The sequence below is a fragment of the Balaenoptera borealis genome (genome assembly GCF_965194805.1).
Source record: "Balaenoptera borealis genome assembly, chromosome: 20".
NCBI lineage: Eukaryota > Metazoa > Chordata > Mammalia > Artiodactyla > Balaenopteridae > Balaenoptera > Balaenoptera borealis.
Genome location: NC_138879.1, coordinates 50,680,711 through 50,824,169, shown reverse-complemented (window position 1 = coordinate 50,824,169; position 143,459 = coordinate 50,680,711). Strand labels below are relative to the sequence as shown.

The window sequence follows — 143,459 nt, the reverse complement described above, 5'->3', positions numbered from 1 at the left end:
AAAAGCGTAGGGGAAGCTTTCGGTTCTGCAGTGATGAGAATTCAGAAGAAAAGCAGCTGTGATGTTTTTATTGGGATTTGGAATTAGAGCCAAACACACAACTTTCCCGCTGGGCTGTGCCAGGCAGGGTCTGACAGGGAGCGCGTGGGGACGGCTTTGTAAACCTCAGCGGGGTTAATGAGGGACACGGGTTTCAGGAAACAAACTCTTTACGGGCCCGAAGAAGGCGACAATTTTTTCTCTTCTTCTAATTCTAAAAGTAGTGTGTGATCATTGTGGAAATTTTAGAAAATGTAGAAAAGTATAACAAAAAAAAAGTAGCAAATATCCACAACCCCCAACTCAGGTATTCTTTTTTTTTTAATGTAATTTTATATCATGGGCATTTTGCCCCCTCAAAGAGTGTCCTTGTAATTACTTTCAGTTGCTGTATTGTATTTCACCATAGGGATTTTTCTATACACAACCATTTTCCTTTTGTGGAACATTTAAGCAACTTCTTGTTTGTTGTTTTCTATTCAAAATTATGTTGTGATGAACTTCTTTGAGCAAAATCCTTGTCCGCATCTCTAATGATACCCTTAGGCTAGATTCCCAGAAGGACAAATACCAGGTCAAAAGTTTTCAATATTTTGGAGGTTATTAATACATTTTGCCAAATTGCTCCCATTAGCCAAGTGCAAGTGCTTTATAATGGCAAACATTCTTAATCCTCTGGACTTGCCAACAGCTCTTGTTTCCTTGGTTGTGGCCCCCAGTAATCTCTGGGACCTTGTTCGTGGCTCTGCCTATTTCTGTTTGCCCAAGATGCCTACCTAACCCAACCCAGGTATGACCCAGGATCCCTCCACCCCAGCCTACCCTCTGAGCTTGCCCTGCTTCCTTGAAATGCAACAGGACGCATCCCAGACCCATCGTGAGTCTAAGGGACCCAGCCTCAAGATGCTTGGAGCTGTAGCCCCAGCCAGCATGGATGGCCCATGCCACCAGTGGGCACCAGCAGGAGGAAAACAGGCGACATGAGGCATCTCTTGGTCCTTATACCTGTAGGCTCTGTTGCCTGGGTCACAGCCTTGAGGGGCAATGATGTGCTCCTGACTGCAGCGCCTCCTTCCACCATCTGGGAAGCCAACAGTGGTGGCTGGATCTTTCTCACACTACCGTTTCTCTGGTTCTCTCTTCCAATTCCCTCATCTACCTTTAAGGACACTTTTGATTACATTGGACCATCCTGGATCATCCAGAATAATCTCCCTATTATAAATTCAGGTTAGCTTCCTTAATTCCCCTTTGCTATGTAAGTTAGCATATTCACAGGTTCTAGAGATTAGGATGTGGGCATCTTTGGGGGGCCATGATTCTGCCCACCACAGAGGGTAACTACAGGACGGAAGGAAAGAACAACAAGTTGAGCTAATAAGTCAGGTGGAAACCCTAGTCAACCAGCCCAGACAGGAAGACTTTACGGAGTTTGGGAGGGATGGTTCCCCAAAGGATGCTGTCCTTAGGAAGAAGAATGCCTGTACATGGGGTCACTTTAGCTGACACCCCCAGGGTTCCAGGGACTTGGTTCATCTCTCTCCAACCCCGGTCAAGTCACTGCAAGTCACAGATCATGCAGAGGCTTCCTCACCTTACCTCTTCTGTAATTCTTCTCGACATTGCTGCTTGGAAGGAAATCCCCAGGACCAGTCACCAGGGACAGGGAACAGGGGTGGCCGTGAGAAGGGGAGGGATGTTCCTGGTGCCCCAGGTAAGAATTCATCAGTCCAGCACCCCTGGGGCTTCACTCACGCTCCCCATCCATGTGGTCCCCAGGGAGGCTTGGGCAGGAGTAGAAGACAAGACAGTGGCAGAGGTCACAAGGGGATCTTAGTACAAGATGCTCCAGCTCAGAAAGAAGGTGCCCCCTGGTTCTGGTCCTTGGGCAGCCATCCCTTGCCTGGTGCCAGCCTCTCTCCCAAGTGATGGCTTAAATCCCCATCTATTAATTTACCAAATCATTATAGGACCCTTCTTCTGTGCCATGGTGCAGGGCATTTGACAGTGAGTAAGACAGTCTCCTGGCCTCAGAGAGCTCACAGTCTAGGGGGTTACGGGTGAGTAAATTTACCGACATGTTGCTGCAGAAACAGGCACTGTGAGGGCCCGTGGGCCCAAGGTGCATCTCTGGGAGCTAAATAAAGGGAGCTTGTGTCTGTGTCTATGAAATGTTGTACTCCAAATCCTCCCTCGGGGCCCTTTGTCTCCAGTTACAGCTTTGTTCCTGCCTGAGTGACAAGTCGGAGGCCACTCACAGTATTTTGACGTGTGGCCCCTTTTCCAGGAGTTCAAGGACTGATCCAGCCACTGGGTGGGTTCAGTAACCGGAGAGGCAGCATCTACAAAACAAAGCACACACTGCGGGATGGAGCCGGGCGTCCTCACCAAGGTGCCCGGGCTACAGGGTGGCATCAGAGACCCAAGGCAGGATCAGAATTTACAGGCAGCAGCTCCGGCGGGAGCCCTGCTGGGATTCAGCAGGAGAACAGAATAACTTTGCATAATGAGTGTAAGAGCCGTAAAGAGTAAACTGTAAAGTGCTCTCAAATGGTAGCTCTTGTGCCTTTTCCTGCCCTGACCTCACCTGTCAGGTTGGCCGAAGCCCTCGAACCCAGGTGGGGTGAGCTGGTCGGAGGTGGCTGGAGTCCGGGGCGGGGGGGGCCCAGGAGCCTCTGACCTTGGGCTGTTTCATCTTCCCTCGGGACCACCCTCACCCACTCATTTGGGGGCAGAGAATTCAGGCCCAGCCAGAAAGAAAGGAGCAGAAACAGGCCACAGAAATCAGTTCTCTACTCGTCCTCAGGAAAACCGATTCACAGGGGGGCTCCTTCCTCAGAGCAGACAAGCCTTACTGCTCCGACAGCCCCAAACCCTTCAGAGGAGCTGAAAGTCAGAGGGAAACTGGGCCTCAGCCCCGCAGTGGGAACAGCCCGCTTGCTTTATGCCCTCTGTATGGTTTAATAATTTGAGATTTCTTACACGTCTCAAGAGAAGGCTGGAGGGGTTTTCATGCTCTTCCTGTGGTTTTTCCAGCGTGTGTCTCTTCTCATCAATAAAAGATTGGGTTTACTCACTGTGGTAAGCCTAAAGAGAAAAACAGGTGCCGTGATATAACATTTCTCTTTAATTACTGTTTGAGAGAGAAAAGCACATGCATGTGGATATTAATTATTCCGTATTGTTAGACCAGGATTAACTACTTACTAATTTTAACTGTGGCTTTTATGTAGAGGCTGTTGCTCAACATCTTATTAATTTGAGTAAATATTAACAAACCGTTCCCACTCCTTCCCCACTGCCCTCTACCTTCCCAGCTCCCGCCTGGCCTCCAGCCCTTAGAGTACAGCCTCTCGGGCGGGGGAGGGTGTGGGGTTTCTTTTTTCCTTCATTGTGTGGTGTTGAGCCTGAGTGTAACAATGCATCCTCTCAAGAAGAAAAGCTTTTTGATTTCAGGGCTGTGTTCCTCCCACCACTGTCAGTCAGGGTGCCTTGAGACTCACGTTGTAACGCAAAGAAATGCTTTTCTTTTTTTTTTTTTAATAAATTTATTTAATTTATTTATTTTTGGCGGCATTGGGTCTTTGTTGCTGCACGCGGGGTTTCTCTAGTTGCGGTGAGTGGGGGCTACTTTTCATTGCAGTGTCTGGTCTTCTCATTGCAGTGGCTTCTCTTATTGCAGAGCCCGGGCTCTAGGCGCGTGGGCTTCAGTAGTTGTGGCATGTGGGCTCAGTAGTTGTGGCTCGCGGGCTTAGTTTCTCCAGGGCATGTGGGATCTTCCCGGACCAGGGCTCGAACCCGTGTGCCCTGCATTGGCAGGCGGATTCTTAACCACTGCACCACTAGGGAAGCCCTAAGAAATGCTTTTCTATTCTTTACACCTATTTCCATGCCTGGCACAATCGCCCTCTCAATTGGTAACCTCCTTCTCTCTGGTCTCCCCACCGCCCCCCAGTGAAAGGCACCTACAGGTGACCAGTGGCCCACTGGGCAGGTTAGCGTATATGAGATGGGGGCCTGGAAGCCCCCAAAGTTCCCACTGATCGCATCCTCCTGGCTTGTAAAGTCGAGATTCTGCCCCTAAGTCATGGGTCCCCAGCAGCAGAGGAGGGGAGAGAAGATGTGCTGGCCTGGCGCGTTCTCAGCAGAATCCATGTGGTGGGGTGGAGCCTTGCTCAACTCATCTTCAGTTGCAGGGAGAAGAGGCAGGGCATCCCAAGAGCCTGGAAGCTGGAAGCTGATGGTGGTTTGGAGCTCTTGGAACTCACTCTCTATTGTGTCGTACAACATATCCAACACTTACTGACTCAAGACAGCAACCAATTTATTATATCTCACCCTTGTGTGGTCAGGGCAGGGCTCAGCTGGGAGATTCTTTATCTCCACGTGGGTTAGTCTGGTGTGGCGAAGGCAGCTTCACTCCCAGGTCTGGCTCCTTGCTTAAGGGTGGGGAGTGGGAGGTACAAACTATTGGTTATAAGCTAGGCTCAAGGATGTATTGTACAACATGGGGAATATAGCCAATATTTTGTGATAACTGTAAGTAGAAAGTAACCTTTAAAAATTGTATTAAAATTTTATTTAATTAATAAAATAAAATGTCCATAAGGATCAATGATTTAAAAAAAAAAAGCCCAGGCCAGGGCCTGGCATCCAGAAGGGACACTATCTATGAAACTTCTGCTCTAAAACTTTTGCTGTTCAATGAGGCCAATGATGTGTGAAGACTCAGTGAGGTTGTGCGTGTTTATTACCAACATGCAGGTTCAGTCTCACCTCTGGGTCACGAAAAAATTTTAGTGGCATTATAGAAATAGAATAGAAAAGGAAAGAACAGGGGTTTCCCTGGTGGCGCAGTGGTTGAGAATCTGCCTGCCAATGCAGGGGACATGGGTTCGAGCCCTGGTCTGGGAGGATCCCACATACCGCAGAGCAACTAGGCCCGTGAGCCACAATTACTGAGCCTGCACGTCTGGAGCCTGTGCCCCGCAACAAGAGAGGCCACAACAGTGAGAGGCCCGCGCACCGCGATGAGGAGTGGCCCCCGCTTGCCGCAACTAGAGAAAGCCCTCGCACAGAAACGAAGACCCAACACAGCCAAAAATAAATAAATAAATAAAAATAAAAAATGACTAATACTCTAAAAAAGAAAAAAGAATAGGAAAGAACAGAGTAAAAACCATCAAATTGCATCATGTGTAATAGAGGCAAATAGAGTTTTTCAAAACTTGTTTCAGTTTGTGTGTGTGTGTGTGTGCGTGTGTGTGTATTTGTATGTACTGGATCATGATGCGAAGTGTATTGTTTCATTTCAAAAATATATTTTTTACTGAGGTTCATGGTCAAAAACGTTTGAAAAGCTACTGGGAGAGTGATTGTGATGTGTTTTTGTCACCTGCAGTACACTGTCATTCAAAAGTGTAACCCTTATTATGCCGTGTGTATCTGAGTACCTAGGGCTGGTACAGATGAGAAGTGGCTTAGTAAATATGCAAAGTCCGCCAGGATCCTGGCCTCAGGGATACTTAACTGTCAAAATCAACAAAGTAAAAGTGCTTGGCAAGCCCAGGATTTGTCCTGGTGTCAGTTCTGAATGTCACATGTAGCCCTGAAAATTGGATGGGTGGTAAAATTGGACTTTACCAGCATCGTAAAATCCCACCCATCCTCCCTGCTCTTATTCCCTGAGTGTCTTCAGGGATATGAACGGTCTCTGGACCTTCTCCCAGTAGAGAGGAGAAGAAGCTGAGTTGGATATGGGTTTGGGGGGAAGTAAGGACCAAAGACCATTAGAGTGGACATGTGCATTCCTGTCTACTGAGGACTCTGACTTTTACCCAAGAAACGTCCTCTCTGGTTCCAGCCATGGGATCCCCATGGGAGCTGCCTTAGGTGACTCCATGGCTTATGCCATAGCTGAGTGTGTCAGTTGGCTTACAATGGCCAATCAGAGCTCTTTCCCGGGCGTTTTTGTTTTTTTCAGTTTGGGGCCAGAAAAGGCTTACGTCAACCCCTTTCCAGGGGCGGAAACCCTGAGAGGTAAAACTTGAGGGCTGTCATCTCCAAATTTCCCACCGATGGAGGAAGCCTGTCTATAGGGAGAGGGGACAAAGCCAGCAGACAGAGGGAAGCATGGAGAGGAAGCAGAGGCATCTGGGTCATGTTTGAGTTCCCAGAGGTTCTTGTTCGTGAAGCTCAACTGCTTCCCACCTTGTTTGCAGCATAAATGTCCAACCTCAGAGCCCATGAGTCCATACAAACCCTTTTGCCTAAACTCATTTGGAATGGGTCTTCTGTCCCTTGCACCCAAGAGTCTTTCCTAAAAAAAAATCCTAAAAGGAAACAAGTTGGTGGAACCAGAAGGGATGACTCTGAAAACAGTCCTTTTACCTGGGCCTGCATCCTGCTGCCAACAGAGGCTGCCACCCCTGTCTCTCTCTTCCTGCCCAGGCATCTGCAGGGTGCACAGACCCAGAAGCAGATGCGCATCAGGGAGAGACGCACCAGCCAACACGCACACTGGGTTTGCCAGCTCACACACTTTGTCCTGACAAGAACCGTCAAGGGCAGCCAGCCCTCCCCCTTCGGGGGTCCTCCAGGCCCTTTCTGTAGTTAAATGCCACGATCGCTACTGTGCCAGGGGCTGCCACATCAGGAGCCTTGGATTAAGTGATCTGTCTCCCTCCAACACAGCTGCTCTCTGGTTCCGGTCTGACAAATGCGGTTCATTAGGGCTGACAAAGATGAACGTCCTTGTTTATGGAAGTCGGCTAAGTGCTGTTCTCAGGGAGCTGATGGACCTGGATAGGAAACCAGGTGTGCATGGGTTGCCTCCCCGACATTCCCTCTCAACCACATGCTACGGGGGCACAGACACCAAGGCCAAGTCTATGCTACTTGCCAAAGGTAGACCCCCAGGAGTTTCACACTTGGGGTACAGTAAAGTTCGGCAGCCAATGGCAACTTCTATCACCGCCCCCCCCCCCCCAGTTGAAGAGTCAGCCCAATTTTTCAAGATGGTTGCCCTGTGATGTGCCTGCAGGACACAGACACCCATCTGGGCCACTGGCATCCACTAAGCAATTCTTATAAGCTGGGTGAGGGGAGAGTGAGGAACTTGGGCGCTGTCTCAGTCAGCTTGGGGCGCTCAGACAAACTCCCATAGACTGGCTGGCTTAAACAGCACACATTTATTTCTCACACTTCTGAAGGCTGGGAAGTCCAAGATCAAGGTGCCAGCAGATCCGGTGTGATGAGAACATTCTTCCTTGCTGATGAACATCTTCTTGTGTCCTCCTGTGGCAGAAAGAGCACAAGCTCTAGTCTCTTTTCTCATAAGGACGCTATTCCCACCATGGGGCTCTACCCTCATAATCTCATCTAAACCTAATCTCTGAACACCATCCCATTTAGGGTTAGGATTTCAACATGTGAACTTTGGGAGGACACACACATGGAGCGGATAACAGGGGTGATCGCTGTCTAGGGAGGAAGAAGATGCAGAAGCATAATCTGGGCATAGTGGCAACTCCTACAGAGAAGCTGAAATGATGTTAGCAGCTCTTTCCTTCCTGTCCTCTGACCGTGTATTTCAGTCAACAATTCCATGACTCTAAGAGCCTCAAAGAACTGAAGCAATGACCCTCAGCCTGGCTGGAGAGCAGAGTCATCGACTGTCATGGCTTTCAAAGTTTTGGACCATCATCCACAGGAAGAAACACGTTTTACATCACAGCCCAGGTGCACATGTGAGCGCACACATGCACACGCACACATACACACACGTGCACACAATTTCAACAAAGTTTCATCAAATAAGACTTACTTTTACTGAGTGGAGTTCACGCTGATGTTTTCTGTTCTATTCAATTTTATATTTAAAAAAATGCTAGTCAAAACCTGATCAATTGATTCCATGATTGCTAATGGGTCATAACCCTTGGTTAAAACAACAACAACAATATTACCGACTGATGGAGCTTTCTAAAAATCCACGTTAACCTTGTTGGGGCAAGCCTCCTGCAGCAGGACATATAATCATCCTTTAAGTGTAAAAGATGGATAATATTTAGCCAGGCAGAACGGTGTGGAAGAAACAGCATTCTCGGCAGAGGAAACGACACACGCAGATGCTGGGAGGAGAGAGGGAAAGGGAGGGACAAGGCCCACATGGAGAAGCTGAAAGTTCAGCTGAGCTGGGGGCCCAGGGGCTGGGGGAAGAGGGTGAGGGAGGAGGCTGAGAGTCATGTGGACCCAGTCGTGTGGTGTTTATAAGGCTTACACAAGTGTTTGGACTCTACGCTGAGAGCAATGAGAAGTTCTTAAAGGATGTTAAGCCGAGGAGTGACATGGCCAGGTTAAGGCTTTTTGAAAGGCCACACTGCTGTGTAGAGACTGGATTTGGGGTGCAGCAGACAGGGTGGAGGGAGTGCAGACGCCAGGCTGGTAGCAGGGATCCCAGTTGGCAGGGCCATCACGAGCACATGGCATGTGAATGGCGAACAGGCACCTTCTGTGGGAGGACAGGGGAGGAAGGGCGGCCCGCCCCCAGCAGACATGGGGCTCCTCCGGGGCAGCCTTGTGAGGTTGCATCTCAGCCTCCACCCGCTCTCTGGCCTGGTGTCCTTGAGGAAGGCGTGACCCAAACCACTGTGGGGAAGCAGCCCTGCGGGGCTGGGGGAAGCAGCAGAGGTTTAGGAAAGATGATGATGATGGTAATGGAGAGAATGGCACATTCAAGAAATACGGTGGGGAGAGGGGCTGGGTGGCCTTGAGGGTTTCTTGGGCTACAAGGCTCTGGGATTCTGATGACCTGCTGCCCACTTCCACTATGTCCTGGCCTCTTGCTTCAACCTTGCTTGTGCTTGTCCAGAGCTGAGCTGGGGAGAGGGCTTAGGGATGGGGTCTGGAGCCTGAGCCAGAGATGGAGAGGAGACATCTCAGAGGTAGAACCTTCCTCCCCTTGCTCCAAAGGATGGAGGGGAGGGGGTGAAGGAGCAAACCAACCTCCCTCCTAGCTTCAGGTCCCCAGAGTGCTAAACTTGACTGACTGCAGAGGCAGGGGGGAGCTTTGAATCAGACATGAAATGTGAGTTTTCAGCCCAACAGACTTTGAGATGCAGGAAGCCCATGACCACCAAGGTGTGGGCTCTGCTGCAGGGGGCGGGAGGGTTAGGGCGGCCCAGCTGGCCAGTGGCTGGAGAGCGTGCCTGGCTCACATTTGCTGTCCCCCCAAGAGGGGCAGAGTAGTAAACCTGAGCAGCCCCAAGCTCTGAACTTTGCTCCCTCTGGCTTAACCCCAAGTCCTGCGCATCTTGCACCCAGCTTTTCCCTCCCACATAGTGAGCTCATCTGCGGGGGTGGGGAGGCTCCCCCCCCCCCCATTCTAAGCACCTACCACTGTCTGGCGACTCTCCCTGGACCAATTTCATTCAGGGAGAAGGAGAGAAAGACCTCTTTCTCCCTCTGGTCAGAGCCATGTCCTCCAATCCAGCCTTACAACTAAGCCCTGAACTTCAGGCAATAGAGCAGAGACGGTTTTAATGTTGCTTACTTTGATTTCTCAGATTGATCAGAAACCGTAGGGAATGCGGGTGTGGGTAACTCATCAGGCTTCCTGGGCCCCCAAACACAGGTCAGTAGGCCTCTCTAGGCCCCTCCTTCCCCATTTCCTACAACAGGAATTCTAAAACTGGCCAGAGGTTTCGCTATAAAGCCTGTCGCATGCAGAGCACATGTTCCACACGAGGTCCACCTTGACCACTGGATTCCTCTTCTAAATTGCTCAGGCTGGCCTGTGGTTCAAGGCCAGGGTGAGAGACTCAAGAGGAAGAGCCAGGGATGCATCTCAGCAGAGTCCATGGGGAGAGCAGGGTTTGAGAGCCTCGGAAAGCACACATCAACCCCACGGCCACACGGCAACAATGGCTTTGGTGGCTGACACAGTCCTTGGACAGGGAGAAGCACGTCATGTGCACTTCATTCCTACTATGAGGATTGTCGCCCTCGTTACAAAACTGATGCCCAAAGAGAGAAACTTATCCACGGTTAGGCAGCGGGTAAGTGCAGGGACCAGGATGTGAAACCACAGCTGCCTGGTTCCTGGGCACGGGGGGAACAGGGACGCGGAAGGCACTTAGGGGCAGGCGATCCCCAGGAGTCACCCTCAGCTTCAGCGCTGGGGTGTGTGCGGTCAAGCTGGTCCCGGGCCCGCGGAGGTCGCCTGAGGCTCCTCCAAGTTTGAGAAAGTCAATTATTCATCAAAGGCCATGCTGTGTGATCTCAGAAGCAGGCCGGGCCCCACCCAGTGGTCCTCCTCAGAGCTGCCTTCCTGCATGTAAATATCCCTCCCTCCTCATCTTGCACTGGAGGTTTTCTTTTATCTTGCTTGAAAATTTTTTTTTTTTTTGGCTTCTGTTTAAAATTAATTCCACAACACTGAGTAACCTTCCCCCACAAGGTTGGAGTTAATCAGGCTGAATTTATTAAGAACTTTACAATTAAATGAGCTCATAGCAGGAGGAGGAATGTTATCTTATTATCCCATTTAAGAGCTTGAATAATTTTAGCCCCTAACTCACTGTCGACCCCCAATGACTTCCGTCGCGGTCGCCAATGACTTTAGAGGGCATCGGACCAGGGTCTTCTTCGTGTTTCCCATCCCTGATGTGGGGAGAAGCAGGCTCAGACCAGTGAGTTATCGCGGAGGAGAAACCAAGACCACAGAGGGTATGAGTTCAGCATGGAGGGGACCTGTCTTGATTTTATAGGCAGAACTTGGGCTCAGGAGGGGACATCAGGAAGGGATGATTTCCCCCTGAGGGTTCATCACCCCGGGGGGTGCTGTCAGCCTTGCCCTGGATCCCTGCCCCCTCCACCTCCCACCCCCTCCCCAGCTCTTCTCTCCTCCTAGCAGGGGTCTCTTGCCTGCCACCTACAAGATTAGCTGGACCCAGATTGCCGGGGCTCTCAGCAGCCCTGAGGGAGGGACTCAGCCCAGATACGGCCCTGCTGGTGGCCCCAGTCCCACCTAGACCCCCTGCCTCGTTTGTTCCTGAAGGTCCGAACTTGATGGTCCACCCCATACTCTGGGATACATACTCAGGTCTGGGATTTCCCTGCTTTGGTCTTGCCAACCTCACGCACCGGAACCCACAACTCATAATTCATGCAACTGGGGCTGATCGTCATTGGTGGAGCTGACGCTTGTTTAGATTTCTGAACATCACCCTCACTCAGCTGCCTCACGAATAGGCTCTTGCTGCTTTTTGGATTCACACCTCTCTGTGTTTGAGGTCTGTTATGGATTGAACTGTGTCCCCCCCAAAAGATAGGTTCAACCCCCAGTACCTGTGACTATGACCTTGTTTGGAAATAAGGTCTCTGCAGAAGTAATCAAATTAAGATGAGGTCATTAGGGTGGGCCCTAATCCAATATGGCCAGTGTCCTTATAAAATCGCCATGTGATGGAGCAGGGATTGGAGTGACGCGTCTATAAGTCCAGGTGTGCCAAGGATTGCCAGCAACAGCAGAAAAGCATGGGACAGATTCTCCCTCAGAGGCCCCCGGAAGGAACCAACCTTGTTGGCACCTTGATTTTGGACTTCTAACCTCCAGAACTCTGCAAGAATAAGCTTCTGTTACTTTAAGCTACCTAGGAAATTAACACAGGGACAATCTGCCCCCTGCTGCTCCTTACAAGCTTCTGGCTCCTATGCACATGCTCTTGGGTCCCCGTGTTCTGCTACGTTCGAATTCCTTCCTGTTGCTTCTGCGGGCTCTTCCTTTTCCATGCCAACTTCCAGTTACCAGCCCAGCCTCAGGGAGGAGCTTCTCTGGTTCTAGGCGCTGAGCCCCACAGTTAACCCCCAGATGGTACTGCCCTGTCCTAACCTGACATATGCAGGAGGTAGACCCTCATTCCTGTCACTGGGGTACCCCATTGCCCCACACACAGATTTTGTCTGCTAGCCAGCGCTCAAAGCAATCATCCGAAACCCTCAAGACCTCTTCCAATTGCTGGCCCACAGTTTAACCCTCACTAACCCTCTTGAGCCATAGGAAGGACGAAAGGCACGCTCTAGGCAGCTTGCTCAGATGAATGCTTGGATCCTGGGCCAGCTTATGCTGCGCGACATGAAAGTTAGTTTCTGCCATGTCTCCCTTCAAGGTTCCATCCAGGCAGCAATGCTGAGGAGCAGAGATGTAAAACAATGCAGCTACACGAGCACATGCTGGAAGACCTACACTGACTTCAACTGAAGTCGGGGCTGACACCATAGGAACACCCAGGAGCCCTCCCCTAGCTACTCAGCCTCGATTAACCATTGTATGTAACCCACAGTCTTCTCCTTCATAACCTCATTATTTATCTGGTGCGCAACCCCACTCTTTCTGTGGCAATTACCCCCTGGATCTTTCCCCCACATCGAGCCAACTAGACAACATTTACTGTTAACTTCATATATATTGTCCCCTCCCCCATAATAATGTTATTGCCCCAGGGAGTGGCTCCATCCACAGGGCAATCAGGAAGTGGTAGAAAAACAGTGCAGCCCTCTGTGAAATCTTAACCCTCTTTGGTTTTGAATCGATCTTGAATTTCTGGGATAATTCTCATTAGATCATGTCATGTTATCCTTTTTGGATTCAATTGGTAATATTCTGTTAAAGATTTTTGCATCCAAAAAATTGGTATGAAGGACACTGGTCTATAGTTTCCTTTTCTTGAAATTTCTTTAAGTGGCTTAAGTATTAGGGTAATGCTGGTCTCATAAAATAAGTTAGAAAGTCTTCCCTCCTCTTTTCTGGAAGAGAGTTTAGGTTCATGTTCTCTGATTTTGATGTTCAGGTTGTTTATATCCCTACTGATTTTCTGTCTACAGGTGCTATGGATTACTGAGAGAGTGGTGAGGTTTCCAACTATAATTGTGGATTTGTCTATTTCTCCTTACAGTTCTATCAATTTTTGCTTTATTTATTTTGATGTCCTGTTGTTAAGTGCATACACATTAAGAATTGTGTTTTTGGGGCTTCCCTGGTGGCGCAGTGGTTGAGAATCTGCCTGCCAATGCAGGGGACACAGGTTCAAGCCCTCATCTGGGAAGATCCCACATGCCACGGAGCAACTAGGCCCGTGCGCCACAACTACTGAGCCTGCGCGTCTGGAGCCTGTGCTCTGCAACAAGAGAGGCCGCGATAGTGAGAGGCCCGCGCACCGCGATGAAGAGTGGCCCCCGCTCGCCGCAACTAGAGAAAGCCCTCGCACAGAAACGAAGACCCAACACAGCCAAAAATAAATTAATTAAAAAAAAAAAAGAATTGTGTTTTTAAAAATTATGTACTGTCTCTCTTTATTCTTGGTAATATTCCTTGTTCTGAAGTCGACTTGGTTTGATATTAACATAGTCACTCCAACTTTAGTTGATTAGTTTTCATATGATATATATATTCCACTCTTTTTCTTTTACTCTATGATTTTATAATTAAAGTGTGTTTTTCTGGTATGTAGTACAGAGTTGGGTCTTGTCTTTGTTCATCAAACCTGATATTTCTTTCTTTAAGTTGAGTTTCTTAGACTATTTATATTTAATTCAAATATTGATCTAGTTGTCTTTAATGTACATATTTAAATATATAGTTTTGCTAGTTTTCTCTTTTCTTCTTTTGCTTTTTCAAAACACCTGATTGCATCCTAAGAACACCTTACATTTACAATTGCATTTCAGCCTGAAAACAAACGTGCAGGAGCTCTGGGATGAGGAACAGGAGCCAAACATGAAGAGGAGGAAGACATGGAGGTCTTTGTTTCCCAGGCGGTGTTTCACTTGCTAAGTAGCTCTGAACAATCCTATCTTCATACAACAGACTTTACTTTGATCCACCCTTGATAAAGTCAATCAGCTTTTGCAAAGAACCCATAGAGCTTGTAATTTTCTGTGGCTGTGAGCTAACGATGAAGGAGGAAGGATCCATTTCTCCCGCCAATGGCCTTGGCACCTTTAGAAACAATCTGCAGAGTGCTGGGTGCTGATGAAAAAGGCTGAGGCTCACTAAGAATGCTGCACTGTCACTTAAGTATTACATCAGGCTCAGGAGGAAATAAAGCTGTAGGAAAAAAGGCTCTTATTAATCTTTCTGGTTGTTTGTTATTTGTTACATCTATTTTTTTTGTTTACCTTGTTCCCTTTTTTCTGCTTTCTTTTGGATCAGTTGGATATTTTTCATAATTCATCTTTATCTCCTCTATTGGTTTATTTGTTTTATTTCTCTCTCACTTTTTAATGATGGCTTTAGGGTTTGTAATATACGTCTTCAACTTACCACAGTCTCCCTTTGTACGTATTTCCATTTCCTCACTCCCATTTTTGGTTTGCTGCTATAGTTGACATATATTTTACTTCTATTGATATATATGCTATAAACCCCGGATACATTATGACTTCTTTTACCTCAACAGTCAATTATATTTTATTTATATTTACAAGCAAAAAATCTGTTTAAAAATGTCATAAGAGACATTTATCCACATTTTTACACTTTTTGCTGTACTTCATTTCTTTGTATAGATCCAGATTTCTGTCTGGTATTATAGTCCTTATGAAGAATTCCCTTTAAAATTTCTTATAGTGCAAGTCTGCTAGCAATGTATTCTTTCAGCTTTCATTTTTCTGAAAATTTTCTATTTTACCTTCATTTCTTGAAGACATTTTGGCTTGACTTGGAATTCTACGATGACAATTTTTTCTTTTGATACTTTAAAGGTGTCACTCCATTTTCTTCTAGCTTGCATCATTTCTTCCAAGAAGTCTGCCAAATTCTTGTATTTGTTTTTCTGTATGTAATGCTTCTTTTCTTTTTTTTCTATCTTCAGAATTTTCTTTTTATTTTTGATGTTTAGGTTTTCAGCAGTTTGATTATGAAATGTCTAGGTGTGTACTTGAGTGTGTGCTTGAGAGTGTGTGTGTGGTAATTTATTCCACTTGATAGTCTCTGAACTTCTCACATCTATGGTTTACTGTATTTCATTAATGTTGGAAAATCCTTAGCCATTATCCCTTCAAATAATTTCCCCCATTTTTTTCTCTCTCTTTTCCTTCTTGAACTCTAATTACATAGATGTTAGGCTGGTTTATGTTGTTGCACAGCTCTTGGACGCTCTCTTGTTTTTTGCTTTGTGTTTACTTTGGATAGTTTCTGTTGACTTATATCCAGGTTCACCAATTCTCCCTTGGCTGTATCTACTCTACTAATAAGCCCATCAAAGGAATTCTTCAAAACAGTTCCCATTTCTCTGCTGAAATTTTCCATCAGTTCGTATATCTTCTCTACCTTTCCCCACTAGATGCTTTATCATATTAATCATAGTTATTTGAAAGTCCCAGGCTGATATTTCCAACATCAAGGATGGTGTCTCATCCTTCCCCCGCTGCATTCTGGTTCTGTTGATGGCTTTATCTCTTGACAATGGATTATTTATTCTTTCTTTTATCATGTTGTGTCTCACAATGTTTATTGAATATCAGATATTGTGTGTAGAGGAACGCTAGAGGCTGAGGTCAATGATTTTTTTCCCCCGGAAGTGGGAACATTTCTTCTTCTGTCAGAATATTTGGTCAGGGGTTGAGTCGATCTAATGAGGCGTTGATCTGGGTTCAGGATTTTTGTTGCTATCCTTCCTTTCATAGCACTACAAATTTCAAATTCCTCCAGAGGTGGTCTCCTATTATTTTGTGCTTAGCACCAGGCCTGGAGCACCAGGGGTTTTTTTTTGGTCCTCCTGTGTCACTGTTGGCTTTCAGCAGCCCCTGTGGATCTGCGCCACAGAAGGAGTCTTTCTCCAGGCTCTTGCACCTCCTCTAGCAGGAGGTTGCTGCTGCTATACACAACGTGAGGCCCATGATGGCACAGGAGCTTTTCTTACTTCTCGCCCATCTTCAAGTCTTAGGCAGATCTTCTGCACCTGGACCTCGGGGATGGGACTTTGTCAACATTCCTGCTCCTCCCCTCTGTGGCAGCCAAATACTGCCTTGTGTCTAAGCTTGGCACACGACCCTTTCTTCCCCCAGCAGTAGCAGACCTGTGCTTTGTATCAGAGCAAGACCCCGGGCCTGGGAGTGTCTCCTGCCCCCTTCCCCGAGGGCAGAAGGCGTCTGCTTCTGCCCCTCCCCCATGATCAGGTGGTTTGCCTTCTACCTCTTCCCCCAAAGGACGACTGTCTTTGCCTTGGGAGCTGGAGGGTTTTCTTTCACTCCTCCCAGTAGCTTATGACTTTTGCTTTGGAAGAGAAGGGTCTGGGGGAGTGAGAGGGGTTTTGTATCTAGGATCCAGCTGGAGCCAAACATCACCTGTACGCCTGTGCTGCTGATTTGAACCTTCCCACATTTCCTGTTCTGCTTCTAGTTTTTCTCATGAGCACACTGCAGAGGCCTGGGGGGGAAAAGTTTGCCAGTGAGTGCAAACTTCCCTTATGCTGGAGGCGCTCAGTTTTCTATACTGTCACGTAAGCCTACACCAAACCTTTAAGAGTTCATGACAATTTTAGCTGCTTTCTTCTTACCTACTTTTGTGATGGTCTCATCCTTCCCCCCGCTGCATTCTGAAGGTGAAACATTCCACGTGGTCACTCCTCAAAGGAGCTCACTACACTTTGGCATTCAGTTCACTTGGCTGCCTTATGAGTTCAGCTCTCTGATGGGTTCAAAAAAAGTTCTGATTTCGTAGATTATCTGGGTTGTTTGCATAATGAGGATGGTAGTGCCATGTCTGGGGGGATTTCTATGTTCATTTCTATGTTCAAAGTGGAAGTAGAACTCCCTAAGCACATTAAGTCTGAAGTGATTTGGGGACATTCAAATGAACATGTGCAGAAAACCTTTGAATATATGGGTCTGGAAAGCAAAAAAGAGCTTGGAATTTGTTCTGGTTTATCTATGGCTGCATAACAAACCACCCAAAACATAATAGCCTAAAACACTGTTTGTTTAGTTCATGAATATGTAATTTAGACAGAGTTTGGTGAGGAAGGCTTGTCTGTCTTCTGTGTAGCGTCAGCTAGGTTGGCTTGACTGAGGTCTGGAAGAGCCACCTTCAATATGGCTACTCACTCACGTAGCTGGCAGGTGGGCACGGGCTGGTGCCTGGATCTCAGCTACATCTGAAGCCTGGGGGGTCTCGGTTCCTTTCCATGTGAGCTTCGCCTCATGGGTCTTGTCACAGGAATGCCTGTGCTTCCTCACAGCGTGGCGATGAGTTCCAAGAGCGAGCATCTCAAGAGAATCGTGTGGAAGACTTTATGACCTACACTTGGAAGTCACATAGCAATAAACCCTCCTGGATTTAAGGGGAGGAAACATGGAACCCACCACAGAATGGGAAGAGTGTCAAAATCAGATTATAAGAAGGGCGTGTGGCATGTGAGATATTGGACAGACTATTTTTGGAAAACATGATCTGCCTTATGACTAAGATTTAGAAGCAGGCTAGTGAGGAGTGGACATTGTCCACATATTAGAAAATCCACTGGGAAATCTTGAAATCTTCTTTAGCTCACATGGGAGAAAGTTAGAGATAGAATGGAGTAGATTCTGAGACCATCATCTCTCTACTTTCAAAAAGGTCACTTTGCACCCCAAAAGATTGAAATAAATGTGAGGTGGTGGAACACACTGGTGCCGGAGGTAGATTGCATGGGTTTGAATCCCAACTCAACTGTTTATTGCCTGAGTGACTTTGGACAAATTGAATAACCTCCCTGACCTCATTTCTCCTCATCTGTAAAATGGGGATAATAGTTCCTACTTCCTCAAATTGTCACAGCATCAAATGAGATAATTCACATTAAAGGTCTTAGCATAGTACCGGGCATATAGTAAGAGCATAATATGTGTTATTTTTATATAATAACACAGAGTAACACAGAGGAATCCTGATTCAAATGGGATGCCATGATTTCGCGTTGGCTAGTGCTGGAGCTTCCAAATAAAATTTCACAATATTGAGTTTTGAATAAAAGTATCTTGAGTACAGATTTCTTGACTAATGACAATAGAACTTGGCATTTTGTGAGCATTTTCTATGCTTTAGCCTTGAAGTTCATTCTCTCTCACTAAGAGTTAAAGGAACCCATAGGAGAAAATGGATGCTCGGAGAAGAAATATGCCCACAGATCTACGGCCAGGAAGTGGTGGAGCAGGAATTCAAGCTGATGGTCAGAGAGACGGTCTGACTCTGGTAGGCAAACTTTTCCCCTAACCTAGGAGGACCCGCTGGGAAGAACAAAGACAAGACACCCTTGGTGGTTGTCTCTGAAGACTTCCACCTGTCATTAATTATCTATCTTAATGCTTCAGGTTTGCAGCCTCGACTTAGAAAGGCAAGATTATTCCAAGTTATCACTCTTCTTAATAACGATCAAAAGTCTCCTGCAATGTTTAATGAGATTCTTCAGAGAGACAATTACCAAGGCATTGAAAGCTGAGAATAATTCATTACATGCTAATGATAAAAGCAGAGTCGGCCTTAATTAAAAGTTTATAACTTCCAGCTTTAGAATGTTGGACTCTGCCCCCTTTCCTTTCTTGCTGTGAGCTTCTTTCAAAAGCAGAAAAGATGGTGTGGCCCCGCATTTTGGAGTTGGGGGTATGGTGGAGAAGGGAGTAACTGGGGTAGGGGGTATTTACGGTTTCTTGGAAGGCCTCAGATTTTGTTCCTAAAGCATGAAGAGAGAGCCTTCATTCTCTCAGAGCACTTGGAATTTTGAGCACTCACTCTGTGTATAGCTTTTTCATGTCCCACTTGTGCAGAGAGCAATATAACCAGTGGGTAGCATGGGAGGCCAGGAGACCCGGCTGGAATCCCACCTCTGCCAGTAAACCCTCGGGGGTCCCAGTCTCCTGGGCTCCCAGCGTGATGATGAGGACCAATTGTGTCAGCCAATGGGCACCGAGGTGGTCTTGTGAACTGGGATATGCTGTTTAGAAGTTATCCCAGAGAGCGGGGTCTCCCGTGGGGTAGGGAGGGGTAGGCGGTAACGAAGAGATGGGTGCCAGCAGGCACTGAATCTGTGCCCCTCTGCTCTCTCCCATTCCACGTGCACTTGGCATTTTTTATTATCATGCGACTGAGTGGCAGGCCCTGTGTCAGCCAAAAGCCTGCAGGGTGGATGGTGCCCGAGGCGGGGAGGTGGTTCTGTGACAGCTGCTGGGCGCCCGGAACTAGTGAACTGGCAATGGACATTCTCATAGCGACAGTTGTTTTAACACGCAAAGGGGTTTGCAGTGTGTCTTGTAAAAGTCCCGGCCAGAGGAATGGGGGAGCCATATGTGAACACACAAAATTCGGGCCTCTGGCTCCACCACAGTCCAGCTTCAGCCTCAGGCTCATAACCAGGAAGGAGCAGGAAGGGATGCCCTGGCCCGATTGTCACACCAAGATGCACACCCGGGGCTGAGGCCTGGCTTCTCTACCTACTCTGTGTGCCAGCACTGGCTTCCACGGTCGTTTGTCTTCCGTGAACCCATCTTCTCATCTGTAAGTTGGGCTTGACCTCAAATTCTCAAGAATATACTAAGGGGAAAATGTAATCCTGAATGTGAAAGTGTGTTAAAAGACAGAACATACCTTGCAGACCTAAGGGGTTAGTGTGGCATCATTGATTGAGCACCTGGGCCATTGCCCTCACCATGGGGTGGTGAACACCTGTTGGATTATCAGCCCTGCACTTTCTCCTAATTCTCCTTTTTGTATGACTCCCACATTGTTGCCTTGGCCACAGTTGGTGAGCTCCTGATTCAACCCATCCCAGCTACAGTCTTTTCCACAGTGCCCACTACCCTGGTTAACAAGAGTTAGCCTGGCATTGGGCACTGAAGCTGGCCCATTATGGCCCTTCCCTAGGAATTGAAAGATATTCCACCCTTGTTCTGACGATACCCTGAAAAAAGCAGAATCCATCCCAGGAGTTATAGAGATCTATGTGCTGCCTTGTGGCCTGGGGGGCAGAGAAACCAGGCCTCTGGGAGAGAGAAGAATGAAGCCACAGGATGGAGAGAAGTATGGAGGAAAGATGCAGGGAAAGGCCAAGCAGGTGGTATTCCTCTCCCAGCTCCTTTTGGCTCCTGAGACCCAGGCACCCTCTACCCATAGGTTCTGAGAGTTACCCTGTGTCCTCTGATGGGCTCCCTTCTTACTTAGGCCCCAGGGGGTCTTAGTTTAATGCAAGGAAAAACCCTATCCAATTGCTCTAGGGCCAGAGCAAGCATATATCCTATTAATACCTGCTAGCTGCCAGGCCCTGCCTTTCCTTGTAAACTTCTTTTAAACTGTTTAATTAATATTTAACATGTGCATAAAGTATGCAGTGTGCACTAATCCCAAATGCACACCTGCCTAGATTTTTAGGTATGTGTACACCATGCAACCACTGACTAGATCAAGATATAAAAATTTCCAGCCCGCAAGGGTACTCGGTACCGCTTTCTAGTCAATCAGAGTCAATTCCAAAACCTCTTTTCTGAAGTAATCACTATTCTGACTTATCTTAATAGGCATTTTATGTATGTGTCTACATTTTCTTACTGGTGCTTTTTAATTTTAAAAGAAGCTAATTATAAAATATTTTATACATTCAGAAAAACATACAAAATAATATAATCTCCAAGAACCCAGCTGCCAGATTTAATATAGTGTTAATGTTTTGCCCTATTTGCTTTTTCTCTCGTCTTTGAAGTCATGTGTCTAGGTGTAGATTTACTTTTTTTAAAGAATTTTCAACAGTTTCAGAATTCTTCTATCTGAGGATGCATGTATTTCATCAATTATGCAACATTCTTACCCATTCTCTCTATTTCGTGCATTTGTTTTTTCACTAACCTTTGTTGTGACCTATGGCACACATAGAAAAATTCACAAAACAAAAAAGTATAGCTCTATAAGTTATCACAAATGTAACACAAATTTATCACCCATGTACCCACCACCCAGTTTAAGAAATAGAGCATAGCCAGCACCCCCAGAAACTACACTCAGGTCCCTCCCCACCAAACTTAATCACCACCTTGACTTTTATAGTAATGACTTCCTGGATTTTCCTTGCAGTTTTACTACCCAAGGAGGCATTGCTAAATGCCAAGGTTTAATTTTATTTGCTCCGCATATGTGTCATTGTTTTTGTTTTCCTAAACACCATTTTATCCTAACAATCTGTCATTCTATAAGATAAATTAACCCAGAAGCATCTCTTTTTTTTTCTAGTAAGCTTTTCCCCTACTATTAGTATAGCAATTACTTTTTTGAGGGGTATTAAGTTTTTTTACATAGATTTTTTATTTGAGAATAGTTTTAGATTTACAGAACAATTGTGAGGATAGTACAGAGTGTTCCAGTATGCCCTGTACTCAGTGTCTGCTCTTATTAACATCTTACATTATTACGGTACATTTGTCACAATGCTCAAACCAATCGTTATATCTTATTATCCACTCAAGTCCATATGTTATTCAGATTGTATTTGTTTTTACCAAATGTTCTTTTTCTCTTCCAGGATCCTATCCAAGGTACCACTTTACACTTAGTCATTGTAGTTTCTTAGGCTCCTCTAGGCTGTGGTGGTTTCTCAGACTTTTCTAGTTTTTATGATCTTAACAGTTTTGAAGAGTATTGATCAGGTATTTTGGAGAATGTCCCTCAATTCCGACTTGCCTGATGTTTTTCTCATAATTAGACTGGAATTATGGTTTGGGGGGAAGAAGACCACAGAGGTAAATTGTCGTTCTCATCACATCATACCAAGGATACATACTGTCAACATGACATATCTCTTTGATGTTAATCTTGATCACCTGGCTTCAGGCAGTGCTTGTCGGGTTTCTCTGCTGTAAAGTTACTCTTTTTTCCCCTTGATTTCAGTTTTGTACTTTTTTGGGGGGAGGGGAAGTCCCTATGCAGAGTCCAGACTTAAGAACTTAAGGGTAGAGTCTCTACATAAAATATTTGAAATTCTTCTGCTTGAGAGATTTGACTCTTCATCATTTCCTTAATTATTCAATCATTTATTTATATCAGCAGGAACTTGTGAATATTTATTTTATGCTTTGGGTTTCACCCAATACTACTTTACTTATTTTGTGGCTCAAATTGCTCCAGCTTCAGCCATTGGGAGCTCTTTCAGGTGGTTTCTGTGTGTCTTTGACGTATCCCCATCTTTGTGTGTATGTGCGCACATGTGTTTGTGTGTGAATGAGTGTGTGTGTGTGTTTTGAGCACTTCCTTACTCTCTGGCACTATAAGAGGCTCCAGGCTCATCTTATATATTTCCTGCCCCAGTCCTAGATTCAACCATTTCTCCAATGAGTCCTGGTTTCTATTACATGAGAATGTTCACAGAAACCAAGATCTGGGAGCTAGGAGTGTTTGTTGTTATTGGGATGTAGATGCTTCTAGGTCCTCTCAGCTGACAGAAAATAAAATATTTTAATGTATGCTGATTCATGTGTATACACATTTCTATAAATATTTCTATTTATAAACTTCTGTCTGTATATTAAACCAAATGTGAGTTCATACTGATATCTCCACCTCTAATCCATCACCGCATGGATTAGTCTATCCTCTTCCCCTTGCTTATCTTACCTCCTACTGTAACGGTGAGAAACTTGACTCCGACCTTCCACCATCCATTTACTTAATTGTTCAATTTCAATATACAGGTATATTGGTTTCCCAGAATTGATAACCCACACTCTCACGAGAAATGACTTTATGAAATAGAGTCCTTATGTACAGTTTCTTTTGCCTTTAGTCATACAGACTCCACTCACTTCCAAAGTTACTTAGGTCAGCATCTTTTCCCTCTACCTCCTTTAGTGAGATTGTTTCATACATTTGCAATATTAGATTCTCTTGTCACCCTCTGCATTCCATCCCGAATCCCCTGACCTCCTAAATGTTTTGCTTTTTTAATTTGTAGACATTAAAGTTCATTCTCTGTGCTGTAAATTTCTACAGGGTTTTGACACATAGTGTCAGTCACATAGTGTCATATATTCATTATTAAAGTATCATACAGAATAATTTCACCGCCTTAAAAAATCCCTTGTGTTTCGCTTATTCAAACACGACCCCTGCCAAATCCCTGGCAGCCACAGATCCTTTTACTGTCTCTAGTTTTGCCTTTTCCAGAATGTCATATAATTGAAATCATACAGTAGGTAGCCTTTTCAGACTGGCTTCTTCAACTCAGTGATATGCATTTAAGATTCATGCATGTCTTTTGCTGGCTTGATAGTGCATTTCTTTTTATTGATGGATAGTATTTCATTGTATGGATGTACCAAAGTTTGTTTATTTGGTCACCCATGTACTGAAGGACATCTTGGCTGCTTTCAGTTTTAGGTAATTATAGTAAAGTTGCTGTAAAAATTCATGTGCAGGGTTTTGGGTGGCATACATTTTTAAAATCAGTCAGGTAAATAAGGACAGTGATTGCTACATCTATTGATATTGATAATAAATTTTATTCCAGCATAATTTTAGATTTACAGAAAAGATTCAAAGATAGTACAGAGAATTCTCATATATCCTTTGCCCAGTTTCCTCTAATATGCACATTTTTTATAATCATGATACATTTGTTAAAACTAAGAAATTAACATTGGCTCATTGTTATTAACTAAACTCTGGATTCTATTTGGATCTTGCCAGTTTTCCCTCTAAGGTCCTTTTTCTGTTCCAAGATCCCACCCAGGATCTCCTGTTGCATTTACTCATCATGTTTTCTCCGGTGATATGAAGTCTGATCACTTGTTTACGGTAGTGTTTGTAATAGATATATGTATCCAGCACTCCAGAATGGTTGCTTTTATCTCTATTTGAACTTGATATAAAGAGATTCAGATCGTATGTATTCTTTTGTGTCTTGTTTCTTTCATTTAAAATTGTTGTAAACTTCATTCATGCTGTTGTATATAATCATAGTTTCTTTCTATAGTTGTCTACATTGGTCCATTATTTGACTATATCACGATTTATCCATTTTACTTGTGGTGGACATTTGGGATGTTTCCAGTTTGGGGCTATTAATAAAATGCAGCTATGGACATTTCTTGTATATGTCTTCGGCTGAACATGTGGAACCAGAACTGATGTGTCTTTGAGCTCATACATTTACTGTTCTTTTTTCTGGGGGTTTTCCTTTTTTGTGATTTCTGTATTTTAAGTAATTATTTTGTATTTATCTAGCATTTCTAAATATTTGTAGATGGAGGGATTCCATGTTAGCTTAAGTCCATCACCTTCCAGAGCTGTAAGTATCCCATTAATCTTTCTAATATAAATGTATTATTGCTTCCATTTAATCAACTAAGAAATTGAGATTCAGGAAGGGGAATCATGCAAACTTTTATATATAGGATGGATAAACAACAACGTCCTACTGTATAGCACAGGGAACTATATTCAATATCCTGTGATAAAAATTAATGGAAAAGAATATGAAAAATAATATATGCATATGTATAACTGAATCATTTTGCTGTACAGCAGAAATTAACACAGCATTGTAAATCAAGTATACTTCAATAAAATTTAAAAAAAAAAAAGGAAGGGAAATAACTTTGCCTAGGGTCCTTCCGAGTAAGTGGTGCAGCTGAGAGCTAAATCCAGTTAGCTCTGTCTCCCAAATTCAGGTTTTTTCCCCCTCTTTCCAAACTACAAAACCTTCCCCACCACTGACCCAAAGCTGGGACCTAAATTAAAATTTTTCTTTTCCCTCCCTTGTACGCTGTTCATCTTATGACACTGTCTCCCTGGAAATACAGGCTCATGTTAATTCCCTCTGCCACAGGCTTGGCACCCAACAGATTTCTGCCTGACTGCTTGTGGTTTCATGCCTTTGGCAGCCATGCAGGATGGGAGTTAGGCTAATCAAGGAAAGGAAGGAGGAGGAGGAGAGGCAGGGAAAGAGGAAGAAAGAGGGGACATTGGGCCATCATTCCCTTCTTTTTCTAGCCCAGGGGATGAAGTGCCAGGAACCCAGCACCAGCTGCTGTTTCACAAGTGGTCATGAGCGCCATTCCCTCCCCAGCCGAAGGGGTGGAGAATACAAATTCCTCTAATCCCCTCATCAGTGTTGCCCTTTAATGTGCCACTCTACATTACTCTGAAAAGTCTTTGTTGGCAAAGAAGGCAGCTCCACACTATCTCCTGACTTGTGTGCAGTGCAGATCTTGCTCAGGAATGGATGACTTCCTTTTGCATGGATATATCAAAGGATGCGACATTTTTGTCACGGTTTTTACCCTTCCAGGATCCACGTCCTCTCCTGGTCTAAGATTTTAAGTGGGTGGGGATTTTCATTAAAGGTATCTCTGCCCCTCTCCTTCTTGAAAGAGAAAAGTGAGTTTTATCCTTGATGAAACTCAGAAACGCCCATAATCCTCAACTACCGTGCGTGGAAATAGACTGCAAATGCAGTGAAAATTGGACCAGGGGAGGGAGGATGGTGTGTGAGTTGCTTCTGCACATCTCCAAGAGAGTCTGGCAAAGTAGGACCCTCAGGATCAAAATTCATGACCCCTGGCCAGGAAGGGCAAAGGACAGGCTGCAAGAGCTTCCTAAATCCTGGTTTATACCTGGAGTGATCTCCGAGGCAGAGCCCCACGGGGAAAGGGAGAAACCTCACCCCATCAATCAGCAAGTTTCAAAATGGCAGGGAGGCTGTGCAAGGCAAATAGTCCTGAGAAGCTGCAGAGGAATAAAGAATAATCAATCAAGAGACTCCAGAACCAGTTTGTGACCTACCGGGAGGGGCAAGGGGTGAGGGTGTGACTTTGCTGTGAGCCAAGGGGATTTCCTGTTAGCCCAGAGCACAGGTGTACCCTGGGGAGACAATTAGTAAGAAAGTCGAGACAGTGGACCCAAACCAATCTGCCTGACTACACCCAGCTTACTTCCAGACCCCAAACTGTCCTTTCACACAAAGTCAGCTGAGCAGGAACTACATCCCCTGCATTGAAAGAGGAATAATAAAAAAAAATCAAAAAACAAAAACAGAGGAACTTCAGAAATAAGAGAAGCAAAGATGATATAATAATCAAGAGATGGATGGAGAACACCAGAAAGATTATGCCTTGAAGCAGGTAAAAATGATGAGTCGGGAGTTCTCCATACAAAAGCTCAAGGAAGAGAAGATGGCAAGAAGAGGGGATAAAAGTAAGTTGAAAGATATCAGAATATAATATAAATTGATACAGCCACTATGGAGAACAGTATGGAGGTTACTTAAAAAACTAAAAGTAGAAGTACCATATGACCCAGCAATCCCAATACTGGGCATATACCCTGAGAAAACCATAATTCAAAAAGAGTCATGTACCACAATATTCACTGCAGCTCTATTTACAATAGCCAGGACATGGACGCAACCTAAGTGTCCAATGACAGATGAATGGATAAAGAAGATGTGGCACATATATACAATGGAATATTACTTGGCCATAAAAGGAAATGAAATTGAGTTATTTATAGTGAGGTGGATGGACCTAGAGTCTGTCATACAGAGTGAAGTAAATCAGAAAGAGAAAAACAAATACCGTATGCTATATATATGGCATCTAAAAAAAAATGATTCTGATGAACCTAGGGGCAGGACAGGAATAAAGACGCAGACGTAGAGAATGGACTTGAGGACATGGGGAGGGGGAAGGGTAAGCTGGGACAAAGTAAGAGAGTAGCATTGACATATATACACTACCAAAGGTAAAATAGATAGCTAGTGGGAAGCAGCTGCATAGCACAGGGAGATCTGCTCGGTGCTTTGTGTCCACCTAGAGGGGTAGGATAGGGAGGGTGGGAGGGAGGCGCAAGAGGGAGGGGATATGGGGATATATGTATACATATAGCTGATTCACTTTGTTATACAGCAGAAACTAACATGACATGGTAAAGAAGTTATACTCCAATAAAGATGTTAAGATATATATATATAAATTTTTTTAAAAAAGGGAAAAAATCAGTATGGAGGAATAGGAAAAAAGGATGAGTAGAAGAGATTATAAAGGCATGTGCCTGAGCTCACACCTTGCCTCTGCCACTCACTAGCTGTGTGATCTTTAGCAAGTGACTTCACCTCTCTGTGCCTCAGATTCCTCATCTGTAAAATAAGGAGAATTATAACACTCACATCATAAATTAGATGTCAGGATGAATATAATAAATAAATATTTGTAGAAGCATTTAGAATAGTTCCTGGTAAATAGTGAGTGCTCTACAATTGTTGTTGTCATTATAATTATCTTTATTATTACAGAAGCATGTCAAATTAGAATCAGCGATAGGAAGGAGAAAAATTGCCAAAAACATAGGCATGAAGATTTTTTTGGAGAAAATCAAATATAATGAAATGAAAGAAAAATATTTAAAAGGATTAGAAGACCAAACAGTGCAGAAAAAAATTGAATAGAAACCTTTGCAAATATATAAAAAGATTCAAGCATATATACCTTTTATTATAACTAAACTTATTTTTCTGTTCTATTTTTTTTTTCTTTTTCAGCAACATCATTAATGAAAATATATCATCCATATCTATGGAATAAAACTTGCCTAAAATAAAGCCTTGAATAGGCAAATTGAAAGGAAATATTCTGCCCCAGAACAAATAAAGATAAAACAACTGAAATGAAGATGTATCATAGTAATGTTTCTGGACTTCAAAGATAAAAAAATATATGATGGATATTCAGGTCAAAAATACAAAACACCAGTAAAGGAGAAAATCAGACTGCCCTCAGGTTTTTGCACAGCATATTCAGTGCTTGAAGGCAATGGGGCAATGAAGCCTACAAAGCCCTTAGGAAAAGAAATCAGGCAGTTTTTACTAGGAAATGCCATGCTTACAAGGATCTCCACATCTCAAGAGCTTACAACCACGATAGCTGATTTCCTGCTTGTGTTTCATCTTGGCTATGGCAGCTGTGGGTTGGCTGTGGCCTCTTCTCCATGTATTCTGTTCATTATAAGTATTTTCTTCAGCCTAGTATCCAGGCCGAAAAGGCAGCCCCTATATGAGACATTCCATGCTCCTGGAAGAGGTAAAAAAAAAACCCAAAGAACTAGTAGACACACACAAAGGCTCTTCAATCTTCTGCTCAGAGCTGGCTCTTCTACTCATACTTGATTGGCCAAAGTGAGTCACATGACCAATTGGGGGGGGGAATATATCTCGCCTACTTGTCACATGGCAGGAAGCAATGATGTGTAGCCTTCTTCCAAAGAGGGCAACTAATATTTGGCAACTAATACTAATAAAATTTCCCCAGTGTCACCTATGAAGAATTTTATTCCCTGCTAAGGTGTCACTCCAGAAAAGAGCAAGAGATGATTATCATTAAACATGTAATAATTCAGTGACTGTAATTATCATAAGGTCTTCTCAGATGAAAGTGCTTACTAGAAGTCATCTTGCTACAAATAAATCACCGTAAACGGCAAATGTTAAGCAAAGTTTCCATCTAAATTGTGGAGCTGAGAGTAAAGGACCCTGAGAACCAAAGTTAACAGTGTACACTATAAATGTTATAAGCCATGACAATGCAGTAATAATATAAATGCAATAATTTTGACACAGAATGGGAAGCAAAGTGGGAGGTAGGCAGACTTCCTCATCTTTCAAAGCTGGGGCCAAATGATGTGGCTCAGAGAGATAAAGCAAGTGATGGGTATATGAACATGCTAGAGAAGAGTATAAGGATGACTGTATATTCAGCCACAATATGGTCATCAAAATGGGGAAATGAGATGAGATGGGAGGAAATAGGGACATGAACCACATTCATGTTCTCATCACTCATAGTAGAGAACTAAGTGGTACCCTCTAAAGGTGATAACTCCAGGTTTAAATATTGTCTTGGTCTGACCTCCCAGGAAGCACAACCATAGGCAAAGCTTGTGGAATATAATTTAATATATCAATCCCAGGAAGTAGAAGTGAAGGACAAAAAGAATGACACAGGAAGAAGGAAAGCCAATAGGATGTGTAATCAACCTGGCTGCCACTGTGTGCAAATGATTCTTGCATCTCATGGGACAGCACTCAGGGAAGTCATATAAACTGTTATGAGCTGAATTGTCTTCCCACCCCTCTAAATTCATATGCTGAAGTCCTAACCCCCAGTACCTCAGAATACAGCTGTATTTGGAGATAGGGTCTTCAGAGGTAATTAATTTAAAATGAGGTCATATGAGTAGACCCTAATCCAATACGAATGGTGTCCTTATAAGAAGAGGGCATTAGGGCACAGACAGACAGAGGAATGACCAGGTGAGAGCACAGCAAGACCACAGTCATATGCAAGCCAAGGAGAGAGGCCTCCGAAGGAACCAAACCTGCAGACCTCTTGATCTTGGACTTCCAGCCTCCAGAACTGGGGGAAAAAATTTCTATTGTTTAAGCCCCCCAGTCTGAGGTATTTGTTATGGCAGCCTGAGCAAACTAATGAACTGTGTTTCGGGACAGTCCGTCCAGGGAGAGAAAGTGGGAAGAATTTATCTACAAACTCCTATTTCCCACTGGTTAATGGCTTACTCTGTGGGGTGTAAACACCCCTGCACTTGCATGTGGAACGTGTGTGGTATCCTCATGTCCCATGGTACCATCAGGTTGTGCCTGCCTGAAGCTAGTCACTGCAGTGATGCCTGGAAAAAAAGACAGGTGAGGCCAAGAGGACCCAAGGGGTGCATCAGAGATGGTTGATAGGAGTACAGTCTACAAAGTGAAAACTAACACCATTAAGAGAAACAAACACAAGAGCTAAACCTTTCCAATTACCAGGAGGAAAAACATTTGAAAGAAAATAAAGAAAACAGTCCTGTCATCTTTTTTATTTTTAATACTTCTTTTTGTTTATTTTTTAAATGTTTGGTTATATGGCCTAAGAACAAACATGAATGTCTTATTTGTAATTGCAAATGAGATAAACACTCTTATTAAAGAAAAAGCTCTCAGATGTCTTGTAAAAGCAAAGGTAAATTATACGCTGTAGACAAACGCATCTAAAACCAAGGACCAAAGACAGATAAAAAAATAAAGGATAGTTGAGCCCATACCTGGCAAACGCAGCAAAAAGAAAACAGGAATCAAAGTCTCAATATGAGACAGCGTTGAATTTAAGGCAGAAGACAAGTCACAATCTTAAATACTTAATTATTCATTTAAGAGATGAAAATAAATGAATTAAGGGCTCAGCTCCAACAGTTAGGAAGAACAAGAACAAGATAAGCTTAAGAAAAGCAATGGAAGGAACTGCCAAAGATAAAGACAGAAATTAATGAATTAAAAACAGTAGAACTAATAAATGTAAGAGCTGGTACTTCAGGGGGAAAAAAGCAATAAAGTAAGTAAACCATTAGCTAACCTAATTAAGACAATTTTTAAAAAGAGAAAAAATGCCACTATGTTAAATTAGAAACAAGAGTAGGAGAAATCTCCAAAGATAAAGTGAGGATACGGGAACAGCCATGGATATAGAGAAATAAAAGTGACTAATTTCCTTGACCTACTGTCCTGCAACTACATTTCCTCCCCTCACCTCCGCCTCATTTGCATTCAAACTCCCACATTCATAGACCACTATTGTCATCTCCGATGCTGAAAACGGTTTCAAGTGTTCCAGTTCCAGAGCCACACAGAGATCTCCAATTAGAGATGACCCACTTGTTAACTATGCACTCCATTCCCCTCCTGACTTCACTTCCTTCCTGTCTTTGCTTAGATACAATCATAACAACCATCTCCTCCTGGTCTTGCTTCTTTGTCCTCTTGTCTATGGAAACCTGAACCCCCTTTAACCCAGCTCCCGCACGCACATGCACACGTGTATCTTTGGAACTCCTGTGGCCTGTCAAATGTGCCCAAGCAGATTGCAGAAGTCACACATGATTTAGGGAAAAATGGGTTGTTCAGGATGTGATAGCTCACCTCCAAGATGGCGCCCATGATCCCTGCCTCTTGGTGTTCATGCCCTTGTGTAGTCCCCTCCTACATAGTACCGGGGTTAGTCTGTATGACCAATACACTATTTCAGAGGCAATGATGGTATATCACATCTGAAGTTCGATTATAAAAGGACTCATAAAGACCACTATGGCTTCCATCTTGAGCCCCCTCTCTCTCCTGGATTACTCATTCTGGGAGAAGCCAGCTGCCGTGTCATAAGTGTCCCTTTAGAGGGGTCCGCATGAGGAGGAACCGATGCCTCCTTCCCACAGTCTCAGGAGTAAGTTGGAAGCGAATCCCCCAGCCTCAGGGAGGCTCCAGGTGACTGCAATACCAGCTGATGCCTTCGGTGCAGCTTGGTGAGACATTGAGTCAGGACCACCCAGCTAAGCGGCCGCCAGAGTCCTGACTCACAGAAACTGAGAGGAGACAAATATCTGTTGTTTTCAGCCACTAAGTTCTGGAGTAACTATTTCTGTCACAATAGAGAACTAATACACAGGAGTATCGTACAAGGTTTAGGGGTAATTGATGTTCCCTGAGCTACAATACAGCTCAGAAGCCGAAACTCACTTGGGAACATACAGAAGGTTGAATCCAGAAATACGTAGCCATCAACTCTGTTGCAGCATCCCCACATCTGGGCAGTTGTGCGGGGATGAGGAGTCCCCTGTATGTGCTCTGAGGCTGACACCTGGCCCTCAGGTGTTGATGGGTACCACCTGTCTTGCAGCGTCAAGCTCATCCTTGGAGGTAAGCCACGCGGCACCTATGTGATGTGTAAGATAAAGCCTGGACTTAGGAATCCCACAGACCTGGGACCACGAATCTGTCATCGTCATTTATTAGTTGGCAAGTCTTTATTTAAGCTCTATGAGCCCTGTCACCTCATTTGTAAGTTGGGAGTGTTCCAACTGACCTCGTGGGATTGATGGGAAGATTAAATGGTACGACCTAGACCGCAGGAGGTATTCTGCACCAGTTCCACCCTTGTGTGAGGAGGAATAATTGCCCTTCAGAAGATGTACATACACAACCCCCGATTAGATTGACGATTTCTGCAGGTGGTACTGTTTGGAGTGGTGCATAATAGGTGTCCAAGCCAGACATCACAGAACATGGTAATGGGGTGGGGAGGGTTGGGGGCATGGAGGGTGGCGAACCAGAAATGTAGACGATATGGGTGATGACAAGTGGGGGCAACCAAGAGGAGGAGGAGACTAGGAACCTAATTCCAAGTGAAACAGCAGAGGCTGAGGGCTTGCCAGGAACAGAGCTCCACGGGGACAGCAGGGCCACAGTCTCTGTCTACCCATTTCTGATGAGCTCTCTGGGGGAGAAAGGATTCAGGTGTGCACTAGACCTCCAAAGGCAACGTTGAGACCGGATAGTAGACGCTTCAAGATTTCTGCTTCTCCGACAGTACTGACCACAACTGAAAGGGGCTATCAAGGAAGGTAGTGAGCAGCCCGTCAGTAGGAGTGTGCAAGAAGGAACTTGTCTCTGCTTGGTTTTGGGGGTGGGGGTGAATGTTGTTGAGACAATCCCAGTATGACAAGGGTGTTAGGATTGAATGATCTGTAAAGTCCAGCCCAGACTTTTATTCTTGTGAACCTGAGGCTTCCGTTGCTGGTGAGGAAACCAGAGCTGTTGGGATGCCGGTGGGGCTGCTCGTGGCTAGACCTCTCTGCCCGTATTCAGTGGGACAGGAACCCTAGCGCCTCATAGACTTACTGTTCCCAATCTTGCTGCATGGTCCCCAGTTTATTCTGGAGAGCCCAAGAAACTTATCACACATTAAGGTCCATAGCAAGACTATAAAACCCCAGAAAGGGAAATGCAATCCAGTGAAACAAACTTCTAGTCTCCAGAGACTGTGATTCCTCAAGCATTCTCTCAGGATACAGGTAGATCTCTAAGCGAGAAGAGCCATTCAGAGCAGTATGGGGGCCCACCAGGGAGCTTCCAGTGCTGGGGGGCGGGGCTGGTGATGGTGGTCATGGGGCACTAGGTGAAATCCACTCCAGCGCAATGCCACACTCAGATTTCCCCAACTTTCTATTTAGAAAAATTTCAAACCAATAAAAAATGTTGAAAGAATAGTAAAAGAAAGAATATACCCTTCACCTAGATTCAGTCATTTTTAACCCCTCTCTCTCTCTCTCTCCACACACAGACACACACACACACACACACACACACACACACTTTTTCTTGCTGATGTTACATATTTTCCATTGTAGCATATCAGGAGATACATACTGTCGGTTTGTGCCACATTTGATCACTTGGTTGAGGTGGCATCCACCAGCCTTTGCCATTGCAGAAGTACATTTCCCTTTTGTAATTAACAGGTAACTGTGGGATGATACCTGGAGACTGTGTGTATATCCTATTCCCAGATATCATTTCACCCAATGGTTTTAGCATCCATTGATGATTCTTGCCTATATCAGTTATTACACTGTTGGCTGCAAAATGGTGATTTCAAGCATGCAAATTTTGAGAGAAGTGAGATGACGCGGCTAGGGTTCAGAGGGCTTAAGCTAGGACCCAAGCTTGGGCTTTAGGAGTCGATGTCCAGATTCCTTCCCCTTCTCCCTGCCTCATGCGAGGCTGCTCCTGAAGCCATCTACCTGTGAGTGAGGAGGTATGGCAGGGACCCTGCAGGACCAGATGCCAAGGACACCTGGACCTTCCACATCCTGCCTAGCCGGGAGAGGGCTGTGAAGTTACAACTCTCCTCGGAGACTTAGCCTTCTGCAAAGAGACAGTGGGAGAAGGCGGAATGACGGGAGGGCAGACAAATGGTGAGTGATGTCCTTGACTCCCTAGTGCTGTTGGCCATGGACCCTGCAGTCCGGAGACTACAGTCATGGAATCTCCATCTAGGCTGGCAGAACTTACTGTCATGGCCAATACCTGTGTGCAGGGGATGTGCTGTAATTAGGAGAGGGGATGAGGCAGAACTTACTGTCATGGCCAGTACTTTGGGTCACTTGTAACATCTCTGCTGTCACCTGTCCACACACGGCTATCCTCTTACCGCAAGCGACTTGTTTCAGATCTGGTGGTCCTCAAGGAAGTATCTCAGTACACTGGCATGTACACGTGTCATGTTGCTGGTAGTCTGTAACTAATAATAACGACTGACATTTGCGAAAGATTTCATTTTTTAAAAAAATTAAAATTTGAGAGAATTCAAGGTTATCCCTGTAATAGTCTTACTCACTTGCAGGAAAGATGTGCTTTCTTGCGGGGAAAGTGGTGAAGTTTTGGCTGAGAGATGGAAATTATGCATGAGAACTTGTGTCTTAAGTGTCAAGGGGGAAACATAACTAGGAACTGGCATCTTAGTGGATGGTACCCGGACACTGATGATCGGTGGTCAAAAACTCCAAGGTACTGACTGCTTAAAGTTTCTGGGAGAACTCTGGTAACAAAGATCCCCCCGGTCTGCACAGTATCAGGGAAGACAGATGAAAGAAACAGGCAACTTGACTGGTAGAGCCTTATAGGTCTGAAAAGATAAAGGACTATGAAATGAACATAGAAGCTGGGGAACATCCACGGTTCTCCAAATAGATCTTTACTCCTTAAGTGTCTGGGGTCAGGCATTACTCTCATGATGGACTCTTCAGATTTCTTTGGTCCACCAGGTTGCTCAGCTCCATGGAAGCCAAGTTAGAAGTCAGAGTGACCAACCATCTTAGTCTGCCTAAGACTGTCCTGGCTTTTTAGCACTGAAAATCCCTCATCCTGGGAAACCCCTCAGTCCCAGGGCAAACCAAGATGGTTGGTCAGTCTAATTGGCATAGAATCCTGTCCAGATCTGAGAAATCCACTTCTCCTTACCTGGGAATTATATTTCATTTAGTCAACCTGTGCCAATCTCTGACTTGCTAAGGGGAAGTATGGCAGTCACAGTGGGACAGAGGGGGTGATTCTGGCTTTCCTGCGATCCAACCCACACTTCAGCTACATGATATCTGGAAAGTTCTCTGTGCCTGGGTGTTGACACCATGCATGCACACCCCTGTAGCACACAGCAGAATGCCCTCCAGTCTAACTTTGGACTCCTGTTCTCCAAAGAAATAGCTTCTTATTGAGTTTACAGAAGTTCTATTGATTTCCAAACCTATGACCTCTTCTCTGTCATCATCCCTTATCATTCACCAGTCACATAGGAAATCCAAAGGGTTGAATCTGTGGATCAATGATTAGAATTCATAAGTGAACTTTGCCAGGCTGCCGGGTTCAAGACCAATAGAAATCAATTGTATTTCTATATACCAGCAACAATCAACCAGAAAAATACATTTAAAAATAATGTTTATCATAGCATCAAAACCTACCAAATGCTTAGAAAATACCTAGAAATAAATCTAATTAAAGATGTGTGAGAAGACGATCCCTAATGCCAGAGATTCTTAAACTCTAATGGGCATCTGAATTACCTGGAGGGTTTATTAAAACACTGATTTGGTCTCAAGCCCAGAGTTTCTGATTCAGTAGGTCCGGGCTGCGGCCGGGAAATGTGTGTATCTATCAAGTTGTTAGGTGATGTTGATGCGGTTGATCTGTGGACCACAATTCGAGAACCACTGTCTTTGCTGGTTTTCTCACTCTCCCCCCACCACTCAGACTTGGAGCCCCGGAATACTCTGTCCTCAGTTCTCACCTCACTTTGCACACTGTCCGTGGGCATATACCCACCCGTGTGCCCTCATGGCTCTGAAATCTCTACCTTCAGCCGAGGGCTCTCTCGGGAGCCCCAGGTCCTACCTCCATCTGTTTCCTGGAGATCTCCATCTAGAAGTTCCATGGCCTCTTCAGACTGTGTGGCCGAAGTTTAACTCACTTTCGTCTCCCCGAATCTGTTCCTTCCCTTAGCACCTGTTTTTGCCCCAGAGATCAACTTCCACATCCACCTGGTCACCCAGACAAGAAACTGGGGCACCAGCCCTGACACTTCCTATTCCCCGGTTCCTACCCCACTTCTAGGGGAATTGTTTGAGTGAGTGGCTATCCCTGGGCACTGCCACTTGCCCCCATGTTGAGAATGAGGGTGACAGTTAACTATGACTCTGAAAACAGACCCAAGAAGCCATATAGGGATCAAAATACAACATCAACTGTATTATCAGCAGAGGTGGATCGATGAACTCATCTTGGACCGAGCTCAACATATGACAAACAAGTTTCCCCCCTCCCCTGAATTTCATTTACCCACCTAGTGAGGGCTGGAATACCTAGAGAATCTGGGCCCCCCCCCAGGTGGCTGTTTGGTGGGGGGAGGGAATCCCACCCCAGAGCCTACTTCATGGAGGAAGCAGCCGGAGGTGAATACGGTCTATGAGGAAGACTGCGCAGTGCTTGGCCAGTGGTCACAGTAAGCTTTTCCTCTTCTTGGAGGAAGGGGTTGCAGAGGATGGGAAATATTCCTCCAATCCCATCCCATCCTGGTGAGTGGAATGGAAGCTCCTTCTCTCCGTGGAAACATGAGGAGAAAAAAAAAAAAACCCTGTGTATTCTTGAATGAACCACTGTCCTGCTCTGAGCCTCAGTTTCCCCATCTGCAAATACAGGCCTTTGGAGCAAAGGCTATGAAGTTCTTCCAAGCCTTCAGATTTGATTAAATCATATGAATATGGAAAGGCTGTGCTCCTATAGGTTTTCTAGCTGAGAGCCTGCAGGTAATTTGTCATTTAATTACTCCATGAGAAGTTGGCAGCCCAGCCCTCTCCGGGGGCCCAGAGGCTACTCCTGCAAAGATCGGTGTGGCTTGCATCCTACACGACTGAAAAACGAAAGGAGTCAGAGCACAATACAGTGCAGTGTCTGACAAAAACAAAGAGGAAGACTCGCATGTCACTCATGCCTTCATTCCCTGTGTATATATCGGTCATCTCCTGTGGGCCCTTTATTAGGGGTTGGGGTGGCTGGAGTCCACACAGCCCTGGCTGCCAGCAAGGTCATCATATAGCAAGGGATTTAAAGCATGGATACAACCTGCTGTTAACAAAACTACAAAGAGTGGTCAGAGCCAAAAGAAAGACAGGGAGAAAAGCCCCCAAACTATAGGGGTCAATGCTGGAAGGACAGGGTAACTGCCACGAGGGAGGGGTAGAGCAGGGGAGGCTTCTTGGAGAAGGGGAAATTTTAACTAGGTCCTGGAAGATAGAGAGCATCTGGGCCTGCAGACATTGGCTGAGGAAGGGATTTCCTGGAGGAGGGAATGGCGTGAGCCAGAACAGAAGACTGAAAGCATGGGGACAGGAAATCAATCAATCACTGCCTTTAACATGAGGCATGGAGGGGAAGAGATGTGATGGGTCCAGGACAGGACATTTTCATCACTCTGGAAAGTTCCCTTGTGTCCACTCCCAGTCAATCCCCCCACCACAGAGCAACCTCTGATCTGATTTTGATCACCATAGGTGAGTTTGCCTATCCCAGAATTTCACATAAATGGAATCACACTGTATGTATTCTTCAGTATTTGGCTACTTTCATTTAGCATATTATTATTTGAGACTTGCCCATGTTGCAGCATATCTTAATAGATTTAAAAAAATTATTGCTGAGTAATATTCCATTGTATGGCTCTACCACAATTTATCCATTCTCTTGATGATGGACATCTGGGTTGTATCTGGTTTTAGACTATCATGAAAGACCTATGAACATTCTTGTGCAAGGAGTTTTGTGGATATCTGTTTTCATTTCTCTTGGATAAATATCTAGGAGTGAAATATCAGGTCCATAAGGTAGGTGTATGTTTAATGCTTAAAGAAACTGTTTTCCAAAGTGACTCCTGGCCCTTTCTATCTCGGAAGTTCTTTGTGCTTCCAAAGTCACTGGACAGACACACATTTTAAAGAGAGACATTCCCTATTTCTGGGCTCCTCTTATCCCAGGCACCAATGACTAAACCCTGGAAATGTCAAAACAACTCTAAAATTAGGTCTCTTTGCAACCTGCACGTCCAGCTCTTATGCTTGGCACCAAACCTGCCCCCGAATGGATTCGCTCCATGAATATTAAAAATAATTGGTGTTGCATCTTTGAAGACTGCCTCAGCCCAAGCTTCAATCCCTCCAAAGAGATCTGTCAGGGGTGTGAGTTATAAATGGGGTAGTTCAAGTACAGTCAGTCAGCTCTGAGTCTTAACTTTCATTAAGGCCTGAAACCTGAAGCTCTGGTGAATTAGCTGGATTGGAGGAGGACTCTTCTGTCAGCCTGAATTTGCTACAGATCTGATTTTATACTGAATGCTTTTTGGGTTCTTTCCCAGAGACTCAGAGGTGGAAGTGTCTCAGAGGTTATTGCTAGTTTCCAAAGGGAGATTTGCACGTACAGGAAGTGGAGGTTTGGAGAGAAGAATGGCACTGTCCATGGTCTCCCAGAAAGTTTTTGGCCAAGCTAGGGTCTTCTGACCCTCATTCCCTCTCCAAGTTGTCTCTCTCAGGTTGTTCCTGTGCTGTAGACCCCCTTCTCTTTCCAATTTAATAGTCAATGGATTATTAATTGTGCGAGGACTTAAACCCAGATTCTGCCACTAATTACAGCGCATCCCCTGCACACGGGTGCTTCCGTCTGTACCTAGAAGCAAGGTCAGGTGGTTGAGGGAGGACTTGTCCAACGACAGCTTGGAAGTGGGCCCTGCAGGGGGGCTCTGGTGGGAGAGGGTACTTAATACATCTGTGAACCCCAGTTCCACATGGTTCCATGTGACTCAGGTCTTCACTAAAGCCACATGCGTGACTGGTGAAGCTTCCAGCTTTGGGAGGGATCCTCATTGGAGGAAAAGGTGGCCAGAGCGCTCAGTGGTTAGAGCACAGAATGGCTGTTCCCAAGGTCATAGGTTGCAGTCATGAAAGGGCCAATTCAATTGAGGACCGTCACACACTGTGATGAGAAAAAGGGTCCTGACTCTGGCCAGTCTAGCTTCAGTCCTAGAGCCTTGGCCATGGAACTAGCAACTGCAAGTCATAGGGAGGCTGTGCTATCTATGGTCATAAGCACCAGCGACTCACATGAGCTCTCCCTGATCTTCCCAGCCCTGAATGTTCCTGCAGACCAAGTCATATCTATGACTTCCCAGTGTCAGCCTCCCAAGGTAATTTTATTTTATCCTTTAAGTGAAACCTCGTCATGCATTAGAGTCAGGAAATTATACCCTTCGCTGAGCAGCCTCTGTGCTGAAAGGGAGCCAGGTGATGTGATGAAACTGGGGCCAAGAGCAGCATTAATGCAACTGTCATGAAAGTCACATAAATGCTGGCGGCTGCCATCCAGGCCCATCCCTGGGGCTGCCACGGTACCTCAGGCCCCAAGGGGGCTCTACGTCAGCCCCAGGACTGGCCCAGAAAGGGTATACTCTTCAAAGTCTGCCTTCTCTGGTTCCTGGGGCAGAGTGGGGGATTATAAGAAGCTTCTAGCAAAGGTGGCTGCTTGAGCTAGATGACCATGAATGCTGGACTTTCAGTGACCTCAGGGGTCAGGTACTTCCTGACCCAGAGGACACACATTTGGGGTTACTCCTCAAGAGGGCTGTGCAGTCTCTGGCCACGGACATTGCCAAGGAACTTACAAATCTTGATGGTCAGTGGTTAGACACTGATGTACTTTGGGGGCTTTTCAAGCTCTAGGGCTTGTCCCTGTAGTGTGGAATACGTGAATTATAGATGATGAGTGAATGAATGAATGAGTGAATGAAGCAGAAGAGTGGCAGCTAGAAGCAGGAAGACTACTTTGGCAGCCCAGACAGGTGCTGGTGGAGAAGGGGAGAAGCAGAGGTTTCAGAGGTCGGACTGGCCCATTCTGCATCACCTCCTGTGGACAGAGAAACTCCTGACAATGAGTAGAGGATGGAACTAAAACCGCAAGGCCATGCTGGGGCCCAAGCTGATTCTTTGTGCCCCAGAATTCAATTTACTGAATCCTTAACAGGTCCAAAGGGCTTTTGGCATTGTCTTTTTTGTCCTGTGCCCACATGTTTGCTTCCAAAAGAGGCAGGAGGACTCAGAGAACCGGGGTCTAGTTCTGAGTAAGGGGTGGGGGGCAGAGAGATCATCTTATAAACTGAGGCCAACACCATGGCACTCAGCAAAGGGATGTCCAAAGAGGATGCAGGAGGGGACTTCGCTGGCGGTCCAGTGGTTAGGACTCCAAGCTTCCACTGCGGGGGGCAGGGGTTCCATCCCTGGGTGGGGAAATAAGATCGCGCATGTTGTGTGGTACGGCCAAGAAAGAAAAAACTTGAAGGTGTAGGAAATAATGGGAAGAGAGTGGGCTGAGAGCCAGGAAGCCCGTGTGTGTGTGTGTGTGTGTGTGTGTGTGTGTGTGTGTGTGTGTGTGCGCGCGTGCACATGTTTTGTCATAGTGTTGAGAAAGACCAAGCATTTAAACTCATAGGCCGATGGGTCAAAAGTGGAGGCGGGGAAGAAGATATTCCAAAATCTGTATGCACTCAGTGATTTGTTTCACTTTCTGGATCCAATTCTAGAAATTATTTCATGATAGAAAGTCATAAGATCATACCCAATAAACTCAAGTCCTCTATGGATTTTTCTCCTCTTCAACAGGGGCTGTGTTTGGACTACGGTGTGGTGAAGCAGAAAACAAGAAACAATCCCCTCAACTCCCAAGGCAATAAAATCATCATAAATTCACTGGGACGCATATGTTTATTCTCAGCAAAGAACAAGTTATTAAGGATCTGTGGTGAGTATCAAATTGGGTAAGAGCTTGGCTGACAATTTCATCTCCTAGAATTTAAAGGAAAAGATAGGAGAAGCTACAACCTCTTCCCATCATCTTTTCCTTCCTAGTCCAACAGGGGTGTTCCTTACCTAACAGGTGTGTTTTTCATCAACCCCATCGTTAATCTATAAGACTGTCCTTTTCCTACCCTTTGCCTGTTTGCCTTGCCTCCAGAGCAAAGTTAAGTATATTCTTTTAAATATATATTTATAAATATATTTTATATAAATATATATATGTACACCATTTTATTGGAGTACAACATATGTTCTGAAAAGTACACAAATTACAAATCGACAGTTTGTTAAAATTTCTCACAGTGACCACATCCATATAAGCTCTATCCAGATCAAGAAATAAAACATTACCAGCCCCCTAGAAATTCACTTGTGTCCCCCCCACCCCGCCCAGTCAATCTTTCCCAGTGGGAATCAGTATCCTGACTCCCAGCACCAATGGGCTAATTTTGCCTAATTTAGAATTTTACATGAATGGGACCATAGGGTATGTGTTTTCCTGTGCCTGGCTTTTTGTTCAACACTGTGAGATTCACGCACATTATTGTGACTCTCAGTTGCTTGGTTATTTTTGTTTAATATTTCACGCTATGAATATACTATAATTTATTTACCCATTCCTCTTTAATGGGCTTTGGAATTGTTTCCAGTTTTTGCCTAGCACAGGTAACATTGCTATGGACACTCTAATACATATCTTTTACAGACATAGATGGGCATTTCTGTTGGTCCTACGTCCAGGACTGGGTTGCTGGTTATAGGGTATGCATCTTTTCACCTTTGGTAGGTGCTGCCACTCTTTTATAAAATGGTTGTGCAAAACTACATTCCCAGAAGCAGTGTAAGAACATTGTAGTTATTCCACATTTTTGTCAGTACTTAAAGTCTTTTTCATTTAATTTTTTAAAAATATTTTTAAATTTTTTTTTGGTGGCGCCGCACGGCTTGTGGGATCTTAGTTCCCCAACCAGGGATCAAACCTGTGCCCCCTGCAGTGGAAGCACAGTCCTAACTACTGGACCACCAGGGAATTCCCAAATCTTTTTCATTTTAGACTGTCTCATGGACAGTGGTTTTAAAGTGTGTTTCCCCCATAACCAAACATTTTGAACATATTTTTAGTTTATTGGCTGTTTCAATATCCTCTTTTGTAAAGCACCTGTTCAACTATTTAGACTGGTTTTCTATTACCCTTTCTTTTATTTATTTGCAGGTGTTCTAAACATAGTCTCTATTAGTCCTTTGTTGGTTATATGTGTTGAAAATATCTTTTCCCACCTTGGCTTGTCTTTTTACTCTCTTAATGGGTCATTTGATGAATGAATTTTAATGTAGTCCAACTGTCAATCATTTCATTTAAGGGTATTGCTTTGGTGTCCTGTTTGAGAAATCCTTGCCTGCTCCAAGGTTATGAAGATAGTTCCCTTTATTGTGTCCTAGAAGCTTTATTGTTTTAGCTTTTCTATTTGAGTCTATGCTCTATCTGGAATTAGTTTTTGTATATGTTGTGAGGTAGGGGTCAACATTCATTTTCCCATATGGATATCCAGTAGTTGACCTATCACTATTTAATGAGACAACTGTTCTTTCCGCACTGTTGTGCAGTGCCACTGTTGTCATAAAACAGTAGGGTGTGTACACATACACACAATCATCCACACATATAGGTGGGCCATTTTATACGTTCTCTATGTGCTTATCTTTGTGCCATATGATGTTAATTACTGTCCCTTTATTTTAAAAATCTTGATAGCTGATAGTGTCAAGATTGTCTTGAATGTTCTTAGCCCTTTTAATTTTATATAAATTTCAGAATTGTCTTATCAGTTTCTATAAACTCACAGCACCTGCTGGGATTTGTATCCGTATTATTTGAAATCTGTAAATCAATCTGGAGAAAATTGACATCTTTATAACATTGAGTCTCCTAGTCTATAAACTTATAAACTACACATATATAAACATATATGTATAAATATATATCCCCTCATTTATTTAGGTCTTCTTTAATTTCTCTAATAATATTTTATAGTTTATAGTTTTTATAGTCGAGGTCTCTGAAATCTTTTATTAGATTTATATGTAAGTATTTGATTTTTTATGCTATTATAAGTGGTAGACTTTAAATATTTTCATTTTCCGACTGTTTGTGGCTAGCATATAAAGACATGATTGATTTCTGTATATTGATCTTATACTCAGTGACCTGGCTAAATTAATGTATTTACTGTAAGAATTGTCTGTAAATTCTTTTGGATTTTCTATGTATTGCAATCATGTCAGTGGTAAAAAATGACAACTTAATATTTTTCTTTCTCACCCAATACACTCAAAAATATTTTCTTTCCTCATTGCACTGGCTAGGACCACTAATACAAGGCAGAATAGAATTTCTGATAGTAAACTATTCCCAAACTCTAGGGAAAAGCTTCTCATATTTTGCTATTAAGTATAAAATTTGCTGTAGATTTATCAGGTTAAGGAAGTCTCTTTTTTTTTTTTCTTTTTTTTTTTACACACACACACACACACTGTATTTTATTTTTACAAGAGATAAATAGACTGACACCAAGCATTGTACATGGATGACCACAACAAAAGCAACAATGATTGCAATTACCAAACATGAAACACACTCATACTATGTCATAATATTGACATTCAGTCCAGTAATCCTCCACTGTAACAGCTCCTTTACTTTGCAGTGAAAATTGATTTGTATGTTCTTTGCCTCTGAGTCCTTGTAGGATTTTTTTTTTTAATTCAGACAGAAAGTCACAAAAATTATAATCCTCCTCATCAGTTCACTCAGTCCCATGTAATTAATTTTTTTTTATCTTGATCTTTTGTTAGCACTTTTATGAGTTCATCAGTTTTTCATTAGAGTTCTGAAATGCTTATTCATTCAGTTCAGCAGTACAGTCAGTTACCAGAAACCTGTACTTGTCAGAGTCTTTTCCATGAATTTCTTAAAGATGAAACCCTTTTATAGGAACATATTTGCAAAAGCATCAGAGTACACCCAGAACTGTCTGTAAATGACAAAAGACTTAAAAATGACCACGGTTAAAGATTTGATGAAAGTTCATAATAATGCAGTTGACAAGACAATTAGTTATTTCTGAGATATACATTTTAAAATAATAACTAGGATTATGACTTATAACATTATACCAGAACATATAAGATTTTTAGAAATTTCATGTAATGTCTGAAACATTTATATTAACATATTTCCATACAAATAACCCAATGAAAGTTTAGTATTAGTTGTTTTGTTTGTTTGTTTGTTTTATACTGCATGTTCTTATTAGGCATCAATTTTATACACAACAGTGTATACATGTCAATCCCAATCGCCCAATTCAGCACACCACCATCCCCACCTCACCGCAGTTTTCCCCCCTTGGTGTCCATATGTCCGTTCTCTACATCTGTGTCTCAACTTCTGCCCTGCAAACCGGCTCATCTGTACCATTTTTCTAGGTTCCACATACATGCATTAATATACGATATTTGTTTTTCTCTTTCTGACTTACTTCACTCTGTATGACAGTCTCTAGATCCATCCACGTCTCAACAAATGACTCAATTTCGTTCCTTTTTATGGCTGAGTAATATTCCATTGTATATATGTACCACAACTTCTTTATCCATTCGTCTGTTGATGGGCATTTAGGTTGCTTCCATGACCTGGCTATTGTAAATAGTGCTGCAATGAACATTCGGGTGCATGTGTCTTTTTGACTTATGGTTTTCTCTGGGTAAATGCCCAGTAGTGGGATTGCTGGGTCATATGGTAATTCTATTTTAAGTTTTTTAAGGAACCTCCATATTGTTCTCCATAGTGGCTGTATCAATTTACATTCCCACCAACAGTGCAAGAGGGTTCCCTTTTCTCCACACCCTCAAGGAAGTCTCTTTTTATTCTTCATCTTCTGTAAGTTTTTAATCTTAAAAGTGTATTGAATTTTGTATATTTTTTTGCATTATTGAGATAATTATATTAATTTTCTCCTGTATTCCATTTATGTGGCGATTTGAGCCTGGCCTTTAATTGTTAAAAGCCTGGTCAGTCTCTGGTTAGCCATCAGTGCTTCAATGTGACCCCTCAGAGGTCCCAACCAAAAGCCTAGGATATTAATGAGGGCCCCTCCTTTTTGGTGTAACCCGAATTCCAATTATCGTTCCCCAGACTCTGTGAAACCACTGAAAGCTCTCACTCTCATTTGTTATTTTATACAATGCTTTGATTTCTTTTGCCTTTAATCTTATATAAAAAAAGAACTTTATTTTTTTTTAGAACAGGTTTAGGTTCACAGCAAAATTAAGACCAAGGTACAGAGACTCCCTATATATGCCCCCCCACACACACATGCACAGCCTCTTCCATCATCAACGTCCCCACCAGAGGCAGAGGATACATTTGTTACAACTGATGAACCTTCACTGACACACCATAATCACCCCAAATCCATAGTTAACATTAGGGTTCACCCTTGGTGTTGTACATTCTATAGGTTTGAACAAATGTATAATGGCATGCACCCATCATTATAGTATCATACAGAGTGTTTGCACTTCCCTAAGAATCCTATGTGCTCCGCCTATTAATCCCTCCCCCACCCCAAGCCCTGGAACCATACCTTTATCTTTCTGAACATGTCACGTATCTCTTTAGGATAAACTCCCAAATGTGAGATCTGCTGACTCCAAGTACAACTCTCTGGAAAGTCTCAATTTTCTCTAACCAACAGTTTATGGAAGTACTCTTGGATGGACCACAAGCAAGATTCCAGAACATTCTACTAACAGGACTCCAGAGAACCCAGTGCCTGGGTTAAAGGGTAGGAATTCAGGCTTTAGGGAAATGCTAATTAGCATTGCTCAGAGTCACAGGGATAAGCCACAGCGATAAGCAGGCCCACCACTTGGGTCAGCACGGTAGAGGGTTAAATAGCAACAGAATGTAGACCGCCCCCTCCTTCCTTTCATCACAAGCTCCCAAAGTCTAGCTGAGATACCTAAAACAGAATAAATTCATTCATAGAATAATCAGTTGTCAAATTCAGTTTTGGTGTTTCTGACAGGGCAATTTTTCCTAACTGTATCAGCGTATTTAATTTTTAGATGGCTGCCTGGACGCAAACATTTGATCTTGTGTTGATGAATAATTTAAAAGGAAAATCCAGCTTGGTTAGCAGTAATCAGCATCTCATCAGATTCCCTAATGATGGTTCCTCCTTTCGCATGCCCTTCCCAGACTCAAGAGAGGTCATCTGCATTTGGACTTCGGCCTCAGTAAGTGATGAGAATCTGAAACTCTCAGTGACTCACGGAGGTAAAATGGAGTCACTTCAGCTGGTATTTTCTGCTGATGACCTTCCATCAGAATCCTTGAGACCCCAGGATTGACTCAGTGGGACACCGCCCCCCCCCCCAGTCATATGGAGGTCTCCTAGCTTAATGCTAGCCTGGTCTTTGTTTATGGAAAGATCTCTGCCCAGAGGGTGAGATTGTAGGGCTGCCATATGTGTTGCTCCAATGGGCACCATTTACACATATAGTACAACGGAGCTGTGCAACCTAATGCAAGACCCTAGAATATGAGTCCTCAACCGAGCTGCTGGGAATTTCTTGTGACCTTCTGGGCATGGAAATACTAACTGCATCAACAGCTTGGAGGTGATAAAATGGGCAGAATCTCAACCCAAGCTAGGCACAGTTTTGGGGAATGGGATAAGGGTTGGAGAAATGCCCAACTGTCAGTAAAGGGAGATTTCCAGCCTGACCAGCTGATATTAACCCTGGAGAAGATGGGACCACTCCGACTGCCAATAGGTGTCAAGGCAGTCCAGGTGGAGGTGACAGAGGGTCTTGATAATAGCCACCTAGTAGACTGAATGGATGATGAGATCAGGACTCTAGCCATAGACCACAGCCCAGACCTGATGACACAGTTGATAGAGCCCAAAACTGAAACCCTGGGGGAACCCTTCAAGCAGCATGCAGGCATCAGGGACAAGGTGATCCCTGGGCTGTGGGGTAAGGAGGTGCTGACTCTCAGTAGACACCAGGATCCGAGGTACCAGCTCCAGGGCTCCGGGTCAGAGAAGGACCAGCATCCTCTGAGCTCCTGATTCAGGACCTATGTCAGGGCCAGAGTGTAATGGAACCTGAGTGACCTCAGCCCTGGAGAAGGAGCCAGGTGGCTCCTGAGTGGGGAGGGTCCAGAGAATTAGATACTGGAGGCTGTGTTTGGATGTTCAAATACACATGGAAGACAGGGCTTGCTCAGGTGGACTTCCTGAGTTCTACCTGAAAAGGGAGAAACATGGTTTCATGAAATATCACTGGTCTCGAAGTCACATGGACTAGATTTGAATGTTGGGCTCAGACCTGCTCAAAAAAATGTATCAGTGCCTACCACCAGCCAGTGAGGGGGAAAGACGCAGAACAGTTAAATACATAAATGCTACCAAGTGGGGACACGAGAGGTTAAGACAGGCTTCCACAGACCAAGAGATACTGTGCACACATGAATGTGTGTGTGTGCACATGCATGTGTGCATGGTGGTGATGGTAGTGTAGAATTGCGGTGTTCCAGGCAGCAAGTTCATGACGGACGTGCTGGAGGTCAAGGAGCAGCTCACAGGTGAAGAGGGAAAGTTCAGTCCAGCTGGAGAGAAGAGAAATAGGGGGGCTGAGTGGGATGGGCAGAGGCTGGAAGGTGGCCAGAGCCGGGTCCTGGAGGGCCTCAGGAGCCTTGTGAAGGAAGCACTTTGGACCCAATTGGTTGGGCCATGGGGTATCACTGAAGTGTTTTACATTAGAGAGTCAGATGACCGGACTTGGGTTTTAGAATCCTGCTATTCGAGGTGTGGTCCGAGAACTAGCAGCTTGGCCATCACCCGGAATATGTTGGAAAGGCAGACTCTCTGATCTCGCCCTGGACCTACTGAATTAGAACCTGCATGTTAACAGGGCCCCCATGACTCGTGTGCACCTGCAAGTCTGAGGGGCCCTGCTTTACCAAGTGCCCACTGGCTGCCCGTGGAGCCTGGATGTGAGGGAGCCACTGGGGAGCACAGTGGTGCAGTTAGGAAGCTGTTCTGATAATTCAGGGGAGAGATGATGGGGACTTGAACTAAGTCTGTGGCAGGAGAGATGCAGAGAGGTCGAGGTCTACCTCGGGGGGGTCTGAGCACGTCACTCCCCTGTACCCCTCCTCCTCTGCCTCCCGAGCATTGCATCTCTTCAAATGGGCCTCCCATCTCTCTCTGGTTTGGAAGGTTTGCCCGGCAGAATCCTGCCCTGCCCCCCGTGTCTGCTCCCTTCCCCAGCCCCCCACCACTGCAGCTCAGTCTCCCATCCCAACTCACCCACTGAAATGACCACGTTCCACACTGTTACTGCAGCCAGACTGGTCCATCAGCAGCTCGGCACTGACCCGGAGCTCCCCAGCTCACCGGTCCCTGATGGCTCCCTGTCTCCTTCAAGATCAAGTCTGTGTCTCTCCCGGCATTCAGAACTTTTCAGAGTTGGGCCCATCCTTCTGTTATAGCCACATCTCCCACTGCACCTGAGCAGGTCCTGCCATCCCGCCCAATGGCACCACGTGCTAGTCAAGGATACAGGTGGCATCCCACTGCTTTCACATCCTTCCAGAATCCTAAGGGTCTTCCTAAGTCTTTCCTAACTCTTGAGTATTCTCTTGATACTTTTCTTTACACTACAGATAGAATTTGTTGTTACATTTTCGGGTCATCAAGATAGTATGGGTATATTGTCTATGTTAGGAAGATGTTGAAAAGGATAAGGAAGACAGTTAAACTCTCCTGAAAACCAATCACCCAGAGGTAATCACTGCTCAGACTCTGATGTAACTTCTTCTTGATGACACGCTCTGGAAATGCACCACTCAGAGCCCACAGCCCAGACTGGCAGCCTCCAGCGGAGCTGGGAAAGTCAGGCCTCAGATGGAACATGCAGAGCCGCTGTTTGCATAAAGGGCGTCACATCCTCTGCTCTTAAAGGGCCTCTAAATCACTGTGAGGAAGTGGATAGACCCCAGGGCTCTGGCAAAGGCAACTCAACCCAACTAGAACAGAGCATAGCAATCGTTAATGGCTGGGGAGTCGGGAGGCAGAAGCTGGGCTCCTGGGGTCTGTGGTGTGTGTGTGTCCACCCCTGCCTTCCCCAGCTCTGCGTGGCTTCAGGCTCTAAAGCCTCCAAACTACAGGCTCTCTGTCCTCTGCTCTCTGCACCAACCCCAGCCAGCAAGCCCCATCCCTCCCCTTCTGTTCCACAGATACTCTCATTGTTCGGCTCTGTGCCAGGAGATGCTGGAAGACAGAGCAAAGAGCCAATTTCTGTCCCCTAGGAGCTCACAGCTTAGAGCAGTCATTCTGCCAGGCTCAGACCCTCCAGCAGGAGCTTCTGCAAGGCCAAGGTGCCTTAGCCCTGTTTTGAGGGTGAGCCCTGGGCAGCTGGTACCCAGGCAGCCTCTGTCTCCTCCCAGCTCTCCGTGCCTGCATCCGGTTCCCTGATTTGCTCTCCAGTCTTCTCACTGGGACAGGACCTTGCGCTGACCTCTGTCTCCTTAGCTAGAACCACTAACCTTCTTAGCACCACCTGTACCCCCAAGCCAGGGAATTGCAGAGGACCCCGTGAATGGCAGAGAAAGCTGCTTCCCGGGGAACTTGGGTCATGCTCAAGATACAGAGCGCCTTCCCTCCATCCTCTCACCTCCGCTGGCACCAGAAACGCAGAGAATTCCGCAAACATTGTTCAGGTTCTTGAAGGGCACATGGCAGGGAAGAGAGACACGTCAAAACAAGCTTCTGTAATGTGGCAAGTGTTAAAAGAGACACACGGGAGTTAAGGGAGTAGGCTTCTGTATAGGAAGTTTAGAAAAGAGCTTTAGAGATGAGGTAACATTTAAGCTGGGTTTTGAAGGAAGAATAGGAATTTTCCAAGCGAAAAAGGAGGACAGGGCATTTTCAGACGTGTGCTCCAGAAAGATAGCGGGAAGGATGCACTGGAGTGGGAGCCTGGGGGAGCAAGAACCCTGGCAAAGAGCCAACGTGATGGTCCAGGCTGGAGATGCACCAAGGCCTGGGAAAGGGGCCGTGAAGGAAGCAGCGGGAAACGGCCAATGACCTGGAGCCCCAGAGAAGCGAGGCCTCCTGGAGTCGAGCAAAGGCTGAGCAAACGCCACCCAGAAGACTGTGCGGGCAGCCAGAACTTGAAGCAGAGCCAGGAGGCCTGTGGCTCCAGCTCTGAGCCCCCATGTGGCGATGGGAATGCTTAGGCACTGCAAGGCATCTTAGCTGGCGGGAGGGCACTTCACACGTGACCTTAAGAGATTAAGTGCATCCTTTATTAAGAGCAATGCGGATACCTCTGCCTGCTTGCTGTGAATTTGTTTATCTGAGTCGCCTCTCCTCCCTCAAATGGGACATAACACAGAACCACAATTATTTCTAAAATCCTAACTTGGCTGCTTTTCTCTAGGAAAATGGTCCTTGATTCCATTAATTCCTATCCTGGAGAAGCAGTGAGACATCTGATTGGAAGAGGAGTTGAAGGAGAGATAGCTGCTCCCCTTGATTCTTTTATCGTAATCCAATTAAACCCACATTTATCAAGTGCCCATCATGGGCACAGCTTTGAGCAGGGAGCTGCAGACCCCCTGGTGTGGGAACTCCAACCCTGTGCCCTACAAGAGCTCACAACCTAACGGGAGACGAAAGTGAAGTAACTAATAAATAGCTCTGGGGCTAGACGGGCTGAGCAAAATGCTGAGGGAAGGCCAGGCAAGGGCACAGTGAGCAGAGCGAGGGAGGCCCCCCAGGCAGAGAGAAGGGCTTGATCGAAGGCTCGGGGGTGTGAAAGGAGAAGGAACGTTTGAGAAAGAGGAGGTATATTGGCGTTACATGGTATAACTCCCACTACCCAAGACTTTGCTCTTTGCGAACATTTTCATCAACCTACCATCATTTAATCCTTAGACAAACCCTTGCGTTGGTAACACTGGCTTCATGATACAGATGGACAGACTGAGACTCAGAGACACGAGTGGTAAAAACAGCAGCTGTTGTTTGTCAAGCACTAAGTATACGTCGTGTATTCTGTTTGCATATGCATATCACGTTTAATTCGTACAGGAACCTTGTGTATTAGACTTTTTTTTTTTTGGCTGTGTTGGGTCTTCGTTTCTGTGCGAGGGCTTTCTCCAGTTGTGGCAAGCGGGGGCCACTCTTCATTGCGGTGCGCGGGCCTCTCACTATCGCAGCTTCTCTTGTTGCGGAGCACAGGCTCCAGACGCGCAGGCTCAGTAATTGTGGCTCATGGGCCTAGCTGCTCCGCGGCATGTGGGATCTTCCCAGACCAGGGCTCGAATCCGTGTCCCCTGCATTGGCAGGCAGATTCTCAACCACTGCGCCACCAGGGAAGCCCTGTATTAGACATTTTTATCCCCATTTTGCAGATGGGAAAACGAGGCTCAGAGAGGTGAGTCCATAGTAGAACCAGGGCTCTGACCCAGATCCTCTGGCTCCAAAGTCTGTGTCCCTTTCAAAAGCCCATGTTAGAAGGACCGAGCCTGGGTGGCAGGTCAAGGCAAATGACCAGGGACTTCTGATGCCCCTGGGAGGCTTAGACTTCGCTCGACCTGGAGGTGACCAAGAGCCTTGTTGAAAAGACATTAAAGTGGTCAGAGGTAACTGGATCACAGTGTGGCTTCCAGACCACTGAGCTCCTGCTTCAAGGTCACATCACTGGTGGAAGTACCTGCCCCCCATCTCTCATCCACCCAGCGCTGTGGCTTTCCCAGGCGACTGCTTCTCCTTTCCTTGTCTTCTGCCTGCATCCTAGGTGGTTTCAATGTCTGAGGTGATGAAGCCTCAGAATGGTAGAGACTCTCCTTTCCCAGATCCTCTCCAGCCACCCCTCCTTCCTTGCCTCGTCTCTCCCCAGAAGGGCTCCCCTTTAGGAACAACAAACGCCAGGGGCTCACAATTCCTGACCACAAATTTATTTCTCCCACCTTTCCACCAGACCCTTCTTCTTTCTCCTTGTCTATCAGCCCCAAGTGGCTAGTAAAATCAAATCAAATCCCCACTCTCATGCAGTTTACATTTTAGTGGTGCAAAGAGGCAAGTCTCCAGGTAAGTCCAATATTGAGGATGTTAAATAGTGGCATTTAATTGCATTTAAAAGAAGAATTAAATCAGGGAAAGGGGATCTGAAATATGGTGGGGGAGGAAGGTTGACATTTTTGAGAGGATGTGGCCTCGGGGAGAAGGTGACTTGAGTGAGTCCCTGCGGGGAGTGAGAAGATGAGTCATGAGGATGCCGGGCTGTGGGGCAGCAAATGCAGGGACTTGGAGGTGACAGGTGGGAGTTTCCAGGAACTGCTGGCGGCTGGTATGACCAGAGGGGAGAGGAAAAGGGGGTAAAAGGAAAGGCCGGAGACACAGGGTGCCTTGGATTCTGTCGCCCTGGAGGTTCTCTTCTCCCTTTAAGCCTTGGTCCTTTCCTCTGATTTACTCTGATGGGAGCCCTTGGAGGGTTTTGAGCAGAAAGGTGACATGATCTGACTCGCTTTTAAAGAGTCACTCTGACCACGATGGAAGATAGACTGGTCAGGCAAGGACAAGTTCAGAGCCTACGGCAATGATCCAAGGGCAAGAGAAAGGGGACTGAGCTTGGGCAGGGGCAGGAGCAGAGGGGGGAGGGGAGTGAGCAGATTCTGGACACAGTTTGAAAGTAGACTGGAATGAATTTGCTGATGGGCCAGATGGAAGATGGAAGAGAAAGAGAGGAGTCGAGGAAGACACCCAGACGCTTGGACTGAGCATCTGGAGGAAGGGAGCTGCCGCTGAGGGGGATAAGAATGGCTGTAGCAGGACCGGCTTCAGGGGACACAGCAGGGGCTCAGTTTGGGACGTATTTGGTGTAAGATGATTATTAGTCACACCGGGTGCTCTTGATCCGTCCCTATTACTTCTTCCGATACCCAGGTCAGAACTCTGTCTTACTCAGTGTACCAAAGGCCCCATATGCTGTTCCCTCTGCATAAAATGCCCTTTCGTCCCGTTCACCCTCCAGCAGCCAGCTCCAAGGCCAGTTCCTCAGCCAGGCAGTGAATCTTCTCCAGCTGCCCCAGCCAGTTAAATTCCACCGTCTCTGACAGCATTTCATTCATACTGCAAAGCACCTACCTCATTGTTTGGTACGTGCTCTCTGTGCCTGTCTGTCTCCCCTGAGACTCTGAGCTCCCCTAGGGAGCCGGGCCTCATCCATCTCTGGCTACTCAGCATGGTGCAGAGGTCAAGAATGAGGACGTCAGAGGCAGACAAATCTGGGTTGGAGCCCCAGATCTGCTACTTAGTAGCTGTGGCCCTGAAGCAATGCGCTCCGCTGCCCTGAGCCTTGGTTTTCCCATCTGTAAAATGGGGATGATAATAGTAGCTTTGTCCCAGGGTTGTTCTGAGGAATAAGTGAATTAATATGTGTAAAGTTACTGGGCTTGGCAGATAGATACTATTCCTTTAGTAAATGCTAAACTAATGATGATGATGATGATGATGATGTGTATTCTTTAGGCAGTTTCTCTAGACGCCAGTTTGGGGGGTGGATGGAGGGTATGGGAGCTCAGTGAGGAAGGATGCTGAGCGACCCTCCAGGTGAAAGTGGTGAGGCCAGAACTGGGGCAGGGGTCGGGCGGATGGCACAAGGAGCCGTTCTTGGGGTAGAATGAGCAGGACGAGGTGATATTGGTCCTGGGTGGTTGAAGAAGGGAGGAATCATAGACGATCCAGCCCTGAGCTCTTTCCAGACCAGCTTTACAATTTTAAACAGCTGTGCTTTCTCATTTGGTCGAAGTCACTCAGTGTTGAGATTTCCCCGCCATGGGCTGCGGGAGGCCTGACCTTTCAGCGGTATTTACAGTATCGACCAGCTAATTTTAGACACTCACATCAGTGGGATAACGGGGGAAAGGCATCCTGGCCAGAGCTGCTGCAACGGTGCCTCCCCAAGACGGCGTCGCTCACGGACGAAGCAAGTGTTTATTGGGTGCCTGCTTCGGGTCCAGCCAGGGTGCTGACGCTGTGGGTTTAAATAGCCTGTCCTTGGAGGTCAGCAGAGAGAAAGCACCCCTTCAAAGGCAGTGGCCCTCAGGATTCTGGTCCAGGCTTTCTTCTCGCAGAACATCAGCTCCAGGTGGCCTTACCCACTCCCCTGCCCTCACCTGGCTCCTTCAGCATCTTCTGTCCCAAGGGTGGCCCCACTCTCCCCTCAGCAGCTCCTTCCCTCAGGCTCTGCTAAGGCCAGGCTCTAGGCTTATCAGGGGCTTTCCAGAGGTGGAGAGAGCCAGACGTGGGACTGCAGCACACCTGGGGTACAACCTCCCGGCCGGGTCCAGGTGGAGTGAGTATGAGAGAGACTGATGCTGAGGCCCAGGAGCTGGCTTCTTCCTTCTTTGGGTCTCATCTGTCAACTGTCCCAACAATCTCGGCTGGGCAGGATTTATATTACGGAGAGGGTAGACAGAGCCTAGTGCAGTGCCTGGAACATGCTAGGCACTTGGCAGGTGCTTGTTTTCTTCTGCTTTTTTTTCTTTTCTAGCCACCCTCACCTACTCTTCCTCCCTGCTCTGCAGGCAGCCGCACTGGGTGGGCGGAGCAGGAAGGCAAGTCCTGGGCACCAGACAAATGCCACGGGATGGGCTCAGCTTTGCCGGGCCACATGGTGGGCGGTGGGATGGGGGCCCATTCAGTCCTCTGGCTCAGGGTGTCCTGCAGGCTCTAAGCTTGAGGGGGTGAAGGGTGGCATGGCCATTTCCTGGGAACAGGTTAAATCATGGAATGACCCCCAGGATTTTCTTTCTCCCTCGAGAGTGACAAGATGGAGTGAGTTTGGCATTCACTTTCCCTCCTTCACCCTCCCCGGAAAGAGGTGGCTTTCAGTCTGAATCCTGACCAGCTGGAGCACAGAAGGACACAAAGGGATTCACCTGGAAAGTCAGAGTGGAACCAAACTGTGGGTGTCTTCACTGTCAAGATTGTGCACTTTCCTCCATGAGGAGTGAAGATTTTTGAGACAGGGCATGGAGAAGCCAACCTGAGCCAAGCAGGATGGGCAGGAGGTGATTCTGCCGGCCGTGCCGGCAGTAATTTCATTACTAACCACAATGACAGCAATCCACGTGCTTAAGAACGCTTCGCAGCTTATAATGAACTTCCGTAATCATTCTTTCATTTGAGCCTTGCAAGAGATGCAGCAAGGAATTAATTAATTAGATTGTCCGTTTATTTATCCATCCATCCATTCATTCATTCATTCTGTTATAGAGCACTTATTAGATGCCACACAATATGCTGGGCAGATAGTTTAGTATCATGAGCCCCCGTTACAGTGAGGAACCTTGGACCCAAGAGGGAAAAGGTCTCGCCTACACTCTCATTGCTGGAAAGTTGAACTTCTTCATTTACCCCAGCTTGGTGCCCAGGAGCTCTGCCACACACCTGAATCCGCAGGGTCCCTGCCCTGAGGAGCCCAGCCTCCCGCTCCCTCTGATGGATGGAGCAGCTTGAAGGAGACCAGGGGAAATAAAACTGGTCATCAACATGATTGCCATATCACCTTGCCCTGATTATCATATTCACTGGGGGTAAAAATAGACAGTGGTTGTGAGCGACTTAGGGAAAAAAAGTTGTCATTGGAGCCGATTTCTAGACTCTTTCCTGTCAACTTGCATTACTCAATTGGGGAAGGGTTTCTGCTGCAAAAAGATTTAGCTCCAAGATACAATAGAACCATACTTAAAAATTCACTGAACTTTGGAGTATCTAAAAGCTGAAGGAAAAGAGAACTTTCTGATAAAGTAACAATAATCCCACTCAGGAGGCAGTTGCCATGGTTACCCCCCCCCAAGTCTCTGGGGCTATTTTTCATTTTGGCAAGAGATGTTTGCCCAAGGTGAGCCTGGCTGACCAAAAAAATGGCTGGAGGGGTGGGGTGATCTCTGGGGCCCAAACACCCTTTGTGGCAGCTGGAGCCACTGCCCAAAGGACGCGCCAGGTTGGGGAAGGTCTGAGACTCAAAGGAGGGCTTTCGTCTGCTCCTCAATGGAAGGGGCAGAGCAAACTGAGCCCTACAGTCTGACAATAATTGTACAGAGACCACGAGGACGGCAGTCACAATCACCTTCACTTTCTGGGCACTGGGTAGGCACTACGCTAGATCCTTTATGTCCTTTGACCCTTACAACAGCTTCATGAAGGAGGTATTCTTCCCATGTTACAACGGAGGCTCAGGGTATCTAAGGCACCTGCCAGATCTCACAGCAAATGGTGGGGCTGGAATTCCAACCCAGGTCACTTGGACTCCAAAGTCCAGGGAGGGCACATGGGCTGCATTTTCCAACTAAAAGGCCCTGGAACTTTGATGGCAGCCCCTCCTCTGCCTCGTTCCTCCCTGGTAGCATACTATTAGTGTCCTCCTCTTAAAGGGATGCTGAGTATTATTCTCTAGCCGGTGATGTCTCCTTCCTTTACCTGAGCCACTTGGGCACCTCAAGATGCTTTGCCAAGTGTCTAGCAGATCTCGCTGCTCCAAACCTGATGTTCCCAGACAATGAGCTGCCACCTGGGAAAGGTGTGATCTCCCTGGTTGGCAGCAGAGGGGGGACGTAAGCTCAGCTGCTATTGGCTTTCCTGGCTGCTGGATCACCATGTTTGGCTGCGGGATGATGGGCTAGGATGGACAGATGGGAGTTCTTTCTGGCTGGGCTTACCTGCTCCATCTCACCGGGCCTGGGCATTCCCCACACACGGTATTTTCTGGTCTGTATCCTCTGCATCCTAGGTCTCTGGCACATTAATGCTTTCCAGTCACCTATTTATTCAGAAAACATGTAGCAAGTCCTTAATGGGTGCTGGGCCCCATGCTGGCCCTACCTTCAACGTGCTCAAAGTCTGGAGGGGAAACACACAGGCCATTACAAAACCCTCATGGTTTCTTCTACGATACAGGGAAGCCGCAAAGACCCAGAGACCATGAACTAGCTTTACCCGGGAGGAAAGAAAGGATTTACAAAGAGTGTGGCCTTTGATCTGGGAAAAGAAATCTGCAGAAAAGAATTAACATGGAGGTTGAAGCTGCTATCTTTAGAAGAGCTTGCTTGCAAGATTGGTCCTTGGCTGGTGTCAGGGAACTTGGCTATTGAAATATTCCCTAACTGATAAAGCTGCTTGGTTGTGACTAAACTCTACAAACAATGTGTTTTATGTGGAACCCTCGCTTTCCTTCTGCGAGTCTGACATTTTGGTAGTTGCTAGACTAAGAATGCCCACGTGATCAGCTGCTAATAAAAACCCTGCCCTGGGAGTTTCAAACAGGCTTCCCTGGGCAGAAACATTACACACCTGCGGCTGCATTTTCACCGCTGGGGAAGGCAGCATGTTCAGTGTGGCCCCTCGTGGGAGGGAGAGCAGAGGAAGCCAGACCATATGATGTCCTTCTCCCTTGTTGATCTTGTGCATTCTTTTCATGGTAACGAACTGTAGCCAGGAGGACCACTACACACTGAGTCCCAAGAGTTCCTCCAATGAATCAGTGAGCGGGTGGATGGTCTTAGGGGCCCCTGACACAGGAAAGATGGAGAGAGGGAGAGAGGGCATTCCAGGCATAGGGAACAGCAGATGCAAACTCACAGAAGCATAAAAGGGCATGGCTTGGGCAGAGACTAGTGCGGTCCATGGGAAATTAGAGGGCGATGTGATCAGAGGAAACAGAACATGAGGGGTCTGGGTACCAGGCCAAAGTGCCTTGGTTTTAAGAGCAATGGGAAACTGCTAGGTGCACTTAAAAAGGGAAATAACAGTCAAAGATTTTTCTGCTCACCCATCCCTCCTGCAGCCAGCATGTAGGGGATCGTGAGGGAGAGAGCAGGAGGCTGGGAGGCCCTGGAGGAGGCAACCGCAGTGATGCATATCTCACCTGTGTGACCCAGGTGATCCTTATGGCCTCCTGGCCAGCCCTCCCCATCCCTTTCCATCCTTCCTATTGTCTAAGAACTCTGGACACTTTTCCAGTTCATTCTGATGGGGCCAGCTGGGTACTCTGCTTCTATCCCAGCCTGAAGAAAGCTGGTCCAGCCCAGTCGTATCTTTGTGCCCCCAACCCTTAGGCGATGCCCATGATGGTCTATATGGTCTAGTCCAGTGGGTCTCAAGTGGGGACAGTTTCGCCCCTCCCACCGCCAAAGGATATTAGGCAATGTCTGGAGGTAGTTTGGTTGTCACACTGGGGGTGGGTTACTAGTAGCATCTGGTGGGTACAGGCCAGAGATTCTGCTTAATGCATGAGATTACAGCCCCCTACAACCAAGAGTGAGCAGCCCAAAATGTCAGTAGTGACGATGCTTAGAAAGCCTTCTGTAGATTAGCACCATCCAAGGGAACTGTTTGCAGTGATGGAAACAGCCTATAATTCTGCACTAGCTAATGTAACCACTAACCCCATGTGGCAACCCAGCCCTTGAAATGTGGCTATTCGTGACTGAGGAATCAGATCCAATTTTATTTCTGTTTAATTAATTTAATTTTAATCTTCAATCACCACATGTAGCTAGTGGCCACTGTATTGAACAGAGCAGGTCTACATTCTCAGCAAGCTATAGTGATTCTTCCTCGGTTCCTGAGGATAATCTCCTTAGTTTACACTCTCCAGCTCCATGATTTCCCCCGGAGCACATCCTCTGGGAAGAGTGGCTTAGAAAGAAGGGCTTCGAGCCATAGCCGCAATCTGAGTCAGATGGACCCATGGCTCTGAGGTTGAGCCCAGCTCATGACTTTCCTTCAAGGTGACTTCTCTGGGGTGTTGGTGTCCTTTTCTGCTCACAGACTGAATCAGGACCATCTCAGACTGTATCACTGAACTTCAGATGTGAGGAAGAAGTTGAGCTGTTGAAACATTTTCCCCAAGAGGCCCCTAATGTGCCCACCTTCCTCCCAGTCACCAGCTCTGGAATACTGGGAGGTGCAGCCTTGGGCAAACTTCAGAAAAGACCCCTTCATCCTTCTCTTCTAGGATCGTGAGCACCATATTGGCCCTTGTTCCCTGACTAAGGGGGCTTCCTTCAGGGATTCTTCCCAGGAAGGAGAAAATCTGCTCCAAGATGACTTATTGTCCCTTCATAGACAAGTTGACAAATTCAAACAGTAGCTTCTCTGGCTTTTAAAAATAATAATTTCTGCCTAACCAAGGACAACGCCTAGACAGGGCAGAGTTGATGAGATCTGAATGTAAACCATGATGGTGGCGAGGTACAGATGCACGTGATGGGTATTCATAAGTGACAGTGGACTGAATAAGGCGGGGAAAACCTCCTGACAAAAGCATTATTCCCATTTTAGAAACGAGGAAAGTGAAGCTCAGAGAGGTTGAGTGACTTGCCCAAAGGAACACAGCAAATACGCGGCGGAATCAAGGTTTGGACCCAAACTCCAAATGGTCAGGCTCCACCCCCACTTTTTTAACCACTGCAGCACCTACGGAAAGGTGTGTGCACAGTGAATTGGCAGGGATGGCACAGACCTCCTTAAGTCACTTGTCCAAGAAAGGCTCTCAGATTTTCTGGATAAGACTGGGATGGGGGAGCACAGCAACCCCCCAGCATCCAAGAAGGGAATGAACAGAGGTGCTTTCCCAGTTCTGCATGGGGAGGTAGCCACGCCTCTAATTGGCTTCGGGGATAAAGATGTGGTTGAGCATGGAGACAGGCTATTTACTGCACAGTGGGAAACATCGATTTCTATTTGCATGATCAAAACCCAGTGTGGTGCTCAGGGGAGACTGCAGCTGGCAGGGAACTGGGGAGCTGGCAGGGACAGCCACTGGGCTGGGCTGGCCAGGGAACTGCTTGGCTTTGAAGTGTTTGCAGAACCTCCTAATTAAAGGACAGGCTCACAGAAAAGCAAGTCGAGTGATGTTTAGGAATTGGAATATGGACTGCTTCAAATCTTCGTGTTGAAAATTAATCCTTTTTCTGGCTCTAAGACGATGTACATTGGTATTTTCTTAGATGAATGTGGCTTTACCACTATTAACCACTTGGGCTCTCCAGAGTTCAAATGCACGTCCTGGAGTAAGTTTGGCATATATGTGGCAAATGTCTGCCAGCTACTATCCCGTTCCCAGGACAGACATCACTAATCAATCAAAATACCGTTCCCACCGAGGCTAAACAAAGCTTTAGAATGGGAGAGCACTCCAGGCAGCTACTACCAACTGGATCAAGCTGAAACATAAAATAAAATCTACTTGCCATCCTTACACTTAATGTCAGGTGTGCACTCTAAGCCTCTTAGGTGTGGCTTACAGGACAGGTAAAGTACTTCTTTAAAGTAAGCTTGTTCGACCAAAACCATTGTCTCAAAATCAATTATGATGCTAGGGTGGGTCCAGTACAAGAGTGGGCAAAACCACAGGCAGAGAACCAGAGAGACTCCAGTTCAGTCTGTCCTTTCAGCTCTTTTGTGTAGTCTCTCTTGGCTTAACCAGGTGAGTGACCAAGCCTCTACTTGACCACCTCCAGTGACGGGGAACTCACTATCTTACAAGGCAGCCTACACTTTTTTTTTTTTTGGTCTCCTCTAAGCAGTGTAGGCTATGGAATCAGCTGGTCCTGAGTTTGCATCCTGGTTTATCGTGTTATAACTGTGCGACTTTCAGCGAGTCACATTGTCCTTTGCGTCTAAGCATGGGGAAATCACACCTGGTTTAGGAAGGCGTGAAATGTAACTGAACGCAGGCTAAACAACAACTTGCAGAATGCCTCGTATGTGATTTGTGCACAAAGCATGTAGGTTCTTTTCATTTTTAAATTGTGCCAAAATCTGCCTTATTCACGCTTCCTCCACTGGTTCCTTGGGGATCCCAGAGCACACCCACCTCCTCCTCCCATGACAGCCTGGCAGATGTTTAAAGACATTTGACGACAGACTGTCACATCTCCAGTTCCTTCAACATTTTCAGAAATCTTCTATCTAATGCTCACTTCCTCTGGACTTGCTCTTGGCGTGTGGCCCTAACTCTTGAGTTAGTGCTGACCACCGCTGGGCAGGCGGGACCCTAATCTCCCTCACTCTGCACCATACTTATTCATTCATTCATTCATTCATACATTCATTCACATATTTGTTCTCTTAACAGATACTTCACTGAGTGCCTGCCAGGTATCAGGCACTTTGCTAGGAACAAAGGACACAGTGGATGAACCCAACAATAGACAGGAACCTGGCCTTCACTGATTCATTCATGCATCGCTTTGTTAATTCACTGACTCAGCAAATCTTTGTGTCAATCACCCTGCCCAAAGTTGCAGATGCAACAGAAAACGAGACGGATGTGGTCCCTACCTTTCATTCATTCACCCACTTAATGATTATTTGTTAATTTATTGAGCATCTAATATGTGCAAGGCAGACATGAAGACATAAAATAAGGAGGAAGTACTGGGATAAGTGCTATGAAGGTAAGTGTGTTCGCTGAGCACATGCGACCTTTCTTTACCTCCTTGCACACTGACTCATCTGATGGGTGAACTTGGGAAGATTAACGAGGCAACCTGCTTTCAACTTACTCTTTAAACTTACTCTTGGGGTCAAGTCAGACTTCAAAGGGCAAAAGTTCTCCTCTGATTACAATGGCCAAAATCCAGAACACATATGATACCAAGTACTGGTGAGGACGGGAGCAACAGAAAGTCTCATTCATTGCTGGTGGGCATGCAAAATGGTGCAGCCACTTTGGAAGACAGTTTGGTGGTTTCCTACAAAACTAAACATACACTTAACGTATGATCTAACATTGTGCTCCTTGGTATTTACCCATAGGAGTTGACAATTTATATCTACACAAAAACCTGCACGTGGATGCTTATAGCAACTTTATTCATAATGGCCAAAACCTAGAAGCAACCAAGATGTCCTTCAGTAGGTGAGTGGATAAATCAACTGTGGTACATCCAGACAACAGAATATTATTCAGGACAAAAAAGAAATGATGTAATGTAATGACTATAGTTAAAAATACTGTATTGCATATATGAAAGTTGTTAAACAAGTAGATCTTAAAAGCTCTCATCACGAGGAAAAAAATTTTGTGACTATGTATAGTGACCAATGTTAACTAGACTTACTTTAGTGATCATTTCACAATATATACAATTATCAAATCATTATGCTGTACACATGAAATGAACATAATCTTATATGTTGATTATACCTCAATTTTTTAAAAAGCAGTTTACACAACCAGAAGAAGAAAAGAAAAGAAAAGAAATGAGCTATCAAGTCATGGAAAGACATAGAGGAACCTTAAATGCATATGACTAAGTGAAAGAAGCCAATCTGAAAAGGCTACATACTGTAAGATTCCAACTATATGACATTCCGGAGAGGGCAAAACTATGGAGAAAGTAAAAAAAATCAGTGGTTGTCAGGGGTTGGGGGAAGCGGGAAGTGAGTAAACGGAACACAGAGGACTTTTTAGGATAGTGAAACTACTCTTATGATACTATAATGGTGGAAACATGTCATTATACATTTGTCCAAACCCATAGAATGTACAATACCAAGAGTGAACCCTAATATAAACTATGGACTCTGGGAGATAATAATGCTGTGTCAGTGCAGGTTCCTGCCACTCTGATAGGGCACGTTGATAGTGGGGGGGGGGTTATGCATATGGAGGGGGCAGGGAGTATCAGAAAACTCTCTGTGCCTTCTGTTCAATTATGCTGTGAACCTAAAACTCCTCTAAAAATTAAAGTCTTTTTTTTTTTTAAAAATATGCTCTCCTCTGCTCCTCCAAGACCTAAGCCTCACTTGGGCAGGACCATCCATGTGGGAAGTCTGTCTGATACTGTCTGAGTCCGGGTGGACACAGCTGCCAGATTTGGGAGTTTAGTACCAGCAAGCCACTTGCCTAACTGGCCTAAAGCCACATTTTCTACCTCATCTTAACCAGTAGTAAACCTGATATTTTGGCCCTCTGTCTTTACTTTTTATTTTATTTCTCAGTTTGTTCAAAACCTGGAGGGGTACCATTTATTAGGGGTCCCCTCAAAGATTCTCAATATTTGGTGCAATGGGGAATTATTTTTAAAGAAGACTGGAATTCAGGGACTTCCCTGGTGGCACAGTGCTTAAGAATCCGCCTGCCAATGCAGGCGACACGGGTTCGAGCCCTGGTCGGGGAAGATCCCACATGCCGCGGAGCAACTAAGTCCGTGCGCCACAATTACTGAGCCTGCGCTCTAGAGCCCACGAGCCACAACTACTGAAGCCTGTGTGCCTAGAGTCCGTGCTCTGCAACAAGAGAAGCCACTGCAATGAGAAGCCCGCGCACCGCAACAAAGAGTAGCCCCCGCTCACCGCAAGTAGAGAAAGCCTGCACGCAGCAATGAAGACTCAATGCAACCAAAAGTAAACGAATAAAAAATAATTTATAAAAACAAGAGAATGGAATTCAGAAAGCCAAATGCATACATAGAAAGGGTTTGGGGCAGCCAGAGCCTGCTGTGACCTTGGGCTTCTGTGTATGGACAGGGCATTTTGACCTTGGTGGTTTCTAGAAGCTTAGATTAGGCCAAATGGGTTTGTCTGTTTGTTTGTTTGCTTTTACAGTTGTGTGGCATCTTTTAACAGTTCTGGGGTGAGCAGGAAGGTTGTGTCCCAGGCCAAGTGGCATATTGGCTTTGGAGGGTGACCTGATGCATGCAACAAACACTGGAGGCTCCGGGCCCCCTCTAAGAACTGGCATCACTGTTCCCTACCTAAGTTTTGAACAAGGTGAGCCAACAAAGAATAAAGATGGAGGCCCACAAATCTTTTCTCACTCCTGCATCAGCCAGGCTGAAGGGTATGACTTCCGGTCTGCTGGCTGGACCGATGCAGGCTGTCCCCCTGCAGGGGGAGAGCAGCACAATCCCACCTGCTGGGGCCAGCTCACTCCCAAGAGGACGAAGAGACAAAGAGAGACCAGAAGGGAGTTCTGGAAAAGTCTTCCACATGGACACCAAGCATTCCCATCTGACACCGTTCTTCGAGATGGGGACCCAGGAAGGGGAGCATGAAAGCTGGAGTCGTAGAAGGAGCGTATATTGCACCCTGTGAAAGCTGTGAATTCAACAGTCGGTATGTGGGTTTGCTCAGTCTGGGGACTCCTGCATAGGCGCATTCTTTTCTTTCCTCTGCATCCTCACCAGGCAGGAGTCAGTAAGGGTCAGGGGGTGCGCAGTCCGGAGACACCTTAGGTACTGTGATTCGCTGATCGACACACCCTGAGCTCACGGGCTCACTGGCCGTGGAGCAGATTCTCTGTGATTTGCTTTGATATTAAGACCCCAGTAAATAATTCAGCGGCATTTCTGCTCTTCCAGCACATTCGAATGTGGCAATTAGCGAAGGTTCTGCTGGGATTGCCTTGTTTCCAGTGTTCCCTGACCTCTGAGCCCTGTGAATTTAATTCTGCTCCTTTAATAATTTCTGGGAGTATAGAATCTGTTGAGTGAGCAGGTTCCCTCCTGCAGAAATCAACGTAAATCCTGAAGCTGCACACTGCATATTCAAGAAGACCAAGCCCTGCTTTGTTTCGGGCGCAAGCAGGAGAAGGCGGCAGGAGCTGCTCTGGACGCAGGCTGGGGAACAGGCAAAGCCCTGCCTGGGTGTGTGGGGCCGGAGGGCAGGCTCTGCAGCGCCCCTCGGATGAATTGCCCGCCTGGGATGCTTTTGGTTCTAGGACAGGCTCCTTTACTAAGTCCCTGCAGGGGACAGAATAGCTGTGCGAGTGCATGGTGCTCGAGGCTGGAAATGCAAGCCTCTCCCCTACCATTCGCGCCTTCCTTTACTCAACGACAATTTAGGCTCCAGGCACCAGGCTGGAGGAGAGGCAAAGCTGAGAAACACATGGCCTTTAGGGATCCTTTATGGCCCTTTCAGGAAAGATAGACATGTGTGGTAGACAGGTGTGAAAGGAGTAGGCCACTCTGGAGTGTAAAATCATCCCGTAGTTTGGGCTCCACTCATGAGCCTGACCCTGGAGGGGCCAGCTGGGGCTGTGTCCGCAGAACTGTGAAACTGAATCAGGAACGGCCCAGCCTTCCCATGGCTAGAACCATGGACAGTTTAGATGCTGTCAGGTAATACTTTTCTACCTCATGGCTAAGTTGAGGAAGATGCTGGTCTGCAGAGAGAGAGAGAAAGAGAGAGATAGAGAGGGAGAGAGAGATAGGAGTGAGGCCAATACTGAGATAAAAGCAGAAGTAAAATAGGGAAAATGGGTTCTTGGTATGTTTTCAAGTTTATATTCCAGGACTTCCTGAGGCTTAGCTCCATTCTTGCCCTGGGGGTTCTGTGAGACACCCCCCTATACTTACAACCAGCCCATCTTTTTGCCTAAGCTAGCTTGAGTCAGTTCCTGACGCTTGCAAACAGAAGTGTTTGTAAACTATTGTGACAGATGGCAATCTATTGGCATACTGGTCCTACAGAAGAGAAGAGGCCGCAGGAGCTCGGACATCTCACTCTAGGTGAAGGAGTCAGGCCAGCCAAGGAGGGCTTCACAAGAGGATCAATATTCAATCACAGTCACAAAGGGATGAACACTATACCGGACACTCTTCTAAGTGCTCCGTGATTATCTCTAAGTTAGTTCTCACAGCAACCTGGGAAGTAGGGACAATGGTGATCCCATTTTTCAGAAGGGAAAACTAAGCCTCAGAGAAGCTAAGTTGCTTGCCCAAGGTCGTGTAACCCAGAAGTGGTGGAGCTGAGATTTGTACCCTGGTCTCTGGCTTCGCTAAGCCACTGGGCTGTGCTGCCTCTGATACCCAAGGCATCCGTGCCCAAGGTTAATCCCATGGTCAAGGACCAGGCAGAACTGGGCTGAAGGCTGATGCCTCTGGTAGAGAAAACAGCTTGTACAAAAAAAAGGTAGAGAGGAGTGGGAGAGTGTGGTGAATCTGGGCATGATCTGCTACATAATTTGCAAGGCCCAGCGCAAAATGAGAATATGGGGGCTCCTCGCTCAAAAATTATTAAGAACTTCAAGATGGCAACAGCAAAGCCTTAAAGCAGATGCAGCCCTTCTGGATGCTGGGCCGTGTGTGCCTGCACAGGCCACTCGCTCACCTAGAATTTCCTGCCTGGGGTTCAAAAGGGAGCAGGGTGGGTATAGTGGTGTCAGATGTGGGCAGAGTGGGCCTTTTGTGCAAGACTAGAATCTTTGGATTTAGTCCTGTAGGGGTTGGGGCACCAGTGAAAGATTTTGAGAAACCAGTGATTCCAGCTAAGTTTATGCTTACACCTAGCAGATCACCAATGGCGCTGGAAATCATCATTTCTACAGGTAATTGTGACAGGGGTTTTCTTAACATAGCCTGCTTGGGACCTCTTGACTGTTTGAGGGATCTGGCCAAGGAAGTTCAGAGGCCAAGGTGGGAAAATACTCATCTAGGGGATGTCAAATCCATTAACACAGTATTTTTTTTCTCAGCTGGAGGAAAATATTTAAATAGAAGTCATTAGCGAGCATATTTCCGAAGCCAACAACGCCTAATAAGTCAAAATTGCTTTTCCTAAAAATGCAACGTATTGAAGGTTTTTCAACCCACCCCCCCTTTCTGAAGTGCTCAATTAGGGTGGAAAAAAAAATCCATAGCTCTCCCTGGATTGAAACTGCTGAAAGGCCGGAGTGCTTTCTGGTTAAGCATTGTGCAACCACAGTGATACAAATCAGCCCTTTAAGGTAATTCATATCTCGGAGAGGACTTCGGAAATGGGTCCACTTGGAGCTAAAAGCATCATAAATAAGCTGGGTTGGGTGGCTGTGCCAGCTGTGCTGGGTGCAGCGGGGATTGTGGGCTGGTCTCTCAGCTTCCCCCGACCCCACCTGGTCCCCATGGACCCCTCCCATCGTCCTTGTGGGGAGCCGAGCTTCAGGGAAGGATGGGGACTCATCCACGGTCCCACTAAAGGGCAGTGGCAGAGCCAGTCCCAGGGCCGTGCCTCCCGACCGCCTAGTGTGTTCATTCGTCTCTCACCGGGCGCTGCACTCTCTGCTGCCAGAGGGTCAGGAGCTGACGGTGAGGAGGAGGGACGGTCCAGTACAGGAGGACCCAAACACGCCGTGGAAAGAACCAAGTATCAGCGTTATGATAAAAACAAACACACACACACAAAAGCATTTGTGTGTGTGTGTGTGTGTGTGTGCATGTGCATCTGTGTGTATGCATGTACTTGTGTGTGCACGTGCTGCCGTGCCCACACATGTTCATGTGCGCAGGTGTGCGTTGTTTGCAGGTGTGCGTGTATCTGTGTTCGCACCTGTGTGCGTGGATATGTGTGTGATGCTTGTTGGTGCACACGTGTATCTGTGTGGGGATTGGGGACACCTAACCCCACCTGGGGGAGTCAGAAAATTTAATGCAGGGGCTGAAGGTCAAGTTTGGGGCGAAGGCTGGCAAAATGCTGATGGCACATTTGGCTGGATCCGGACTGGACTGGTAAACGAGCTCCTACCTGATCTCACAGAGCCTTGAAGGATCCTTAGGAGGAGAGCGACTTGGCCAGATTTGCATTTTAGAGCCTGTAAATGCCTGCATGTAAGATGCGATTATTTTTCTCCAGTATTTCCCTCAGAAAAGATTCCTTCCAAAGTCTGTCATCTAACAAACAGGACACTGTCTAGATTGTTTCAAAAAGCAGGGCTGTTTGGGGAAAGACGTGGTAGCCGGAAACCCCTCAATCTGTCTGTACAAATAAAAAAAGACAAAGACATTGAACACAGATGGAATAATTAATTATTCCTGGGAGTCTGGCTCCAGAATTGTTGGATGTTATCGTAAGCAAACCTTTCAAAGCTTATCTTTATTTTATTTTTGCCCCTGCCGCATGGCTTGCGGGATCTCAGTTCCTCAACCAGGGACTGAACCTGGGCCACAGCAGTGAAAGCCCGGAATCCTAACCACTAGGCCACCAGGGAACTCCACGGAGGTTATCTTTAAAAAGTACCGAGGAAGGTCGTTTCTTTTGAGGAGACAGTCCTGATGATGGGTAAAGATAAACCCACCAGCTTGTGGCTGGGTGTGGAGGAGCCAGATCTGTCTGTATAAAAGATGGTTCCGGGCCAGGGCTGGGCTGCGGCTGGACACAGGGGTGCAGGGTCTGGGGCAGGGAGGCCAGTTTGAGGGAGGGGTAGGGTGGCATGGGGTGCGGCCAGGCCTCAGCTCGGCGCAGGCGGCTCCTGCAGGGACAGGGGTGTCTGTGAAGCGCCGCATTTGCTCAGCACCTGCTGCATCTGCCTGGAAATCGAGGTGACAGAGACTTAGTGACTCCTGGCATTTGCTGTCACTTCCCATTTCCCTGCTCCTCAGAGCCTGGTCAGGACTGGGTGGAAGCTGGTCAGACAGCCTGACGCACACCTGAGCCCTGTCATCCCTCAGGTGGTCAGGGAGGGGGGGCCAGGAGGGGCACAGAGGCCACAAGCCAGGCGTTTGCTCGCTGGGACAGTGCTGAAACGCCCTCCTCACCTGGGGGCTCTAAGGGGAGTAGGTGGCCACGGCTATTTGTCTTAGACTCAGCCTGAGATGCTGAGGGTCAAAATCATACATATAGAAACAGGAAGATAGATCCCTCTCACGCGCTCCCCCGCCATTGGTTGCCATGGTAACAGGCAGGCCTGGGGATGATGGTCAGGATGGTCAGGACCCACTATTCCCCTCCCTTCCCCATACCACTGTTTCTACCCATGGGTGGAAAACTTTCCTTGGCTCTCCGTTACCTAGCTCCAGGATAAAGGCCAAATCCCTCAGGCTTTCCTAATACACTTCTAGCCTCCTGCCCCCACCTGCTTGCCAACCACAGAGAATTTCTCACCTTCCCCTGAGCACTCCAGGTATGTTTGCTGCCCTAGTCTCTGCCGACTTGCACCGGCCCCTCCTCATCCTAAAGTATCCTTCCCCTCCACCCACCAACGTTTCTTCTTTGAAGTCTTCTCAATCTCTACTCCTGTTCCTCCAAAGCATATTCCTTGCTCTCCTGAGCTGCCCAAACTGGTGAAAGCAGGGTTGGCAGGGCCCATCTGAATTAGACACACAAGTCTCCGAATCCCCAGGTCCCCACCAGCACCCAGCCCTCACCCACCACCCTCCAGCGCTCTACCCCAGCCCCAGGCACCAGTGCATGCCCCAGCCTCAGGCACAATCCCTGCAGGGGTGGACAAAGCAAGAATGGAGAAGGAGCTCGAAGCATCATTCACTGTTCTCATCTTTCCCAAGCCCCGCCCCATGGCAGCCTCTGTCCTACTCCTGGGGAAGCAGCCTTCATGAACTTTAGAATGACCTCTGCCTTCGGGTTCCAAAGTCTAGTCTCAGAAGCAGACATTAACCCAATAGGTACCCAAAAGAAAACATAACTACAAATTGTGAGAACACATCGGGAGGAAAAGAAATAATTAACTTCGTGCATGTAAGGCGGGAAGCACAGGCCTGAGGCGCCCCCAACACCTTATCTCCTCTCACTCTCATTCTCTCCATTTTTCAGATGAGAAAACTGAGGCTCCGAGAGGTGAAGGGTGCTGCTCAAGGACACACAGTCACGTGATTAGTGAATGGCAGAGTCTGTCTGCTCTGATGAACTTCCAGAGAACAGTGAGTTTCTCGATCCAGTGCATTTCCGCTCCCTCTATCCCTCGGCTCCCCTCAGGTAACACGCATAAAAGGAAGCAGAAGGAACTAGATGAAACATGGGGGAACACTTTACTCATCCAAGTGACTTTGCTCCTCTCGCATGTGTGTCCTGTAATAGAATAGATTTCTCCTGAGGGTGAGCCCGCATGCTTGGGGCACCTGGCACTGGGGTACATGCAGGGCAGGGCTGAGGATTCCTTTCCTCTGCAGCTCTTTTCTCTCCTTCTCCCAAGAGGATCCCTTGATACAGCTCAAGAACCTCTAAGAGAATAACATCTCTCCCTCCCTCCCTCCCATGATCCCCTGGGTTCTGGCAATGACATTGGCCATGTCCTCTGTTAGTAACAACTCAGCAAGCATCCTTTCCATAGAATTCCTTCACAATCTGAGATGGAGGACAAGCATGTGTGTGTTGGCCTTGGGATGACTGTGCAAGGGAAGGAGGCCAGAGGCTGTCCCTGTGTGCCTCACGGGTGGCATGGGGGGGATGGACAGGTGGGTGGACATGAGTGACCAAGTTAGAGCCCACTGGAATGGGTCCCTTTGAGGCCAACCAGATCTGAGCTCCAACTCAGGTTTTCCACTTTCTGGGTGTGTGATTTTGGCTCAGTCACTTAACTCTTCTGAGCCTCAGTTTTCTCGTCTGTAAAATGGAACTAACACAGTACAGACTTCATAGGGTTGGGAGGAGGATTACTTAAATTAACAAACGTAAAATGCCTAGCGTAGGACCCAGCAAACCACGGATTCTTCCTAGGTGACAGCACCTTCTCCTGCCATGCTCCCCTGGGGCAGACAGGTGGTGACATAAGTACTTTCTGGGGCAGTAAAGCTCTGAACAGTTCTACACACCCCCCCCCCCGACACACACACATATATACACACACGCTTTTTCCTCCTACTTGGCTCCTGTGTTTCCCCATCCTGGCTTTTATCCCAAGCACAAAACTGTGGGAACACTGATGGGGGTAGGAGATTAAATTTGGACATGAAATCTGGGAAGACTTCAGGGAGGAGGGAGAGTTTGTCCCAGGCCCTGAAAGAGTGACAGATTGTGAGGCGAGGGGCATTCCAGGCAAAGGAAACAGAATGGGCAAATTCCAGAGATGGAGTGACACAGGCTGATGGAGGGAGATGACAGAGAGCATGGGAACGCCCGGAGGGAGACCTATAGGGGGACGGGCCAGGCAATGTGAGAGGAGGATGGAGAGGGGTGGATGGGAACCTGGGCAAGGTAGGGGAGGGGCTACCATGTGACTGGGCTTCTAGGCAGTAAGGTTATTCAGGGCAGGGGAGAGGAGGGTGCTGGTGACAGCCGTGACCTTGAAGACAAACAAGCTCCCTGCTCTCGCGGAGCTAACCATCTATACATTCAAACCTTCCTACTGAGCATCTGCCCTCTGTCTGCCCACAACTCCTTACGTCCAGCTGCACACCCACAGCCCTTCCACCCGCTTTCCACTCATCCACTTGCTTGTATACCCAACCTTCCAGAAGGCAGAAACTCAAACTCTGTAGGATTTTTAGAGTTCCACTCACTTGGTTAGCAGACTTGGTTATTAGGACTTTGCTGATCCTATGCTGGATATTGAGGGCTCACAATTTGGAGGAAAGAAACCACATAAAAGGGCATAAGTGAGCAGGATTTGTTTCTGTACAAATAGATCTTATTTTTCTAACACGCGTCCAGAGGAAAGGGGGTCCTCCATTGGTTCAGACCCAGGCCTCTTCTGTCTTTGTGCTCTGTCCCACATAGAGGGCTGGCTTGTCATCTCATGGTCCCAAAGTGGCCACTCCACTTTCCAGCACAGCAGCACAGCTGTGTTTAAGGCGCTGTAGTAGAAATCCCTACAAAGGGGAGGGAGAGGAAAGGGATCAGAAAGAACCAAACATGTTGCTCTTTCTTAAAAATACTTCCAAACAAAGGATTAATTTCCCCTGATGAAGATGTTTATGGAGACTTTATTGTGCCCACCGCCATCGGTGTGCTGTTTTCTATCAGGCTGAGGTGAGGGGAGAGGACCAACTGGGTAAGTGGATGAATCTGGGACTCCACGCAGGGTGGGGGACGGAAGGGGTAGGGCTGGAGGTGGGAGTTCCGGGGGAGCAGCGCTCCTTCCCCATTGACCCTTCCTGTGTGGTCAGGATACCGGGGATGAGGAGGAACACAGGTAATGAGCAGACCCTGCATATCAGGTGCGCCTCTGGGAATCGGCCATTATTACATTTGGAACTTGGAACTTGACATTATGTTTCCTCCAGAATTTCATTTCAGCCACTAGCCATCTGACAACCTCTATGCTGTTGGAATTTCTTCCATGGTGGCCTCTCTTTCTTGTCTCCTTTCCTTAGGATGCTGACCAGGTCTCTCTTAATGGATCTTGGTCAGTAGGCTCACACACAGAGACAGCGTCATTAGTCACATGATGTCACCAGGTTTAAAAACTCCTCTAGTTTAGTTGTTTGAAATGAGCCTCCTGGACGTTCCACAGGATACCTGGCCTGTACTTCTCAGGAAAGGCAAGGAAAGAATGAGTAACTGTCACAGAGCAGAAGAGACTGGGGAGGTGGGATAACTGAACGTAATGTGGTAACCTGGACCCTGGAGTGGATCCTGGAACAGAAAGAGGACATGAATGCAAAAACTGGTGACATACAAATGAAGTCTGGAATCTGGTCAATAGCAGTGTGCCTATGTGAATTTCTCAGCTTTGACAAAGGTACCCTGGTCATATAAGATGTTAACAATGGGGAAAACTTGAGTGAGGGGTCCACACGAATGCTCTGCTATCTTTGCAACTTTTCTGGAAATCTAAAGTTCCTCCAAAATAAGAAGTTTATTAAAGTGAACCCATCTCCTCTTTAATCACTGCCATCTGCTTGAGGTGCCCCAGCAGCTTCACTGAAATGACAGCTTGCAAGTTCAAGGTCTTTGATGAACGACTTCCAGGGAAGTTCATAAAAATGGAACAAAGATGAGGTGTTTCTTCTGTTAAGCACACACGTGCACACCAGGCAGGCAGGAGGAGCAGAGCCGGGGTCCACTCTGCCACCTTCTCCACCAGAGTCTACTTGCAGCCCCTGCACCCCTACACCTTCCAGCTGATGACTGAGCCCAGAAGCTCTGTGTCTAACCCAGCACACTTCTGCGCTCGGCTGGCAGTGCCTCAGTGCTTTCTGTTCCTCAGCCCCAGCTCGCTGCTGCCTCTGTGCAGATACGAGGGGTGGCGGGGTCAGGCAGTTCTCATCTGGATCCCACAAACTCTTTGCCAGCACCTGCCACACCAGACCCCACACCAGAGCCAGTTGGAGTTGTCGTCATAACTGCCAGCAGCTGGAAGAATCATCCTTGCGGTCACTTCCTGAATACATACCGTGTGCCAGGAACTCTGTACTGGAAGGAAGACCCTTTCCCCATTTTGCAGACTAAAAAAACTACACCTGGGGAAAATGATTGAATTTGCCCAACTAGAGAAGCAGAACTGACCTCAAAGCACCCTCATTTCGTTCCCCTGCCTCTCTTAAAGAAAGGCCCTTGAAGATCAATTAGACAACCTGCCCATTTTACAGAAAGGCAAACCAGGACACAGAAAGGTAGGTTTTGCATGAGGCCACACAGCCTCTTCTGGTCTAGTCAGAAAAGAAACTCAGCCTTCCTCCCCGTTCTAATCCCAGTCTCTCTCCGCTACCTCTGAATTCCTGAAACTTTCAGGGCACCTCTGGTCCATGCCTAGGAAGTCCAGATGCTCCTAGACCAGACCAGACCAGTCCTCCCTCCCGGGAAGGTACAGATTCCCGCCCTCCCCCAGCCTGGTCTGGTATCTGCAGGCACAGCTCAGCAGGGGGGACAATTACCATCTGTGCGGCTGGCGTCTTCACAAAGGCATATTTAAGTCTCTGCAGTACTCAGGGGAGACAGCAACTAAATAGGCAGCACAGCAACGTGTTGAAGCCAGCTGCAGGTCTGAGTGCACGGAGGGGGCACCAGTAAGTCACAGCACTACTACAGGGGAAGAAAGCAAAGGAAGAAGGAAGAAACTGCATCCCCTTCTTTTCAGATGTTGCCAGTGGTTCTCTAGGTCTCTGAACGATGCTTGCTCCAATGAAGCAGGGTTCCACCAGGAGTGAAAGGCAACCTTCACAGGCGACTCTGGGACAGTCACGTCCGTGCCACCCTGCCAGCATATTGATGCAGCAGCAGCCAAGAGCTAGGTGGTCAAAGGAGGAGGACGCCGGATGCAGGCGCTCGCGGGTATTGGAGGGGCACCTGCTTCCGTCTCCCACCACAGGCCCCTGGCAGGGGGACGCGGTTCCATGAGCCCTCCACACTCTCCCTCCTGGTCTCCCTGATGGTCAGTAGAACCCGCTGGGCCATTGTAAGATGGCCCAACACAATCATGGATCTGTCTGTGGACCCGAGCAGGAGGAAGCAGTCTCTGAGTTCTCGGGAAGACACATGGTGACCACTGGGAACATGCTTGAGTTCATTAAAAATATGTCATGCTAGGTACATTGCATTTTTTTTAAAAAAACAATTAATTATTTATTTAATAAATATTTAGTGGGCATGCCGATGTGCCCAGAATAAGCTTGGCACGAAGGAAACAGTTCTGAATGAGATAGAAATTCGCGTGGCTTTGTGGGGGCTGAGAGGGGGCTGGGAAGAGAAGACAGACAATAATCAAATAAATCCACAAGGTGAGGGTGGGGCGGTATGCTTTATGCAGCCTGGGAACTGGACAGAGAGGCGGGTGCTTCAGCTGGGACGTCTGGGCAGGCCTCTGAGGAGGTGACATTTGGAGGACAAGGAGTCACCACAAGCCTGTGGATCGAGAGAGCATTGCACAGGTGGTATTTCTGGATTGTAGCAAAGCCTTGGGAGAAAGCTCTTCGTATCATGTTTACTAAAAGGTGTTACTTGTGTACCCTGCGGCAGACAGTGTGCTATGAACTCACCAGGCATTTTATTTGATTGTCACAAAAGCCCAAGAATGGGTGTATTTTCTCTAATTTGCAGATAAAGATGGTGAAGGCACACACCACTTATTGTGAGTTTTAAGTAAGACCACGGGCACGAAAGAGTTAGGGCCAGCTTCACCAGCACAAGAGCTGCGCAGGGCATGGGGCCCGTGCTCAGAAGGGTTCTGCACTGGGTTCAATGTTCTGTTCTTGTTTCTTGAAGTTCTTACTCATTCTTGATCAAAGGGCCCACATTTTCATTTTGCATTGGGTCCCACAAATTATGTAGCTGGTCCTGGAGAGGGCTTCAAAAATCAAAAATGTACAGTGGGTTATTGTTGTTGGTAATAATAGCAACACACCTATTCACACTCTGAAAGGGACATGCATGGGGGCTTTTCCGCAAGCCAGTAACACCCCGCACTCCCTGTGCCCTCTCCCAGTTCCCCCAAGGACTCCAGAGCTCCCCACCTTCGTCCCAGGGAGGGGGGCTGATTCTCCTAATTCCGGCACTTGGCCTGACAAACTTAAGCACATCCCTTTCCCTTCTGGGTGCCACTTGACTGACCTACATAAAGCAGGGCTCCAACTGGTCTCCAGGCTAATCCTCTCCCTGCCCGCCCTCCACCTGTTGAAAATGGGCTCCTCTGAGCCTTGCCAAGCTGCGCTGCCCCTAGCGGGAGTCGGAGGCATGAAACTCCCTTTCAGGAAGCCGGGTTTAGAGCCATGCCATCGCATCCTGCCCGGGCAGCCTCTGCTGGTCCTCAGCCTCCGGAGCAACTCAGCAGCCAGCCCTGGGTGAGGACAGGGGCCACTGATGCACCTGGCAGGGCAGGGGTAGCACTGTGGCTTGGGGGCTTCCGAGGAGCAGGGGTGGGGCGTGGAGGGGAAATCCTCAAGGTTGGATCCAGCCATTATTTTAAGAAGGGGATTGTGTATAGCAGTCTGGTTGTACACCTGTGTGTCTGTATCAGCGCCTGTCCGCCTCAGTGTGTGTGTGTGTCTGTGTGTGTGCCTGCAGGCCAATGCCCAGTATGACTGTCTGTACAACAGTGTGTCTGTCAGTGGATGCCGGTGCATGGGCGGCTATACCTAGGTGTGGATTTGTCACCGTAGGTCTGTGTGGGGCAGTGTAGTAGCTGGTGGTAGAGTCCTGAGTGTGTAGGCATAGGAGACGGTGTCAGTGTATTTGTCTGTGGGGTAGTGATTCTGTGGGCGACTGTCTCAGACAGCGGTGTGTGTGTGCGTTTGTGTGTGCATGCACAAGGATGTGGGTGTCAGTGTCTAGCTCTGCATGGGACAGTGACCCAATGTGTGTCTGCTTCTGTGAGTTGGTATCAGAGCGCTACAAACTGGGTGGCTGGAGGTACAGGTGTGCCTGTCACAGTGCCCCAGCAACACAGAGCCCAGTGTGTGTGTGTGTGTGTGAGTGTAGGTGTCAGGGTGTCTGTGAAGCAGTGATTCAGTGTGTTTGAATCAGTGTGCGTGTGTCCCCGAGGGTTTGAGCGAGTGTGGCGGCGTGCTCCCCTGTGTGGCAGTGCCCTGTGTGTTTGTGTAGACGCGTGTTGGTGTGAGCGCCAATGCATTCGCCCAGTGTGTGTATTTTACTGAGAGCGAGGCTGTGTGTGTGTGTGTGTGTGTGTGTGTGTGTGTGTGTGTATGGGAGTGAGTGTCAGCGTCTCTGTTCCCCAGCAGCGCGAGTGACAGCGCCAGGTGGGCTGGTCCGCAGGACCCGGGCCGGGGGTGGGCGCCGCCCCGCCCCGCCAGCCGCGACCCCTCCCACGGGCGGCGGCAGGACGGTCGCCTCTAGGACCCGGCGGCGGCGGCCGGCCGCTGTCCCCGGGCCGCGCGAGTGAGCATGTGCAGAGCCGGGCGCCCGCTCGCCCGCCGCCCGTCGCCCGCCGCCCGCTCGGCGCCCGCTTGCTCCGCCGCCGCGGCTCAGCCCGGACGTCCGCAGCCCAGAGAGCCAGGTGGCGGCGCCCTGTGCCCGGGGCGCGTCGGGCCGCTCCTCGCCGCGGGCCGCCCGGGGGCGTGCGGGCACCGAGGGCGCCAAGGCTCCGGGCACTGCGGGGTTGCGGGCTCGGCGCCCCTGGGAGGCGGGCGCGTGGCCGCCGGAGCGGCCGCCCCAGCTGGCCGCGATCGCGGGGTGAGTGCGATCTCCGGGTGCCCCAGCCGGGACCCCCGCGCGGGCTGCGGGCAGGGTTCCCCCAGCCGCGGGCCAACAAGTTTGTGTAGACGCGGCCGGGAGCGCGGCGGGGCTGCACCTGCTCCGGCTCCGGGGCGCGCTGGCGGGGGGCGCCTCTCGCGGGGCCACGGCGGCTTCGCCCGGGAGTGTGTGCGCGTGGAGCCGGGGTGGGGGCAGCTTCGGCACGAGCGGGATGGGGCGGGGGTGCGCAAAGCAGTTTCCCAAGCCGCGCCCGCCTCCTGGAATCCTCAGAGACCGTCCGTCTCCCCGGAGGGAGCCGTGGATCCGGGGAGGGGGCGAGGGCAGGCTTTGGGGGTGCACACTGCCTCTTCTAAGAGGAGACGTTTACCAGCGGCAGCTCCCTCTCGTTCCGCCACCACGCCAGGCTTCCGGTCAGCGGAGGGTTTTCTCTGTCTCTTGGTGAACTTGAGGCACGGGCAAAGGCGAAACGCACGTATTTCGTCCAGAAAATTACTCCAGGTGGAGCTCTGCATTTTCCTAAGAGTAGACGGGAACTCACGACTGGAGGCTACTAATTGCGTTTTTCGTTTCTCATGGGAAGCCTCCAGGGGGTCTTCTGCCTCAGGGTGACCAACCTCCCGGGTGTCTGTTTTCCTGAGCATCTGTGCCCACGGCTGATGCCTGCTGGGTGCTGGCTTGCCCGTGGGGAGGCGGGGGCGGAGAGAGAGACCTCTGACCCTTCTCTGAGCAGTGGGAGGGCTGGTTGTAAGGGTTTCAGCCCCCCCACCCCCGTCCTGCCCTGGGATCCCGCTGCTGCCCACGCTCGCCTGCTCCCCACCTGCTCCCGAGATGGACAGACTCGGAACTCTTCTCTACTTTTCTAACAGTGGTAGACGCTGTCCTCCCTCTTGCCGCTGGAAGGGCATGCTTCAGTTTATGGAGTGCTTGGGTTATCCCATGTTGGGACGCCGTGGTTGGGATCAGGAGTTGGGGGGGGGTGCTTTTCTTTACTCCTCTGAATAGCCTAGGTTATCGGGCACAGAGAGTGAGGGCTAGTGGCGAGTGGAATACAGGAGGCAGAAAGCTGGCTGGCTCCGCTCTGCCTGCAGCCGCCCCTGCCTGCTGGTTGCAAGGGCTGGAGAGAGGGCAGCGGGGAGGTTTCCCTCGAGTATTCCCCTCACTACCCACACGCCATACCCTTAGCTCTGGCCTCACCAGTCCCTTGGAGAAGGTGCCCCGGTGGGCCATCAGAGCCCAGCAGTTCCATGGGGAGGAGTAGCCGTGTTCATCTCTGATGCACACTTGCTGAAGGAAGAGTGGCAGGCAGCGGGGCTGGTGCGCCGAGCCCGGCAGCCTCATCTCCCCCCAGGAGAGGCCCCCTGGCCCTCACCTGCAGCTGCATCCCCCTGTCTTCAGCAGGACCATTACCGCAGCTCCTCTGGAAGAATGCCTTATTTTGGGGGGAGGGGATCCCTTATTCAGTGGGCGCTGGAGCCCTGTGGGGCACTGTCCTGTGGCCTACAGCATGTCTGGCTAGGAGTGAAGCGATGCTAGGATTAGGCAGAAGGCCAGACCCCTGCCCCTTGCCTCCTGTCTGCCTAACCAGGCAGAAGTGGATATCGTGGGCCACCAGTTGGTCGGCTGCTAAAGCTTGAGCCTCTGAGCGCTGGGCAGTGAGTTGCAGAGCCGCTTCCCTGTAGAGTCTGCCTGAACAGGCAACCCAGAGCCTCTAGACCAGGACTGAACCATGTCTGAGCAGCGCCTCTCAGGAGGGCGTGTTTCTCTTTGTAGACACGCCCAGCTTGCGATCCTATCCGGCTCAGACCCCAGTCAGCCGTAGTGAGACCAGTGCCCCGGACTCTCCCTCCGGAGCTACACAGAGGCCAGGGCAAAGCTCAGTGTTTAGACCTTCGGGGTCTTTATCCATAGGATGTGAGTGATGATCAGACCCACCAGCAGGGGCAGAACTGGGTTGGAGGCAAGCCCTGCTCATCTGAGGAGTGAGTGCTTGAACGTGGCTTTGGACTACCTTCTCCCTGGGCCTCTTTTCACACTGCGGCTTTTAATCTCTCTTCCTCGTGGTTTTAATAAACAGCATGTTGACGTATCACCTGGAAAGTTGTTGGAAGAGTGGCACTTTTGGAGAACGTATTTAGGGAGGAACTCTATCTCCCAATGCGGACGTGAGAGTAGTTGGAAGAATGGGGTGAATTAATTGTGTACATCATAGAACACTGTGTGCCTCTTGGTAGCTGTTAAGGCTTTCCTCCTCCACTTTGATTCTCTTTTTCTTGCTCCTGGAAACTCATGAGGGAGCCAGGAGGGTACTGAGGACAGGAAGGCCCACCCCGGCGTAAGTCCCCCATCCCAGTGACCTGAGGCACGGCGGGCACAGAGCCAGAGAAGGGCGAGGTTCACTTTGGCTGGGTACTCCACCCACTTGCCCAGATTTATCCAAATCACTCAGTGGGGTTTGGACCAACCTCGAGAGTTTGCCACTCAATGGGAGAAACATACGAACACATGAACAAAATCAGGTTCTACTAAAGAGGTGGCCCAGAGATAGCTTAAAAGTGTCTGTGATTGGCTCTTGCAAGAGTGGGTTGGGCTCCAGATCAACCAACTAAAACGGCAAAATGCCTTTTAGTGCATTTGGTGGTATTCTGTCTTTCTTTGCAGCCCCGGCCCCTAGAGGGGTGCCTGGAGGAATCTCCACCCCTGGAGTTGAACAGATGAAGACCATGTGATATGGTAGATGATGCCACAGACCTGGAATCCGAAAACTTGAGTTCAGTCTAGCAATAGCTGTCTTTGGTCAAGTATATTTGCCCTCTGTCTGCCTCAAATTCTGCATCTCCACGATGGAGATGATAATGATTTGACTTCACGAGTTTATGGGAAGATCAGTTATTCATTTGATTATCTGTTGATGCATTCAGCACACTTGAGAGTGTGTGAAAGTACCTTGCAATCTCTAATGTGGTACATAAAGATTTATTCTTATTTATATGAACCCCAGCACTGGGTTTGCTGGAGGATTCCCCCCTCACCCCACCTCCTTTGCACTGAATGGAGTTTCAACCTTACTATTATGTTTTATACCGTTTTAGCAATATTTCTTATTTTGGACCTTTAAAGTTCTGAAGTTCAGAAGATCAAAAATTTGCCTCCTCAAAGGCAGGGACCCCACCCCATTCCCATTTCCCAGAACTTGTCCCACCCCAGGGCCCAGCAGATCTATATTTAGTGGGCCCTTTGCTCTCTTTCTGAATCTCCAAGACCCAGAGGCGTGGGACCCTGGGATGAGGGCAGCATGGCCCTGAGCCTTGGAGGGTAGCCAGTGGGCACAGATTTCTGGGGTCTGCCCTGTGCCCCACCCAGAGGTGGACAGAGGCACTGCCTGTGTCTGTGAGGGGCTCATAGGCTGGGAGGAGAAGTGGGCAGCGTAGCCGGGACTCAAGGCAGGACACGTCGCCCAGAGCATCCAGCCTCGCCGTCGAGCGCTGGGGAGTGGCTCTGCTCCGGGGATCAGGAAGGCTTCTTGGAGGGGGTGGCATTAGACCTGAGCCTTGGTAGCCACAAAGCCTTTCAGAACCACAAGATGGGGCCCACGTTGGCATCCCTGGCCGACGGAAGAGTATGTGTAAGGGGGCATGAAGCATCGCACGCTGGCCAGTGGGGCGTCGAGTTCTGGAAGGAATATTGAAAGGAAGTTGCTGGGAGACTGAACCAGGAAGGGCCACTGAATGCCAGGCCGAGGCACTTGAACTTGGTCATCTGAGTCCTGGGGAGCCATTGCAGGCTATAGCATTGCTAGTTCTTGGTGTTAGAAAGATCTCTTTGTTAGGATGCTGGGAGGGGACAGCGTCTCGGAGAGGGGGCGGGGTCCAGATGACAGGCACTGAGCCTGAGCAGGGCAGAGGCAGGGGTTGAGGGTGGGAAGAGACAGGGGAGGGCTAATTCAGAGCACTGAGCCCAGCTGGAGGCTCCCCGGTGTGGCTTTGCCGAGGTCCTGAGGCTGAGACCCCCGCCTGCCCCGACCGCAGCTGCCGATCATGCAGGCTGGGGCTCCGAACTGCTAGACCACGAATGCCCGTCTCCTTGCCTGGGGAGCAACATGTCGGTCCCCGTTCCTTGAGCCTAGGGCTCTCACCCTGCTAAGAGCGCACGCTCTGGATCCCCAGAGGTTTGCAGCCCTCCCTGCACTGGCCGCAGTGGCCGGAATGCTTCTGGGGCAGCTGGTGTTGTTCTCCCCTCACCTGCCTGTTCTCTCTGGCGGGGGGTGGGGGAGTGATAGAGTCACATGACTGAACCCCAGTGGCCACTGGTCCGGCCGAGGCCGTCTCTGACCTCTTTCTCCAGCCCCCAGGCCCTAGGGTCTGCCTTCTCTCCTCTCCCAGCTGTCGCCACCCCTCTCCTGTTCAGTCCCTTGGAAACCCCAGCCTGGTGCCATCTGCCCAACCCTCGCCCCCTCAGGCTGAGCCACAGCTGCCACCCGGGGCCCAGATAACAACAAAGTAACAGCCAAGGGCTCAAGTTGTCTAAGTCCCCACCTGAGACCCCCAGAAGCCCCTCTGTCCCAATATTCTCGTCTCATTCCTGGGAAGAAACTGAGGGGCTCCCTCCCCTGGGCCCTGGTCTCCTCTGGGGTGACACTTGGGCCTCTGGAAGGCCACCAGGCAGGGCAGCTGGTGTCCACCTTTGTCCAGCCTGAGGCCCAGTGCCTCCCTGGTGCCGCCTCCCTCCCGACAAGGCCGGAGCCTCAGGTAAGGGTGGGCCCCCTGCCCCCCATCGTTCCCCTGAAGCACTTTGCATGATTCCCAGACAGGAGGTGTCACATGGGAAGCATGCCTTGGGGAAAAATGGTCCAGACCTGCAAGGAGGGGAGGGGCCCAGGAGGCTGGTACACTAACCGCATGGCAGCATCTGGGAGGTCTGACAGGGGCGGGGGGTGGGGGGGGTGGTGACACTGTGTGAGGCGCCATGTCTGGGAGCTTCATCCTGGCATGTTTTCAAAAAGGTGGTGATGGAGGCACACTAAACCCCTTTCAGGAATCAACCTTGCCTCATGTGAAGCTGGTGTGGGGAGAGAGGCGGGAAGCTTAGTGGGCATGGGGTGGGCTCTGGGAGCAGGGAGCCAGGTCTGAATTCTAGTCCTGGTTTGTCTGGCCTTGGCCAAGGCACTTCACCCAGCTGAGCTTTAGAGACCTGGGCCCTCAGATGGGGGTGATCAGGGCATCTGCCTCGGCGGGATATGGGAGTAAATGACATGGTGCAGGTGAAATACACAACCCAGTCTAGCCGGATTATTCAACGCTGCAAGTGCTTTGTAAATGGTGGCATTGAAAAAGCAAGCAATTGCTGACAGCTGTCTTAGCATGGGGGCAGCTTCAAGTAAGACTGGGATAGTGCGCCCACCCCAGGGAGTTGGAGGCTGAGAGGAGGTGTGGGTGGCTGATTCCCCCCACAGCTCAGCTGCTGCAGGCCTCTCCTCCAGCGTCTCCATGTTGGCCTCTTTTGCACTTGTAAGCTGAAGGCTGTAGGTAACAGAAGGTTTACTCCCTGATTCGATCCCACGACAATGCCTATTTACCCCCATTTAACAGATGAGGAGCCCGAGGCTCTGCCCTGTGCAGTGACTTGCTCAAGGTGGATTTGCTCTCATGGAGGGCCTCGTGGCTTTGGGGTACAGCCGGCACAGCTGACGGGCAGCGGCTACATACGCCCCCCAGGTGCTGGCTGTTTCTGCTGCGCAGCTGCCTTGTGGCTTGGCTGTGAGCCTTGTGCAGATTCTGCACGTGGCCCAGCCCCCCACCCCCACCCCAGGCCTCTTTCAGGTTCAGTCACTCAACAAACATTTTTACGGGCACTGCCCTGCCGGATGTGTGCTAGGATCTGGGGATGTGGTGAGAAATCGGGTGTCATCTGTGCCCTGGGGGAGGGCGTGGCAGAGAGTGGGGGACGACTGACAAATGTAATATCAGTGGGAAGTGGGGTGGAAGTCTGGGCAGGGGGACGGGTTCCTGATGTGGCAGGTGTTCCGGGCTGGGAATCGGCTTCGCGATGTTAGAAGTTCAGAGTGGCGGCCTGCCTTATAGGAGGCCAGGGTCGTTGAGCGCTGGCGTGAAAGTAGCTGCCCCCTGCCCCCACGTCCAGTGCCCACCTCCCCAGACCAGGAGAGGCCCCTCTGGGAAGGGGTGGCTCTAGAGAGGACTTGGAGGGGGCGCTTGGGGAACCTGGGTGCGATCAGCCCTGACAGTGCCCCATCCCACCGTGTCCTTTGTAGTGTGCTCCCAGAGCCTGTATACAAATGCGTATGGAATTCTGGCTGGGTCTTGGCTTCAAAATTCTGAACTTCTGATCCATTGCCCACCTTTTGGCTCCATCTCATCAGAACCTTCTTCCCACAGCAGGCATCCTCTCTCCCCTTATATTTTAGTTTTATAGGATTTTTCACTGATAGAATCCCGATCTTGTAACCAGAAGCCTTTTGCAAGCAGATTCAGAAACCTCTTTTCCTAGAATGACGACACAGGAAGGATAACATATAAAGCTCAGGCACCCTTATTAATTTCCATGTATCTGTACGACCTGAAGTGGTGAAGCTGTGTCCTTTGTGCTTACGTATTACTCCATCTCCCGTGTTTCCGGCGAGGCTCCCACAGCTCTGGATAACGGGAATTTGAGATTTCATTGCCCTGACCCCCACAGGAGGCGGTTTCTGATATCATGATTCGCCTATCAATGTATCTTCTCGTTCATTTTTAAAAAATGTGTTCAGAAACAGAGATGGCTGAGCATCTATGCTTCTGGGGCTCATGCTGGGGGCCAGGGTTACTAAGATGCATAGGGCATGACCTCTAGTCTTGAGTCAGTCGCAGTCCTGCAAGGATGATTGACAAGTACAGGGACAATTAAAATCATCTCGGCGTGGTGAATGCTGGGATGGGGGTCAGCACGGGCTGTGGGAAGACAGAGAAATCTACACCAGTGGGTGGGTGGTGGTCAGGGAGAGCTTCTCGGAGGAAGTGGCACCTGGGCTGATTCTTGGAAGATTCACAAGGATTCACCAGGCAAAGAGGGAGAAAAAGACATCAGATGCATTGTGTACAAAGGCACCAGGGCAGATGCGCTGTGTGGTTGCTCTGCTGGACTCTGTGTGTGTGTGTGTGTGTGTGTGTGTGTGTACATGCACATGTGCACACGTCATGGGGAAGCAGAAGGAAAGGGCCTGGCGAGAGATGAGCTGGTTGGACTGGATCAGGAAGGGGGCCTTGTATGTCATGCTAAGGAGCTTGGAGTTTATCCCAAAGCCATGGGGAGCTATTGAAAAGGGTTTTAAGCAGGGGAGAGCCATGATCAGATTTGTGTGTTAGTAGGATCACCCTGGCAGCCTTGCAGAGGATGGATTGGAGGGGCCAAAGCTAGAGGCAGGGAGATCAGTCAGGATTTCTTGGGATTTTCTCTGCGGTTCTACAAATCTGACGAGGCTGGCTGGGGTGGGCCTGGCACACATCAGCTTAGAGAGGAAATAAAAGCTCTGGAGACCCGTCTGGAAGGGCTCCCAGACTCAGGGTTTAATTCCACCTTCATTTGCTGATTCCCTAGCCAGCCACCCCTGCCCCAGCCTAAAGGACCCACCGGACCCCCATATTCCCAGATCCTGCCCTCCCCCGAAGCCTCAGAACCTGGCAGCTCTCAGCGTTGAATCAGAAAGGGCCATGCTGGTCTGGGCCCCTCCCAGGACCCGGAATGCCAGGCCACAAGAGCCCAAACGTTGTCTTTCCTCTCACACCCAGCCGCCGTCCGTAGGGCACAGAGCAGCCATTGAGGGGCCGTGGGGCCCTGGCGGGGGTACCGGGCCTTGTTACAGGCAGCGGCTTAGTCACGCTCCTAGGAGTCTTTCTCCCCGGGACAAGCCTGTCCTTGTGTTAAGGGCCGTCCTCACCCAGCAGCCCGGCTCACAGCAGCTGCGGGACCCTCTGCGAACCCCTGACAGTGGACTTCAGAGGCGCCGCCAAAGGAAACCAAAGCCCAGCGTGAGAGCTGAGTCCTGGGGAGCAGAGGGGCACCCGGGAAGGCTGCTCTGAGAGCCCTCCCCCCTTCACCTCACCAGGTGCCCAGCCCCGTTTGGCAGGTGCATGGCCTGGGGCACTCTCCTGCCCTGGCCTCCTGCCTTCAGGAAGCCTGGAAAGACTATGCAAGCCCACTCTCTCCCCGTGTGCCCTCTCCTGTGTTAAAACCGACCCACGTCTGCAGAAGCATTTCCAAAAGACAGTTTGCAGCCCCTAGGCACCTGGGGAGTCAGCAGATTGCACGCATGTATTGAGCACCTGCTGTATACTCATACCTTGGTCTGGGTGCACATGTAGGTGGTGGGGTCTCATTATAGGCTGGGCCACGTGTCAGTTCAGAGTCCAGGCTCTGAATACAGACTGTTCCAAACCTTGGCTCCTCTGCTCACCAGCTGTGTGACTTTGGGAAAGTTACGTTGCCTCCTTTTGCCCCAGTTTCCTCATCTGTAAAATGGGGATAGTACTGTACAGTATCTACCTCGCTGGGTTGGTGTGAGGATTAAATGAGATGATGCATAAAGCGTTTAGCTCAGTGCCTGGCGTGAAGTAAGGATTCAGTACAAAGACACTGCTGTGGGTTTTTCTGGGTTTTTTTTTTGTTTGTTTTTTTGGATGGGAGTGGAAGGTGTTTCTTTCTTTCTTTTTTTCTCCCCCCAGACTCCCCTCCCATCCAGGCTGCCACATAACACTGAGCAGAGTTCCCCATGCTATACGGTAGACCCTTGTTGGTTATATCCTTTTTAAACCTACCTCTGCTGCTGTTTTTCCTCCTTACTGCTATCGTTATTGGATCTTCCTACCGCTCCAGGAAAGAGTGTTAGTCCCCTTTTACAGAGGAGGAAGCTGAGGCCCAGTGAGGTGAAGTAACCCACCTGATGTCACACGGTCGTGCAGTGGCAGACCCGTGTGCTCTTGCAACACAGCTGCTCCCTTTGGTAAACAGAGCCCAGGAGTGCAGGGCGCCTGACCCTGGGGCAGTGGGAGAAGTGGACCCTCCTATTGCATCTAAGTGCCCTTTCTCTTCTTTTCCAGATTTATAAGCTGGAGACGAGGGTCGCTAGAGCCCAGGGATGGCAGAGTTTGTGACACTTGGGCAGAAGCTGCAGCTGCAGGGTCCGGGCCGGAGTTAAGTGATGGTGCCATCTGAGCACCTGCTGAAAACCAGGCAGGAGGAAGAGTAACCCCGGGAGAGAGCACAGGCTGGTGCCGGGATGCAAGGATGACGCCTCCGCAGGCCCCGGCCTCCCTCCCGCCTGGGTGCTAGGAGCCGTCCCTGGGCTCCAGCCGGGAGCCCTGCCGCCCAGGGGCATGGCCAAACCTTTCTTCCGACTGCAGAAGTTTCTCCGCCGGACGCAGTTCCTGCTCTTCTTCCTCACAGCCGCCTACCTGATGACCGGCAGCCTGCTGCTGCTGCAGCGGGCCCGCGTGGGCCTCCCGCCGGGCCCCCGCGCCCCCGGCCCCCTGCAGGCCCTGCCCGTGGCCGCCGTGGCCCTGGGCGTGGGCCTGCTGGACAGCAGAGCCCTGCACGACCCCCGGGTCAGCCCAGAGCTGCTGCTCGGCGTGGACGTGCTGCGGGGCCCCCTGGCCCGGCCCCGGCCCGGCCCCCGCTGGCTCCGCAGCCGCAACTCAGAGCTGCGCCAGCTGCGGCGCCGCTGGTTCCACCACTTCATGGGGGACCCCCAGGGGCCGCCCGCCCTGGGCCCCGAGGCCCCCAGGCCAGCCGCCAGCAGCCAAGGTAGGTGCTCAGCCCTGGGTCCCCTTGCCTATATGGGAGCTACGCCCAGGAGCCCCATTCGGGGGCACAGGACTGGTGTCCCCTCTCCCTGGCCCTGGCGGCAGCCCAAGAAGTAGGCACCGAGAGCCCATGGCCTGCCCACACTGCCCCTTCACCCGGCTCCTAGGCAGACAGGAGGGGCCTGGGAGGGGAAGCCCTTTGGAGTTTTGCTCGCTCCCCAGCTGGGCTCGCATGTGGCTGGAGGTTGAGATGTGCGAGCATCTTAGAGCTGAGACAGACCTCGGCTTGAATCCTGGCTCAGCCCCAGGTTTATTGGGTGACCACGTCTCTTAATTTCTCTGGGTTCCTTGGAAATGGAGGTTGAGATACCTGCCCCAGGGTTATGGTGAGGATTAAATGTGATAATACAGAGCAGCGGTTTGCGAAGCAGAGTCCCAGACCAGCAGCCTCAGGATCACCTGGGAGCTTGTTGCAAGTGCAGCTTCTCAGGTTTTCTCAGGCTTACCAAGTCCCAGACTCTGGGGCGGGGCCGGCAGCCTGGAGCAGCGCGGTCTCCAGGTGGTTCTCATGCACGCAAAAGCTGAGGACCGCTGGGCTAGGGGTCCTGATGTATTCACCGGCACTCAGGAACTGGCAGCTGTTATTACTTAAATTCCCCAAGGTCATTCTCTTAGTTTGGGTTTCCCGGAAGCAAACCCTGAAACCAGGATTCAAATGGACTTGGTTAATTTGGGATGTGACCCCAGGAACACTGGTAGGGAGTGGGAAGCGAGACAGGGAGGGTGGTCAGTAAACGGTACGTTATGGAGCAGGTGGGGGCTTGGAGCGAGGGTAGAACATGCATCTTAGGGTGCAGCCTGGAGGCAGCAAGGCCGCGGGGACACGGGCGGGGCACTGATCAGACCGCCAGAGTCATGCAGCTGGGACTCCATCATGGGGTCAGCCTGGTTCCAGGTCGGGACTCTTTACACCAAGTTATCCAGACTATGCAGGGCCCAGTTAACTGAGCCTGTGTGAAGTGGGCACCCAGGGAGTGTCATAGCTATCGTTGGGCGGCGACTGACCTCAGTCAGTGTCTCAGCGTCCCTGTCACCACCCCATTTGGTCCTGTACCACAAATCACAGGAGAAATGCTATCCTGAGCATAAGAAGTGTGGTTGGAGCTTAGAGTCCTCAGTGGCAGGATATAGAAGAAGATGAGGCAAGAGCCTTAGGAGGATGAGTCTGGCGGCCCAGTACAATGAAGACTGGAGGACTCTGCCTTCTACAAGAAAGAAACTTCCTTGGAATGAAGTTTCATCTGAAATCCTCTAGGTCATAGCCCTTGTGTGGGATGCCTCAGCAAGGCTTCCATGTAAGAATGAGGGAGAATTGAGGAACGGGTTCTGTAGCTCATTTCATATAGATACAATTTCTGTAAACTCTCCCCCAACACATCTAGAAGCTGGGTGTCTATGCAGGCTACACCAGTGTAACTCATTTAGACTAAAGTGGAAGTGACTAAACAAAGTTGCCATGGATTTCTTGGAAAGAAGGCATGGAAAGAGCACAAGTTTTGAAAACAGACCTGGGTTTCTCTCTTGGTGTTGCCAGTTATTGGCTCTATGACCTTGGGCAAATTAACCATGATTCCTCTTTTTATTTCTCTCAATCCACACTTCCTGAGGACCCACGTATGAGTCTCCATGTGTGCTATTCACTGTACACTTGAGGAGCTCAGTCTGGTGGTGGAATCAGATATGCACCCAAATGATTACCCCACATTGTGACCAAGGCATCATAGAGGCACGTGCAAAGGGCTTGGGGCTCATTAGACAGAAGTGACAAGTTCTTTGTAACCTGGCTTCAGGGTGACTGGGCAGCAGAGGGGAGGACTCAGGGTGACCTGGTTATAGCCCTGTGTATAGAATACGTATATCCAGCAGAACCAGTGGGTACCCCTTAAGTCATCATTTAGAGAGGCGATGGAAGAGGCCGCGGTGAACGCCGAGGAGATCATGGTGAGATGTAAACAGGACCGATCGTCACCCATTATACACCGCCAGTTTCTGCCCTGAGCCCCTGAGTGCCCTCCACACTCGGATGCTCTAGCTGACCCTCCCTGGTGACCCCCAAACCTAGCAAGTGAAGGGTTAATGCCTGGTACAGCGGGAACAGTCAGGTTCTGGTGTTGAATGGTGATAATTCTGACAGGTTGGTGCCCCGCCCCAATAGGTTATTCAGTATTTTGAATATCCCCCAGGATTGGAGGAAGAATCTGCCCCCTGGGAGAGGCCGTGGTATCCTGGCTGGAGATCTTCAGAGAAAGTGGGGAGAGGCGGGCACTGGCCTGAGGACCCTCTGGGGGCCCCCCTTCCCTTCTTGGGGCTCTGTGGGCCCCGCACAGCCAGGCGGGCCTCCCTGGGGGAGAGTAGCTCACAGGCCAGCCCTCGGGACAGCTGCTGGGGTTGCAGACAAAGAGAGCGTCTCTTCGCGGCCCGGGCAGCGCGCCATCCCCCTGTAAGGGGATCCGGCAGGCAGGGCTTGGAAGCCGCAGGAGGCCCCATCAATCACTCAGCATTTCATTATACCTTGGACAACATCCATAATGGAATAAAATGTCAGTAAGTTTACTAGGGGAAAAATAGTAACTTCTCCATAGCCAGTTTGTTTTTTATTGATAGTAATTTGCAAAGACATTGCAATATCTCCAAAGCCATCGTTAATAGCCTCACGGCATGTCCATTTTGATGTGCAAATGAGCAGATGCGGAGTCACAGACAATAATATATCGCCTCCGTTTCACCCGAAAGCACTAAATCCGTCTCAGAATGTGCCCCAGTGCATCCCTGGGAAGTCCTTTCTTTTTGCACATTCTCTCTTTCTAACTGTCAGGGAGTTAGAGAAGCCATTCATTATTCTTCCAGGAGCGGGGGCTCCCCTCCTCCTCACAAGCAGAGGGGGAGGCGCCTGCGTCTCAGGCCTTTGCTACAAACTGAGAGGGGACCAGCGGGGCATGAGCGTCCCCTACAGACCGGTCAGTTCCACCCGATGGCCAGCTGGTAGCTGGTTAGCCTCTTCTTTTTTTTTTTTTTTTTTAATATTTTATTTATTTATTTATTTATTTTTGGCTGTGTTGGGTCTTCGTTTCTGTGCGAGGGCTTTCTCTAGTTGCGGCGAGCGGGGGCCACTCTTCATCGCGGTGCGCGGGCCCCTCACCATCGCGGCCTCTCTTGTTGGCGGAGCACAGGCTCCAGACGCGCAGGCTCAGTAGTTGTGGCTCACGGGCCCAGCTGCTCCGCGGCATGTGGGATCTTCCCAGACCAGGGCCCGAACCCGTGTGCCCTGCACTGGCAGGCAGACTCTCAACCACTGTGCCACCAGGGAAGCCCCGCCTCTTCTTGTTTTTGAAGAACCCAAGCCTGACTGCTCAAAACCATTTCTTTCTCTCTTATTAATGTGTTCCGCTAATATTTACAGAGCCGGGACTTCCCTGGTGGCACAGTGGTTGAGAATCTGCCTGCCAATTCAGGGGACACGGGTTCGAGCCCTGGTCCGGGAAGATCCCACGTGCCGCGGAGCAACTAAGCCCGTGAGCCACAACTACTGAGCCTTCACTCTAGAGCCTGGGAGCCACAACTACTGAGCCCACATGCCTAGAGCCTGTGCTCTGCAGCAAGAGAAGCCACCGCAATAAGAAGCCCGTGCACTGCAATGAAGAGTAGCCCCCGCTCACCTCAACTAGAGAAAGCCCGCGCGCAGCAACAAAGACCCAACACAGCCAAAAATAAATAAATTAAAAAGAAAAAATTTACGGAGCCATCGTCACACTCGGCCCCCAGGTTAAAGTGTAGGATCAGAATAATAATAGCTGTTACTTATCCGAGCATCTGTGACGTGCCTAGATGTACATCTGTTATTTCATTTAATTTAATCTTTGAACAGCCTTATGATGTCAGCGGTGCTATCACCATTTTCATGACGAAGGATTTTGCATTTCAGGGAAGTAAAGTCATGTAAAAATGTTTATTGTTAATAATGACATATAAACAATAAAAACAGTCACCCCTGAGCCCTTACTACATGCCATGCCTGCATTAGATACTTTCTATGTTATCTCGTGGAATTCTCACAACCACCCCATGAATTCCATGAGACCATGTCCCTGTTTTACAGATGGGGAAGTGGAGGCTCAGGAAGGGGAAGCTACACATGCCAGGTCACGCAGTCAGATAGTAGTGGAGCCTGGATTTGAATCTAAGGCAGCCCGTTCCCGAAGGCTGTTTCCCCACTCTCCCCGCAAAATGTGTGTGCGCCGGTCTCAGCCTTCAGGGGTCTTGAGCCCAGGCACCTTTAGAACCTTCTGGTTAATTTCCCATCACCGGTGATAAATGATTAGCAACCCCTGGGCTTGTTTTGGATGTTTACTTGAAAGCTATAATAGAATTTCTTCTCTGCTGAGCAACACACATCAGAAATTTCTCAAATACTAGTTTTTTTTTTTTACTAAGTAGGCAGGCTAAGGAGAGCAATTGATTCTCACTGACCTGGGTGAAGGCTTTCTGGTCTTGGTAGTCCTGAGATTTATATAAACAGAGAGAAGCTCGTGGGGACTGGGTGTCTGGGGTCCCGAGTAGAGGAGTGGAGCCTGTGTCCACGGACAGACGCTGGGTGTGGCCACGTGTGTGCCGACGGGCATCTGCGATGAAGGCGACCTCAAGAGGTTCAGAGCCTGGAAGGGGGAGAGGCCCTTTGGCAGACATTAAGGAGGTGACTGTTGCTCTCTCCTCAGCCCCAGGTCCTCTAACCTGAGGTCTCTGGGTCTTCAACCATTCCTGGCATGGCAGAGAGTCCCACCTTCCGCCATCTTGGTCATGTTCCTCTTGCCTTGCCTTTCTTAACCTGGGGCCCTGGGAATCGCACATTGGTGCAGCCAGTGGGACCAGCCCCTCCTTGCATTGGGGCTCTCTGCTCCCCCTTTCGCACCCTCACAGGATGTCAGTGTGGGTTTTAGGAGCTCTAACCCACCGTTGGCATCGTGCCTGACCCTGCCTGGTGAGTCACCAGCTAAGGGGAAGGTGTGGTCCCTGCCCTCAATGAGCCTTAAGTCATGGTACAGAGACAGGATACACAGGTGTACACGATTTTTAACAACAACAGTTAATGATAAGGATATGAGTTTTTCAGACGCTCAATGTGACAATTCAGAGAAAGGAGAGGCCATAGTGGGCTGGAGTGGTCAGGGCTGTAGGTTGTCAAGGACGGGTAGGAAGTCAAGTGTGGACATGCGGGAGGGAGCAGGGACATGTCCACATGTGGCAAGAGAAATGAGCTTGGGTGGGGTGGTGGGTTGCATTTATCCATTTGAAAGTTGAGGAAACTGAGGCACAGAATGTTGAAGTGATTTAGTCAAGGTCAGAGATGGATTTAAGTGTGGTATTCACACCCAGGAAAATCACTCCCTCCCTGATTTGGTCCCCAGGAATGAAGGCTGGCAGACCCACTCCTCCAAACCACTCAGCAGGCGGCCCTGAGCTTCTGCTTTGGGCCAGGTTCTTGGCAGCAGTAAAAACCAGTCTTGCCGGATCAGGGAGCTCCTGGACTGGTGGATGAGATCGTTACTCCTCCCCGCAAAGCCACTTGGGAGCTGGCAGGCTGTTGGGAGGCCTTGGGCGTGCTGCTTCCCAGAGAAAGCCTAATTTCCGGAGGCTGCAGTGTACTGCTCAGGCGCCACTTGAGACATCCTGGAACTGAGTGTAGACGTTCCCCTGGAGACGAGCAGCATCTTTATCACGGGTGCCTGATCCAGATCTCAGCACAGCTATTGTGGGTGTGCATTCACAGCTCGGACTATGTGATGGCGTGTTTGCAAACTCCCAACGCACAGTTCCTTCGACGCGCTGCGATGCACATGACATTTACACACCTGACACACTTGCTTAGTGCTCGAGTTCTCCAGGCTTCGCTGTGCATTTCTGGGAGGCAGCTCCCTCTCTTGGGGTGACAGGTCAGGGCTGTTTCCCATTGACGTGTGCACGGTTGGGTCAACTCTGTCACTGCTTTGTGGAGTCTTGTCCCCTAGTGTCCCTTTGCGGGGATGTGCCAGAGATGCCCGGACTGGGGAGGGCTCAGCTGTCCCTTGGTCCTAATGATTCCCACACAGGACAGCTCTCTTACATGTTAACAGCTGCTGCGTACACACCTGCTGTGATGGGGGCTTACTCCCTCCTGGGGTGGCAGATTTTCTTCTTGAAATAACTCTCCCTGTTTGCAAGATCTTTATGTTAGCTAAGATCAGACTTTCCATAACTCATTTCTTCCCTCTGGATCACAAGGAGGTGACAGAACCTGCCTATCGAGACATTTGTGGAGGCAGAGAGGCCTTTTCCAGCCTAGGAAGGGAAGGGATGGAGAGGAGAGGGGTCCAGGGGAAGCAATTAAACCAGCCAGACTCGGTGGGTGAGGGTCAGTGGAAGAAAGTTGTGTTCTGGCTGATGCCAGGCTCCCGGCAGGGTGTCTGGAGGGACAGTGGGCCATTAACTACGGAAAGGGGGAGGAAGAGAATAATGTGGGAGTGTCCAGAGGCGCTTCAGGGAGGCTTGGACCACAGCCTCATCCCCTGGGCTTCTCTGCGAAGAGCCTTAGGCAGGAAGGGCAATGCCAAGGGTCATCTTCCCTCTCCCCGGGGCCTCTGAGTCTCCGCTCTTCTTCCCCGCCTGCAGGCACATACATGGGATGCTTCAGTGACGACGGCCAGGAGAGAACTCTGAAGGGGGCTGTGTTTTTTGACTTGAGAAAGATGACCGTCTCCCACTGCCAGAATGCGTGCGCTGAGCGGTAAGTGTGGGACCCTGACCATCAGCTCCACTGGAAATAAGGTCCAGAAAGTGGAAGTGGTGTCCCTGAGGTGATGCGTCGGCTTCCAGTTGGCTGTCATAGTGTAAGCAGAGCTCGACCGATCAGATCCCAGTTGTCTGGAACAAAGAACGTTTACTGACAGGACGGCAGGGGGTTATGGAAAGAGCTCTGGGCTCAGTGTCAGGAGACCCGGGGTTCACTTCCTGCAATGCCAGGACTCACCCTTAGCCTGGCCCCAGACCCAGCCGCCATTCCTGGATCCAGACCTCAGTGCCCTGGGCCAAGGTCGGGACTCACCCCAGGCCCCGCTCTGCCTGCAGGTCCTACGTCTATGCCGGCTTGGAGGCCGGGGCCGAATGCTACTGTGGAAACCGGCTCCCAGCAGTGAGCATGGGGCCAGAAGAGTGTAACCACGAGTGCAAAGGGGAGAAGAGCTCCGTGTGCGGGGGCGTGGGCCGTCTCTCCGTGTACCGCGTGGAGCAGCTGCAGCCCGGCTCCAGGAAGCGTGAGTGTGCCCGTCTGTCCCCTGCTCTGCCGCCACCCCCGCATCTGCAGCCCCTCATCCAAACCACGTGGGGCCGAACCTGTGCTCTCCCTTCCTCACCGCCTTCCCCAGACAGGCTCGCGGCAGGGGTGTGGGGTTATAGCCAAAGTTCACGCGAGTTCGTGACCGACGCACATCTTTCCTTATCCTCTACAGGAGAGAGAAACTGATCAGGAGGCCCAGGGCCTAGGTCTAGGTGTGTCTCAGACATGCTGTGTGGCCTCAGGCAGTTTGCTTCCCCTCTCTGGGTTCCAGTCTAGTTTGTGAAGTGCAGAGGCAGACTTTGATTTCTAGCAATGGGGCAGACCAGGTAGTCTGAATGTCTCCTAGCTATGAAACACCTAGAAATGCTGGGTAAAACTGTTTTAAAGGCACAGCTGAACTAACAAGAAAGTAAGGAAATCCCTGGCTCCAGGAAAGAAGTGGGAACTAGGAATCACAGTGGTGAGATGAAGGTAATCAAGGATGCTGTGTAGCTCTGGGTCTCCGCCAGGGGAAGTTGCTGGTCTTGGTGATCACACGGCTTAGGTTTTCATGTCCACAGAGGACAGAAAAGGAGGCTTTGAGCCTGTCAGGGTAGGGAGTTGGATTGAAACTTCTGTGTATAGTTGGATCCAATTTCACTGAAGTATAAATCAGTGAAATTTTAGATTTCAAAAAAAAAAAAAACACCTAGCAGAAATAGAAAAACTTGTCTGTTTTGACCTGAGCTTCGGGTGAAAAAAAATTTTCCTAAGAATTTATAACCTAAGAGTTTATAATTGCAGGCCTGCCTTTGTCTGAGTTTTGAGGTTCAGATTTCTGCTGTCTGCCTGGTCCTGAAAGCTCCAACATGAAATTTGGCTCTGGGCCATCTGGAGGTACCAACAGAGGCAAATGCAAAATTCTCTCTTGGGAGCTGTGCCACCAACCCAGGTGTAAAGAGTTCCTGTAGATAAATTCTCACTGAAGATGAGTTTACAATTCAAAATTATAGAACTCAGGAGGAAATAATCAACCAGGAGGGAGACTAAGCTGATGCATCAAACAGCAAGACTGAACCTCCCAGGATTTCACCTGAAAGTGCTATCAAACAGAGATGACAACTGAGGGGGCCCAGCTAGATGTTTGTGAAACTCAGATCTGTCCTCATTGCAAGATGAGCTGCAGATCCACTTGATGTAACTATAAAAGGCCCTTTTATAAAATAATACGGCTGTGTACATTTGCACATGTGGGGAGCCATCCTCTTCCTGACTGGGAGGGGCCAGGCTGGGATGAAGTCAGAGCATGGGAGACCTCCCCCCACCACTGGCAAGTGTGACACTGCAGATGATGGAGGCACAGCCCAGCATCCAGGAACGTCAGCTCATGAGCTCAGCCACCTCTGGCCATGGACCAGGGCTCCGGGAGAGCTGATGGATTAGTTCAAGATCTGGACAGGGCCCAGAGAAAGGTGTCAGGTCAGAAGCGAAGACTGCAGAGGGGTTTCTGGGAGAGCTTTCCTAGTGACGAAGGAGTTTGCTAAGCAGTCCAGAAGGCCAGCTCAGAGAAGCATGGGTGAGCTTCAAAGCCAACACTGGCTACCATCTATGGGGTCAGAGTGATGGGGAGAGAGTGGCTCAGTGCTCAGACCCGGCCAGCTAGGCTATTCTGGTGCTTCCTATATTCAGACAGGATTGTCTGGGAACCAGGGCTCCAGATGGGGGAATGGGGACAGGGGTGGAGACCCTGATAACACACTCTACGGATCCACTAATGAGCCATTAACTCAACAGATACTCATTGACACCTACTCTGTGCCAGGCCCTGTCCGGGCTCAGCAGTTTGCCATGGTACCTGGATGTATCAAGTCCTGCCCTGTCATCTGGGCATCCACATGGGCTTCCCGAGGACCAAACTGCTCCAGGAGGGCTTCTTGGACCTTTGACTTTCCTGGGTTCAAACAACGTTAGCCCCCCTGACTCCTCAGCCCTGCCCGCCAGGAGGATCAGGCCTGTATGTGGGCTTTGGGCTGCCCCGGCAGCTCGTCCTGCCTGCTCAGCCACCGACTCTTAGAGATCAGTATTTGGCTCTAGGTTGCCCACTGGTTAAGGGTCAGATGGTCCAGTCATTCAAGCCAGCCTGAGATCTCAAGTCGGCTAGACCTGTTGTCGTAGTTAATGTTGAAACGGTTTAACAGCCTCCCCTTCTGGCAGGCTGTGGAGGCTGCACGGCTGACCTTTGCCTGCCTGCTCCCTTCTCGAGGGCATGAACCGACAGGATCTCTGTCGAGAGGTGACCAGGTGACCGGCCATCTGAGATTTGAGCTTCTCACTGGCAAGGAGCTCTCCCAGGGGTCAGACCCGTGAAGGTGCTCCGCGGGCTGGGATCAGAGGGAGGTGCAGAGCAAGTCATCAGTGGCTGCATCTCGGGGGTGTCCTTCTGCCCTAAGTGCCCCTGGAGCTGTCACCTGGGGAGCGGGGGAGAAGGGAGTGGAATGGGCTGCCCTGGGTGACAGCCTCTTCCCCGACAGTCACGGCGGTGAAGTCTAGAGGCAGCTGACGCTGCACTTCTAGCAGCGTCTTGTATCACTGACCTGTTACAGCTTGTGCCGCGCCCTCACCTGCCCTGTCGTGTCCAATTCCTTATTCTGTCAGCACATATTGGGCACCTGCTGTGTGTCAGGGTCAGGGCTGGGTGTGGGGAGCATTGGGGTGACCCAGGCCACAGGGAGGTACTCACCGGGACACTATCACCCCACTCGCCCTGCCTGTCCTGCTCACCTCCCTTGCCGTGTGCCCCGGAACCTGTCTCCCTGGAGTCTGTCCCACCCCAGTGCAGCTGACCGAGGACCACGGCCCAGTCCATCTAGATATTTTGTCCTTTGGGGGCCCGGTCATGCCACAGGGCAGGACAGAGTTCTGTGGGTCCTGCACAAGTCATCACCCCAGGCCCTTGCACCAAAATCCAGGGCAGGAAGGTGGCTCTGGGAGATGCAGCCCCATGGGGGCTGGCGTGTGGGTGCATGTCATTCCTCAGAACAACTCTAGCTGCCAGGTGTTACTTAGGTGAGAAAATGGAGAGTCTCTGAGTCCATGACACGCCCAGATTGCTGACTGAGTCCCTGGCAGTGCCGGGGCTTGATCCCAGGCCGTTAGGCTGCTCCGCCTGGACTGTTTTCCCAGCACCAGGCTGCTTTCCCTCATCTGTGCCCTGATAGGTCCGTGCCCTGACGCCCAGACCACTGGTGCCATGGTCGATAGGATGGGCTTCCGGGCCCAGAGTTTGGTCCTGCTTTGCAGTTTTGCGTGGAGAGAGCCTCCCGCCATGGTGCCGGCTGGCGAGAGGGTTTCTGCTCTCTCCACGAGGTGTGGCAGGCGGAGAGAACCGGGAGAGATGCTGAGCCCCAGGAGATGTTGTGCTAAAAGGAGCATGGGATGAGAATCAGGACGCCATCCAGAGAAACTCTGAGGAGTCTGGAGGAAATAGGAACAGTTGGTGCCGGAACATTCCAGAAGGTTTGTCCCCACACCAAGGAAGCCAACTAGGGAACTAAACTTCTCCACCAGAAGGTCTGTAGAACAACCTGGCAGCCTGTGTACCACGGGCTTGAGGAGTATTCCTAGAATCTGGCGGGAGTTCAAGATCAGAGAGAAAGCAAAGTAGTGGTGTGACTCGACGGCACAGCAAGAGGGAGTGTGGCAGGATTTCAGGTTTCCAAATCGACTTTTCTTTTCGTGTGTACGTGGGTAGGACAGAGTTTTCCAGAGTGACGATCTCTTGGGTCACCTAGTGCAGAATCTAGCACAGAATGGATGCACAATCCCGATTTGTGGAAAGAAGGAGGGAAGGGAGAGAGGGAAGGAGGAGGAGAGGATGCACTGTCCCCCGAGGACTGGCAGGAGAAGCAAGACATGAGTTCAGAAGCTTCAGCCAAATGGTCCCTTGTCGGTGACCCTGGTGACCAAGGCTAACGAAAGCTCTGGTGCCTGGTTTCTCTCGGGAGCTTGGCTTGACCACAGCCTCTACGGGCAGTTTGCCCTCTCTGATTGGAAATCTGCCTTTCCTGAGTGTATTTCCACCTGTTTCGGCATCTGAAGCCACCGTTTTCCTCTGTGACAGGCACCAAGAACGGTGGGCACCATTTCTCACCGGAACCCCATTTCCTTCCCCGCAGGAAGGACCGTCACGTACCGTGGCTGCTTCCGACTGCTGGAGAACGTCACACACGCCTTCCCCGACTCCCTGGTACAGGCCAACGTGACCGTGGAGACGTGTTCGGGATTTTGTTCCCAGAAAGTAAGAGCAATTATGATCTCACAGCCCTGCCCTTTAACCATCCAGCCGGAGTGGTGGTCTCAGGGAGGGGCAGGCGCCCGTGTGGGGCTGCGGCTGTCCGTCCTCGGCGCCTGGGTGGGAGCTGAGGAGGGGGGTCCGGGAGGGCGGCGGGCGATGATGCAGCAGAGTCGCCGAGGACGCCAGCAGGGAGCCCGCTAACGAGGTGATCCGGGGCTGGGTGGGGAGTTGTCAGAGAAGGTTGTAAAGCTGAAAGAATCGTGCCTTTCCCGACGTGAGCTCTTGGCACAAGTGTCAGATGTTAAATTGACTTGGTTTGGAAGCAGGAAGATGCTGGCTCGGGACTTGGGGAGTGCAGATTTTCTGTTATTTGCGCTGACAGCGTTGGGCCATGAATGTGACTTCGGGGGCTGTAGTCACTCATGTACCTTTGGTTCAGCCTGGGCTGAGGAGTGGAGTGTGGTTCTGTGCAGGGGCCGGGCTGGGCACCAAAGGCCACTGTCCCTGCATTGCATGCCAGCTCCAGGGTGGGAAATGTTGATCAAGGCCACGTGGGGCTTGCACAAAGCAGGACCGGGGATGGGGTGTGAAGCGAGGCTGGCGGGACCGGCGGGCCGCCCAAAGAGCTTTGAGAGCTGGGGCTGGAGAACCGTGGTCTCCAGATTGGGCTGGATGCTGTGGCCCTGGAAATGGCCCCGGGTGGCAGTAGGCTGGGATTTGGGGCTGCTCCGATGTGCTGGGGTTCAGTAGCCTTGATGGGACTGTGGTACGTGGCAGTGTAACAGAGTAGGGCTAGGAGAGAGGAGGGCCTTGGCAACGATGATGATATTTATCAACAGAAGCTAACAGGTATTGATCATTTATTCCAGGTTCTGTTCCAACTTTACATGTGTTAACCCATTTAATCCTCTTGACAACCATAGGTGCTCTGCTTAACTGCATTTTGCAGGTGAGGAAACAGAGAGCTTGGGCATTCTGCCCGAGGTCACACAGCCAGGAAGGGGGAGATCCAGGATTTGAACTCTGCTTAGCTCCGTAGCCTGCTGGTTGTTAGACGGGTATAGGACGTGGGCCTCAGCGAAAGCACATGTAGTTGGACACAAAGAAGCACTCCCTCCATGGGGCCCCGACCTACAGGGAGCTGCCGTGCTCTCAGCCCTCTTGAGATGCTTCCCTTGGAGGCGGGGGGAGACAAAGCCTTTCTCCTACTCGCTTCCCTCTTGCACAGTCGCGGCCTTTGAAGTGGCTCTCCGGCATTTCCAAAGCCACTGCCAAGGATGTCTTAGGCATCAGGGCTCATGAGACACAATTCTGGGAGCCGAAAAGACTGTTTGTTGATTCACAGACATCTGGCCTGGGGACCCCTTCCTCCCCTCTCCCCCTGGTGGGAGCAGAGCCAGTAGAGATGGCAGGGACACCTGCTTGCCCAGCAGGGAAGCAAGCCGCCCGGTCTGGGCTTCCTTCACACCTGCAGTTCCGAGCGGCTCCCTGGAGAGCCGCCCGCTGGAATCAGAGGAACTCAGCTGGTCCGGGCCTGCTGAAGGCCAGCCTCCCGGTCGGCAGACACAGAGGCATATTCCTGCGTGCCGGGCGCTGGGTTGCAGCCTTCCCGCTGGTGGTCGGCTCTGATCCTCCCAGCGCTCCGTGAGCGGGGATAGTCTGACCCTTGCTTTGCTGCGGAGCCGGTGCACGCCCCGTGCTTTTCATGCTGCTGCCTCTCGGTGTGACATCGGCGGGGGAAGGGGACAGGCGAGTTAGCCGGAGGAGACAGGAGACAGGAAAAGAAACAAGAGGAAAGGGAGCGGACAGCATCACGGCTCTGCCTCTTTGATGCTTTAAATTATTTTCAATAGATAACATGCTCACGTGGAACACAGTAAAAAGACACCAAAGGGGGTCGAGGGGAAAGTCTTCCTCTCACCCCTGTGTGTCGTCCCCTCAGTGTCCTTCCTTGGACGCAGCTGACGGACCTGACCTCGGCCAGCCACTCTCAGAGAGGTTCTGTGAATATTCAAGTGGTTGTTCCTTTACAGAGTCACGATGCCTTTACAAACCCCACGGATGGTAACGAGCCACACGCACTGCTCTGCCCCACAATCCCCTCCTCTCTCTCCACAACGTTGCTCCACATTGGCACAGAAAGCGCTTTCCCACTCTTTTATTCAATTACATGGATGTCCTATGACCAACGCCCCGCTGTTAAGCATTTAGGTTGTCTTTTGCTTTTACAAACAAGGCTGTGATGACTGTCTTTGTGGGTGGGTCGTTCTGTGTCGGTGGCGGACCTGCCAGATCAAATTCTTAGGAGGTGCCAGGTCACAGGCCGTCTGTCCTTGTCCTGTGGGTAAACTTCGCCATGCTGCCCTCGGCAAAGGTTGTGTTAATTTTACGCCCCGCCAGCTCTGCATGAGAGGGGAGCAAGGCATCCTCGTGCCTCTTCTTTTGGAGAGGATGACTTCAAAGCAGCGTCCCAGGTAGACGGGCCGGTATTCTGGGGAGGCCTCCCCTGGGGCAGCCCACAAGGGCCCAGAGAATTCTGCCTTGTGGTTACAGACACAGAACTTGAAGACTTTAAACTCTTCAACTCCTATTTCCAGCCATTCTTCATATTTACTGACAGAAATCCAGGTCGCCGCAATCTCACACTGCAGCGTGTGCCAGAAGATACCTGAGGGTTGTTGGTAGCTTATGCCGTTCTGCACCTTTGCATTTTGTACGTCTCCCCTCGAGATGCGTTTCAAGGACAGGTTCCTTGCTTGGCTCTGGGCAGTGATGCTGCGAACTGTTGAGGTCAGAACAAGGATGAAAGGGTGTCCAGGGTTCTCAGAAATGGCCTTTGCCCTACAGGCGTCAGGATCCGTGCTGACAGCTTGGCTCCTATCCTGGCCTCCCCTGTATTGTCAGGTGGGGCAGGGACAGTGGCTGTTTCCTCGAATCCCATTGTTCAGATCCACAGAACGTTGCAGCTGTGAGGAGTAGAGTCACTATTTCCAGCTTTCAAGTTGAAAGCAGGTCTTGGCAGGACATACTTGTGGGACGGGGGCCAAACACATGCACTGACACTTATGGGGGGGGGTGCCAGCTCCCCCATGAGATAGAGCTCACCCCTGAAGAAGGGCTAAGACAGGAATTGGGTGATTCTGACATACAGCAGAGGAAGGTCAGTGCCTGATGGGGATGAAGGAGGCTTGGAGGGAGGCTTCGGTAGGAGGGCTGCAACGTTTTGGAAGGGTTAGAGCTGGAGGATGTGGGGCCGTGTCAGCGGGCAGAGGAGGGGCGTGAGGAGTGCATCGTAAAACTAGGCAGTGGCTGGGCAGGGGTGAGGTAGTGGGAAGGCAGCCAGCCCGCCCAGAGTGCAGGGCTCCGCGGTGCCATGTGAAAGGTAGGACGGGGACAAACTGCAACAGGCCTTGGATGCCCCCCTCCAAGTCCAGATGTTTTTCGGCGGGTAAGAGGGAGCTACTGATGGTGTGGCAGGGAGGGAGCGTATGACTGGCGTGGGGCTTCATAGCTGTGCGTAGGATGCTCTGGGGTGAGGGGTGTTCTCTGTGGATCCCTTTGGGAGACAGCAGTCCTCAGGGCCACCCCCAGAGACACCTTGGCAAAACTGTGACTGAAGTCCACCTGTGACCTGGCTCTGGAATTAGGAATTCCAGGTAGGGCAAGGATGGTGCCCCAGATGTCATGCTTGTAAGTAAGACCACCGTCTGCCTGACAGAGTGAGCCTTTGGTTCCCAGAATGTCTGTTCCTCCCTTATCTCTCGTCCTGCTCTGCGGTTGTTGGTATGACTTGGACTCAAGCCTTCTGGATGATCCCCATCAGCTCTCAGGTTCCCAGTGGGAGCTGGGCTGGGACCCTGATCTCACTCTAGGGCAGGGTTGCTCATCCTTGCAACGGTTGACATTTCGGGTTGGATAATTGTTTGGGGATCTGTCTGTACATTGTAGGATATTTAGCAGTATCCCTGGCCTCTACCCACTACATACCAATAGTACTCCCCACTTAGCTGTGACAACCCAGACTGTCTCCAGACATAGCCGGGGGTCCCCTGCAGGAGAACCACTGTCCCAGAGGGCCACCTGGAATGTGTGGGCTCAGCCATACCCAGGCCCGGTTCACGTTCCCCACGCATCTGAATCCTGGTGATCGATTGTCTTTTACAACTATTTAGGGAAGATGAAGAAGCAAATTCCGCCTCCAGCGTTGAGGTCTGGTGGATACAGGATCAGTTGGAAGTTCAGCTGACCCAGGCCTGCAGAGGCCAGGGATCTATTTGCAGGAAGGGTCTTCTCTCTCCTCTCCTGGATGTTGAGGGTGAGTGAGAGAGGTGAATTTGGAGATTTCTGGCTGTACTTTCCTGACCGACGTGCCAAGCACTTCCTCTCTGGAAAGGCTGGTGGCACCGAGGCTGCACAGACGTCCCAGTGGCAGCTTCATCTCATCCTAATTTGGCTGCAAGACAAGCTCAGATGTCCCACGATGTGGGAATGGTTACATTATGCCGTGGCCATACAGTGGACTATAATACAGCCACTGAAAATGTTTTCAACGACTTTTATGATGGAAAATGCTCACAGCAGACTGTTAAATGGGGCAGAGCTAAACCTGAGGGTGGGGACAACAGGCTTAATTAGGGCTGGCTGGGCAGGGGGGCCGGGAGACAGCAGATGCCAGAGGTGGGGCATGCAAGCAGGAAAAGAGGGAGAGCCTTCTTTGTGCCATGCCCCAATTTCGAGCGCCATCTGAGATTTATTTGTGGCTCCCGATAAAAATCTCTACTGTTCTTTGCTAGTGAGTTACAATGGATTTGGGGAGCTCCCAGAGTGTAGTTTGACAGGGAAAGAACATTTTGGGCCACATCAGCATCTTAATGATCTGACTCTCTGCCAGCAAGGGCGACTTGACCTATGTAATGTGTTTTTAAACACAGTAAAATGATCTTGTCTAATTTTCTGCGATCGTGTTGGGGATGGAAGAAAACCCGCTCATTCTCAGGCCTCTAGATGTTATCACCTCCTTCACTGGAACAGAAGGTGAAAATGATCTTAGGTGTTTGCATTGCTACCCATTCGGATGTGGGGTCGTTAATTTTGAAGCCCCGTATTAGTGTTTGAGTAGATAGGCCATTTGTGGGAGTGTGCGTTCCTGCGGTGGGACTGATGGGTGAAACCTGGCACCATCTGCAAATAGGTTACTAACATGTGACGCTTCGGCTATTGCACCTTGTGATCTGAGGTTTTTTCTCCCAGCAACTGCTAGTGGTCCTACTGAGAAAGGCATCTCAGGGAGAGAGGTGTTATCCTTTCTGCCTGCCCTCTTTTAGCCTCTTTGGGGTGTATAAGTTCTTCATACAGAATAGTGATCACCTGGATGTTTTCCCATCGACATTTCTTCTGAGGTTTCCCCTTTGTCCGTTTAAAGGAGGCGCTAACCCAGCTGCCTGCGGGATGGAAAGGCACGCGTTAACGCGGAGCCGGCTTGTTCTCCGCTGGGCGGTGGCTCTGGCCACGTCCCCTTGGATCTCGATAGAGGCAGTCCATCCTGCGTGGGTCTGGGTTTTGTGAATTACTACCTCTGTCTGCTGTCTGGGGCTCCAGTCTGCGGAGAGCCATCGCCCAAGGGGACATCCCCTAGGGGCCCCTGGAGACACTCTGACATTTAGCTCAAAGTTATCCTGAGGCAGCACCTTTGAGGCTGGACACGTGGAAGAGGGCTGGTGAGTTGGCTGTTCCTGTGGAGAAGAGTGAATACAGAGAGATGGCCTAATGCCCCCACCCCATGCCTTTGGCCTCCTCCGGACTCGGACCAGCCAACTTGCTGAGGGTCTGCTCTCTGAAAGGCCCCTTAATAGTATAGGTGTTCCTTGAAGAACACAGGTTTGAACTGCACTTGTCCACTTATGTGTGGATTTTTTTCAATAAATTCGTACCACAGTATACATCATCAGCCATTGGTTGAATCCACGAACACGGAACCACAGACTTGAGGATCCGCAGATTTGGGTATCTGTGCCAGGTCCTGGAACCCATCCCCTGCAGATACCAAGAGATGACCGTATTTCATTGCATCCTAAAATCCCCCTTACAGCTGAAGAAATCAAGACTCAAGCCGTCTAAATTTAAACTCACACCAGAGCCCTTAATCATTAAGCTATGCCCCTTTTACAGATGATAAAACCAAGGCTCACAGCTGCCCGGTAGCTTGTCGACAATCACACAAATGAGATTCAAAGCCCGGGATTCCTGACGACAGGTCTCAAACTGGGTCCACCTCCCGTAGCTGCCCCTCCAAACCGCACAGCCCCGCACCTGCAGTCAGATCACAGGGAAACGTGCTCTCAGTTACAGGGTCAGCGGACGGGTTTGCATTCAAACTGACATTTGCCGGAAAGCAAGAGTCGGTCCTTTCATCCCCATCCCCACATCCCCCTTCGTGGGCCTCGCCTCTCCTTTCTGTGTCTTGAATGTTCCCCAGTTCTGCCTCTGGAGGCAAGAGACTGGTCAGAGGCAACCTCCATGCCGGTTCCTGAATTTCGTCACAAACCCACCGCATTCACGTTTTTGCCTCCCAGGGGCTGAGTGTGGTGTGTGGCAAAGCCCCGGACTGGGAGTCCCGAAGGCTGGCGTCTGCTGCCACACACCCTGATGGCCTGAGGTCGTGGGCTGCTTGCCGCCGGCCTCCAAGCCTCAGCTTCGCCTTCTGAAACCGGAAGTTCTCATCTCTGAAGTTTTGGTAATTCTGTGTAATCCTGGAGATCCTGAGAAAGGTGCCCAAGGAGGAGCGAGGATGGAGAAGAGGAGACCCCAGAGGGGGTCCTTCTTGAGCTCTCACTCCTCGCCTGTTGGAATGTCCGCTCCTTGACCCCTTGGCCATGGCCAGGCCTTGGCGTGTGGATCCCCGCCGCCCAGAGAGCCCAGCCCTGGCTGTATCGTGACCCGGCTCCAGGCTGAATGCCCAGACGTACTGCAGACCCAGTCCCCGCCTGAGCCCCCATCCTGGACACCCAGGCTCGGGCTGTAGAGAAAGTACTGGGATCAGGGCGTGCACCCACCCTGCCCTCGGAACTCCTCACCTGTTTGAAGCGGTATCACATCTGTGTTCCTGTTTTTCTGCCTTGTCTTGGTTCATTTTCTCCTCTTCTCTCTCTCTCCCTGCAGCTTGAGGTGGAGGTACCGGGGAGCAGCAAGGTTGGCAGAGAGATAAGACTCATCAATATTTAATTTTTATGGAAATCATGTCTTAGAAATCCCCAAGGGGCTGAAAATTGTTCTGTGTTTTCAGAATCCAATGATGTTGCTGAAGAGGTTATGTTGTAAAGAAAACCACATTACTGTCTGCAGCTCTCCCGTTGCTCTGCAGACACCTGGGAACTTGACAGTTTAATCCACTCAAGGAAGCAAAAAGGTTCAGGTCACTGGTGGGGGCAGCCTGGCCCCAGCCCTGGGATACAGGATCGTGAGGCATCAGCCGTTACCACCGGGGAGGGAGACAGACCCAGCCTGCCCTGAGCAGACTTTTTTTTTTTGTAACTGTGTTCGTAAAACATTCTTGTCTGAACAGGAACCTCAGGATGGCAGAGTCCCCTGGGGTTCCTGTTGTCAGGGAGGGTTGGTTAGATGGAACAGGCTTTCTTCTCTTTACTCATGGCTGGGCACAAGTGACCAACGGAAGACTCATGTCCAAGTCTGTTGCCAACAACTCTGGGGGGAGTTGGGATCTGGAAAGGACATTCATTCATTCATTCATTCATTCGTTGGTGCATCCATCCAAGATTCATTAAGCATCCACCATGTTCTAGACTTTGTTCTAGGTACTGAGAATGCAGCAAAGCACACCAGACACACAAAAATCCCGGCTTATATTCTTGTGGGTAAAGGCAGACAGTAAACCAGGGAAAATAAGTAAAATATATAGTATGTTGAATGGTGACAAGCACCGTGGAGAAAAATGAAGCAGGAACCTTACATATTTCCCCATTGGAAATGAAGATGTGTATCCACTGAAAGTCTTACCCAAGAAATGTTCATAGCAGCGTTATTCGTAATAGGTAAAAACGGGAAACAGCCCAGGGATCCATCAAGTGAAGGAGTCCGCAAATTGTTGTGTCCACACACGGAATGATACTCAGCGATAAAAAGCAACAATCCACTGCCAGATAAAACAACATGGGTGGACTTAACAAATATTTTTCTGAAAGAAACCAGACTCACAAAAATATGTGCTGAGTGATTCTATTTATAGGCCGTTCTAGAATAGACAAAACTCATCTGTGGTGATGGAAGTCAGACTAGGGGTTGCTTTGGGGGAGGGGGGTATGAGTGGGAAGGGGCCGAGGAAACTGGTGTGAGGAAAATGCTGTGTGTCCTGATAGGCATTCATCAGAACAGACTGGGTGGCACATTCAGGGTCAGAGTGTTCCATCGAGGTAAGTTATACCACTGAAACAGAAGTAGAAAACACAGCAAGGGATTGGGTGTATCGGTGATAGCGGGAGGGATGTTGCAACTCGAAATGGGGTGGCCAGGGAAGGCCTCACGGAAGAGGTCTTGCAGAAAGTGAGGGAGAAAACCATGAGGGTATCTGGGGGGGCTTCCCTGGTGGCACAGTGGTTAAAAATCCGCCTGCCAATGCAAGGGACACGGGTTTGAGCCCTGGTCCGGGAAGATCCCACATGCTCCGGAGCAACTAAGCCCGTGCACCACAACTGCTGAGCCTGTGTTCTAGAGCCCGCGAGCCACAACTACGGAGCCCGTGTGCCTAGAGCCCGTGCTCTGCAACAAGAGAAGACACCGCAATGAGAAGCCCACACTCCGCAATGAAGAGTAGCCCCCGCTCACCGCAACTGGAGAAAGCCCGCGCGCAGCAATGAAGACCCAACGCAGCAAAAATAAATAAATAAAATTAATTAATTAAAAAAAAGAAAGCCGTGAGGGTATCTGGGAAAGGACATTCCAGGCAGAAGGCACAGCAAGTGCAAAGGCCCTGAGGTGGGAGCGAGACTGCAGTGGCCAAGGACTGGTAAGAAAGCTAGTGTTAGTTTGCTCGGCCTGTCATAACAAATTCCCACAGACTGACTGCTGGGTGGCTTAAACAATAGAAATTTATTTTCTCTCAGTTATGGAGGCTAGAAGTCCAAGATCGAAGTGTTGGCACGGTTGGTTTCTTCTGAGGCCTGTCTCTCTGGCTTGCCAATGGCCTTCTCCTCCATCTCTGTGTGTCTGGGTCCTAATCTCTTCTTATAATGACATCAGTCAGATTTGATGGGGGCCCATCCTAATGGCCCCAGTTTAACTTAATTGCCTCTTTAAAGGCCCTGTCTCCAAATACAGTCATATTCTGAAGTGCTGGGGGTTAAGGCATCAACATATGAATTTTAGGGGACACAGTTCAGCCCATAAGAGCCAGTGTGGATGGAAGTGTGGGGGACACAGACGCAGACAGCTGCGTGCTCTCTGCTGCCGCCGTGGTACCCAGGCTGCTTGTTCCCGCCGCTCGCTGTGATGAAGGTATTGATCTGGGACGAGGCGGGATGAGGGCTTTTCGGGAGAGGATGGATAGCAGTGGGAGAGGCCAGAGGTTGCAGTTCTTGTGATGGCTTTTCACTAACTCACATCAGCAGGAGAACTTGCTTCCAGAAAGCCAACGGCATTCTGATTGAGGGTCAGGACACAGATTCGCTTTCTGTTGAGCAATGACATGGGGGCCCCAGGGTGGGTGGAGTCTAGCCAGAGGTACTGATGGGGTTTGTCCAGCCTTTTGTCCCCTCACTCCAGGCCCAGCGGCCCCAGCTGCCGGTGCTGGACGTCACCGCAGCTCTGACAGTGACGGCAGCCGTGGCTGAGTGGGTCCTGGTTCCAGGGTTAGGGCCCCATTGTGGCCACTGAGCCCTCAAAGCAATTCTTTTCTTTTTCTTAATATTTTTTTAAAATTTATTTTTTGGCTGCATTGGGTCTTCGTTGCTGTGCACAGGCTTTCTCTAGTTGCGGTGAGCAGGGGCTACTCTTCGTTGCGGTGCACGGGCTTCTCATGGCGGTGGCTTCTCTTGTTGCAGAGCACGTGGACTTCATTAGTTGTGGCGCATGGGCTTAGTTGCTCCGCGACATGTGGGATCTTCCCGGACCAGGGATCAAACCCGTGTCCCCTGCATTGGCAGGCGGATTCTCAACCACTGTGCCACCAGGGAAGTCCCAGCGATTCTTTTCTCTATGTGTCTGATCGAGGTTAAGGATCACAAGTGCTGCTTGGGGGAGGGACTTCCAACCTTTGCTTGATCCTGAGCTTTTGGGGCCTTGGAGGGGAAGCCAAAAAGAGGAATTTTAGGAACCAAACTCTCAGGTACTCTGAGTGTCAGGTGGGTGGTCTGGGGCCCGCCTCTAGTACAATTTAAGATCTTAAGAGTTAAGAGTAAGGGAGCCCTTACTATGTGCTGGGTCCTTTTCATGCGTCATCCTCCCTTCATTCTCCCAGCACTCTATGGTGTGAATGTTATTGCCCCCAGATGACAGATGAGACAGCCGAGACTTGGGGGGCAGGTAGTGGTTGGTCCAAGGTCATACAGATATTCAACCGTGGCCCTGGGATTCGAGTCCAGGTCTGTTGGATTGTAAACCTGGTGCTTTTTCTCCTACCGGGTGCTTCCTCCCTGGTGCCTCTGGACATGAGCCCGTGGACACCCAGAATGACTGCCTACCCCTAGCCCCCTGTCCTGGGAGAAATTTGCAACTCAAGCCTCATCCAGGAAAGGCATGGAGATAAATGTCCTAGTCTCACTGGCCCTCACGGTGGATCAGAGGGAGAGAAATGAGATCCTCCGACTCTTCCAGGCAGGACAACTCAAGGAATATGTCCATTTTACAGATGGAGAAACTAAGGTTCCAAAAGGGGAGGTGATTTGCTTATGGTCCCATAAAATGTTTAAGGGCATTTCTAATGCCAAAGTGAGCACTGAGCTCTGGAAGCAGATTGTGTGTGTGTGTGTGTGTGTGTGTGTGTGTGTGTGTGTGTGTGTGTAGGGGTGTGTAGTGTAAGAATAGTGAAAACATCCTCTCTCCTGTCCCCACATGGCAGCTCAGCCCTGAGAGAGGGACGTGGGGCTGGCAGAGGCAAAACTGCCCCTGAGCCTTGACGAAGGAGGAGGGAGGTGGGTAGAGGCCTTCGTGGGGGCTGTGAGGTCTCTGGGAGAGCATCCCACCTACACTTAGGAGAACAGCCCTCCACTGGGGGCAGCCTCCCCTCCAACCTCCTAAGGGACCACCCGGCCCCAGGCTCTGCATCGCCCTCCCCTGGCTGGGACACCATCCACTGTCTTTTCTGAGTGCCGAGATCCTGCGCTCTGCCAAGCCACGCTCAGAAGACGCTATTGATTTTCCTTTATTTTTTTTATGAGATTTTTGCTGTGGGCAAAAACCAAAAAGGTTTGTTCAGCGTTTCCCTTAGCAGCGAGAAGTTTTCTCTGCCCACTGCTTCCCTCGCCCCCAAGCACACACTCAATTGACTCCTCTCCTCTCTCGGTGCTCCAGAGGGCCTCGCATCTCCTGTTTGCAAGATGCACAGAGAGGCAGAGTGGAAATGGGGCTGAGTGTCCTACCTGGTGCCTGGTACATAGTAGGTGCTCAGGTAAAATGTGTGGGAGCGGTGAGTGGAGGAATTGCCCACCAGGGAAAGGAGGCCGAGGATGGCCTGTTCCTCTGTGAAGAAAGCACCTACTGTGTGCCGGGCCCAGGACTGGGCAATTTGGACCTTTCTCATCTAGTTTTCACAACCGATGTGCAAGGTGGGTTTTATTCCCTTTGTTCAATGGTGAAATTCAGAAAGGTTCAAGGTCACCCAGGCTGTGAACCTGAATTCACATTCAGGCCTTCCCAATGCCAGCGCCCCAGCTGTCGCTGCTGTGCGGTGGGTGCAACCTTCTCCCCAGAGGGAACCAAGAAAACATATGTAAAAAACTGCCAGGAGTTGGCTTGGCCTTCTAACCCTGGCAGGGCCCCTCCGATCTAAGGAAGCCCCCATCAGCCTGAGCACCTCGGAGCGGCCAAGGCCTGGCCGTGCCCACCCGTCCTGTCCTGGAGAGATGCTGTGTGAGAATCTGTCACCAGCCCTGCACCCCACCCTGCAGCAGGACTGCAGAAGCAGGGGTTAGGTCTGTCTCTTTCCAGGGAGGGCTGGCGGGAATTCCAGGCCTCACTGGGGGCTCACAGTCTGTTGATTAAAGATGTTGAATGCTGAGCTGCCCTGGGTGGGCCTTTCTGTCCCATTCTAACCCAGACACGTGTGGTTTCCCCACCTGGAATGCCGTTCCCTCCCTGGCACTCCTGACAACCCCCTAGATGTCTCCAAAATCCAGGTCCAGTCCCCCCAGTGGAGTCACCCCTCTGTAATAGCACCGGTGCTATTAACAGTGGACTTTTCTGGACTTCGCTGGTGGTCCAGTGGTTAAGACTCCACTGCAGGGGGCACGGGTTCGATCCCTGGTCAGGGAAGTTCTGCATGCCATGTGGTGTGGCAAAAAAAAAAAAAAATTTATACACACACACACACATATATAAAGAATGGGTAATAGAAGAAGGTAGTTATAAATACCAACTATGACTATGTGACCAGTTACATAAATAAAGACTGTAATTATCATAAAAAACAAAACCAAACAGACAAACAAACAAAAGACCGTGGGCTCGTCACCGGCCAGCAGTGAGCTGCCAGAGGGCAGAGGTCCCGTCTCATTGAGCTTTGTCTCCCCTGGGTTTGGGCCCAGAGCCCAGCGCTGGAAGGACGGACAGACACCCCTGTAGATCCCAGGCAGCTGGCAGGACATCCCCCGCGCTCACCCTGGTCCCTGAGTGGCGGGGGCGTGGCCCCTGCATTCACCCAGGATGCTTCTCTTCCTCTCCTTCCCTGGCAGGAGTTCCCCTTGGCCATCCTCAGGGGCTGGGAGTGCTACTGTGCTTACCCCACGCCCCAGTTCAACCTGCGGGATGCTGTGGACAGCTCGCTGTGTGGCCAGGAGTCTGAGGCCCGAAGCCTAGCGGAGTACTGCGAGGTCTACCAGACGCCCGTGCAGGGTGAGTTCTGCCCCGGAGGTGGACAGGTGTGCGGGGCCCTCCTCCTGTGTCTACCGCTGGTTGTGGCACTTGGTCTGGGGGTTTGGACTGAGTATGCGGTCCTGGGGCGGGGAAGGCGTCTTGGTGGGTGGTCCTATCTTGGGCTAACGGGAACAGGAGGCCTCCACCATCCCTGGAGACTGGACACAGGATGCAGGGCTCGGCTTGAAGAGCACCTGACCTTCATCTGAGTCTCTCTGGGGATGAAGGTGGTTTGAGGACGAGCAGAGAGGCAGGGTCCAGAGGGATAGCAGTGGCAGGGTGGTGGGGCGGGGTGACATGGCAGCCCAGTGGCCACGGGGGCCTCCCTGAGCCAGTCCAGGACCTGGGGACCAGTAAGTCACCCAGGCTGTGTGCTCAGGCTCCAGCATCTGCCTTGTGTGAGAAGCAGATCTGCCCCAGCTGACCTTGGGAGTCTGCAGGATGCTGATTCCCACCAGACTCTTACACTGGGAGGTCTCGTCATCACTGGGGCTTTCTTTGGCCAGCCGCGGACCCGTGCAGCCAAGGTCCAGGTGGCAAATCCCTTCCCCTTTTTGGGCCTCAGTTTTCCCATTCATCTCCCAGTGGGAGTCTTGGGTTGGCATTTCCTATCTAGGGAAGTGTGAGAGAGAGTCTGGGAGTCGCAGTGGAGGTGGGTAACCCTGAGACGACTTCTGGACTTTCAGATACCCGGTGCACGGACCGGAGGTTCCTGCCCACCAAATCCAAAGTGTTCGTGGCTCTGTCGAGCTTCCCGGGAGCCGGGAACACATGGGCGCGGCACCTCATCGAGCACGCCACCGGCTTCTACACAGGGAGCTACTACTTTGATGGCACTCTCTACAACAAAGGTTAGTGAAGGCTGCAGGACAGGGAGGAGGGCAGTTCCCAGCGCCCAGACTGCAGCTTCTCCAGCCCAGCTCCTCCCCGGAGCTCTAGTGCTGAGCTTCTCAAACTTGAACGTGCATAAGCGTCACCTTGAGGGCTTATTAATTCAACATAGCTTCCTGGTTTGCACGCCCCCCTCCACCAAGAGAGTGTGATTTAGTCGATCTGAGATGGGGCCTAGGAATTGGCATTTCTAACAAGCTCCTAGGTGGTGCTGACACAGCCAGCCCTAGGACCACACTTTGAGAGAAAATTCACAAGATCTGTTCTGGATTCAAAGGGAAAGCCTAGTAGCTTAGATTCCCTCTCTGTAAACATTTCTTGAATTTTCCTTAATTTTTAGAACCCTCAATAATTAGGGGAAACTGACTTCATGTGTTCATTTCTTTTTTCGTTTTTCTTTTTCTTTGAGGCAAGTGTAGCTTATCAAAATACGATTTTTTAAAACGAGGTCCAAAAATCTTCAAGAGTTTAATGATTTTTTTTTTAATTTTTTATTTATTTATTTATTATTTATTTATGGCTGTGTTGGGTCTTCGTTTCTGTGCGAGGGCTTTCTCTAGTTGTGGCAAGTGGGGACCACTCTTCATCGCGGTGCGCAGGCCTCTCACTATCGCGGCCTCTCTTGTTGCGGAGCACGGGCTCCAGACGCGCAGGCTCAGTAATTGTGGCTCACGGGCCTAGTTGCTCTGCGGCATGTGGGATCTTCCCAGACCAGGGCTCGAACCCGTGTTCGAACCTGCATTGGCAGGCAGATTCTCAACCACTGCGCCACCAGGGAAGCCCGAGTTTAATGATTTCTAATATTTCTCTTGTAGAAATAAGAGGCCTCATTATGTCAAGTAAATGAACTTTAAAATGGCTCAAATCTGTGCACTGTTTAAGACTAAGAACCTCAGATAAGCCAAGTGGGATCTATATTTGGTGAAATATATTTCTCTGTTGTCAAGTGTTACAACAGTTTCTCTGGGATTCTTAGTTTGGTTGAGGAAAAGAGGATACTATCAGTAACATCCTAGAGAAAACACAAACTTCCTGAGGTGGCAGCGGGTTCTAGAATCACCCACAGCAATCTTGGTCTGGTTGGGAAAAAGCCAAGGGTGTCCATATAACCCAGTTTCATCACCCCTGGGAGTCTTGAGTGTTATAGCAGCTACAGGTGAAGTGGCCAGATGAAGCACATGGACCTGCCCACTCTGGCCTGGTCCCCTGGGAACCACCTAATGTGTACAGGCTGCAGCTACCCACCGTGTTCATCTAGAAAGAAGGCCTTTACCTTATTCAAACAGCTGGCTGTCTCAGTCTACAAATGGCTAAGTGGCCCAATGGCTCGATAGCTGGGCATAATAAGGATTGGGTTGCCACTGCCTCAGAATGGCTTTAGAGATCCCCGATGCATCTTTGAACCTTACGAGACTGGTTAGATGTAGCCGCTGGCCTCAGAGCACTGTCAGAGCAGTCACACACACACACACACACACACACACGTGCACTCACGTGAAATTCGCAAGGAATCTCCGATGCCAAAATGCCAAACCGTCATGGGTGAGCGTGGTCTGAGCTATAAGGAAAAGTGGTGCCTGTTGAAATAGGCCAAGGCAGTACAAAAGGCACCCTGGGCCTCAGGGTGTCAAAGACCAGATCTCATGTTTACTTAGCTCATGGTTTGACTCATTCTTTCCTGGAACTTCCCAGCTGTTTGACACAATGAATCAAAGCAAAGACTTTTGGTGTTTGGCCCATGGCAGAGATGAATTTGAAACGTGTTGAGTTTCAGCTGGTGACCCCAGACTTACAGACTCAAAGGACACTTGCATTTTCTAGGCATCAAAGACCTGCTGTAGATACAAATACTTCCCAACCATTCATGAAGGGGGGTGGGGGGATGGGACTCATTTATGTTTCCAAGAGCCCGAGGCAAGCTCATGGGCAATTTTGGAGCTTGTCGCCAGAGCTGGATGGCATGGGCTATGTTGAGATGTGGCCAGGAGACCAGGCTCAGGGGACATCTTTCCAGGAAGCCTTCTGTGACATCCCACTACACTCCCAAACTAGTCCCCCTTACTCTTTGTTCCCATAAGCCCCTATGCTCTTTATTACACTTGGGCTATCCCCCCACTAGACTGTAAGCTTAAAGACAGGGTCTGAGTCTTACCCCTTTATCCCCAGTGTAAAGTCCAACACAGAACGGGCACACAATGATATTTGTTGGTAAATGTGTGACTCTGTGTAGGGATGGGTAGAGTCTCCACAGGTGCAAGGCTGGAGCCCAGTTATAGGACTGTGGCATAAGGACAGAGGGTGGGGCTACAGCTGCTGACTGCCCTTGAGCTTGATGATGGGGATCCTGCCCCTTCTGTGGGGAGGTGAGTAGAAGACAGAGGCCTCACAGGGACACACAAAGCCACGTGGAGAGAGCCCTGGCTCTGATGCTGTGGTGCTGTGTGATCTTGAGCAAGTCACATACCCACTCTGAGCCTCAGTCTCTTCATCTGGCTATGCCTGCCGCTGTGGTCAACTCACAGGGTTATCTGCAATGCTCATGTGACATAGCCATGCAGATGCCCAAATGGATGCAGCTACAGCGTCTAGAGAGAGGGCATGGTCGGGCTCTGCCTCCTGACTTCTGGGATCTACAGGAGGTGCCGTATCTTCTTTCTCTTGCAGACGCCATCTTTCCCCACTTAAGATGCCTCCTGCTCTCACTGTCTCTTGGGCAGGGTCAGGCCCTATCAGCCATCCATAGGCCATCCCAGTGCCCTCTGCTGTGCCCCCAATGTCAGCTCTCCCTCAGGGGTGCAGGTTGGCGTTCAGACCTGTCTGCTGCCGTGGCAGCGGGGGCTCCACAATGCCTTTCTCCCGGGCAGGGTTCAAGGGCGAGAAGGACCACTGGAGGAGCCGGCGCACCATCTGCGTGAAGACCCACGAGAGTGGCAGGAGGGAGATTGAGATGTTCGACTCGGCCATCCTGCTGATCCGGAACCCGTACAGGTCCCTGGTGGCCGAGTTCAACAGGAAATGCGCCGGGCACCTGGGCTACGCAGCTGACCGCAACTGGAAGAGCAAAGGTGAGCACAAGGGGCCGGCAGGGTGGGGGAACGGTTGCAACTTCATTCGTGGGGTCAGTCTGCTGATACACACTTACTGAAGTCCTACTATGTGCCAGGCACTGGGCAAGGCGCCAGGAGCCCAGGCTACAGGGGTCACAGTCTCTGCCCTCATGGCACACACAGTCTAGCCTTTGGGCGATGAATTAAAGAGACACAAGTCAGGATAGTGAGTGATATAAAATGAAGCCATCAGAAATACAGCTGTGTCCAGCAGAGTGGGTGGCATGATGAGATGCGGGGCCTGAGGCTGGGCAGGCTTGTGCTTCCGTCCCTGTGTGACTACGGATCAGCTGAGGCTGGTGGGTGTCCCCCCCTTTCCCTATCACCCTCCCTCTAGACCAGCCCCCATCAGCCATCCCTGCCCTCCTGCTGACTCCCCTTGAGGATGCAGGCAGGCTGAGCTCTGACCCCTCCTGGGTCTCTTACCAGCCCAGTGACCCGAGGCAAGCTGCAGACCTTGTCTTCTGAGCCTCGGTTTTCTCACCTTAAAAACAAGGGTGGTCCCATCTCATAGGGTTGTTGTGAAGCTTAGAGAAAGCAGATGCTTCCCACAGCATTTGAGGTGTCTTAATAGCCCAATTATGGAAACTGTTTTTGTTGGGGTGATTCTTGACATTTGCACCCTTCTCCCCACTTAAAAAAAAGACCCACCAAATTTCTAAATTTGCTGAAAAAAAACCTCATGGAGCAGATCACCTGCCAGAGATCGCAGCTGCCCCGCCTGTGGCCTCATTGTGCGTCACTGGTTAAACCGGCGATCGCACCCACAAGACACAAGAAGCATCAGTGAGGCACCCCGTTCACGTAGCTGTGTAGGAGGCCCCGGGACAGGAAATCCGGCCTGCACAGCGTCTTCTTCTGACTAGGAGGCACAGCAGCTGCCCCCCACACACTGCTCGGCCCCCATTACCCAGACTGGACGTGCAGAGCTGCCAGGGCAACATCAAGGTGAACCGAGGGTCATCTCGACAGAGAGGCCCCGCCTTGGTTGTCTTTAACTCCACCATGTCCCATAGGCCCGAGACCCTGGGCTCTCGCCATGCAGGGACAGTCCCAGAGGTCAAGGTCCACCCGAGAGAGAACCAGTTCTTGGAACACACAGTCCCCATTTGTCTTAACTTGGTGTGTTTCCAAGGAAACCGCTGGGGGAAGGTGGACCTGGGGTCACAGCTCCCAGGCGGGCTGGCAGCTCTTCAGAGCCCAGCCTGCTATAACCCTCCCCAACACGAGGTCGCCAAGAGGGTCTCCCTCCGGGGGAGATCGGGTAGGTCGGCCCCGGGCGGTGGACGACGGAGTATCCTGGCCCCCAGGAGGCCAGCAGCCCCCCCGGGGCCGGGCCCTGACACGGCGCCCCTTCTCGCCCACCCAGAGTGGCCGGACTTCGTCAACAGCTACGCGTCATGGTGGTCCTCGCACGTGCTGGACTGGCTCAAGTACGGCAAGCGGCTGCTGGTGGTTCACTACGAGGAGCTGCGGCGCAGCCTGGTGCCCACGCTGCGGGAGGTGGTGGCCTTCCTCAACGTGTCCGTGAGCGAGGAGCGCCTGCTCTGCGTGGAGAACAACAAGGAGGGCAGCTTCCGGCGGCGCGGCCGGCGCCCGCACGACCTCGAGCCCTTCACCCCCGCGATGAAGGACCTGATCAACGGCTACATCCGGACGGTGGACCGGGCCCTGCGTGACCACAACTGGGCCGGGCTGCCCCGGGAGTACGTGCCCAGATGATAGGCCCCGGCCCGCTCGGCCCACCCCGCTGGGAGCCGGCTGCCCCCGCGGGGCTACGCACGTGCTCAAACGCTCGGGTGCCCCCCTGGGATGCTCGGGCGCCTACGCCACCTGCAGGGAGGTCCCCCACCCCGGGGCTGCCTGCCTCCCGCACGGGGAGACTGGACGTGAGCCCCGGCCAGGCGGACCCGATGTCACAGGATGGACGCAAAGGGACACGCACTCCTAGCCAGACCCGCTTAGACCTGCCGCTCGCTGCTCACGGTGCCCTAACGCGCCTGCGCCACCACCCGGCTGTGGCAGACACGCCCAGACTTGCAGACGCGAACGTTGATGCAGGCGTGCAGACGCCAGGTTGTGCGTTCCTAGGGGCTGCCTGTCCGTCTCCCCCACGCACTGACACACGCGTGCACCCTGGGCTCTCGGAGGCCCCGGGCTTCCTGTCTCCAGCCCAGTGCAGGCTTGCTGGTCAGGGGCTTTGACTGGGGGACACTGGGCTGGGTGTCTGAGGGGCCAGGACCCCGGCCTGGAGGCGGGCTCACAGCCTGTGTCCGCCGGGCCAGGCGGCCCTGACCGCGCGCCTGCATCCCACAGCGTGTGTGGTGTGATGGCCCGGCGCCGCCAGCTCTGCAGCCCTGCCTCTCCCTTCGCCGGCGGTGGGCTGGTGGCGCCACGGGTAGAGCGGAGCTGCCCACACAAACCCCGCACCTCAGGACCGGCCACGAGTTCTGTGCACCCCGACCCCCCGTCCAATATCAGCACTCCTTGGAGTGGGCGCCTCCTTGCCTGGCTTCTTTCTCCGACTGTCCCCGTAAAGCTGGGGGTTCGTGCCATGTCCCAGAAGCAGGGTGTGGGGGTGAGGAGACAGCAGGGCAGGGAAGGGGCCGGGCCTCCAGGGGAGCCCTAGACCTGAGGGGCCTGTACGCCAGCAATGCCAGCAGGAGGGGGCTTGGAGTGGGCATGGGCAGAACCGGGAGGGATGAGTCTTGGGTGCCAGTGGGGCTGGTGGTCCCCCCTGTCTTGACGGGCCCCTGCTCTCCACGGGGTCGCCCCTGGGTTCATGTGGAAGGGGGGTGGCATGGCCTGTCAGCAAGGCTGCAGCTTCTGTCTGACCCCCACTGACCCAGCCCTCTCTGTCTCTCTGTTATTCACCCACCACTTCCTGTCACTGGGCCTCTTTGTCACACCCTCTGTCTCTGTTTTCTGTGAGGCTGACATCTTTCCCACTCGTTCATCCAAGAAGGGGAAGGGAACTCCCGGGCGCTGACGCCTGCTGCTGTGTACAAGCCTACGGGCCTCCTGAGAAGGTGCATTCATAAGGTCCCCTCCCCTCACTGTCCAGTGGGGACTGGGGAGGGGTTGTCACAAACGGGAGTGAGAAACCCAGTGACAGAGGAGCGTGTGTGCCGTGCGGGCTCTCAGGGGGTCAGGGAAAGCATCGCAGCGGCTTTGAACTGGTCTTGAGGAACCTGTAGGAATTCTTCCAGCCACGCAGAGGGGAAGGGTAATTGAGGCGGAGGGAACAGCACGTACAAAAGCTCAGAGGCTTGGAAAACCCTTGTATGTTTTGCAGAAGAGGTGAGTGGGTGTGGGGCGTGTGTCTCTCTGAGTCTGTGCAGCAGGAGGATGGGAGTGGGTGGGTGAGGACAGAGGAGGGGACACAGAAAGGGACTCTCCTTACAGCCACTTAGTGCTCAGCCTGGGAGGGGCAGAGGTGCCGATGCTAATTACCTTCTTGGGTCGCCCTCTGCTACATGTTTTGGGCTCAGAAATGAGGCTGCGGAGAGCAGGGGCTCAGGTCTGGAGGGTGGGGTTGAGCCCAGGAGCACAGCCCAGGACAGCTGAGACCCAAGGCGGGCTGTGGAGAGCTCGGCTGCACACTGACCCCTGCGAGGGAGGAACGTGGGCGGGCCTGAACTTGGGCAGCCCCTGAGCCCCTCTGCAACTTCTCCAGGCCTGCGCTGGGCCTGCTGGTCTGACCTGTGCATCAGGAGGAGAAAAGGGGGTGAGGGGTTTGGGAAAGCCGGGCATGGGTATGGCAGACCCTCTGCTCCCTGGCTGGCAGTGGGAGCTGAGGGCCACTCCCAGTGGGGAAGGCAGGGCCCAGAGGCCTGGCGGAGCTGCCCTTCCTCAGAGGGAAGCCTCCCACGCCTTCGGTTTTGCCAGTGAATGGCCTCGAGTATCTGTTCCTGGTGGCCTCCAAGTTCTTCCTGAGGCTTCCCCCAGACCCACACTGATGCCGACGCTGTTTTAGACCCTCCTAAAGCAACACTCGGCTCAGCTCAAAGCTGGAAACGCCAGGGTCTTTATAAACAATTACTGATACAGCATGGCTCTGTGGCCAAGTCTGTGACGGCCCCTGACGAGGCCAGTTCTCCTGAGTTGTAGGTGTAACTGAAATCCACCAGGAGCTTCCACACTGCCTTGGAAGGGGGCCCAGGGGATACCTGCATCCCAGAGCAAACCTGAAGTCTCGTAGGAGACCGTAGCACTGAGTGATGGAGAATAGGGAAGCTGGCCTCCTCCGGAGACCGGCTTCCTGGCTCTGGCCCTCACTGTCCTGGCCACCCAGATGACCTCCAGGGAGAAGACTCATATACCAGGGAGTCTGTGAAGGGCAGTGGAGCAGCTGAAGGACCGACCAGGACTGCAGCCAGGGCCTGGCCCCCTGGGCTTCCCCCATCACCCCAGGGGTCAGGAGAACAGCGGCACCGGCTCGTTCTTCCTGGTAGATGCGTGAGTCCGTTCCCGGCTGCCAGGTACCCGGAAACCTCCCCTCCTTCCAGGTGGAGGGTCACCTGCTCAAACGGCCTTGTAGTTTCCTTTGCACCTTAGCCAGGCACGCAGATGAGTGGAGTGATGGGATCAGGGGGCATCCAGATCGTGTTGAGTCACTCCACCCAGCAAGGCCCCTGACCCCTGGGCACGTGCTCCCAGACGCTGGGTAAGGAGGTGCTAAGACCCCGTGTGTGGATGGTTCTCAGTAGCCGTCGCCCAGCTCCTGAGAAGCACAGGAAGGGAATTTGTCCGTCCTTTTGGGAAAGTCCACTTGTCTCTCTCCACGTTAGGTCTCATCTATAGCTCTCAGCTTCTCCATAAAGAGGATACTGTCCCAACCAGCCACAGAGTAAAAGAGGCTCTGTATTTAGAAGCGTGACAAATGCATCAGGAACCAATCAGACCAGAACAGGGAAACCCTGACTGTCTGCAGATTCCAACTTTAATAGTAAGGCTGTGGAGTTAACACAAACCTGTGTTAAAACATAATTCTCATGGATTTCACCTCCCGTTGTGGATCAATTTGGAAAAGCCAAAATATATAATTTTAAAAAACTAAAACTCATTCTGATAATCCCAGTGATGTGTAAATGAGAGAGAAGAATAGACAGGCTTCCAAACCCTGGGAAGAAAGCTGCTTAATTATGTGAGCATATTATAATGAAGTCTCTTACAGCTAAAATTAGATTTTGAGTGCATGAGTATGCGGTAATGTTTGCATACCAGAATGCATTTTTTTCCCCTTAAAAGTAGCAGGAGCTACTTGGTTCTTAGGGGGTCCCAAGAGGGGAGATGGAAGTGCTGGGATTGATCTTTGTGGTTGCAAGAATTCTTGGGGCTGAAGTTTGATTTCTTTTGGCTGGAAATTTGTTGGAGGTATTTAAAATGTGATGCCTCCGAAGTAGTTCATTAGCGTTTAGGGAGAAATTGATTGGTCTGAACCCACCTTGATGACCACTCAGTGTTTGCCGAGTTGGCCTGAACAAGGTTGTTGGTTGCATTCCCAATGTTCATTCCCCCATTGCCTTTCCCAGCAGACCCTGATGTCTGTTGGCAGGGGCGGGTTAGGATCTGCTGGAGCTGTCTCTACCGTCACTTCTGGGGTGGGACGCATGACCTAGACTAAGCCCACACCACACCCCATCTCTCTGGCTACAGTGATTTGTTCAGGTATGGTCATATGAGCTAAGGCAATGGAACCAGATGGAATTTCAAGACTTTTTCTGGGAATGTTTTTATGCACTCTGCTGGATGTGAACGAGGAAGTAGGTAATCCTGGGTCTTGATGGCAGCCGTCTTACGATCCTGGGGCAGGAACCACTCCCAGCATGAAGCTGATAACTGAAGGGACAGTCAGGAGGGAAGGAAACCAGGTCCTTGGTGACACTGTTAAGTACAGGATCTAGCTTTGCCTGTGATTGGCCCTGCCCGTGGATGGTTTTGTTACATGAGCCAATATAGTCCCTTTATTGTTTAAGTTGGGTTGAGTCTGGTTTCCGTTACTTACAACCCAGAGCTGTGTACAAAGGGCTTGGGTTGAGAGGCCCTGGGGTTCTGACATTCTCCGTCTCTATGGCTGAATTTGATAAAGACGGAGGCTCGGACAAGAATGAGCTGTCAGATTAGGAAGTTGCTTTTTACGGGAATGGGGGTGGGTGTGAAATCCTCAGTAGGAAGCTGTGCTCTGTCAGCCAGGACAAGTAGCATTTTTAAGTCAGTACATTATAAGGTCACCTGCATATCCCGAGAAAATCATTCCTCTTGATTGCCCAGCCCACACTAGAAGTTGTCTCCTTTAATCCTTAACCAATGCTATGTGATTATCTCCACTTGACAGATGAGAGGACTGGGATAGTATCTGTGATGATTATAAAACTGTGGTCCTGTTCTATTTACCATAACTCCTTTCATGGAGAATATGATGTCGTGTTGGAAGGAATGCTTTGACAAGTTACTTGGATTGAGTGTGAGACCCCCTTCGAGGGACATGTTCAGGTAACAGCTGATGGGCAGTAAACTGCCTTCAAAGGAGGGTAGGTATGCTTTGCCCTACCACTTTGGTTTTGCTGAGTGGGACATGCAAGCCTGGGGCAAAGCAGAATCGCTGCCATTGGCAGAGAGGTGGGATGATGCCACTGAGAGTTCCCCTCCTCTGTCTTAACCTCTTCAACCCTACTGTGTGCTAAAAATTGGAGGGACAAAGGGAGTTATATGTGGCCCTTATCTTCAAACTCTCCTTGGAAAGTCTGACCATAATACAGTGTGCAGGACAGAGGTCCAGAAAATATGTAGAGGGAGTCAAGAGTCCCAGGAAATCGATGTGAGTATATTTGTCCCCGGTGCTCCCTTTTGTGACTGAAGATAGATTTGGGGCCCTCCTGAGAACTTCTACTATGCAAAAACATTGCAGAAATCTGGGTCCCTGCCATGGGAAATACGAGCATATCTACCCAAATAACAAACATAATTGCTCATATAAAATGAGGAATCTTGATAACAAAAATAAAAACAATTCCAGTTTTGAGGTTTTTTAAAAAACATATGAAAACAATTCCAGTTGATGCTGGAAGCATAAGCATGAGCTGAATGAATGAACTTTCCAAGGCGTCTTCGGTACCCGCAATATTCTTTTCAGGTTGAGACAGATCCATGGCTTGATGATGTAGCCAATGATGATCAATAACAGAAAATAGTGTTCTTACAGGTCAGAAAATGTCACAGATGTCACCCCACATGTGCCTCAGTGAGGTGGACATTATTTCCATTTGCGGGGAAGAAAACTTTAGTTTCTGAGACTGAGTTGCCCGAAGTTCAAATCCTTTATTTTACAGATAAGAAAAATGAGACTGCGAATGGGAACGGGTTTCCTACGAGGTTAGGCTGTGAGAATGGGTGGGGGAACTAGGGCCGGAATGTGGGCTCCTTCCCCAAAACCACCTGCCTGCCCCTGTACTGCATCCCTATAACTCTTCAACGAGTTGCTGAAAATGAGGCAAGTGTGCACACTCAGCTCCTTTGGAAGCGACTCCATTCATTTCACTGCTAATTCTTTGCCAAGATACTTTTTGGCAGGCACCTGAGTTCAATATTAAGGGCCATTTATCAAGCATCCCCAGTACTTGAAAATCCGCTCCGAGGGAGCAGGTCTTTCCAAAGGACTGGGGTTAAAGAGAGGGACCGTAATTGGCACAAGATAGGAGCCCAGAGTTTTCATCCTAAGCTACAAGCCTCTGAGGCAACAGAAAGGCCCTGCTCCTCCAAGATATTAATAGATAAGCATCTTTGGCGGACCTGAGCCCAGCAGTCTGTGTGTTTAGGTGTATGTGTTCGTGCAGGTGTGCGCTCCAGTTGCTGACAGACAGCTGCCCCTTGGAATCACATGCCAGCCATCCTGACCACGACAAGTGACAAGAGCCTGGATACTTGAGAATCCAATCTTCGTCAGGTCTCCTCCAAAATGGCAAAGAGGAAAAAATAAAATCCTCTTAATATAAAATAATTTTTGTTTATTCCTTCCATTCTTCTTTTTTTTTAATTTGATAATCAATTCACCAACATTTTTTCATTCACTTGAAGGGCTCTATTTATGTATTTTTTTTCACTGGCTTTTAAACCAGTGAAGACAGGAACAGTATCTATCTTTGTAACCTCAGCCCTTAGCCCAGGACCTGATATGCAAGAGGCACAGGAAACATTAGTGGAAGGAAGGAGAATGCATGAAAATCTTAAATCACTTGGCTTGTAAAGTTTCCAGGAAAATAACATCTTCCGGGAAAATCATACCTCGTTCTTCCTATTTGTGAGCTAAGGAGATGTTGCTGAGACACTTGTTGAATTTTTCCATCCCCCGTCTGTTGAGATGCTTGGGGACTGGATTGATCTATAAGCATTCAGTGCTACAGGTAAAAAAAGGTGAAGAAATAGGGCAGCCCCCAAATTCCACTGGAGAGTTGTTTTGAACTGTTACGTAAGTTCTCGGTCAACCATCTACTCCTGACTCATAGAGAAGAACAGGAGACAAATTGGCAGGATTCTTGTCAAAAGCTCTTCCCTGCATGTTCAGGTGAACGGTCTAATGGCGTCATCCCCACCTTTGCTCCCCATGGGAGTCTCCACTGCCAATGGACGCCATTCTTGTTTGCCTTGGGACAGGTAGCTTCTTTACCTCCTCCAGATCTGCAGCTCATTCCTTAATTATTAAACCTCTAGCAAAACATTTTTCTTCTAAATAAAAACCTCCTTTCTATTGGAGGCTCCGAGGTATAGCACAAAGAATACCCCCTTACCCTGCCTTTTTCTCCTGAGAGCAATAGAAGAGGAAAAGTGTGTTTGGATGGGTGGCAAGAGAGGGAAGGATGGAGGGGATATCCTCCCTGGACTGACTCCCATGCCCTGGCTCAGGCAGGAAATGATGAAGGTTTCTCTCCCAGCCCCACTTCCCAGGTTAGGTGAGGTAGAGCCTTTCTCCCTATGAGACGGCGCAAGGGTGAGAAATGCAGAGACAGAGCAAGGAGAGTCTGCCTCCTAGGCAGCCTGGAGGTCCTTGGCCCAGAAGCCTTGTAGAGTCTAAAGCTCACTGTATCCATTATCTATCAGCATGTGACAAATTACCCCCAAATTTAGGCATAGCTTAGAGCCACAACTTTAAAGAAACATTCATTAACTAAGAGTTCCTCTGGGTCAGGAATCCAGGCACAGCTTAACGGGGTCCTCCAGCTCAAGGACTCTCATGAGGCTGCAACCAAGAAGTTGGCTGGGCTGCAGTCTTACCTGAGGGTTCAGCTGGGAGAGGACTCAATTCCAAGCTCCTTCATGTCGTCATTGGCAGAATTCAGTTTCCCACGGGCTGTTGGACCGAGGACCTCGGTTTCTGGCTGGCTGTTGGCCAGAGGCCACACTTGGTTCCTTGCCATGTGAGCTTCTCCGTAAGGCTTGATTCATCAGAGTGAGAAAGTGAGAAGACCTAAAGAGAGTGTGAACAAGATAGAAGTCACAGTTTTCTGTAACCTAATCTTGGAAATCACATCCCATCACTTTTACTGTATTGTATTTGTTAGAAGCAAGTCGGTAGGTTCAGCCTACATCCAGGGGAGGGGAGTATATAGGGGCATGAATACCAAAAGGTGAGATCATCTGGGAGCCGTTTCGTAGCTGCCCGCCAACTCCAGTGGAGGACCTTCTACCGTTGAGCCAGTCCCCTCACAGTCAGTCCCGCTGCTGCTTCCGCTGGGTGTCTCCCCAGCACAGAGCCACACCACAGCCCTCAACATCCTCAGCAATGCTTCCCTAGACCCACAGGCTGGCGGGGCTCCTGCCTACATCACTGTTAACGGTGAGGGCTCGTTTCCTGCCGTCTCCTCCCTTATAATCACAGGCATCACTTCTTGATACCAAGGAGAACTGTCCTGGTCCCCACATTCAGCCTGGCAGGAAACCACCAAGTCAGGAAAACTCTGGCCAGACATCCTAATGGGATGGTCCACTCCATGGGCTCAACCATTACTCCCTGTTCCGCCCAGGCTTCCCCTGTTCCGTGGCCACATTAACCTCCATCAGATAATTAAGGGCTTGGCTTTCCATGAGAGGCCTTAAATGTCACCTTTCTGCCACCCGATACGTCTTTGAACGACACAGACGCTAATGAGATGTTCAAATATAGAAAACGGAATGACTCCTTGCCTTCATCGTGACATTTATTCAGCCGGAGTGATCTGACTACACCACTACATTACTTATAATTTCCACCTGACCTTGGGTGGTGGAGTGTAATCTTTAAGGAAACTATCCATTTATTCTCCCTCACCTTATTAGCATTTAATTACTATGACAAATTTTCAGATGTACCAAGCATGTTAGGATTGTAATTCAATTTTCCCTTCAAACGGCCCAGTAGCCAAGGACAGTGAGACCATCTCGGACACCACTGAGTTCTCATTGAGGAAGCATCCTGGACCTGACTTCGTCTCCTGCCCCTCAGAGCACCAAGCAGGGCTTATCCAACCATGGCTGCCCCGTCCAAGGACCCTCTGCCCAAATCTTCTCTCTCTGTCTTTCTCATCACTGGGCTGAGGGTTTTTTTGCTGCTCAGGGTCAGGCCAAGTCATGGGGCCAGGAAGAGGCTGTTTGATGCAAAGGATGCCAGCAAACCCTCAGCTCTGACAGCTGCACTGGACAGTGGATTCCATAAGTGAAACATTTTACGCAGATTTTTGATTGCAGAAGAACAACAGATGGAAATAATCCAGAGACACACTCATGTATTCTCACTCCTTTAAACACCCACATTCTGTTTTTGTGAATTACTCTGCTGTTTTTCCACAGAAATGCCCTGTTTGATACCTCTTGCATGTCCTAACCCCATAAATCACTGAGCTAGTCCTCGGCTGTGGAGAATAAGACAACTCTGGGGAGGGGAAAGCTCACCAGACCTGGGATCTGCAGGATTTGGGCTCCAGAACTGTCTGGGCCACTAACCATGCATCCATCTGTGGAAGATTCTGTCCCCTTCTCTATCACTCAAACATGGCGGTAGAGGTGACATCTGGGTTTAACCTCATGACCTTGTCTTCCCAGCCAGAGTTCATTGGGACTCTCTAACCCTAGCTGGGGTGATCCGATTCTCTCTTTTGGTCACTTGGACTTGGGCCTGAGAGACACAAGCCTGTCTGCCAGGTGTGTGAAACGACACCACGGGAGCGTGGGGTCCATGGAGCATGGGCGCCGGCATGCACAAGGTCTCTGCAGAGAGAACAATGGGTGATGTCATTGTCCTGGGAGAAGGAGAACCTAGGAGTAAATACCCCAGAGGGAGACGAGACAGTAGCTGTTAATATTAAGGTTAAATGAAAACCGAAACACAAGACAAAAGTTATGTACCTAATCCAATCACTACCCTCATTTGTCCATATAGTTTTCTCGTCCCTTATCATATGCTAATTTAATGTTTTACCTATGTGAACTAATGTAGACTTTTACTTTCCTTTTTATTTAGCATTATGTTACGAACATTTTCCCATTTTGCTATAGTCTTTTTTATATCTTCCCCCCCACCAATTTCCTTTCTTTTCAAACTTTCCTGTCCTGCCCCCAATATAGTCCCAATAGTGACAGCCTGGTGTAATCCATTCACACTCTTCTCTGTATTCCTATGAATATGTAAAAGCATGTGTGTGTGTGTCTCTATACCTATATCCATATATCTATATCCGTGAATATAGTGCATCATTTGGTGGAAGATAAAAAGGAAGAACAATCTGCATTGTATAATCACATTTTTGCAAAATCAAAGGATGGCCCCCAAAATTCAATTTCACTCTTTTAGGAAGGTAGCATAATATTCTCTAGTAAGGATCTCCAAAACAGGGTGCATACACCCCACTGGCACAAGGAAAAAGTATTCAAAGTTATATCTCTCTTTATTTTTATCTCATCTTTTTAAAATTTCTATTTTGTATTTGTTTATCCTACACTTAAGATATTCATACATGCAAATAAATATCCATATTTGGGAGGTGCATGCTATCATTAAATGAGCAATCAAAAATACTTAGAGACCACCGGTCTACAGAATCAGAGAACACTTTATTCACACATTGCCCTTTTGATGGATATCCAGGCATTTTCTAGTTAGGGCCACTACAAACTATGCTGAAAAAAGCATCACTCTACATATGCATTTCTATTCGAGTGCTTTTAGATCCATAGGACAGATTCCCAAAAGTGAAATTGCTGATTCAAAGGTTTTTTTTAATCAATACTGGTGGCCTGCTCTCAAAAAAGTCTGTAACGATTCATATTCCCATCAGCAATGTATAAAATGCTTATTCCCCTGCGTCTTCATGGACTTTGGGGATTATCACTCTTTCTCATGTTTGCCAGACCAGTGGATGGGTTGAGAAATGGCATCCAATCTTTAAGGGCCCATTATGTATAGGTGAGGGCATTGGGACAGGTGACCTCTACGCTCCTTCCAGCTCAAGTGTCCATGCTTCTCTAATTGTCTGTTTTCAGAGCTTACCTGCTCCAGGTGTGTCTCTTGTCACCATTGACTAGCCGTTTGTGAATCCCAGAGACACCTATGGAACAGTTGCTAGAAACCAACGAATCAAGGACTAGAAGGAAAGCTAGCTGAATGCCGTCCAGAGGATCATCTTGACAATACTGTTCAGCTTGTAAAAACCCACTAGGCTAAATCCCTGCAATTTCATCCAGAACAAATAATAAAAAGCAGTGTGTAATATTTCTAGGATGAGCATATTCATAGTAAATATTTTAAGATCAATGGCTGCACAAAATGCGTTTTCCTTGGAGTTTCACTTTTCAAATGGCTTTGTATTAAAAGTGAAATTTCAATAAATATTCATGGGGAAATTCATTGATGTGTTTTACCATTTATAGCTAAAATTTGTAAGGTTCTGGGGGGGGAAAAAAGATGTATGATGTGTATTTTACCCTCTTAGGAGAAAAGTGGTGAAAAAATGCATGATATGCTTTTGTTTTCTCTGACCATATACCCTCCAAGGCAGAGAGTTGTGCTTTCCCACTCCTGCTCCTCTCCAGCCAGCCCTGGGGCAGTTTGCAGCCTGGGCAGAGGGTTAACTGCAAGAAGACCTGACAGAGGAAGGGGTGGTGGGAAGTGGGGAAGGCCTGTGTGCTGAGTCTTTTCAAAGTTCCCAAAGCCCCTTTTAACATCTACCAGTTGATGAGCACTTACTGCATACCTGGCGCTGTGCTTAAAACTTCCCGTACATTCTCCCACTGAGTCCTTACCACGACCGTGTGAAACGGTCACCATGATTCCCATTTTACAGATGAGGAAACTGAGTCTCGGCAAAGTTAAGCAATTGGTCCCCACGGTCACACTGGCAGAATGAGGATTCAGACTCAGGTCCATCTGGCTCTAATGTGCTTTGTCCCTCAGTGTCCCATCTATAATTTCCCCAGATTGCCAGGAGCCCACTGGGGCCGCAGGGATTGGAGGAAGCTCGGTGTCGTGCTAAATGCCTTCCTGTTTACCTCCCCTGCCTCACGGTGCCTGGTAGGCGTCATTTGGCTGCCTGTTCTGAACACGAGGCATCCCACAGCCTCCGTGACATCATTCTTCTTGGCCCCCTTGCCTGTGGCAGGAAGCTAGCTCACACAGGCAAAGCGCTGAAAATCTGGCTGCTTATTCCGGCCCGTTTTCTCAGAGTCTCAGGTGAACGTATTTATTTTTATAATGGCAAGTTGTACCCTTGGCAAAGATCAGATCCCATTGTTCCTTTGCTTAAGATGCTGGAATCACTTCCCATGGCCAACAGAATAAAACCCAAATGCCCCCCGCCCCCGCCTTGGCTTGGCATTCAAGGCTTTCTGTAACCTGGCCACATGACCATCCTCTTCCCTGTTGTCATCTTCATTTGATGCTCAGCTACCCTAGATGGTTAGCTGTCCTTTGCCCATGTTCATGGTCTTCCATTTGCCTGGAATGTCATTCGTTCACCTCTTTGACTGTTAGCATCTTAAATACCCTTCAAGGCCCACTTGAATGGACTTGCCTCCCCCGAGTGGCCTTCTCTGTGTCCCCAGGCAGAGTTCACAGGTCTCTCCTCTGCAATCTCCACAGTCCCCTTCAATCATTCTGCCACTGACCCTCACTGGCACTTTTCATATCAGCCTTTGCAGCTGGGCTGTGAGCTTTTGGGGGGCAGGGGCCATGCTATTTATCTCTGTTTTCCCAGCATCCCACTCGACATTTGGCTAAAAGTAATAGTGACAATGACAACATCAATGACAGTAATAGTAGCTAACATTTATGGAGGATTTAAAACGTGATCTTACTGAATCCCTCAGAACAACCTCATGACGCAGATACTATATTTACTCCTATTTAGCAGATAAGGAATGGGGGGCTTGAAAAACCTGTGTGGAAATGAGGGAGCTGGCATTTGAACCTAGGGTGCCCAGTTCCCGAGCTAACTTCTCTGACCCACTGGCTTCATTAGGTGTTTGTGAAATGTTTGTTGAATGAATAATCAAACACATCAATGAGCAAATGAGTAATGAGGGGAAAAATCACACAAATATAGAAAAATTATCCACTCCACTGACTAAAGCAAGGCATTTCCTAGCATCTAAGCAAAGATCATAAGCATTTTCCTCCATCATCCAATGGTGGCCCTCCTGCCACTTGGGAAAATTCCATCAACACACTTATTATAGAAGCCACACCAGTGGGTGTCATTCCAGACATATTCCTAAGGGATATAGAGAAGAATGGCTCATCTTTTTGGGTAGAGGACAATGTTGTGATGATCCCCGGGAGGACAGGAACTTAGAGCTGCACCCAGGACAGGAGGGGTGGGTGACTCTGGCTCATTCACAGCCCCTCCCATGATCCTCCGGGGACAAACAGTGGTTCGAAGACTGCTACATAGTGTCAGAGAGTGGTACAGGCAGAAAGTGTTTGCAGAGCCCAAGAAAGCCAAATGGGATGTAGGAAACAAAAGGAAGGGCAGATGGAGAGCCGCCAGGGCACAGCAGACCCCAGGCTGCAGCTGGGGCTTTGCTTGTGGGGAACCACAGGTGCCAGCAAAATGGAGGTCATGGTGCAGGAATGTGGGAAGGATACTCTGTGTCTTGGTCTCAGAGACACCTTGGGTGCTGGGTGGGCACATGGCAGACAAGCTTAGCTCAGGGAGGAGCCATATTCACCTGGGGTTCAGCCAGGAGCAAACACACGGACTGGGGTGTGGCCCACCGGCCTGCTGGCGGCCACCCAGCCCTGCCTGATGCTCAGAAAGAGGGGGGCAAGCCCTAGAGCGTTCTCCATCCTCCCTTCTCCCACCTTCCCCCCCACAGGAAGAATTCTGGAGACATGGGGGCACACAGACTTTCACTCACACATACACACACACACACAAACACACATGCTGAGAAGCCTGGTCAGGCTTCCTGCACTTCACAGCATGAGTCAATTGGTGGATCTTGTTTCTGGAGAGAAACCAGCATGTCTGGAAGGTCGCTGAACTGGTTTCCTCCCTCTGAGAGGCTGCCAATTGGATTTTCAATCTCCATTTTCATCCATGGCGACTTTCTGGCCTTGCACATGATAGGAAAGTGAACCTAGAGGCCAAGGATCTGACAGGGGCCGGAAAACAAAGTTGCACAGCCAAAAGGAACAAGAAGGAAAAGAAAACACATTTCATACAGAGGACTGAATTTCTACTTAGGAAGACTGAAACAATTTCCTAAGGTGGTTTTGGAAACACCTGAAAGCGTTTTCCTTTCTGAACCTGCGAGGTGGATCCAGAGGCTGTAACTAGTTCCCTGGGAGCTCAAGATTCTGGTTCTCTTTCCATAAGAGCTGGGAACCAATGGCAGTGAGATATATATATAGTCTGCAAGAACCACAAGGAATGGGATATGGGAAGTCCCATCCAATTCAGTGGAATCCATCCATCCATCCATCCATCTGACATTCATTCATCCAGCCAGCCAGCCAGCCTAGGGTCATTCGCTCATATAGTTAACACTTATTATCACCTGTTTCGGGTCTACCTTTGGCCTGGCCCTGGAGTCCAGTTACCCTGAAAGGACCTGGAGTCCCCTCTTGATTATCTATGGAAAGGAAGGGATACTAGTGACAAGGACTCTTCTAGTTCTAATTCAAAGGCAAAACAGACGATAAACCCTCTCAGGTGTGAAAAGTCCCTTGGCTTGAGGACAATGCAGTAGTTCATCTGGGGCCTGGCCCAAGCCAGATTCTCGGGAAAGACCTGCTAATTCAGGGTAACTTGTACCACTTGTTTAATGCCCTTGCTGAACTCTACACTTTCCATCTTTGAAAATCTTTCATTAAGGTTTCATGATGGGAGAAGGCTGAACGATTATGTAAGAGTGGGGTTTTTTTTTGCAACAATTTTATGGATATATTTTGAAGGAAGCAAACATATGCCTATTAAACAGGGGGAGAATTATCAGTGAATGTTTTTAAATGACCAATAAAAATGGAATTATCATTGCTCATTGTTTTTTATGGATCATAATGTGTTTTTGTTTTTTTCTGATGGAAATAACAAACTCCCCTCCTAGACGCCGGCCGCTAATTACACAGTTACCACACAGTAATCCAGGCAAGTGGGTTCTCGCCTGTCGTAATTCATCTTCATAAAGATAATTGGCCCAGTGAATGAGACCACAAAATAATTGTGCAAACAGGAGACAGATTCAATAAAAACTGATTTTACTCTTCTCTCTTCCAAAACTACAAGCCTGAGAGAGGAGTTTTCAAGAACATATCAGATTTCTCCCCAGATTGCCGCCCCCACCCCCATTTGTTTATTACCGAAAGATTTACTGAGGACCCACTCTTTTCGAATCATTAGCTAAATACTGGGGAAAAGCAAAACTTGGACCAAATTCCCCATGACAAGGAATGGGCAATCAGGTAAGGAAATACATAAGCAGCAGACAGAAGTAACATGACACACAGTGGACAGACAAAAAATGCTCCAGAAGAGATGCAGAGAGAGGGCTACTGGAGTTCAGAGGCAAAGCGGTTGCTTCTGGCTGGAAAATCAGTGACGGCTTCATGGAAGAAGCGGCATTTGAGCTGAATGCTGAAGGGGTGGGAGAGGGTGGGGAGGTGAATGGCCATTCGGACAAAACACGGGAGCAATTTCAGTGGAGCACAGACAGGTGACGGGAGGAGAGATGGAGTGGAAAGATAGGTTGAAGGTTGTCGTGAAGTGGGAGAAGCTGATTTTTAACTTTTTAACTCATGGCTGTGCCCCTTCCCCTCTGCATATGTGATAGGTATTAACTTGACACAATCAGTAGAACACACCGCTACGTGCCAGGCCCCGTGCTAGGGCTATGTGGGAGACCCAGATGATTTAGCTACAAAACCTCCCCTCAGAAACTCAGAAGGGGGTCAGAAACGTTAATGTGGCCAATACTGGCTGAGCTCGTGTCTGAATTTATTTCTGGAGGCGGCGGGAGGTGAGGGTGGGGGTCACTGTTCAAATGAGGCAGGAGGCCCCACATGAGCCTACCGTCCATCCAATTCCACATCACAGCAGGCATCGTTAGCATCAGGCTCTAGCTGTTTCCAAGGCAAAACATTGTTGGACTATTTACTGCCAACTACTTCTTTTCTCTATCTCTGTCGCCAACATTTCCCTCCTTGAAAATTTGAAAGAGCCAGGAAAAGACAGTGAGAAAAAAATGTCCAGGGAGATAGGAGAGCAATGCAAATGAGAATCACAAAGCAGAATCCCAGGAAAGGGAATTTCAGGAAGGGAATTGTTGACAGTGTCACATGGTGTAGAGAATTAAAAGGGGAGCTGGCAGTTGTCCGTTGGGCTTAGCATGGAGAAAATCATTGATGAGCTGGTGAGAGTCACATCAGAAAAGTGGGGGCTGGGGAGCAGAGGCCAGGTGGCAGGGGCGTGAGGACAGAGCCGGCTGGTCTGGGGAAGGAGTCACACAGCTGATACAGGGTGGGCTATCTACCTGACCACCATCTTACCTCCACTTTGCTTTTTGGTCTCTACTCTCATCAACAGACCTAATAACTCTTAGGAAATTACAATTTTACAGAATAAGTTATGTGCCACTATGACATTTTTACATTGGAAGGTCTTTGAGATGCCTTAGGAAGTGTCCCGAGCTAGGGAATGCCCAGCCTACTGTAGTAGTTCTTACCCTTTCATGGTCCTAAAATCTTGACTCAGTAACCTAGATGAATCATAGACTTTCCCCCTGCTCTCCCCACTTACATCCCATCTGCTCCCAACTTCTATTTATTCTTTCTGCCTATCACCTCATTTATCCATTCCCTCCTCTTTACTCCTATAGCTTCCATTGTGGTAGACTGAATTTTTGGTTCTAACTCTTCACTGCTTTGTAATAAATTTTACTTGCATGCCCTTTCCATGGCCTCATGTTCTTCCTCACTCCTTGACCTTTGGGTGGACCATATGACTTGTCAATAAGATGTTAGTAATGTGACACAATCAGAGGCCTGAAATGTTCTTGTGTAATTGAGTTTGCTTTTTTGTACTCCAGTGATACACCTGAGAAGATTATGTGCCAGATAGATGCTGCCACTTCTGACTGGGTCCCAGAAGAATCACATGTGAAAAAGACCTGAGTCTACCCTGTAGCCTGGAGCTGAGTCCACCCTAGATCAGCCATACTATAATCAATCTGCAGATCCAAGATTGTGAAAATAAATTCCTACTGTTTTAAACCACTGAGTTTTGGGGTGGTTTGTTATGCAGCATTACCATACCATTAGCTACTGATACAACCTCATTAGTTCAAGTCCTCTACTCTCACTCCTTAAGTCCAACTGCCATATAGACTGTTAGACAACCTCAAACACTACAAGCAATAAAATCTCCCCCTTCAGGGTTTTCAGTTTTTCTTCCAGAAGGTTTATTCCTTTATTCATTTTGTTCATACACTCAATAAATGGAGACTTGTGCTAAGCCTTAGCAAGGGCAATGAGGGGCAAGTAAGGGGAGGTTATAAATTGGAATGAGATGCATTCCATTTCTTTAAGTGAGAGAAACAGACATGAAAGCAAATAATTACATCCCAAGGTGTCGGCCATATTTCTTATCCTAAAACAAACCAAGTGGAGATAAAGTAATCATTGTTGCAAATGCCCTTTTTATACTTAAAAGCAATTATCTGTGGGTATTTTAAAAAATAAAATCTATAGTAATTATGAGTTTGCCTTTTTGTTTTTCACATATCACATGAGCCAGTGAGGAAGTGGAATGCAAGATAGTCTGACCATATGTCAATACCAAATACATTTCCTTTAAAGTTTGCTTTGCACATCTGTTCTGGAAGATGGGGAATGAAATGTACTTGTAAACAGACACAAATGATTCACAGGATCATGATTGCTTTCCATCATCTGCATCAATTATATACAGCAATGGGACTTGGTGAAATACATTTACGACTTGTTAAAAACACTCCTCGAAACAATTCAGACCTCATTAAGCCCTGGTGTGCTCAGCCAAGCATGGGCTGGCAGTCGGCAGACCTTAGTCCTTGTACCAAATCTGAGCTGACCTTGGCCAAGAGGAAAGCATGTCACGATGGAGTTTCTTTCTGATCTCTCTTTCCATTGTCATGAGATGGAAGACAGGGAAGCCAGCTATGAAATGAGTACAGACTTTTATTAGGTTGTCAATAAAGCACTCAATCAGTCATCAAACCAATTAATACTCTGTCAGGTGATGGGGATAAAGTAATGCAAGTAAAAGAATAAATACATGGTCCTGTCCTCAGGTCACTTACAGTCTCATAGGAGTTTACCATTTCCAGCTCCTCCTACTAACTATGTAATCTTAAAAAAAATTCACCTAACTTCCCAGTCCCTCAACTTCCTCATCCATAAAATTACAAAAATAATAAAAATAATAATTAAAAATAATAAAATTACAACAAGTACATCATGGGATTATTGTGAGAATTAAAGAAATTAGTACATGGTATGGCAGACACAGCCAGTTGCTACCCAATATTCATGATCCCCTTCTTTTTTTACTAAGAGAACCCTGATTTTGTTGGAATGACAAGGCATCCTGCCAAAATACTCAACTTTCCAGCCTCCCTTGCAGCTATGGTAGCATGTGCCTCAGTTCTAGCCAGTGAGAAGTAGATAGAAGTCTTGGCAAGGTCATTCCTTCCTGAATAAAAGGACAAAGTTTCATGAGAGACACTTTTCATTCATCTTCTTGTCAGAAACACATATATGGAACACCCAACCACTCTGAGACTCTGAGGATGAAACTACATGCTTGGGATGGTGGAGCAGAAAACTGGAAGGAACTTGACTTCCAAACGATATCCTTGGACACCTGCATAAACCCTATTCCACTTACTTCCAGACTCATCATAGGAGGAATAGTTCTTGCTTAGGTCACTTGCTTGCTGAAGTCACTCTTTGTGTATGTGTGTGTGAAGGGGTTCTGTTCTACACGGGTGAACAAATTCCTAACTGAAAACAAGTAATATGCCTGCCATGTGCGAAGCATTCAATAAATGCCATTAGTCTTGTTAATGTTACGACCGCACCGTGTGATGGTGGCATGGTGAGAACACAGGGAGCTGTCAGACCACTTAGGAGGGCTTCTAATCCAGACCCAGATGGAACATTCTTGGAGAAAGAGACATCCAAGTCAGACCTGAAAGGCTGGATAGGAGTGCTGTCAACTCTAAGTCTGCAAGGTCTTTTCAAGTGGACCCCTCTTCTCATTCCCACTCTCCTCCTACTCCCCGAAGCCTCTACTTTGGACATTCCAGCAGGCTCTCAACAGGACTCCTGCTTTCGATCTTGCCCAGACCATCTTCCCCAGTTGTTTCCAGAGAAATCTTTCTAAATGGGTCTGGCTATATCACACCCCCAGATGAAAATCTCTTGAGTGCAACCCCTCTCCTACACGGAGCTTCTCAAAGTTTCCATCAAAGGGCCCCTAAGCAGCCTGTAACCTCCCTGGAGGTTTCAGCAAGTCCTGAAAAGGTACGAAATTTATTTGAACTTTTCTAATTCAATCCTTAAAAAAATCATGTAGCTTTTGCATTTTTAGTTTGTAATATATTCTTGTTGGTTTTAATATGAAAATGTTTTAACTTACTTCCTAAAGGGCTTAATTCATATTCTAGGAAGATGCACTATATTTAACCAGTGGTTCCGAGTAGCCCCTCGTATACTGCTCTACACGTCAGAGGGCGTGCTGGAGCTACCCATCCTGGCATCAAGACAGCACCTGATTGGCCTCCTGTGATGCCTCCTTGCCTTTCCACATGCCATCCCTTCCTCACTGAATGGCCTTCCTCCCTGTCTGGCAAGCTCCGATGTGTGCTCCTGTGTTAAAGCACCCGCCATGTCATAGTTTGGGCAGTGATTACAGAGTCCCCGATCTCTGATGAAGTTGTGAAGCTGTCAAGCACAAGGGTTGAGTTTTATTCATCCTTGAAAGTTTTCCACTGACCATTGCATAATGAATGATTCCCAAACCTAGAGACTCACAACAATCGTTTTATTTTGCCCCCAGTTTTGTGGGTCAAAAATTCCAGAACGGCTCAGCTGGGCAGTTCTTGCTTGGAGTCTCTCAGGCAGTTTGCGGTCACATAGCAGCTGGGGCCGCAGTCATCTATCTGAAGGCTAGACTGGGCTGGAAAGTCCAAGATGGCCCCCTCCTGTGGCTGGCAGTTCGTGCTGGCTGTTTGCTGGGTGCTCGGATGGTGCTGTTGACTGGAGGCTCTGTGTGTAGCCTCTCCAGTCCGACGTCCTAAGGTGGCTGGCCTCCCCCAGAGCAAGTGTCCCGAGAGACCAGGAGTAAGCTGTATATGACCTCACAAATCATGCAATGTTCATGTCCAACCACATCATACTGGTTTACAAGTGAGTCACAGGCCAGCAGATATTCAAAGAGGGGACTTAGACTACACCTCTTGATGAGGTCGCATCATAGAAGAACGAGTGGGATGGAAGCTATTGGAGCAGCTGTCTTTGGAAAACACTGTCTAGCATAATAAGCGTCTCAGCTCTGAGCCCAATTTATGGCGAATGAATGAATGAATGGATTTTAAGTATTCTGTGAACGGCCACCATTCCCAGGATAAGATTTTGACATAGAGGGGAAGTGAAATCTCTCTCTACTTTCCTGTTCAAACCTTCTTTTCTCTAGGACCCCCTGTGCCCCTCCCTACCTGAGGATGAGCGTTGAGGCCAGGAGATGTAGAAAGAGGAACAGAGGGAGGGAGAAAGAGAGAGAGAGAGAGAAAGAGGGAAGGGAGGGGAGAGAGAGGGAGAAAAGAAGGGAGGGAAGGAAGTGGGTGAGAGATTTCCAGCACTTGGGAAGGTGAGAAATAGATTCCCCTCCCTTGGTATTTCCTGCTCCCACAGCTTCCGTTTTTCTTGCCCTCCCCAAATAGGAAATGGAGTGATTGGGATTCATCCCGAACATAAATCAACGGTTGGGAAAAGCTTGAAAATAAATCAAACTTGATATTCCATTCGTCCCCGTTGGAATCACTTCTGCCCTCCTCCCTCCGGGCCTCAGCTTCCTCGCCTTCCCATTAGAACAAGGAGGGCTTTGGACCAGCTCACCTCCTAAAATTCCTCCAGCTTAAACCCTGTGGTTTCACATCAACCACCCACACCCATCCTAGCAGGGCATCAACCTCCCGGGGAGAGGCAGCCTGTCATTCAGAGAACTCTCCTTCTCCAAATCTAATAGCCCCTCGTCTCCCATTGCGAGCTCAGTTATGGGAGCCGTCACAGCAGCATAGCAGGTGTCATTAAATAGACATTAAGACCCAACAGGGCATGTTTTATGGGACCATTACCACATGCCTGATGTTCGCTGTGACAAATGGAGATCCAGCCGACCACACCATGTGATAATGGGCAGGAAACACCCCCCGGGGTGAGGTAATGTGACTAGGAGATGATGCACTCATTGTTTAATGCCACACATCCCATCGGAAGAGGGCTGCTTCCTCTTGGCTGACTCGGTCTGGAAGTCAGGCTTCATCCTTGTCTTCCTGGGTCCATCAGGCACTTGGGCCAGGAGAGATGGAGCCCACCGTCAGGCCAGCGTGGCCAGCCTGAACATGTCCCAAGGAGATCTGCCTCCTGATTTAAAGACAAAGGGCTACCCTGCCTCAGTTTCCCCCAAGCTGATTGGTCTTTGGAAAGCAGGAGCCCGACAGTAAAAGTGAGATGAGCTAATTGATCCCTCTGCTAATCGGAGTAGGAAGGCAAGCCTCTCGGAGCACGGAGAACTCACCTGGATCTAAACATCACCTCATTACAGGCATAATGTTTCTACAGTGTGGGGAGTGCACGTGAGCTTTGGATTCTGACCTCCCTGGGCTTGAACTCAGCTCTGCCGTTTGGTCTCAGAAAGACTCCTCTTTCCCATCTCCTGTGCAGAGATGTGATGAGGGTAACCTGGGAAGACTCACAGAAGCATTCAGGGCCTCATTTAGCAAACGTAGTTTTCCTAGCCCTCCACATGTCTTTTTAGCGTGGCTGTCCCATTCTCGGTCTTTCAGAGAATTAAAGGTCTGGGATCCCAGGGTCTAAGACCTGCTTGTGCCTGCTGCTCCCTGGGGAGTTGGAGGTACCCAAAGCCAGACGCCCTCAGCTGCCGACGTACAACCTCATACCCCACGCTCTGCAGACTCTCCACTGCCTGCCCCCCTCTGGATCACACCTCAGTGACACAGCGTTGCTGGGGACAGTTCGCAAACCTACCAACCCGCTGACTGATCAGGCCTCTCACTCCCCCCACTAACATGTCCACCTCCCGGCCAGAGCCTGGGGATACTCCCCGGAGATGCCCTTCCTGCCCCCAAAGCCCTTGACCCTTTGACAGAAGTTCATTCGATATCCCAATGCCCACAGTGTGTCCAGCCCCTCCCTCCACACCTCCTTGGCACCCTGCCCTCATGCCTGCTCTACCATCTTCTCCCCTCCTTTATCCTCACCCCACCCACACCCCTACTCTAGCTCCTCCTCTCAGAGACCATCACACTCAGATTTCCTCCATCCCAAGGAGAGCCTTTCTCAACCACCTGCCATCCTATCCTGCGGAATCTCTACCCTCACCACCTCCACTTCCACTCACCACATTTCCTCCTCAACCCCTTGAAATCTCCATTCCAATGCCACCAATGCGCTAAAATTACCATCTCCATCTTGTGTTCCAATATTCCCTAGCAAGTCTAACTGCACCCTCGTGCCTGGACAATGTCTGAGAACAGCAGTCACCTCCACTGCCTTTGGATTCTGGGTCACTGATGACTGGTCCTCTTCTTACCTCTCTTCACGCACTGCCTCTCTTTCCTTCACCAGCTCCCCTTCCTCCCCAGGCACCTGAGCCTAGGTGCTCGCCAAATTGCTATTTCAGAGCTTCCCCCCCCCTTTCTCTAAACTCCCTCTCTCTCTTCTCCCTTACCTCCGTCCCCAAGGCCTCGCCATAGTTCTAGGTTGCTGACTTCTCCACTCTCGTGCCATCCTTGACTTCTTTCTCTAACTCCAATCTCATATTCCCAGTGGCCTGCGGGACCAGGTAGGTGCCTCACTGGTATCCCAGAGTCTGAATGTCCCACACTGAGGTCATCTCGTTTCTTCTCCACAATCTGTTCCTCCTCCTGGACCTCCTCTGCACAGATGATGTCTCCTGTCCCACCAAGGCGGAGATGCCAAGATGGCTTCTTGGCCTCCCCATCTCTCCTTTCCTCTCCCTTATTCTTCCACTGAGGCCTCTATTATAAAGCGTCTCTCTCCTGGGCCCCGTCCTGAGCCCCCACGTGGTGATGACGGTGCAGGGGAACCAGCACCTGCCAGGAGGATGAACTCAGGTGCTCTGGGCTACCTTCAGGCATCTTCCCAGTTCCTTCAGTCTCATCTTTCCGAACTATGTCATAGGCCAGCACTTTCTGCTGGAACAAAGAGTATCCCAGTGCCTCACCTCGGCCCCTCAGACTCTGAGGATCTGGCCTCTGCCTGCCTCATCAGCCTTATCTTCGCTTTCTTATTCTGGAACTTTCCAGGTCCAGCCATACCATTCATCCAGGGCCTCAAAGAGCCAAGTAGGTGCCCATCTTGGGGCTTTCTCCCAGGCTGTTCTCTCTCTTGAAATCCTCCCCCAGCTACCCACTGTGCATCTGGCTGACCCCTACTCCCCTTCCTTTGCTGGGGTCTCTCCATCTAAATCAGGTCACCTCCATCATGTTCCACTGTGGAACCAGATTTCTTCCTTCGTTGAATGTGTTACAACTTAACATTACACGCTCAGTGTTTATTTATTGTCCATCTCCCCCACTCGACTATAAGCTCCACAAGGTCAGGGACAAGGTCACATTCTTGCTGGAACCCCAGTGTCTACCTGTCATAGTGCCTGACACATAGTAGGCATTCAAAAAGTGCTCGATGAATTAATGAGGCAGTGAATGAGAAACTAGCATTGGTTGACCCAACTGGTTCTAGGAGGAGGAATTTTATCCCCATGGACGGTGTCTGTGGACTCTCCCTGCAGTATTTAACCCATAGGCTCTGGAGTGAGATGACTTAGGTTCAAATCTCAGCTCTCATAGCACAGGGAGATCAGCTCGGTGCTTTGTGACCACCTAGAGGGGTGGGATAGGGAGGGTGGGAGGGAGGGAGATGCAAGAGGGAAGAGATATGGGGACATATGTATATGTATAACTGATTCACTCTGTTATAAAGCAGAAACTGACACACCATTGTAGAGCAATTATACTCTAACAAAGATGTTAAAACAAAAAAAAAACAAATCTCAGCTCTCCTCCTTACCACCCGGGTGACCTGAAGGAGCTTAACCTTTCCAACTCTCTGTTTCTACAGTCACAAGATGAGATAACAATAGTACAGGCATACCTCATTCTATTGCACTTTGCTTTTTTGTGCTTTGCAGATATCGCATTTTTTACGAATTGAAATTTTGTGGCAACCCTCTGTCAAGCAACTCTATGGGTACCATTTTTCCAACAGCCTTTGCTCACTTCATGTCTCTGTGTCACATTTTGGTAATTCTCAGAATATTTCAAACGTTTGCATTATTACTATATTTGTGCTGGTGATCTGTGATCAGCGATCTTTACAGTCACTATTACAAAAAGATTATGATTCGCTGAAGGCTCAGATGATGCTCACCATTTTTTAGCGATGAAGTATTTTTTAAATTAAGGTACATACATTGTTTCTTAAAGACATAATGCTATTGCGTACATCATAGATTATGGTATAGTATAAATATAACTTCTTTATGCACTGGGAAACCAAAAAATTCATGACTTGCAATATCCGCTTTATTGCTGTGGTCTGGAACCGAACCTGCAATATCTAGAAGGTCTGTCTGTATTTAACATACAGGGCTGTTCATGAAATCAGCTGATATATGTATTGATGGTACTAAGCCTCATGAACTGTTTGTAAATTTTGGAGACTAATCCCTTGTCGGTCACATCATTTGCAAATATTTTCTCCCAATCTGTGGGTCATCTTTTAGTTTTGTTTATGGTTTCCTTTGCTGTGCAAAAGCTTTTGAGTTTACTTGGGTCCCATTTGTTTATTTTTGTTTTTATTTCCATTATTCTGGGAGACAGATCAAAAAAGATATTGTTGCAATTTATGTCAGAGAGTGTTCTGCCTATGTTTTCCTCTAGGAGTTTTATGGTGTCCGGTCTCACACTTAGGTCTTTAATCCATTTTGAGCTTATTTTTGTGTATGGTGTTAGGGAGTGTTCTAATTTCATTCTTTTACATGTAGCTGTCCAGTTGTCCCCACACCACTTATTGAAGAGGCTGTCTTTCCACCATTGTGTAGTCTTGCCTCCTTTGTAGAGGAGATTACTTGACCATAGGTGCGTGGGAGCTGATACATGTAAAGAGCTTAACGCCATGACTGGTGTGTGGTGAGTGTAGTCATTATTATTATTACTGCTACTATTTTTCTCTCTCTGTGAGAAGAACCAATAGACATGCAGATAGGACTTGCTGGGAGTGTAGAGGAGCCAGGAGGAGGCAGTATGGGAAGGCTTCTGGACCATGGCTTAGGAGTGGATATGGAAAGAGGGAGGGAGGAGATGGTACTTGGGAGAACAGACCAAAGAAGGTGATGGAAAAGACGGAAGTTTGGAGCTATCCTTAAGTCTGAGGCTTTATACAGACCCCAAACACCTATGGTATTAATTACTGCTCTATTATTGTTTTCCTTCCTATGAGTTTTTTTTTTAAATTGAGGCAAAATTCACATAACATAAAATTAACCATTTTGGAGTACAATTCACTTGCATTTAGTACATTTCCCAGTATTGCACAACCAACACCTCTATCTAGTTCTAAAACATTTTCATTATTCCCAGAAGAATCAATTAAGCAGCAAGAGATTATTTTCACAATTTTTATTTGGGTGTAATTTTAGATTTACAGAAGAGTTGCAAAGATGGCACAGAGAGTTCCCTTCGCTCAGCTTCCCCGATGTTAAAAGCAACTTGTGGGGGCTTCCCTGGTGGCGCAGTGGTTGAGAACCTGCCTGCCAGTGCAGGGGACACGGGTTCGAGACCTGGTCTGGGAGGATCCCACATGCCACGGAGCAACTGGGCCCGTGAGCCACAATTACTGAGCCTGCGCGTCTGGAGCCTGTGCTCCGCAACAAGAGAGGCTGTGATAGTGAGAGACCCGTGCACCGCAATGAAGAGTGGTCCCCGCTTGCCACAACTAGAGAAAGCCCTCACACAGAAACGAAGACCCAACACAGCCATAAATAAATAAAATAAATAAATAAATAAATTAAAAAAAAAAAAAGAACATGAATTTCTTAAAAAAAAAGCACCTTGTGGAATCTGGGTACATTTATCAAAACTGAGACATTAACATCGGTACAAAACTGAACTACAGACATTTATTTGGATCTCTCCAGGGTCTCCACGAATGCCCTTTTTCCGTTTCACGATCAAACCCAGGATAGCAGCACACTGCATTTGGAGAGATTATTTTTGAAACCCAAAGAATCAAAATCAAGTCCACGACTCCTTGGGCTTGGAATCGTTCCTTAGTGACGTTTTGCATCATTCCCTCCCTGAGGGCCCCTGAGACTCACCTCGATTCAAAGGACAGGTTTCCATCGGGCCCACGGGCTATGAACCCATCACATACCACCAAGGGCCGGCAGGGGAGCAGAACGCAGTGCGTCCTCTAAGAACCA

At 49.2% G+C, this 143,459-nt stretch overlaps 1 protein-coding gene across 2 annotated transcripts; it reads left to right on the top strand.

The window, feature by feature from the left end:
* The first annotated feature begins 68,203 nt into the window (after window positions 1–68,203).
* Window positions 68,204–117,709, top strand: WSCD1 (WSC domain containing 1). 2 transcript variants are annotated; one of them, XM_082370681.1, is made up of 9 exons: window positions 68,204–75,338; window positions 85,794–86,496; window positions 93,198–93,312; window positions 93,654–93,838; window positions 98,016–98,137; window positions 111,034–111,193; window positions 111,901–112,065; window positions 114,970–115,170; window positions 116,582–117,709. In XM_082370681.1, exons 2-9 carry the CDS (start codon window positions 86,070–86,072, stop codon window positions 116,932–116,934), a joined length of 1,728 nt encoding a protein of 575 aa, XP_082226807.1. In that variant the 5' UTR covers window positions 68,204–75,338; window positions 85,794–86,069; the 3' UTR covers window positions 116,935–117,709. The 2 variants fall into 2 exon arrangements, with proteins under 2 accessions (XP_082226807.1, XP_082226806.1); XM_082370680.1 differs by lacking the exon at window positions 68,204–75,338 and adding an exon at window positions 76,423–76,686.
* The last annotated feature ends 25,750 nt before the right edge of the window (window positions 117,710–143,459 follow it).

What these genes read in the sequence shown, in the direction of transcription:
- WSCD1 (XM_082370681.1), top strand. Translation starts at nt 86,070, where the DNA reads ATGGCCAAACCTTTCTTCCGACTGCAGAAGTTTCTCCGCCGGACGCAG. An exon ending in CGGGATTTTGTTCCCAGAAA is followed by an intron (nt 98,138 to 111,033) that starts GTAAGAGCAATT and finishes CTTCCCTGGCAG; the next exon opens with GAGTTCCCCTTGGCCATCCT. An exon ending in TGGCACTCTCTACAACAAAG is followed by an intron (nt 112,066 to 114,969) that starts GTTAGTGAAGGC and finishes TCTCCCGGGCAG; the next exon opens with GGTTCAAGGGCGAGAAGGAC.